Raw genomic sequence first — 143,567 nt, 5'->3', positions numbered from 1 at the left:
TGACAAAGTCTAGAAACATCCTGTTACATACTACAGGAGTCAAAGAAGAAATCATAAAAGAAATGGAAAAATAGCTCAAACTTAATGAAAATAAAAGCACAACATGCTCAAATTTGTGGGATGCAGTTAAAGTGGTACATAGAGGAAAATGTGTAGCTTTGAATGTCTGTATTAGAGAAGAAGAAAGTTTTAAAATCAGTGATCTACATTTCCATTTTAGGAATCTAGGAAAAGACAACCAAATGATTAAACCTAAAGTAAGTAGAACAAAAGAAGTAACAAAGAGCAAAAATCAATGAAATAGAAAATAGGTAAACAATAGAAAAATTAACAAAGCCAGAAGTTGGTTTTTGGAAAAGATGAATAAAACTTATAAACACCTACTAAGATGAATCCGGAAAAAGAAACATAAAAGAGAAAACATAAATTATCATTATCAAGAATTGAAAAGGTGATAACCATCAATTCTATAGACATTCAAAGAATAATGCAAAATTATGATGAACCTTATGCCCATAAAAGCAATAACTTAGATAAAACGCACAAATCTCTTGAAAAATACAATCCACCAACATTGACCAGAAGAAATTGAAAACAAGAATATTTCTCTACCAATGACTGAAATTGGATCTATAAAAAATAAATAAGCAAAAAAACCCAAAACCAAACAAAATCCAAGCCCATATTATTCCTTACTGAATTCTTTCATTTATTTAAAGAAAGAATATAAATATTACACACATTCTTCGAGAAAATAGAAGAGGAAGAAACTTCCCCATTTGTGTTTGAAGCAAGCATAATTCCTATGCCAGAACCTGACGCTTTAATAACACAAAAATTATATGCAATCATTACTCCTAAACATAGGTGCAAGAAATTCTCTACAAAACACGAGCACGTCAAATCCAGACATATGTACCGGGTAAAAGACATCCTGACCAAGTCTGGTTTACGCAGGAATACAAAGTATGTTCAACATTTGAAAATCAGTTAACATATATCACTCTATTAAGAGAATGAAGAAAACATTATAGAAATCCTTTCAACAGATGCAGAAAAAGCATTCAACGAAACTGAAACTTATTCGTGATTTAAAAAAAACCAAAAACCTCATGGCAAACAAGAAATAGAAGGAACTTTCTTCAAACTGTCAAAATGCATCTATGAAGAACATAGTTCATGGTTAATGGTAAAATGCTGAATGCTTTCTACCGGAGACAGAGAACAAGGTAAGGATGCTGGCTCTCATCACATCTGATCAATATTATTCTGGAGATCTTAGCCAATGCAGTGAAAAGAGAGGGAGAGACAGAGAGGAGACAGAGACAGGGAGACAGAGAGAAACAAGGTGAAATAAAGTGGGGAAAAGAAATAAACAGTCTCTGCAGAAAACATGTAGGAGATTCTAAGAAATCTTAGACTCGCTGTAGTATTAATCTGTGAGTGTAGTAAGGTCACAGGGTTCATAGGCAATGTACAAAACCAAAAGTTCTCTACAAATGAAGAGCTAGAATATGCAGAGGAAGTGGAAGACTTGATGTCATCAAATATACCATCGTTTTCTTGATATCTCCTGGATTTCCAAGATTAGTTGAAAATTTTCTCCCCATACCAAAATTAGACATATACTGAAAAAAAATTTTATTATTATATTTTTATTAAATTTAAAAAATTTTAAATTAAACCTTTATGTTTAAGGTTTAAATCCATTTAGAAATTACATTTTTGAGGGGCACCTGGGTGGCTCAGTCAGTTAAGTGACGGGTCAGTTAAGTCTTAACCAAGGTTAAGACTCTTGGTTTTAGTGCAGGTCATGATCTCATGGTCTTGTGAGTCTGAGACCCCCATCGGGTCTGCACTGGCAGTGCAGAGCCTGCTTGGGATTTTCTCTCCCTTTCTGCCCCTCTCCCACTTGTGCTGTCTCTGTTTCTCTCAAAATAAATACATAAACTTAAAAAGAAGAAATTACATTTTTGAGTATGAAGAGACAGAGGTCCAACATTATCTTCTTCCAAAATGACAGACAACCTAATTGTGCCAGCATCGATTCTTTTTTTTTTTTCAATTTTTTTAAATGTTTATTTATTTTTGAGACAGAGAGACAGAGAGCGAGTGGGGGAAGAACAGAGAGAGAGGGAGACATGGAATCCGAAGCAGGCCCCAGGCTCTGAGCTGTCAGCACAGAGCCCGACGCGGGACTCAAACTCATGAAGTCAACCACAAGATCATGACCTGAGCTGAAGTCAGATGCTTAACCAACTGAACCACCCAGGTGCCCCCCAGCATTGATTCTTTTTAAAAAATTATCATTTTCCTACTGATTTGGTATATCATTATCATATATTAATTTTTTATAGACTGTGATCTGTTTCTGAGTTCTCTATACTCTTCCACTTACCTGTTATCTATCTATCTAGCTATCTACCTGCCAATACCACATATTATTCTTCATTGACCTCATGATCTATAATTTTAGCATTAAAAATGTACCTTTTCAGTGTATAGTTTAATGCATTTTGACAAATGTATGCACTGGTGTAACCACAACCTCAGTCAAGACCTAGACATTTCCATCATCTAAAGAGTTCTCTCATGCCTGTTGGCAGACAATTTTTCACCCAAGCAAACAGTGATCTGGTTTCTGTCATGGCTGATTAGCTTAATCTACTCTAACACTTCATAGAAACTGACTCATATGCTATACACGCTTTGTTATCTGTCCTCTTTCACTCAGCTGAACATTTTTGAGATTCTTCATTGTTATTGTTAGTATCAATAGTTTCTTCCTTTTATTGCTTTGTAGTATTTTATTGTATGAACGTAGATCACTTAGTTTATCTGTTCACAGGTCGATGGATGCTTGTGTGGATGTATAACAGATATTTAACATCATATTAGTTTCAGGTGTACCACAGAATGATTTGATACTTGTATACACTGTGAAATGATAGTAGCCTAATAGCAATCATTCTTTTGCATGTGGCTGTCCAGTTTTCCCAACACCATTCATTAAAGAGACAGTCAATTCCCCATTGTATATTCTTGGCTCTCTTGTCATAAATTCACTGACTATATATGCATGGGTTTATTTCTGAGCTCTCCATTCTTCTATTGATTGTGTGTTTGTTTTTATGCAATACCATACCGTTTTGATTGTGATAGCTTTGTAATATAGTTTGAAGTCAGGGAGCGCGATGCCTTCAGCTGTGTTCTTCTGCGAATGGACATTTTGATTGCTGCCATTTGGAGCCACTGTGAGTGACGCAACTGAGAACATTGTGCACACGTCCTTTTGTAGATTCATGTCCTTATACATCTTGAGTAGCATTGATGGGTCACACGATAAGCATATATCTACCTTTATCAGGAACTGCCAAGCTGCTTTCTAAAAGGGTCATAGGATGTTACATTCTCCTCGACAATGACCAGAAAGTCATTTGTTCCACATCTTCTCCAACATTGTCAGTCTTTTTAATTGCCGCCATTTTAGCTGATGTGAAGTGTCTCACTGTGGTTTTCACTCTCATTTTCCTGATGGCGAATGGTTTCCAGCATCTTTACATGTGATCACTTTTTCTATATCTTTTGTGTAGTATTGGTTGAAATATATGACCCATCTTTAATTGAGTCATTTGCCTTCTTATCACTGATTTTGTATTATGATACAAATTCCTTTTCAGATATTTGTATTGTGGATATTATCTATGGCTTACCTTTTCGTTATCTTGATGGAATCTCCAAACATCAGAAGTTTTAACTTCTGATGATGTTCAATTTATCAATCAATAAAATTTTTTAATGTTTATTTTTGAGAGAAAGAGAGAGATAGAGTGCAAGTGGGGGAGGGGCAGAGAGAGAGGGAGACACAGAATCTGAAACAGCCTCCAGGCTCCGAGCTGTCAGCACAGAGCCCAACATGGGGCTCAAACCCACGAACTGTGAGATCATGACCTGAGCCAAAGTCAGATGCCTAACCAACTGAGCCACCCAGGCGCCCCTATCAGTTCTGTTTTATTTCAATGGCTTGTCTTTTTTGTTCCCAATATAAGATATCATTGCTTATTTCCAGTCATAATGATTTTCTCTTTAGTTTTCCTTTAGGAGTTTATAGACACAACTAAACAATAAATGAGTGAACTGAGAGGTCAAGGGTGAGATCTTTGTCTAAACGCAGGACAGATAACAGCTCCTGTTCCGAGGATAAAATAATAAGAGGTATAGAAGGAAGGCCCAGGAATTAAATGAGGAGTAATATGAGTCAAAGGAAGGAATAAAGACGTTGGAGGAATACAGACAACATTTCATTACATTACGTTACATTACCTTACATAGCATATTACATACACACAGCAAAATTTCCCTGACTTGTCTTCAGATACAAAGGATCTATCAAAACTTTCAAGGAAAACTACATTTATGTAATATGTTCTGGTGCTGGCCACTGTGGTTCATGCTGGACCTTGGGCCTGTGCTCCGGCTGGAAGCCAATGGGGACTTCCCTGGCCCAGGACCACTCCATTCTGTCACTCACCTGCTGGCCATCCACACTGTCCCAGGTGCCTGGGGCAGGCTTTTAATGCCCGTCCCGAGTGGGGCTTTGACTATGAGATCATTGTCTCCAGGAAGCTGAACCCCAGAATGGAGAAACAGGCTGGGCCAGGGAGGGTATCCTACCTCCTGAACTCTTTGGGTGGGAAGTAGGTCCTCTCCCTGATGCCCCATAGGCTCCTGAACCCCGCACCTGTGACTGTGCTCCCTCACCGAGGAGGAAGGCCTTCTGGAGGACAGGCAGTATGGACCAAAGAGACTGCAACTAGAGGGGCTTTGTGGAAGGCTCCCAGGAGGCCAAAGTCATAATGAATATATGCCTGGGGGCCTCTGTGGTGTGCTGACCATGGGAGACCTGCTTTTCCAAACTGAGACCCTCAAAGCCTCCTCCAGCTTTGAGCACATCTGTTATCTCCTAAAAGACGGGGAGGTGAGCACTAAGACCTGTGCTGTAACTCATGAAGGACCAGAAGAGCACATCCGTGAACAATGATAGCAGCTGGAACATTCTGACACCCCTATCTACAGAAAGTATATGGAATCACTTCTGGTATTTGATCATAAGAAGTTTGTATTACATTGTAGGGAGCACAATGTAACCCATATCACTTGTGAAGGACTTCTCCCGTCAGGTTTTACAGACTCTCCATTTCAGGCACCGAATATACAGACACATCTAGCAGCCATTGGAATCTGGGTCAGCAGTGGTAAAATAAATCCTAGTAAAAAGCAATTACTTAATGGTCTCTGTTTCTTTTCAAAGTATAGAAGAGATGTCCAATATCCTCAAACTCAAACAGATTGGTCACGCATCTCTGTAAAAGAGTCTTTTGGTAATGCATGCAAGAGGGGTTGGATCCGAGAAGTTTGTGATAAATATCACAGTGCATCAACTTGCACTTGGAACAGAAAACATGGTGTCTTCTGCTTATGTGTCTACTGGGCCATGCTGTAGGGATGATGGGTGATTCTGCATTCTGTCAACACAAGGGAGGCAGTCCTAGGTGTATCATGGGTTTTGGGCAGAATGGGTTTAGTAGTTGTAGTTTGGTCAGTTATTTTAACTTAATATGCCAAATACTTGATTGTCTCAATAATATATCAGACATGACATTTTCAGTGAAGGGATGTAGACACAAAGTAGTGGGTGAAGGAGAGGAATGTGACTGTGGCTCAGAAGAGGCCTGTCAAAACAATGAGTGTTGCCAACCAGACTGTAAATTCAAGCGTGGCGCAACCACAGCATGGGACTCCGCTGTCCTAAGTGTCACCTACATCCATCTGGGCACATATGTAAGCAGGAAAAAAATGAATATGATCTTGCAGAATACTGTGATGGGAACTCAAGTCTCTGCCCAGTTGATTCTTATAAGCACGATGCAACCCCTTGCAAAGGTGCTCCCCTTTGCTACAAAAAGGGGTGCTACATTCAATGTCTACTGGTGTAAAGATATATTTGGAGAAGAAGCCACGGAGAGGTGGCTAAGCTATATAACATGTACAACTGAGAGTATGTTCTATAGAAACCTGCAGTGTTTCCGTGTCAAGGCCATCCCCAACATTCCTGGGCACACTACTCTAATTTCCACTCATATGCAGAAGGTACATCTCTTCTGCAGGTGCACGGTAGGATGCATCTTTAATAGCCAGCGGATTGCCAGATTTAGGCATGGCAAGGGATAGCACTTCCTGTGGTGAGGATGTGGTATGCTTCACAGACAAGGTGTCAAAATCACAGCCCTGCAAAGGGCTGTTGGCCTGAGAAGTGCGACGACCTGGGTGTTTACAACAATAGAAACAACTGCCACTGTTTGTATGGTTAGGCCCCCCTTTCCGTGAGGAGGCTGGGTTTGGAGGCAGCAGGAACAGCGAGCCTCCGGGTGAGATCAGGGATCAAAGATCACCCGTCCAAGAAAAAGCAGGCTCTGCTGTTTCTGTTAATGTGCCTCTTCCTCCTACTACTGGCTGCGATTCTGATGTTGTCTGGGATAGTGGTCGCAAAATGTCTTCAACCAAAAAGGAAGAGAATCAGTAAACACAACCCAAGCCGGTAGGAAAACCAGGTCAAAGAGATATGACAAATAAAGGAGATCTCCATATGCACTCAGTGACACCAGATTGTTTAAATGTTTTTTATTTATTTTTGAGAGACAGAGGATGAGCATGAGTAGGGGCAGGGACAGAGAGAGAGGGAGACACAGAATCTGAAGCAGGCTCCAGGCTCTGAGCTGTCAGCCCAGAGCCCGACACGGGACTCAAACTCACGAACTGCAAGATCATGACCTGAGCCGAAGTCGGATGATTAACTGACCAAGCCACCGAGGCTTCCCAACCAGATTCTTTTTTGAATGGCTTAACCTAAAGATAAGGATAATGAAATAGATTTAGAAAATTCAAAAGAAAAATACGCTAAATACACCAACCACGACAGTCATTGTTTTTTGAGAATACCATTCTACAGTAACTCAATGAAAACTGACTATGCTTGAAGCCCCTCCTTTTATTTTTTTATTTTATTTTGGGGAGGGCGCGAACAGGGAAGGGGCAGAGAAAGAGGGACACAGAGGATCCCAAGCAGGCTCTGAGCCCAAGTCAGACACTCAACCGACTGAGCTACCCAGGTGCTCCCAAGGCACCTTCTTTTAAACCCGTAGGTTAGGGCTTGATCAAAGGTGCTGATTGTATGGCTATCATTCTAATTTACTTTGGTCTGTCAGTTCTATGTAATATGAGTTTCCCTTGGGTTTTCATTAGCAAATAACTTTTCTTTTCCCTAGAGTCCCGTATCATTTATCTGAGCACTGAACCTCAGAATGGCATATGCTGTTAAGAAAGTACAGTCATTCTCTGAATACAAGTGTCTGTCCCAGAGCCTTCACTGGTAGAAAGTATGTAGAAGGGCCTTAACTTCCGCAGCCATCCGCTGTGAATATCTCACGTATATCTCTCCTCCTTCCATTTGATCCATGGGACTTCTCAGTTCTAGACCCAGAAAATGAAAGCTGGCTACATCCATTTCAGAAAGTAAGAAATTATAAGAGGAACCACAGAACTGACTATCTCACCATTGCATCCTGGCAACTCCAGGGGACTTCAGACAAAACAGTGAAACTAAGCCAAAGCGGCCGATGTGATGCACCCGGCACAGGCCTGATGGTCCCTTATAGCTCTGTCTACAGCAAGTCACATTTTGGGTGTGAGTTCAGTAGGATCTTGATATTTATATGTTCCTTGTGGGGCTGGGGGTCATGACTAATGCCCCCCTTTGCCAATGACAAGGAGAATTAGGCAGGGGCCTCATTCCCTTCTCCTTTGGTCCCCACATCTTCTTTTTCTCTGCCTGTCCTAGTGGATGCAGGAAGGGTACGCAGAGCAGTTCAGCTTAAACGTTTCTTCCCCTATGTTCAGGTGCAGGTGAGAAATGTGTGTATCTTCCATTGTCATGTGATCCAGGGGGTGCGTAGTTCTTGTTCCAAAAATGTTTTTGGAACACGAAGCCCCAGTGCTCTCCAGCTGAGTATGGAGCCTCTCCTCTCCTGTCCCTCCCCCAAGGCAATTGCTCAGGTCTTGTCTCCAGAAGGTTAAGCACTGTCACCTGCTGCCTAGTTTTCCAGGATCTTGTGATTCCCACTGACATCAGGAAGCCAAATTCATGGCTGCATCTCTTGACATTAGTTGCAGCCTGCAGAAGGCACCACAGGGCCTTTTCCTGGATGCCAGTGTTCCTGTTACCATGTGCTTCTTAGAGTCTGGATGAAGAGATGGCTTCTGGACCGTTGTTTGTGGGAGGCAAAGAAACAAGGAGAGAAATGCAGCTACACAGAGCTCCTGAGAATTAAGACTGCAGAAGAGGGTCACAGAAATAATGGAAGGCTGTAGGTACTTCCAGAAGCTCAGCGTCAGTGCGGGGAGGGCGGAGAGGGAAATACTGACCTCACTCTCCTCTCAGCTTCCGGGTCCCTTCTGGTGACTCCCATTGACCAAACCTACCTGGGAGCCTGTCAACAAGAGAGCCCAGGGTATGCACCCTGAGGAGGACAAAGCAGGACGGAGATGCATGGAGAGTGGCTCTGGGGGCAAGCGGTGGAGGCGTTGACAGGGGGAGAGCAGAGGGAGAGTACCAGCTAATAACATCAGGCATCACTAATAGCATACGCCCTGGGCATTGTTCTATGCTAAACGGGTTTAATCACCACAAAAACTCTGCGGGGTAGGAACATTATTATTCCTGTCTTGGCAATGAGAAAACTGAGGCAAAGCTCTCTCACTGTCTGTGCTCCTGTTCTGAGGAGCAAGTTCAGCATAAATCACTAAACCAGGAGTCAAAATATTGGGATTTCAGCTGTCTTTCCAACAGACATGTTTTAAAGAGCCAGTCACTTCACACTTTTTAAATTTGACCCGAAGGGTCAGGTAGCATGGGGACTGGGACAGCGATGTTCAGTTTCATGTAGACGAATATGCAGGGAATGCCAGGCTGAGGGAAGAAGCGAGAGAGTAGAGTAGATGCCCAAAGGAGACAACAGACCACGTGACCCCAGAGGCAGTGGCAGCATCAACACCAGTCGATGGCTTCTCACTTTCCCCTCCAGAGCCCCCAAGGTCTAGGCACACTTCGTTTCTGCAAGGTGCTTCTTTATCTTTTCAACAAACCCACTTGACTTTGAGCTGGCTGGAGTGTATTTCTCCTTCATCATAAAAAAATCTTAATCGTGACAACGTCCAATGAACTGTGAGCACAGACGTCAGTCTCATTCCTGCTTTGTTCCACTATCTCCCTTATGAGAAGGGGAGAAGGTATCAATGAGCTCCATGTTCTCCTCTGGCTCTGACATTCTGTAATTCTGGTTCCTTCCCAACGACTTTGCTTTTGAAAGCATATATCCTGAAGTAGTCAGCTGAACGCCTTCTGTCTCCTGTATGCAAGCGTTCATTCCCAGGGCTATTCCAGATAAGAGGCTCTTACGTAACTGTACTCACAAACATGGACCAACTCTATGACCACCTGTGTCACGGCCAACTGTTTGCTCAGGGAAGAGACAGCAAGTTTGCATATTATAAATTGTGTCATCTTAAAAAAGAAACAGAGGCAAGACTTTGCAATAAAACCATAAGATTTAATCATTTTAAAGCTGAACCCCATGAAGAATGCTCATAAAATCCTTATCTGATGAACGTTTAGGGGATTGTTGAATAAGGGACATCGTCATTCAAAGAGATATGAGGAAGCATATGGGCTACGTGAGGTAGAGTGTAAACAAAGAACCCATTTATGCTCAAGAAAAACAACTGGTAACTTCTTACAAAGAACTTGTGCCTTTGACTCCCTACCTTGACCCACAGAACTCAAATTTGGTGCCCACTGGCTGCTCCTTGGCATTAACTCTGCATTCCTGTATTTTAAATATTACTGAGATCTGGATTTCTCCAGATATGATATTATTTTGTTTGATCATCCTTATCTTTAGGAGTCACCAAGAAGGGATAAAGAATGTATTTATCTGATAGGTGGGCACAGGTATAATGACTCACCATGGGACACTTCCCTACTAGTGACCCCAGGGCCTCCCATGCCCTAATCAGTTGAGTACCCTGTGTGGTGTGACAGGAACTCATGCTATTCCTAGGATTCCTTACACAACTAATGTACTTCCTAAAGCCTGGTGGGATGGTGGTGGTGGTGTTCCTGTATCCCATACTCATGCTCCCGAAGTCATCAGCCATGTCTCCAGTTAGGAAAAGCCCTTTGGCATTAAAATAATAATAATTTAAAAAAATTAAAAAAGGGACGCCTGGGTGGCTCAGTCGGTGAGACGTCCGACTCTACCTCAGGTCATGATCTCGCAGGACATGAGTTCAAGCCCCGTGGCGGGCTTTGTGCAGACAGCTCAGAGCCTGGAGCCTACTTCAGATTCTGTGTCTCCCTCTCTCTCTGCCCTTTCCCCATTCAGTCTCTCTCGCTCTGTCTCTCTCTCAAAAGTAAATACACATTAAAGAAATAGAAAAAAAAAACAACCCTTTTCATACATCATTGCTGAGAATATAAAATAAGTCAACCACTTTGAGGAAAGTCTGGCAGACTCCTATAAAACTAAACATGTACCGGGGCGCCTGGGTGGCGCAGTCGGTTAAGCGTCCGACTTCAGCCAGGTCACGATCTCGCGGTCCGGGAGTTCGAGCCCCGCGTCGGGCTCTGGGCTGATGGCTCGGAGCCTGGAGCCTGTTTCCGATTCTGTGTCTCCTTCTCTCTCTGCCCCTCCCCCGTTCATGCTCTGTCTCTCTCTGTCCCAAAAATAAATAAACGTTGAAACAAAAAAAAATTAAAAAAAAAAAACTAAACATGTACCTATTCTATGACTCAGCGCTTCCAAGGTATTTACCCCAAAGAAGTTAAAACGTGTCCACAAAATGACTTATTATACAAGAACGTTCACAGCAGCTTTATTATTAGAATAGCAAAAACTGAAAATGCTCAGGTACCTACCAATAGAATGGATAAACTGATATATTCATTCTATGGAATATTAAAAAGAACAATAAAAAGGAACAAATTACTGACACACAAAACACATGGACGAATCTCAGAAACATTTTGTTGAGTAAAAGGAGCCATGTACAAAAGATCACATACTCTTTAATTCTACTGATAGAAGTTCTGAAATTTAAAATTAACCTATGATGAAAAAAAGTCAGAACAGTCCTGGCCTGTGGATGGAGTAGGAATTGATTGAGAAGGGGCACAGGAAACTTTCTAGGGTGATGGAAATGTTCTATATCTTCATAGGGGTTTGGTTTACACATTTGTGTACCCTTGTCAAAACTGAAAGTCTTTTAATTTTACCTCAAAATAAAAATCTGCAAATAAATATTTAACTTGGTAAATGATATGTATGCCAAAGTATTTAGAGGAAAGTGTACTGATGTCTGCAATCTACTTTGAAATGCATAAAAAAAATCCCAACCTGGATCGACGGGTACATTGGGATTTGGGTAAATATTTATATAGAGGTGTATTTGATAAATCAAGGATAGTAAAATGCTAATGATAAACTGTAAGTGATGAGTATACAGGTGAAAGTACACTACTTTTGTAAAAGCCTTTCAACTCTATGTTTCAAAATTTTTGTGGTAATGAAGCACGGTACTTTCTTTGAAGACCCCACAAGTTGGAAACTGCCCTCTTGTCACGTCAGACACACTAAGGACTGATCATGTCATTGTAACACCACCTTCTCCTGAAGAATATACTTTAGAAATTGTTAAAAGGCAGAGGAAGGCCAGTAAAGTATCCTCCAGACTGAGAAGGCACTTTAAGATGGAAAAATGAAGCAAGCTACTCCACACCATTTGTACAGTTTACTGACTTACTAACAAGGGGTAACTTGTTAACTTACTACTTTACTAACAAGGAGGAGCCAGTGGGCAGAGATCTAAGTGATATGGAGCCATTGTCTGCCTCCCCTCTCTGCCCCATTTGGACCTCAAGCCACAGCTTTTATAGAGCAAGGGACTTAGTGGTGAGGTCACAGGGTAGTTATCTAACGTGGCACCATCTGTGGCCCAGGGGGGAGAACAAGATGGAGTCGGTGTGGTCAGCGTGCCTATAGAAAGTGTCTGTGTTTTTATAATCGGATATTTATGAAGTCTTCACTGTGTCCTATGGAAAACTCTTTGCATTCAATGTCTTATTTAATTTTCAAAACTTTCCTATGGTAGACGCACAATTCATGTCTGATTTTATCAGTAAGAAAATAGAGTGCTCTTGAGCCTAAGTATCTACCCAAAGCCCTCCCTCCAGCTAATAGGTGGCAGGGCCTGGTGAGAACCTGAATCCTGATGCCAAAGGCCGTATGCCAACAATACAGTCGCCTGCCTTCCTTCCTAATCCATGGAGTTAGACATGCCTCAGAAATCATCCACACCAGTGCTATCATTTTGGAGATAATTAAGAGGCCCAGAAAGGAACTGATTCTCCCACGTATGAATTCTCTTCTCATTAAGGTCTGAGTCATTTTCTTTGGGTAGCTTCTAATCCCTCACTTTGTGATAAATTATAGCATAGGAAATAGTATCTTACTTTTTGACCTAGAATGAGAGAACTAAAAGACTGACAATAGCAAGTGTTACTGAGGATGTGAAACCCTTGGAACTCTCAGTGTACGTTGTACTCACACAGTGTAAAATGGTTCCAACGCTCTGGAAAAGTTTGTCACTTTCTAACAAACTTAAACGCACACTCATCCTGTGAGCCAGCAATCCCACGCCTGCTCCTGAAATGAAAACCATGTATCCACCAAAAGACAAACAGCATTCATAGCAGCTTTAGTCAGAAGCTGTAGAGAGTTAAAAGGTCCACCAACCAAGAATAATTCTAAGTCATAAGAACGATGGCCTATGCTGTACTTATGCAATGGAATGCTACCGGGCGTTAGAAAAGAGCAAATTATTAATCCAGGCAACAATGTGGAAGAATCACAAAAACATTATTTCAAGTGAAAAAATCCAGACATGATAGAGTATATATGGTATGATTTTACTCACATAAGACAAAAGAAGCAAGATTCTTCTGTAGTGATGAAGTCCAAACAGTGTTATCTTGGTGGGACGGGGCAAGAGGCAATCTCCCCCGGGTGATGGAAACCGTCTATATCTTGATTGGGGTTATTGTTACACAGTTGTATAGATTTGTCAAAATCCTTCCAGGTTGGTGTGTAAGATGCATGCATTAAACCTAATATAGTGATGTCATCATTAAAACAATCTTTTTGAAATGTGAAACAGAACACAATTGACAAGGAATCTGGCAATAATGGGAATACATTTTCACCTACTCATCTTGAAGAGGTGAGACGACAAGACCCAAGAGAAGAGAAGCAAGTAGATAGTACCGTGGGAAAAAAATGACGTAAAGAAGAAGGGGAAGGAAGGAAGGGAGGTATGGAGGGAGGAAGAAATTCTGAAGCCACCAGGATCCAAAATGAAGTGAAAAGAGAAATGAGGGTGACCCCAAATCACATGCTGTTGACCACTTGGAACAATGCACAGCTACGTAAAAAGTGAAAGCTCTTCCCTTCTCCCATTCCCACCTCTCTCTCCTGGGTAATCACGGAGTAGTGTGGTTTACATACTTTTTCTAGGCTCATAAATACGTATACACACAAATACCTATATAGCTTAGTTCTTTTACAAAAATGGGATCGTGGTCTACATATAATACTGGAATCTTCCATTAAGATTATGTGGCACAGTCCTAATATAAAAATAAAACCAAAGCAAACCAAACCCCCAGTCTGATAAGGTCTCTGTGAATATGACTGAATGTACAACGCTCTTGGGGAAATGGAGAGCAGTTGATGTGGTCTTTTACAAAAATTGGGCCTAACATTAGGCAAACCTGTTTTTAAAGGTCTTTTGGGCACACCACAGTGCTCGCTAACCTCTCTCTTTTCTTCCACCCTCTCCTCACCTCTTTCTGCCGCCCACCACCAAATTTCATGTTTATTGCTCAAAAACAGAACTATTTAGAAATATGTTTTATGCTTCCGTCCTGCTAATCAATATGTTTAGGATCTTACTTTCCACCCCAATTTGCTTATCAAGGGAATGTCTTTGAAGACACCTCCCCCAACGAATTACATTGCCTGCTATTATAACAATCTTTCCACACCTTCACATACATACCTGTAAAATGTGTATGTTATGCAGATAATGAGCCCAAACAAGTCAGTGGAAATCTTTAGAAGAAAGTATAGAAGATGCGAGATAATGTACATTATGTGTCTTCTGTGTGTCAAGCACGGCCCTGGGCGTTCCGATATATTGAGTTTGGTTCTGCAAACACATCCTGCACACCATCTAAGCTCCAGATACGCAGATAGAAATGGAAAGTCACATCCTTGTTCTTGACAAGTGGCACCCTGTTGAGAGCAACAGGCCCACAAACAATTTCTATATCACAAGAAGAATGTTATTACAGAGAAGAGGCTGGTTTGGGGCAGGATTCATGGAGGAGATGAAGCCTGGATTGAAAGTATTAAAGAATGAAAAGGGAGCTAGTCAGGTATGGCATTTCTCAATTTACATCTCTGTGCCATAACTCCCTTTGTGCCTCTTGAGCAAATCAGCCAATGCTTTCTAAGTGGTAGAACGTTCCAGAATCTATGGATAGTACATTCCCAGAAAATGTGGAGATAGGGAGATTACTCTATGCCATGAGCCCTCCACATCAAGACTGAGTGAGCAGACACAAACTCCTCTGTCCTCACAGCAGGAGTTTCTCCAAACTGGCTGTAAAAGTTAATGAACATTTCCTCAGTGACTCATTTCCTCTGTCCTGCTGATAAGATTTGGTCCAGTATCATGGGATGTTGCCTGCAGTACTGTTCATGGTCAATATCTTTGTCAAATATAAAAGGATTAAGCCCAAGACTCTAAAAGTTTGCACCCTAACGGGGTGAGGAGGAACTCTTCCATAGTCTTTTAAAGTAATAAGTAGCTTATGCTGTTTTCTTAAGATTCAGAATTGGAAAAAATTTCAATACTCGTCTTCTCATTATACAGCCCCTTCGGTTTTTTTCCAAACCCCTCTGCTAGACTTTGTTTTTCACATACCCCTAAAGCATTTTGCTTTGATCTCTTTCTCATATTGACCATCCCATTAAGAGCTCCCCACCTCGCTGCACCTGCCTGGCCAAGGGTCCTTTCTCATGCCAATCTAATAGTATTGAGATGTCTAGATGTCAAAAAATAATTGACCCTTTCAAACAACTTCCAATGGGCACCAACAGTAAAGTAGAAACTGTTCAATAGTTAAAATGGGTACAAAGTGAATTGCTGTCACTCCAAAGCTGAAGACAATTCATCTGTGACTTCAAATGAGACAGCAATGAGAAGCTCTACTCTTTGACTCAAAATGGAGGCCATAGCTTATTTGAAAAGGAAGGCGGAGGGATCACTGCCATCTGAGCTTCCATAAGGGAAACAAGAGTCAGAAAACTGCAGATATGACAAAGTCGTTTTTTTGTCTTTTGTTTTTTGTTTTTTTTTTTTATTGAAGTATAACGTAGGTGTCAGCTCGGAGATCAAATTAAATTTGACTCAAATCCAACCTCTACAGCTTTCCCCACAAACTCCCCACAACTCCTTCAAGTTCTCAGGCCTTATTTCCGGAAAGTTTCACTGTCTCTAGAGCTTCCTCAAAAATAGGAACAATCTTTCTTTTGTTTCACATCAGTCTGTTTCTATAAGAAATCCACTCCTATCATCCTAGTTTTACTGGTCCAATATGGTAGCCACTAACCACACGTAGGTGTTTAAACTTAAATTTACTTGACAAAAATTAAATACAATTTAAAATTCAACTCCTCATTCACACTAGCCATGTTTCAAGTGCCTGTGTGGTTAGTGGCTGCTGCGTAGATAGCACAGATTAGAACATGTCCATTCACAGAAAATCCTTTGGGGCAGTTGTACTAGTGGGCCATGAATTGACGAGCGTTTCCTGAATATCAGTGAACACCTGCCAAGAGGTCACACTTTTATTTTCCATCAGTAAGTTCACTTTGATCAAAGCATTTATAGTCACCCTCATCTTTTCGGAAATGCACCATCTGTGGAGATATAGTAATGTCTATGTTCCCCCTTGGAGGAGTCTTTTAGGAAGTAAAGTACACAGATGAAGGCAAAATGCTTGAAGTGGGTTTAGAGCATGAATTTTTCCAGAAGAGGAAATAGAACAATTCTCTCTGAGAAGGAGGTGAATGTATTCTAAAAGTTAATTACAAAAAAAAAAAAAAAGCTTTTATTTGTGGGAAAAAGAAAGGCATGAGTGAGGTTGCCTGTCCTCTGGAAGGAAACACCTAAGAAGAAAAGGGGCAGGTTTGAAAGCAGCTGCTCTTTCTTAGGTTGCTTGTTAGTTTAGCGCTAAAAACTTCCTGAGCAGAAGTTTGTAGAGATGAGGTAGGCACAATCTCTGACCTAAAGTGGCTTAGAGATTTATTGGGAAGACAGACAGAAAACAGAATTTAGACACAAGCCTATGGCTTTGTGAGCATCAATGAGGCATGTCCAAGAATAGAATAGGGAAGAGCTTCAAGTTGTGAACCAAACCAGGCTGAGCCGGGGACCAAATAAGTGCTTTTTCTTACCTCTTGTTGCCTTCCCCACTGGACCTACCCACCACCCCCAACCAGATCCTTGCACTTAATAACATTCAACATTTGTTGAAATAATTAATTAAAAGATGAATAAACAGAACTAAACAAATAAAGAGAAGAAGAACATCAACACTGACAGGAGATGTTGATAGAGCTCAGATGAGAGTGGATGAAGCGTTAGTGTCCCAGGCTATACAGCAACAGAAGGGGCTAAGACCTGGAACGTGTTTCCTGCTATCCTAGAAGTTTGGATGGAGGTAGGGCTCAATTCTAGTATTTGCTCAGAGATGTAACAACATTAAGTGTGCGTTATACATATAGTATTCTGGAAATACACATACTTACATGAAAATTTTCTGATAAAATTTTCTAATTAGCATCAGATCTTAACTATATATAACCCTTGTTATTGACTGGTATTTTCTATTTTTTTTAGTGTTTATTTATTTTTGAGACAGAGAGAGACAGAGCATGAGCGGGGGAGGGGAAGAGAGAGAGGGAGACACAGAATCCCAAGCAGGCTCCAGGCTCCGAGCCATCAGCACAGAGCCTGATGCGGGGCTTGAAATCGTCAACCGTGAGGTCATGTCCTGAGCTGAAGTCAGACGACTGAGCCACCCAGGCGCCCTTTGACTGGTATTTTTGACCTGACTTATCTTAAAAAGAAAAAATAAAAGTCACATTCAATCCTATTCTACACATCATTAGAATTCTTATTCAACATCAAAACCTATCTCTTTATTGTACCACATTCTCTTCTTCAGGGATTGTTTTCTTTTTTGCCAAAAGACATGTTTCGGCAGTAATTTCAGTAATAGACTATGGACAAGAACGTTTCTACATTCTGATAATTTTCATATGTTTTTACTTAGTGCTCCCCCCTCAATGATTGGCTGGCTGGGTATAGAATACCAGGTTGAAAGTTGTTTCCCTTCACACTTTATAGGTCACCTAAATTTGTGTGACTTCCATTTTAATTACTCTGGTATGGTGCTATTCTGATACTAATTTTGGAGGTAATTGCTGCTGATTTGCTGTTTTTAGGGTTCTAAGTATCATGTATGACACTCTACATATAGAAACATTTCAAATAATTCTACTCAGTGTTCAGTGGCCCTTTTCAATTCAGTTTTGTGTGGGTTGTATCAATGCCCATCCTTGGAGCTAATGGGGGGATTCAGTGGAAGACCATTTAAGGTCCTATAAGCCTCTAATTCTCTTGCCTCATGTCCTTCTCATCCTGCTCTCATCTCAAGACCTTAAAATCTTTAGATAGTGAATGAAGATAGCAGAGTGAGGGGTGTGGGGTCAGGAAATCTACCTAAACATATAGTTTGTCAAAACTTTTCTCTCTGACACCTTGGACCAGTGCTTTTGAACTTAAAAAACTTGGAATTATGGGGCACCTGGGTGGCTCCATTAGTTAAGCGTCTGACTTCGGCTCAGGTCATGATCTCATGGTTCCTGGGCTTGAGCCCCACATTGGGCTCTGTGCTGACAGCTCAGAGCCTGGAGTCTGCTTTGGGTTCTGTCTCTCTCTCTCTCTCTCTCTCTCTCTCTCTGCCCCTGTCCCACTTGTGCTCTCTCTCTCGCTCTCTCTCTCTCAAAAATAAATAAACATTAAAAAAAGAAGAAATCTGTTGGATTTCTATCTTTAAATAAAGCTTGGAATTTATATATTTGCTCTTCATTATGGCGTGAAGCAATGATGATTCTTATCCAGCCACCTAAAGGGGAAAAGGTTGTGTTTAACAGGTAGAGTAAAAAAATAAAATTCATCTGGTAACATCCTACCACATACAGTTAGGAAACTGAGCCTCAGAGAGATGTGGGAGAATGTCTGATGTTACACAATGAGTGGGTAATGGAACTGGGACCTGAACCAACATCCATCAGAAGCCAGGCCTTGTGTTCTTTCCCCAAAGCATCATCAGAATGGCAGAGTTTCTCTAAAATACACTTCGCACACCATGGAAATATTACTTTCTCTTGTCCTACCGTGAATGCATACACAGGCCAGAAAAAGCCAATGGCAAAGCCTGAGTAGCAGTGTAAAAAGAACCCTGCGTGGAGAGTAAGAAAATCCACCTCTGACATCAGCTTCACTCTGAACTAGCTGTGTATTTCTAGGACTTGAGAAATACCATTATCCTTTCCAGTCTTAAAGTTCTAGACCATTGAGATTGAATAATTGGTGACACCTTCAACATAGTTTGTTATCTACACTACAGAAGGAAATCGTGTTGCCTTTCCAGATAGGTTATTTTCTTAATAAGACTGTGTGACTCAGGGACACCTGGGAGGCTCGGTAGGCTAAGCATCTGACTCTTGATATTGACACAGGTCATGATCTCACGGTTCATGAGATCGAGCCCCGTGTCAGATTCTGTGCTGACAGCACAGAACCTGCTTGAGATTCTCTCTCTCCGCCCCTCCCCTGCTTGCATGCACTTTCTCTCTCTCTCTCAAAATAAATAAACATTAACAAAAATTTAAAAAGACTGTGTGAGGGGTGCCTGGGTGGCTCGGTTAAGTGTCTGACTTTGGCTCAGATCACGATCTCACAGTTTGTGGGTTCAAGCCCTGCATCAGGCTCTGTGCTGATGGCTCAGAGCCTGGAGCCTGCTTCTGATGGATTCAGTGTCTCCCTCTCTCTCTCTCTCTCTCTCTCTCTCTCTGTCCTTCCCCCACTTGTGCTCTCCCTCTCTCTCAAAAGTAAATAAATAGGGGTGCCTGGGTGGCTCAGTCGGTTAAGCGTCCGACTTCAGCTCAGGTCATGATCTCGCGGTCCATGAGTTTGAGCCCCGCATCGGGCTCTGGGCTGATGGCTCAGAGCCTGGAGCCTGCTTCCGATTCTGTGTCTCCCTCTCTCTCTGTCTCTCCCCCATTCATGCTCTGTCTCTTTCTGTCTCAAAAATAAATAAACGTTAAAAAAATTAAAAAAAAAGAAAAAACAAAAAAAATCAAAAGTAAATAAATAAACATTAAAAAAATTTAATAAAAAAAAAAAGACTGTGACTCAGGAAACAGAGAGGGCTTGGGGTCAATATCCAGCTCCACCAGTGACCAGCATTGTGAACCTGACAGAGCAGGCTCTCTACACCTCTTAACATCAGGTTTCTTTGGTGTGAAATGGGGGTGCACATCCTGCATCACTCCCAGGGATTTGTTAGAATCTCATTAGTGACTTAGGTGAAAACACTGTATGGTAAAATATTGGATCAATGTAAACTATTTTCACATAATTGCCCTGCATTAGGACAAGATTTCACTACCTTGTTCCTTAGGAACAAGAAGAAGGAACTTAAACAGATTTTTGAGGAACAGAGTGCATGCTGAAGGAGATGGGGTTGGTGCCTTAGAGGGGGAAGTCTGTGTGTATCCCTCAAGCCCACCACAGGGGTACATAAGTTATGTCCAGCCCTGATGGCAAATCCTTTCTGCAAAGATAGAAACATCCCGATTCTCCAGAGTTGAAGTGGGGCATCTTTATAGAAAGGAAGGAGAAATAAAGGAAATCAACAATGTAAAGGGATAAAATGACTGACAAAAGAAAAAGTGAATAAGGCGAGAGGAGGACGGGCTTCTAACAGACTACAGGATATTGTCGGTTTTGATAAGGTAGGATGTAAACGAAAGATTGTTTGCAAATAGGGAGAGTTTCTTCAGAATATGTTCTCAAGCCTTGCAGATGTTCCTTTTGACTAAAGATAAGACTTTGTGGATGGATTGTTATTTTAAACAACATTATTGCTCTATGATTACAACAAAGGTCATATAATTCCAGAGGCAAGAAGATATAAAAACTCAAGACACTTCCTGGGATCTCTTAGGATGCTGAAGAAAGCAGGGGTCCTCAAGCCTTGAATGCCAACCAGGTAATCCTACACCCAGTTGAGGGCAGAGGGCTTTCTTTGAACATTTGACTTCTTCTGCCAGATCTTCACTGGGCCAGAAATGAAAAGCTCTAGGTCTAATGATGTTAGTCATGCTTTTTGTTTCTGTGTGTGTGTGTGTGTGTGTGTTTAATTTGAACTACTTATTTTCTTTCCTCTTTTATTATAAAAAGCATTACCTTTGGTGTCTGTGTCAGGTTAATTCATGGCTGTGCAATCTAACTTTGGGAAAGTTACTTAATGAATTTTGTGTCTTCATGTGGAAAGCAAGTTAATGATACCTGCATTGCAGCCTCATTATGATTAGATTAGGTGGCATGCAAGAGTTCAATGAATGTCAGTTTGCTAAGATCCATTAGTAGATTCTTCCAAGAGATGCTACACATCCCTTCCCCCAGATAGTTGGTTTGACAGAGAAGTCTTTGCTATTTGTGTTCTAAGGGGGTTGAGGACATTGAAAATACCTCCATCACCTCTGGAAGGGAAGTTCGTCAGAGGAGCATGGGGTTAATGTGATGATAGAAAGGTAGGGAGAGGGTGGGGGTGCCCGGGTGGCTCAGTTACTTGAGCGTCCAACTCTTGATTTCAGCTCAGATCACAGTCCCAGGGTCGTTGGATTGAGCCCCCAGTTGGGCTCCATGCTGAGTGTGGAGCCTGCTTAAGATTTGCTCTCCCTCTCCTTCTGCCCCTCCCCCATGTGTACTCTCTCTCTTTTTAAGAAAAAAAAAGTGTAAAACAATGTGGTGGGGAGAGGGTTATGACATGCTTCACCTTTTTGTTTAACACTGTGTCACAGTGCTCACATGCACTGTGCATACTTTCATATGCATCTAATCTTTAGATTGCCCAGGAAAGTTTGAATATTATGTTCCATCATTCCTGTAAGCAACCTACTAGAAGATAGTTAGAATATGTATTCTGATTTTGGGATCATAAAGTATGCTCAAATAAGGATTCAATTAATTATTTACTCATCCTAATAATTATTTGGGAAAAAATCTTGGACCCGATCCCATGCTTACACTAAAATAAATGCCAGGCAGATGAAAATAAAAGAGGATATGGGCAGATATTTTCATCTTATGTGGATGGTAATGGCCTTTTTTTTTTGGTTTTTTTTGCTGACATAAATTCCAAATGTTATGAAGGAAAAGATAAATATGACAGGTTTTGAAATTCTCAGTGTGGCAAGAAACAGAAACGAGAAGATGTACAAACTGGCAAATATTCTTCGTTATATGTGAAAGACAATAAATACACAAGAAAAGCCCTACAAATTCCTGAGAAAAAAGATAGTAATCAAACAGAAAAATGCATACAGCTCTAAGTCAAAAATTCACAAAAGAAAATTTTAAAGATAAGCATTCTAGAAAAAGATGTTTAAATTCTTTTTTATATATTTTTAAAATTTTTTAATCACTAATTTAAGTAATTTACTAATATTTTAAAAATACTAACAAAAACAATGAGGTTTTTCTTTATCGAGCCAAAATCAGCAAGACAAAAATGGACAAATTGGGTGTTCTTCAAAGTTTGGGGGAACAGTACTGTTGTCCGCGCACTATTGCCCATTTATTTTCTGAAAACAAAACAAAACCAAATGTGGTTATCACCTAAGTGTGAAGGAAAGAGGGTTGCCCTAAAGTCAGGAGATCTGGTTATAGCTGTGCGACAATGACCAAATGACTTCATACCCAAAGGCCTCAGGTAGACTCTCATTTGTAAAATGTGGACATTGGACCATATACTCACTTTTAATTCTAACACAGAAAAATTTACTCTTGGGACTGACTTGATTTGATTGAGCTGATTGTATAGAAAGCCCATTACTGCCTCATCTGTGAGAAAGCTTGGCTTAGGCTCCCTCTGCTGGTTCCCCAGAGAATAGCAGGAGCAGGCTCTCCACAGTGTACCAAACGGTCTCCATCCAGACTTTTCAGCCCAGTACAGTTACGTCTCTGGCGCTGGACCAGAGGTCTTGCAGGTGACATAAGTTAACTATTCCCAGTCTCTACATTTGGCTTGAGATTCCCTTCATTGTATAATCTGGGCTTAGGAAAATATTTTGCTTCCTCCATATGTGATTGGGCATCTAAATTCCTGGGTCTGTCTCACCCAATGTGTTCAGGCTGCAGGTCTAGGCGATTCCAGGAGCTTCAAAGGAAAACTCCTTGTAATAGAGGCTTCTGAAGCACTTCTGTGGCCAGGGGAAGAAGAAGATGGCCCCCCAAAGAATGTGGCTTCTCCTACTGCTGAGCTGTGTACTCAGCACTGAAGTCTTGGGTGGTGAGTATCCGTCACTCAGCTGGGACTGAACCCACCCACAGCCTGTGTTCATGCAGCACACTGACAGCCATCCATTCACCCCCCAAAATATTTAGGTGCCACAGGAAATAGATGTCAAGGACAGGAAAAAAAGACAATGTCACATGGTAAAAAAGTACAAGGACTCGGGTCACCTGGGTGGCTCAGTCGATTAAGCATCTGACTCTTGATTTCAACTCAGGTCATGATCTCATGGTTCATGAGTTCGAGCCCCCCATCAGGCTCCATGCTGACAGTGCTGAGCCTGTTTGGGATTCTCTCTCTCTCCCTCTCTCTCTGTCTCTCCCCGACTCTCTCTCTCAATAAATAATAAACTGTAGGGGAAAAACAAGTACAAGGACTCTAGAATCAAACAAATTCTAACCTCATGTGGTTGTGAGCCATAGTTAAATAATCAACTAAATGTAGATAATAGCAATAGTTTTGCAAGTTTCTTGTGAAGAGGGAAGACAATGTGCACCTGACATCTAGTAGTCAATAAGTGAGCGCTATAATTAGAGGTACCCAATGTTTATGCATTGTTTTCCTATTTGAGTATACTGGGAATTCTGGGTTGCAAGGGACTTACAGCCTTGTTGGAGAGATGGCTCCCCCACACATGTAGACCCAGCATCAAGTACAAAGTAACATGTCAACAAAACAAGAATCAATACCCTAGGATCTTCCAGTAGAGAAAGCCAGGAAGAGAACTCATGAGCTGAGAATAAGTATCATGGAGTATCTGAAATGTAAAGAAATGAAATGTGGGCACATCTGGTGTAATGCCTTCATTCTGTTTATGAGGCCCCAAGAAGGTAGAGACTTGTTCAAGGTCACAAAGCAAGATTACATAATGTTCTGGCACCTCATCCGGGGTGCTTCTCATAGTCCCGCATGGCCCAGCGAGGGAAACCATGCCTGAGCATGTATATAACCTAACACTACTCCCACTGGGGAGTACTTTGGCCAAGGGGAGAATCAATTGGAAGAAAGCAGGAAGAGAAGCAGAGTTATTTCTGGCATCATGTTGGTGCCCATGGCTCATGTGTGTGGTCCTTGCCTTAGCCTATCCTGGATGTGTCCTTGTGCTTCAAGGTTCTTTGCCCTCCACCCCATGCTGACTGCCAGCCACCAGTTCTGTCAATCCTTATGGCTGCTCGGGACCTGGGGGATTGAGCCGCTTTCTCTGAACCGTGCTAGAATAGGGAAGGCTGGGGCGCCTGGGTGACTCAGTCGGCTGAGGGTCCGACACTAGCTCAGATCATGATCTCGTGGTCTGTGAGTTCGAACCCTGCGTCGGGCTCTGTGCTGACAGCTCAGAGCGTGGAGCCTGCTTCAGATTCTGTGTCTCCCTCTCTCTCTCTGCCCCTCCCCCACTCACACTCCGTCTCTCTCTCCTTCAAAAATAAATAAACATTAAAAAAAATAGAATATGGAAGACAATAAGAGGTGGCCCTCAACTCTCCTGTGGAGGCAACCAACCAGGTGGTTAGCTCCAGGGGCTTGAAATTCACCCAGGCTAAACCTGGGGAGCAAGAAACCAGTCTCCCGACTCTGGGATCTCACCAGCCCTCTCTGGTTTCTCTCCTCTGGAGGAGGTAGAGCCAGAACATACCACCGGTTACTCTACACTCGCTACTCTACTCTTCTACAGATCTTCCTCCCTGTTGTAGAGACTTCCTGGGATTGCTGCATAGGAAGATTCGGCTGGATAGGGCTGCAGAACCAGGTCATGAATGCCGTGCTAGCCAGAGTAGGGAGCTTATCTGAAAGCATAGGAAGTCCCTAGAGATGTATAGGCAAAGGATGGAATAGATCAGGGCAAACGAGTGACAGGAGTGTCATTTGAGTGGGGAGAGAGGAAGTGCTTGCTATGTGACGACAGACTGTGGAAGTCTCCGAGGAACGGAAAGACCCCTGCGCTCATCTATAGCACTGGAGTGCAGCCACGTGGTCACAAAGCCCGAGCTCGCCAGCCTGGCATTCCCTTCATCACCAAGGCCCTCTGTATTTCCAGCCATTTCCCTGCTTCTTAAACCTTCAGATTCGGTGACGTGGCCCACTCATTAATCAAGTAGCAGGAAGAGCCTGTGCCTCTCGGTCATGGCTTCCTTGTCCAGACCTTGATTCTCCTTTCCCTTTCCACCATGCTTGCCTGGACGATTCCCTCTACTTGAGGCAAACTTAAGTGCTTGCCCTTGTGGTGCACATCTTGCACGTTTCTGCCTCCATCCCTCTGCTCACACACCTCCTTTGCCTAACGTGTCCCCTCGCTATTGACACAACCCAGCTCACCCAGTGTCAAGTTCCATCCAAGTTGCCATCTAACCTGTCCTGTGTCCCCCTGGTCAAAAATACCCACTCCTTCCTCATAATGCCTAAAACTACCAATTTATGCCCTTTGCCCACTCTTGGGCTGCCTTGAATTATAGCTGTTTGACCTGACAACCAATGTGAGGATTCTGCCAATTGCTGAGTGTGGCTATTCTAATTGTGCATTTCATAACTGGACAGATAATCGTGGGATGGATGTGGGGTCCCCCTGGGTCTGCTATGAAATTGTCTTAGCTAGGGACAGCTGGGTGGCTCAGTCAGTTAGGCATCTGACTTCAGCGCAGGTCATGATTTCACAGTTCGTAAGTTCGAGCCCTGTGTCAGGCTCTGGGCTGACAGCTCAGAGCCTGGAGCCTGCTTCAGATTCTGTGTCTCCCTCTCTCTCTGCACCTCCTCCATCCTCTCAAAAATAAAATAAACATTAAAAATTTTTTAAATCTGATTGTAGCCTTTTCTCCAGTGCACAGTTCCCCTTACAAAGGCCGTAGTTCCCTTTAGAGAAGGCTGGGAGAAAGATTACCCGTATAAAGTTTGGGCAGCCCAGCAGGATCCTTCTTCAGGACAGCCAGCCTCCCTTGCATTCTGTAGACTGACGAGTGTGGGAATGGATTGGCTTTGCCATCATCACTTGCAATCGCCTTCTGTGTTTGTGCAGACATCATCATGAGACCCAGCTGCGCTGCTGGATGGTTTTACTACAAGTCCAATTGCTACGGATACTTCCGGAAGCTGAGGACCTGGTCTGAGGCTGAGGTAAGGAATCTGGCCCATGCTAGGACAGGTATCTCTAAAGCCACCTGGAGGTATCTCTAAAGGGGCCGCCCAGAGCTGCAGGTCTCATTTGGCTCAGAATTAAGAGTCCTCCCTTGGCATTCTGAGGAGTCACCTGCTGCTGAAATGCAGAGAATAGCGTTGTGTGTTCTCCTCTTCCAGTTCTATAAACATGGATGGAGCAGGTGATATCTGCCCAGATCCTAGGTGAGTTGTGAAGACGTAAGAATGGACAAGAAACAGCCTTTACCCTCAAGGAGTTCGCTGTCAGTAAGAAAGACAGAAATACACAAATAGAAGGAGAATGAGAAGATAAAGACCTTCCAGAAAGAACAATTGAATAGCTGCACCAGACTTACCAGAACGAGCAGTGTGTAGGCAGTCCTGGAGCACACCAGTCTTCAGAACCACCTGACAGAAAGTGAAGCAGTCCAAACAAATGGAAGGCTTCATTGTCCACACAACCCAGCAAATGTGCTGGCTTTATCTCCCTGAGGCTTTGTCTAGAAGATACCCAAAGGGCCACCCCACCTCAGAGGAGTGTGGGAGCCAGTGCTGCCGTTTCTCTGGGTTGTGGCTGTTTAATTGACATGACTGGTTGGGGAGAATGTGGTATGATCTGGGCCTAGAACGGCCTCAGAATTCTGTGTATAAATAACTCACCAAGGACGGACCACCTACCAAGTGATAGCTATTGAGGATACGAAGTCTTCTCTGACCTTAAAAAGTGTGGGGTTAGTGCAAGATTGTGACATTTAAATGGAAAATTCCAATGCAGTGTGAGCATAAGTGACTTTCCCAAGATCACACCCAGAGTAAGTAGCAGAGCAAATCCAGGGAAGTCAGCCCTGATGCAATGCTTCCTGAGCTGATGTGAATGAGAGAGAGAGGAAGGAGAGAGAGAGAGAGGGAAGGAGGGGGAATGTGCTAAATGAAGAAGGGGTTTCTCAGACACTGTTCACTGAAAAGAAAAAAAAAAAAGCTGGTGGAAAGTAATGGGCCTCTCCTCAATTCTTGAGAAGCAACTTGAAGAAATCTTAAAGGCCACCTGTATTGCTTGTACCCAGACATTCCAAAACTAATTCTGCCCAAAGAGGAAGTTACCTGGAAGGCTTGGGAGTAATACAGACCTGAGTTTGTTCAGTTATTTTTTAAATATAATTTATTGTCAAATTGGCTAACATACAGTGTTATGTATGGCTAACATACAGTGTGCTCTTGGCTTTGGGAATAGATTCCCATGATTCATCTCTTACATGCAACACCCAGGGCTCATCCCAACAAGTGCCCTCCTCAATGCCCATCACCCATTTTCTCCTCTCCCCAACCCACTCCCCCATCAACCCTCAGTTTGTTCTCTGCATTTAAGAATCTCTTTTGGTTTGCCTCCTTCTCTGTTTGAAACTATTTTTTCCCCTTCCCTCCCCCCATGGTCTTCTGTTAAGTTTCTCAAATTCCACATATGAGTGAAAACTTAGGACACCTGTCTTTCTCTAACCGACTTATTTCACTCAGCATAATACCCTCCAGTTCCATCCACATTGTTGCAAATGGCAAGATTTCATTCTTTCTCATTGCCAAGTAGTATTCCATTATACATATAAACTACACAAATATTAAAAATAGAATTATCCTATGACCCAGCAATAGACCTGCGTTTAAATCATGACTCTGCCACTCACTAGTTATAGCCGTACCTCACTCTACCAGTTTTCTTGCTTTAACATGGGGATGTCACTTTTACCCCATGGCCTTGTCAGAAGGATTCATTAAAATAACTTACCAAGAGCTTATTACACATGCTGGGTGTTCATTTGAGGTTCTTAAGGCAAAAACGGTCCAGGATTGGTACAAAGCCTTAGCAGAGTTAATTGCTCCTGAACATAGTGCAGAGAAGGTGCTGGAAAAGGACCCAACAAATAAATACCTTGGCTGCTGCTGCTAGGTGCCAATATTGGGGGCCAATCTTAGTTCTCGAAATTCCTGGTGTGGAGGGGACCATGAGAACGACAGTTTCCAGGTCTGAGTTCCAGGTCCTGTTGTGGCACTACCAGGAGCGTGAACTTGGAGAGAAAATCTCACTGAACCACACTCTTTCCTCTTTTGTCCCAGGAACCCTTTGTGACTGGGCCTCTCACTAAACGTTCATTGGTAATCTGGCTTCCATGCCTCACAAGTTTGACAGTCAAATGAAGTTATGAAAACATGCCGGTGTTGTGAAATGGTCGGCAAGGGTGAGGAATGCATTAACATCCAACACCAGCCATGTCTAATCAGGAGCAAGATACCAAAGGGGGGCATTGAAGTAGCAACTGCAGCCAAAACCATGTTTTCATTACATTAAGTTGCATCATGGAGGCAGAACCTGTAATACAACCGCAAAAGAGCGTATGATAAGTATACTTCTCTAGAAGATGTGGATATATAAAATGGTTGCCTTGTTTATTGGGACGGTATGTTTCCAGTTAGAGAATGGTTATGCCACGTTTCATCCAATCCCTAAAACAAAAGGTGATTATCATTCAGGAATCGAGAAGAAAAATCCAGATTGCCTTCTCTTGATAGCATCTTTGAAAAGCAAGAATTTGGGATCCAAAAAGACATATAGGGGCGCCTGGGTGGCTCAGTCAGTTAAGCATCTGACTCTGGATTTCAGTTCAGGTCATGATGTCATAGTTCATGGGATTGAGCCCCATGTCTGTCTCTGCGCTGACAGTGTGGAGCCTGCTTGGGATGCCCTCTCCCCTCCCTCTCTGCCCCTTCCCTGCTCCAAACAAACAAACAAACAAACGACATACAGGAGTAAAACAAGTTCGGGTCTGGTGCTGAGAGTTTTAAAAGTTGCCGTAGAGAAGATAGTTACGTACTTACTAGGGTTCTGGGGTGAGGACTATGTGTTTAAACCTCAGGAGATGATTAGCACAACTTCTTGCCCACAGTACGAGTGTCAGTTGTATGGAAATGGAGCCCACCTGGCATCTCTCCAGAATGCAAAGGAAGCCAACACCGTAGCGAAGTATATAAGCGGCTACCAAAAAACCAAGCCTGTATGGATCGGCCTGCATGACCCACAAAAGGTAACCTCAGACTTGGCCCACACGTGTCCCATTGGGAGAGCCAGATAGATGGTCCCTGCATGGGAAATGGCTTCCAGGCCTACTGACGGAGGCACAGGGAGTGAATCTTTTTCAGTTACTGCCTCCAACCAACAGAGGCCAAAGCCTCAAGGTCTAGGTCTCAGTTCTGGCCCTCAACGGAGGAAATTATTTCAATGGCATCACTTTGTAGAACTTCTATCTAATTAAAGTCCTCCCAAATCTTAGAACACAAAATGACCGGCTTTTCACAGCCTAAAAAAAAGTTATGGGGCTCAGTCAGTTGGGCATCCAACTCTTGACTTCGGCTCAAGTTAGGACCTCGTGGTTCCTGAGGTGGAGCCCCACATCAGGCTCTGCACTAACAGCATGGAGCCTGCTTGGGATTCTCCCCCCCACACCCTTCCCCTGCATCTGTTCTCTCTCTCTTTCAAAATAAATAAGTAGACATTTTTTTAAGCTGTGTAAGCATATATAGATATATACACATATATGAAAACATACACACACATACACACACATACACGCACACACATCTGTTAGGGGATGTAGCTTAATTAAATTCCCATTAGATCTTGAGTTAAAGTTGGGAACTTTCAGCCAAGCTTTTTCCTAGATGCTATTATTTTTTTTTCATGTTACCCATAACTTTTTTTTCACTAGACCTTCGTTTTAATCTCCATCAATACCTCGTTGTAAAGAATGGTATGTGAGGTCTTTGGGCTGGTTGCCGAGGTCCCTCTGTGGGAGCTGCAGTTTACAGATTCTTCGTGGGAATCTTCTATAGTTAACCCAAACAAACATAAGGAACACCAGAAAAGAACCCCCAGACTTTCTGTTTCTTGATAAAACTTCGCCATAGATGTTGCAAATAATTTATACAATTAATTACACATTTTTATGTATTTACATTGCTGTCAATCAACTCTCTTCTTCAGAGTTAGGACAAATATTTACATCTATTTATACAATTGTGGGGGTATTTAATTTTCTACATTCATAACTGAAGAAAGTAAGTGGCTAATAAAGTCCTTAAAAATGTGTAATGTCTCTAGTTATCAAAGATGTAAATTAAAATAGAAATATAATTTGACTTATCAGATTATCAAACTTTTGCTTTGTCTTAATGAATAATATTTTTAAGGACGTAAAGACATTGTCCAGTAGATGGAAAGCAGTTTGGCCATGCATATCAGTACCCTCAAAATATTCACATCCTTTGACTCATTAACTCCACTTCTGGGTTTTTATCTTAAAAAAATAAGTTTAAGTACAGAAACAGCTTCAGGAACAAAGTAGTTCATAGCGGTATTCTTTATAATCATTGTAAATTAGAAACAACATAAACATCATCAATACCATTAAGGTAAATTACAGTGCACCATGACCATTTAAAAATGTTTTGAAAGCAAGATACACAGTTGAGTATGTATTTTTAAAGACCACCACCTATTTTAGTCCATAAAAAGATCGTGATAAATAACAATGTTTACACCAGAAGTAAATATGCCAAAATCAATAGTAATGTTTTCCTCTTTAAATGGGGTGACTTTTCTCTTTTTCATTCTGTGCACATCCCTGTGCTTCTTGTGATGAAAGATTTTTACGGGTTTTCAAGGGGCCTGAGAGGACCGCCTGGCTGTGAGCAGGTGCACAGGCTGACTGTCTTCCATCTGTGGTCACTTGCAGAGCCAGAAGTGGCAGTGGATCGATGGGGCCTTCTATTTGTACAGAAAATTGTCGGCCAAGTCCGCAGGTGGAAACAAGTACTGCGTGGAGATGAACTCCAGGGAGGGTAAGATCCGCTGCCCACCCCCACCCACTTCCCCCCCCCCCCCACCAGCCCCATTTCACACCAGCAGCTCTGTTTTCCACAGGATAGTGGCCTTGCCACAGGCATTATTTACCAACCCACAGTCATTTGTGATCATTTTACAATCTTTGCCATATCCATAGACCAACTATTCTTAACATCTTCTTTAAAATACACCCACTTTTTTTCTTAAATACACTTACTTTTATTTTTATTTACATCTTATTTGTTTACTTTGAGAAAGAGAGAGTGAGAGGGGGAGGGCCAGAGAGAGAGAGAGAGAGAGAAAGAGAGAGAGAAGGAGGGAGGGAATCTTAAGCAGGCTCTGCACTGTCAGCGCAGAGCCCGATGCAGGGCTCGAGCCCATGAACCGTGAGATCGTGATCTGAGCCGAAACCAAGAGTTGGACTCTTAATCGACCGAGCCTCCCAGGGGCCCCAAATACATTTATTTTTAAATCCTATTGTGTACATATGAAGGGGAAAGATGTCACATTTTGGGAAACCCAGGCTACAGGAAAGAAATACATATAACTTCTTTCTGAATTCCTTCTAGTTTGGGTTCCCCACGAGCCCTGGGAACCTCATCTTTGCCTGCCTGCTGCCCTCTTGTTTGTTTCCCTGAGTTTTGTTCCCAAAATGCAGGGCCCAGAACCTTAGCCCGAGGCTGCACACAATCACTTGAGTCTCCTCGTTTTTCTTGTCTTTTTATGCTAATAACTTCCAGTTTTCAACTTTTGTACCAATGACATTTGGGGCTGGATAATTCTTCGTTGTGGGAGCTGTCCTGTTCATTGTAGGTTCAGGATATCCTGGTCTTCAATCTTCAGAGGTCGGTAGAACCACTCCCCCACCACAGGTTGTTACAACCAAAAATGTCTCCAAATGTTGCTAAATGTCCCCTGGGGGCAAAATTGCTAGCATTTGAGAACCACGGAGATTAAGTGATGTGAAAAGTCTTCTGCTGTAAAACAAGAAAACAGAATAGCAAAGAGAAAGAGGCTATTTGATGCCGAAGGCAACATCCTAGTGGGTTTAAAAGGCCAGCATGGTGTCGCCAGGACACCCCTCCTAGGCCGGAAGTGGGCCTGGGAAAGGCCTGGACTGAGGACTCAGGAACACGACGCAGGGTGGCTGTTGTCTGGGGAATAAAGCTTTTATATGCACAAAAAGAGAGTGTGAAAATTTTCCAACAGCAAAAGATGAATGGTAGAAATAAGGTAACAAACTCTGAGGCCAGGTCGAGACCCTTTGCAATAAGAGGGTCTCCTCACGGGCAAAGGAAGGGCTTCCCAATGACTTGTAGAGCCCACAGTCGCTGCTGGGAAAGGCATAGACAGCTCAGATGGAAGGAACACCACCAAGACCAATAGGTAGAAACTGGTAATACATGGATTTCTATCTAAGGGGGGAAAAGTTTAACGGTTAGCACTATCCAAAACTAGAATGTGCAGGAAGCAGTGAGAACCCCATCACTAGAATTAACCAGGCAAAAGTGGACATTGTAGTTGCAGTACCAAAAGCGTTAGAAGAGGAGCACATGGCACATGAAGGAATCAATCGAGGAACACTTTTGAAGTATAAATTCCAGGGATCACTTTGGACCTACGGCATCAGAATCTCTAAGGCTGGAGGCCAGTCCAGCTTTGGGGAAGCAATGGACTAGACACCTTTCAGAGTGCTTCCTGTGATTCTGAGATTTCAACTGGACCAACTTCTCAAACACAAGTCTTTCCCATCAGTCCGTGTTCACATGGGCAAAATCCCAGGAACGAAGCCACCTGTGTGGGAACTGGAAGCCTGATGTCTTCCTGAGAACTAGCTCTAGGTCTTTCAGACTCTCTTCCTTTTCTGGGTTCACTCAGCCCAGCTCTTAGGTACCAGAATACAGGTACTCAAGCCAGAAAAGCACAAGGAATGAAACAAGGATTAGCAAGAAACTGGTGGAAGGTAGAATTTTAGACAGCCTTCCCTTGGCCCTGTCAGTGTCATTTTCTATTTGTGTAACAGATTTAGCCCCGCCAACTCAGTGGCTGAATTGTTTCCTTCAGACCCAAAAGGTATGGTATTAATGTCCCCAAACACCGCCCCGCACACGTCCTGTGTGTGGCTAGACCTGTTCCTTTTTTATGTCTGTTTAGAAAGACCCTCAGAGGCCATTTTGTCTGGTTGGTTCTTTCACCCCCTCTGACTCCTTTTCTGCACCACGGTGGAACGTGCTTGTGACTCTCTGACAAATTGCATTTACAATGCTTTCTGACAACTCTACTGGTCCTCTCTGACACATTTAAAAATGTAGTGCTACAATTTAAACGGAAACTTCAGGGGCGCTTGGGGGGCTCAGTTGGTTAAGCATCCAACACTTGATTTTGGCTCAGGTCACGATCTCACCATGGTGAGATGGGAGCCCTGAGGCAGGCTCCACGCTGGCAAGGAGCCTGCTTAAGATTCTCTCTCCATCTCCTTCTGCCCCTCCCCTGTATGCATGCTCTCTCTCTCCCCCTCTTTCTCTCTCCCTGTTTCTCAAAAATAAGTAAACAGAAATTTCATATTCAATGGAGTTGGAGTCAAGACCATGGGCTCTGCCTTTGGAATGCCTGGGATGGGATTCCAGTTCCTCCAGTTAGTTCTGTGACCCTGAGCCGATTTCCTACTTCTCTGTGCCTCAGTTGCCTCTCCACAGAAAGGGAAAACCAAGAGTACTAATCACCTGAACACATATATGTGAAGTGCTTATCCCAGTCAGGGTAGACTCATGGTTCTCCGACCTGGAGGGGAGGGGTATGGTCTACACACACCTCTCTGGTGTAGAGGAACGGAGGAGGAGAGTGCAATCAGACTCCTCCCTAGGTTGGTGCCCATGGGGGAGCTGCCTGTGTTCTTGATTATTTGAAGCCTGGAGCCGTGTTCTCCCGGCCCCACACCCTATCAGTACCTAGAACTTGTCGTCTCCATATCATTACTTTCTGTGGCCCGGTTCTGGTTGCCATGGACATGGGCATGGGCTGGCCCCATCCTCTCTACCTCTGGAGACCTCTGAAGGGGAGGTGGCACACCTTCCCCCACTTTGCCTGGCAGTGCCCTCTGTCCCCGGGGCTCTCATCCCACCAACACACACTGGCCCCAGGGCAGGACGCACAGGTCAGAGCCAGGCGGACAGACGTCTAACGACTCACCACTCTGCTGCCCACACCGCAGGGTGATAAGCAGATCTGTGGACGGCCCTGGTGGGCCCTGTCCACAAAAATACTTCCCTTTCCAAGATCACCTGCTCCTTGCCGTCAGTCCTTCTTTATAAAGGGGTGGCCTGTGGGACGTGACTGGCTCAGCAGCTTCCAATTCTTTGAACATCTTAGAGCCTCAGCTGCGGACTTTGGAAAAACCACCTCCGCATCCTTGCAGCCTCCTGTTCCAGACACAAAAGACCCCCGCTTTTACATCCAGCTCTGTCTTCCCCTCCAAAGTTTCGCTGGCATGGGGCTTCTGCAATTGTGCCTGACGTTTACATTATTTTTCTTTCCGTGAACAAAGTTAGTGTTGGTATTCGTCAGAGAAACAGAAGTAATTGGATGTATACAGAGAGAGATAGATTTCTTTTAAAGTGGCTCCCAGGCGCCTGGGTGGCTTGGTCAGTTAAGCATCTGACTTTGGCTCAGGTCATTGATCTCATGGTTCGTGAGTTCCAGCCCCACATCGGGTGAGCTCGAGCCCTGCTTTGAGTGAGCCCCACTTCTCTCCCTCTCTCTCTCTCCCCCTCTCTTTGCCCCTCACTCACTTGCACCGTCTCTCTCAAAAAAAAAAAAAAAAAAAAGGCTTCTGTGATTGTCGGGCCAGCAAAGCTGACATGCGCAGGGCAGGCTAGCGACTGTGAGTTCCCACATGCACTGATGTCACAATCCTGAGGCCAGGGCACTTTGGAAGCAGAATTCCTTGCTCTTTGGGAAAACTAGGTCTTTTCACTGATTGGATGATTACCTACATTATGGAGGGTAGTCTGCTTCGCTCATTCAATTTTCTCATTACTAGTTTATTTTTTTTTTCCAAGGTTTATTTATTTTTGGGACAGAGAGAGACAGAGCATGAACAGGGGAGGGGCAGAGAGAGAGGGAGACACAGAATCAGAAACAGGCTCCAGGCTCTGAGCCATCAGCCCAGAGCCTGACGTGGGGCTCGAACTCCCAGACCTCGAGATCGTGACCTGGCTGAAGTCGGACACTTAACCGACTGCGCCACCCAGGCGCCCCTATCATTACTAGTTTAAATACTAATCACATCCCAAACAAATCACCTCTGCAGCAACACGTAGACTGGTGTTTGACCCAACGCCTGGCCCCACCTCCTAGCCCAGTCCACGCATGAAATTAAGCATGGCAGTGCACTTCCCGGGGTTCCAAGCAAGAGACCCAGGGAACGCTGGTAAGTGCAATACAGAACTGGAGGGATTTGAACGTCTGTTTATTTTCTTGCAGACTTTTTAACTTGGAGGAGCAACAAATGCAGCACGCACCAGCACTTCCTGTGCAAATACCGAGTGTAGAGCATGAATCGAGGCTGTGCTCACCCTACACACACCCCTGCCCTCCTCCCTCTGTGCATGCTGGCTGCGTCTGATCATTGTCTCAGAGCAAACACGGCAACTGAGGCTGATCGGCCCTGTCACACTCACTCTTAGGTTTATTAGCGTCCGAGGCCTCAACACTGTACGACAGTGGCTTCTATGACAATTACAGGAAATGTGGCTTTGGTGTGATCTCGTTTGCATTTCTTAGAAGCACCCCCAGAGAGGAGAGGAAGTGTGGCTGGGCCGCCCACGCAGTTCGGGATGTGTGGATGGCCATCGGCTTCCCCCACGGTGCTGTGCCAACTGGTCAACACAGAGTCTTATGCCAGAACCTGAGAACACCCCCCTGCACCCCTGTGACCTTAGCAGCCCAAGACAGGCTAAGAAGCTGGCTCGGGGAAGGGTGCAGTGAAGGGAGGGGGAGTGAACAGACAGCGCGCTGGCCCTCCTGCCCCCTTCCCCACTTCTTCCTTCCTCCCCCCACACCCTTGTCACTCTTTTGGAAGCCAGAGAGGAAGACATCAGAGATAACGTATTGCTTCCTCTAAGCACGAAAAAGCTTGTTAACCCAAAGGATAAATGTCTTCATGGTGGGAGCCCAGGCAAGATGATCGGCGGATGGAAAAGGGTCATTCTTTGGAAGCTGATAGGTCAGCAAACAGCAACCACCAACGCCTTCGAGGGTTCTGGGAAGCCACTGTTGGAGAAACAAACAAAGGTATCAGATTCTTTGACCGAGATGGTAAGATAAATCAGGAATGCTAGACAGCCAGGGGCCATGTACGAAAATCTTTGGGGCAAGTGCCAGATTCCGTGGTATTTCCTGTAAGAACTAACAGAATGTGAAGGAAACATGGATCACAATATCCCCAAAAGGTAGAGGTTCCCAACGTCTTCTGACTATAGCCCACGTGAGAGGTAGGCCCACCTACCTCCCTAATTCATTCATGTTCTCTGGAGGAAAAGGAGCTCTCTTTACTAGCTCAAGAGAAGTAAAGAAAAACAAAATAAAAATCCAAGAAAGAAGGGATGAATAACAAATGTACCAACACAAAACAAAGTAAAATCTAATAGTCATTCTGTAAATGCATTAAACATATGTAACAGCTCCAGCTGAAGAGCAACACCAACCTAAAATACTCTTTTAAAAAAATTTTTTTTAATGTTTATTTATTTTTGAGAGAGAGAGAGAGAGAGAGAGGGAAGGGGCAGAGAGAGGGAGACACAGAATCCGAAGCAGGCTCCAGGCTCCCAGCTGACAGCAATGAGCCCGATGCGGGCCTGGAACTCACAAACTGTGAGATCATGACCTGAGCCGAAGTCAGATGCTCAACCGACTGAGCTTCCCAAGCATCCCGACCTGAAACATGCTTGGTGATGTAGCGAAAACGAAGCACCCTCTCTGAAATTGCTGACATGCCAACAAGCCGTGTGTACGTGTGCACAGCGTGTGCTTCGCGACTTTCACAAATAGGGATGGGCAGCTGCTTGTCTTATTAGAAGGCTGGTCCTTGGTTAACTTTGGAAAATCAGTGTGTGCTGATTTGTGCATATCGCATTTTAGTAATCTTTATTCATTGGGTAGATATATCACTACATCATTCAACAAAAGTTTATTGAATGCATGCTATGTACTAAGAACTCATTTCAGGGACTGCGAATCGACCAATGGACAAACCAGATAAATTCCTTGCTGTTAGAGAGCATACCGTTCGGCAGGGGTAAGGAGTGGAGGTAGAAACACAATTAACTAAGTAAATAATGTTGTATGAGAAGGTGACAGGTGCTGATGGGAATACAAAGCCAGGAAGAGGGGATGGGGAGTGGGCCTGTGTGGACTATGTACGGAATAATTAGCATGCTTTTGGTCACAACTGACAGCCAGGCTGTCTAAGCAAGACAGAGAATTTATTGGTATATGTTACTCTATGGTCCATGACTAGATTTGGGCTTCAGGCATAGCTTGACCAAGGGCTCAACAAAGTCACCAGCATAGGGTTTTCTCTCTGCATTATTTTTGACCTTTTTTTTCTGAGTATTAACCCCATTATCAAGACCCATTGAATTGCAAGAATGGCTGTGGAAGTTCCCATCCTTACCTTATGAAAAAAGAGACCCCACAGCCCTCAAACAGAAGCCTCTAACCTAAGCCTCATTGGCCAAGAATCTCCTGACATGGGTTATGTGCTCAGTCCTCAACTAATCACTATGGCTAGGAGGGTGGGATGTGGTGATTAATTCTGCAAAGGGATAGCACACGTGACTCCCCTGGAGCTCAGGGGTTAGCCAGCTTCCCCTGAAGGACAGGCCACCACTGGCAGACACAGTGTCTTTGTGGGAACTGAGAAAGGAAAACACAGCCTCATGGACCCACAGGACAAAAGCAGGTTGGAATTCAGCCTTGACCTGCCCCCTTAGTTGTGTACTTGTGTGCAGTGCACCAGCCACACAACCCTCCTCTGTGGCCCTGACACGTGACACATATGTGCAAGGGGAGTCTCCACCTGGGGGTCGAGGGCCATCCTTTTGGAAACTGTCCAAAGGCTGCATGGCAGGACTTAAGAATCAGGTGTCTGAACTAAGACCGGAAAAGCATCTGATTCAAGAAAGATAACAATCAGGCGGATATTGTTTCCCAAGATGTGCTCAGTGACATAAGACTCCAGCCATAGCCTGTGGTGAATTATTACAGTGGGAAGAGCAAAGCGTTTGGAATTAAGCCCCCGGCATCTGACCGACCCTGCCTCAAAATGGCTGCATTAACATGGAGCCTAAAGTCTCTGAGCCTTCACTTTCTTCCTCAGGGATTTGAGGATTAAGTTAGCTAAAATATGTAAAGAGTCTGGAATGAGGTCTGCCCTAAGAGCTTAACAAATGTCATTGTTCTCTGTGAACGTCACATGAGATGTCCTAAGTAGCTGCTTGCTTGCCGCGACACAAACTAGCGCCCTCTGCTGGAGCGTGGGAGGACAGCTGTAGAGGAAAGACCTTGGATTCCAGAAAGTTCTGTGGATGTCTGCCTGGCTGTGGACAAGCACATAGGAGGCAATACAGACACAGGATAGTGAAGGAGGTGCACACCAAGCACTAATTTAAAAATTTAATACACATTTCCATCAGACTTACTATAATAGGTGAAGTCTTTGCATTCACTACATGAATAAAGATAGAGGAGAGTAATCTGAGGGCATTTAGATTAAGCCAGAAACCATTTATTTTAAGGGTAAATATAGGTAGCAATCTTTCTTTGTGATCTTGGGTTAGATGTATTAGGACACAGAAAGCAAAAACCAAAAAAGAAAAAAATTGAGAAACTACTTCAAAATATAATCCAAAAGAACAACAAAACAAAATGTGATACAACTATACATCCTCTTGAATGGCTAAAATTAAAAAAAAAAAATTTGTAATGTTTATTTATTTTTGATTGAGAGAGAGAGAAAGAGCACAAGTGGGGAAGGGGCAGAGAGAGAGGGAGACACAGAATCCGAAGCAGGCTCCAGGCTCTGAGCTGTCAGCACAGAGCCTGACACAGGGCTCGAACCCATGAACAGAGAGATTATGACCTGAGCCGAAGTTGGAAGCTTAACCGACTGAGTCACCCAGGTTCCCCTAGAATGGCTAAAATTTTAAAGACTGATAATACTGGGGCACCTGGGTGGCTCAGTCAGTTAAGCCTCCTACTTCGGCTCAGGTCATGATCTCACAGTTCATGAGTTCGTAGCCCCGCGTCAGGCTCTGTGCTGACAGGTCACAGCCTGGAGCCTCCTTTGGATTCTGTGTCTCCCTCTCTCTCTGCCCCTCCCCTGCTTATGCTCTGTCTCTCTCTTTCAAAAATAAACATTAAAAAAGGAAAAGACTGATAATACCAAGCTGGTGAGGAGTCACAGCAGCCAGAAGCCTCAAATATACATAGCTGCAGGAATGCAAAAGGGTCCCCCTGGAAAAAAGTTTGGCAATTTCTTATACAAAGTTAAACAGACTTACCATAGGACCCAAAAGTCCTTTCATGTCCATTTACTTAATAAGAATAATGAGAACACATGTGCACAGAAAGACCTATACACAGTTATTAATTATATTTTATTTTGTGATAGTTTGATTCATAATAGTGCAAAACCAGAAAGAAACCCAAAGGTTTTGACTCACCTACTGGACCTACTGGTGAATGGATAAACAAACTGAGGCAGAGCCACACAGTGGAAAACTGCTCGGTGATAAAGGGGAACCAACTATGGATACACATAATGGGGACAGATCTCAAAAATTATGCACATACAAGAAGTCAGACACAAAAGACCACATACTATAAGAATCTACATATCTGAAACCCTAGAAAAGGCGAAACTACAGTGACAGGGAGCAGAGCAGTGCTGGCCAGCAGCTGCACACGGGAAGGGGGTTGGCAGCAAAGGACCATGGGGGAATGCTTTCGGGTGATGGCAATGTTCCAGATCACAGCTGCTGTGGTGGTCACACAACTGTGTACAGTTGTCACCCCATGACACTGTGCACCTAAAAAGGGTAAATTTGATGTATGTAAATTACCTCTCAATAAAACTGACCTAAAGTTATAGGAAAACTTTCCCAAAGGGGACGGAAAAGATTCACCCAGAAAGCATTTTCAGTGACTTCTCTGCTTCCGGAGAGCAAATACATGTCTCTTCTGAAAAACCTTAAATCTAAACCTATTTAGGGGCACCTGGGTGGTTCAGTCACTTAAGCATCCCACTTCGGCTCAGGTCATGATCTTGTGGTTTGAGAGTTCGAGCCCCACGTCAGGCTCTGGGCTGACAGCTCAGAGCCTGGAGCCTGCTTCACATTCTGTGTCTCCCTCTCTTTCTGCCCCTCCCCCACTCATGCTCTGTCTCTCTTTCTCTCTCTCTTTCAAAAATAAATAAATATTTTTAAAAAATGTTTAAACGTGTTTATTTATTAAAACCCTTCACATTCAGGTTCCTCGCCTCAGTCTCCTCTCCCAACCTCATCCCTATGGGAATTATTTATTTCCCTTCCCTCCCTTCCCTTATCATTGTAACTACCTTCTTAATCCAATACCGAGCCACTTAACCGCATTATCTGTTAACACTTCAAGGGCCCCAATAAAGTGAGAGACCAGTGGTTTTAACCACTCCTCCCTTCTGATCAGGACCTCTGTGGGGAATACGCTAGAACCCCTTCATCCGCTAACTAATGTCCGCATGTACTTCCCACCAAGTGCCCCCACCTCTTCCAATACCCCCACTCCAGTTTTGCTAACTAAGCCTTTTTAAGAAGTCTTTTCCCTCCTAACTGCTACAGCACAAGGCCTCTCAGTTTTGTTGCCATTTTAAGTCTTTGGGATTTGGGACACATGTCTCTTTCAAACCTCAGTTTATCTGTGAAATGAGGGTCTTCAGTTAAACTCAAGTGCTCAGAGCATCTGGTTAGATATGAGTAAGTGAAGTGGCCTGATGTAAAAAGCAAGTTGGACTGGGAAACTCGTCAAATGAATTTCTCTCAAAATGCTTGTGAGCCAAACAGAGAGGGTCCACTGGTCTTTGCCCACGGAGGCCAGTAGGCAACCCTGGAATGAACAATCCCTTCCAACTCCAACATTCTCTTTTTGTATTTCTACCTGGATCATATAGTTCCCTGAGTCAGGGGTGGTCTCTAATGTCACCAGGAACTTAACAAAAGTTAACAGTGGGGATAAAATATAGAACACGCATGATGATGAAGGCTCAGATATGTGTCCTACTTGAAGACTGTCATTCTGGGCTATGTTGCAACCAAGAAACAGTGCAGACGTAGAAACAGGTTATAAAAGTACAAGTAAGTTTATGAGCAACACCAAAGTCCTGCCCTGTAGCTCAGTGGCCCCGGGAAGGCAGCTGGAGAGGCAGGTTCAGGGACAAAGCTGGGGCAGAGAGGAATGTGCAGGAGGAAGCCCTGATTTTGTACTATTACCTACAAGTTAAGCCCTTTTAAGATTCTAGAATAAAGTACCATCCATAGTACATACATAGGAAGTAGTAAATACCTGATTAAGTCATCACATCTACTCTATTTTTTTATTTTCAATTACTTTTAATGTTTATTTATTTTTGACAGGCAGAGTGTGAGCAGGGGATGGGCAGAGAGAGAGGGAGACAGAATCCGAAGCAGGCTCCAGGCTCTGAGCTGTCAGTACAGAGCCTGACGCGGGGCTTGAATCTACAGACTGTGTGATCATGACCTGAGCCGAAGTCAGACGCTCAACCGACTGAGCCACCCAGGCACCCCATCACATCTACTTTAAAACTATGGTATTTTTGCTCCCCGCCCCCCCTCCAAAATTCTTGAGAATGTAATTAAAACCATGAAGTTTCTCTATGAAAATTTCTTAGAAAAGATGGCTGAGCAAACCCTAAGCCTCCTCCTGAGAGAGAGAGGTTTATGTAGGTAGTTTCCTATATAAAACCCACCATTAATTGGATACTTACTAAATGCCAAACATAATGCTGATTTACATACATCTCTTTTAATCCTCAAACACATAACACCTGACAGAGTCTCTGAGATGGTGAGCAATCTGCCCTTGACAATAAGTGCCAGAGCTAAGATTCAAACACAGGAATGTCTGACTCAGAAGTCCACGCTTCCAAACCCTATCTGCAGATTAAGCGCATTCACTACTTCTCTGTAGTGACAGAGTCCGCAGTCTGGTCTTCAGGGCCCAGCCACTGAGCACAGAGGAATAGTGCACTAGAGCTCCACCATTTGTTCAGAGTGGCCGGGATCTACTCCTGGCAATGCCACTGCTCAAGTAAAGCTGCATGGGTGGTGACAGGCAGGAGGGACAGGAGTGGCCAGAATAGTTTCTTGCAGTGCAATCACACTCAGGGATCAAGACATTATACGTGGGCGGGCATGTCTGGCCCTGTTATTTTCAACAGGCAGAAGTCCGAGTGACAGATGAGACAGAATATGTAGATAAGAGTAGTTTATGCGGTTTCCTGCTTTGACCCACCTAAAATATCAAAAAAGAATAAAAAATAATTCTGGTTTGGGGTGACTGAATGGCTCAGTCGGTGAAGTGTCCGACTCCAGCCCAGGTCATGATCTCGTGGTTTGTGAGTGCGAGCCCCGCGTCAGGCTCTGTGCTGACAGCTCCGAGCCTGGAGCCTGCTTTGAGTTCTATTTCTCCCTCTCTCTGCCCCTCCTCCGCTCATACTCTCTCTCTCTCTCTCTCTCTCAAAAATAAGTAAACATTAAAAAAAATTAAAAAAAATAATTCTGGTTAAAAAGTGGGTGAACATAAGCCTTATAGAGAAAAATTTTCAGATATAACTTAGAATATTATTGACCTCACAGCACATGAATATACCAAGCCTATAGTAGGAATACCCCAAGCATTTCTCAATACTTAAAAAGAAGAGCCTTTTTGCTAAATACTAAAAAAACAAATAGGTATTTTCATAACTAAGCTTGATATACATGGTTTTTCATCTTAAAGTAAGATACTATTTTGAGAACAAAAAATTCTTCAATGCCATGTTAGTATCTGCACGTGTAATGATATGGAAATTTTCAGGTGTCAGAAATTGAACACTATGTATATTTAGAATCTTCAAATCAATTCCACCAACTTTTTCATATTCTAAGTTTAGAAAAATTGTTTAGGGTAACAACAAGAACAAAAGAATATATGTATCAATATTAGGTAAAAGATTCAGCGAGTCTAGAGTAGGTCCTCAGCCTGTGTATATTAATAAACTCCATAAGTAACTGCTATCGACCTCGAATAACCGAAGTTACGACGAAGAGCATTGTCTAATATCAGGCAAAGTAACACCAAGACTGATAGATAGCAACATACCATAGATAGTAAAGTGCACTGACCAATTGCTAGCAGCTTCTCATAGAAATATTTATAGTAATAACATTGAACTCATACCAGTGTGGTGTAGACAAGGCTAAGCGTCTCTTCTGATTTGACAATTCTACCAGTGCAGACTTGTCGACAATAATGCATCAAAGAAATAGTTGTTTCTAACAGTTTTCTTTTTACAAAGTAAAAGAACAAATCTTTGTGCTTTTCCAAGGAATCTCCAGGAAGCCTCCAAGTTAGTGTTAGATGCAAAAGATATCCAGAAAAGATTGACGTTTTAGTTTGAATTTAGAATTTGATCCTAGGGAGGCAGAAATCAAGTTGTTGGGAGATTTGAACATTTCCATTAGAAACAATACTTGGCTGTTCATTTCAAAGTGATAATAAAACTCTAAGAGAGAGAGAGAGAGGGAGAGAGAGGGGATGGGAAGAAGTTAAATATTTCCTACATTCTAAACTGAAGTATTACAAACCAAAGCAAATAAAATTCATTTACAGTTTTGTCTTTCAATAGACTCTTTCCTATTTGTGAACAAACTGATACTTTAAGACCATCTCAGGGGGTTCATGAGGTTAAAATTAAATTTATAACATTGCTAAGATATTATTAACATGCCACGCATTCATTGCCACTATCTTCAAATGAATCGATAAGTGTTTTAAAATTTGTTTCTGTTTTCAATATGATAAATATTAATAATTATAATCCACAAGTAAAGCTCCTTGGGACCCTCAATAACCTTCAGGAGCACAGAGGGGTTTAGAGATAAACCAATTAGTCCTGTAGGACAATACTCACCTTTTCCTGGACAAATAGAAGCATGTACACACAGTGGTATTTCTCTGAAACTATTGCTCCTAAATAGAGCCTTATCACATATATTCATTATAACTTTTTTTTTAGATTTTATTGTTTTAAACGTCTATTAATTTGTTTTCGAGGGGGGAGGGGCAGAGAGAGAGGGAGAGGGAGAATCCCCAAGCAGGTTCTTCACTGTCAGCGCAGAGCCCGACGTAGGGCTCAATATCACCAACTGTGAGATCACGACCTGAGGCAAAATCAAGAGTTGCCCACTTCACCGGCTGAGTCACCCAGGTGCCCCATATTCACTATAACTTTTAACCAAAGTAACTTCTAATTTGCAGACAAAACTGGGGGGTGGGAGACAACTGGGGTTCCATACCAGCTTCTTTTCAAGTCCTGCAGAGCCCGTCAATGCAGCACACCTTTCTATGCCGTATTTTATACAACTTCTCAAAATAACAAAAATGAACACATTCATTAATAGACTCAAGGATATATAGTCTCCCTGTAGCAAAGAAGAAGCAAAATCATTTAAAGTTAAAATTACGCTTGGTAATTAGTGTTTCAGTATTTATCTTACCTGGAGACTATAGGTATTGTATAGCCGTTAATTAATCCAACTTCATGTCAGTCCGAGGTTTTAAGTTACCTAAACATCTCGGAAATTACCTTCAAGTTGACATACTACAAAGCATAATGCGGAAATAAAATTTCATCAGAATAATAAGTCAATTTGTGAAAAACAAATTTATATTTTTCATAACTGTGAACGTTAAGCAGAAGTATTGTTAGCTTATTTGGTCAGTGAATCTGCATAAGTTTGAGAAAAATATACCCACATAGAACAAAAATCCACACTTATACTCTACATTGATAGAGCAGTGAAGACTTAGCTGTTTTTATTAACTTAAAACTGTTAAACTAGCTAACTTGCCAAATTTATCAAAATTACATGAACTTGAATTCTTAAAACATTTTTGACTTAGTATCAATAAGAATGCTTTTTAAATCTAGCACACTAAAAAACATTAGAGGTTCAATTTCCTTATTTTCTGGGAATTTTAGAAGTATTCCATTTGTATAAGCACGTATTTATCTCTATAAGCTAATCAGAATAAAGATCCTTTCATTTAAGGTAATTTATAACCCAATTTGTTAATATCAACCATAGGAAAATATTACACCCACACACAATGAGGTGTAAAGGTCTTTCTCATACATAGACATCCAGACTCAGAGAGAAGGAGCTTACCAGTTCAATTCTAGAATTTCAGCCGTGAGTCAAGAGTAAACACAGATTTACAAAACCTTTGGTCCTTAGAAGAGGTGATGTATATACATGGTACATATATGGTGTGGGTATGTGTGTGTGTGTGTGTGTGTGTGTGTGTATGTATGCATGTGTATGTGTGTGTACACATATACATATGTGTATAGGAATATTACAAAGCCATAAAAAAGAATGAGATCATGCCATTTGTGACAACATGGATGGACCTAGAGGGTATTATGCTAAGTAAAATAAGTCAGAGGAAGATAAATACCCTATGATTTCACTCATGTGTGGAATCTGAAAAAAGAAACAAATGAATAAACAAACAAAAAGCAGAATCAGACTTATATATACAGAGAACAACCTGATGATTTCTGGGGGAAGTGGGGGAATGGGCAAAATGGGTGAAGGGGAGTGGGAGATACAGGCTTCCAATTATGGAATGAGTAAGTCACAGGAATAAAAGGCACAGCATAGGGAATACAGTCAATAACATTGCCATAGTGTTGTAAGGTGACAGATGGATAGTAGCTATACTTGCAAGCATAGCATAGCATATCTGAAACTAATGTAACATTTTAGGTCAATTTCCCTCAAATAAAAAGTATCTTTTTATATTAAATACATATAAACATTAAAATAGGTCTATGCTTTATGCTTGTAGCTCTTACAAAACCAGGAAAAATGACACGTTAAGTACAAATGAAACTATATATCCAATAAACTTCAAATTCACATTAATGTGGTTTAACAGAGAATGCGGGTTTGCTGCGACGAAACTAGGCTTTCAAAAGGAGCCTAGGATGCTTTGTTCTAGTTCAGCTTCTTTCTGAGTTCAAGAGTTACTTTGTGGCTCAAATGTTGCTTTGCTTTTCTCCATCTAAACTACAAGGCCTTCATTGTGTGAAAGCCCTACGGCAACACTTGGCCTCTACTCCACACCCCGTTACAGGGGAAACCAGCCTGTGTTCCCTCCCAGTAGCTGGTAATCAAAACAACACAGCTTGGTGCCAATGAATTTTGCCATAAATGCAAATGCAGCAGGAAACTCTCAAGGCATTACTCTGAAAGTAATTAAGCATATTATACAGAAAATGATCATTTCCCCCCACGTTGTCATCAAAATGAAAATATACTTTTAAAAAAATGTTTTTTTCTTTTTCTTTTTTTTTGAGAGAGAGACAGCGTAAGCAGGGGAGGGGCAGAGAGAGAGGGAGACACAGAATCCGAAGCAGGTTCCAGGCTCTGAGCTGTCAGCACAGAGCCTGATGTGGGGCTGGAACTCATAGACTGTGAGATCATGACCTGAGCCGAAGTTGGGCACTCAACCGACTGAGCCACCCAGGCGCCCCTGAAAATATACTTTTTTAGAAGTTGTTCAGAGAACCAGCAAACTCCCTAAATGATTCCCATCAAACACAAGGGGCACACAGCTCTAGTTTGAGAGACACCTTTTGTTGTTTAGATTCCTAAGGCAAGTCTTTATATTCCCCCACCAATCCAAGAGTTCTCTTCCTTTGTGTCAGAAGACAAGGAAAAAGCATGAATTTTGTTGTCAAACACACTTGGATTCTAGTTCCAGGTGTGTCAATTAATAGCTGTGTGACCTTGAGCAGCTCACTCAACCCTTCTGAGGCAGTTTTCCCATCTGTAAAATGGAAAAAAATTTTTTTTCTTTTTTAAAAGGATCATTGAGTAGATTTAATGAAACTGTTCGTCAAGGAAGGTATTAAATTGGGAGGACAGTGACGTATGTCCCTAAGACCCTGGCAGCAAATCTTCTAATTCAAGAAATAAGTTCCTTGAATGGCTATCCTAAGTATATTGCAACTGTAATTGCCTCAGGTGTAATTGCCGGTGTCCTGGGATCAGAACTTACCAGAAAAGTGTCAACACTTGGTTAAAGTGTGGGACCCACGGAATTTAACAAACATCCCCCTACCCCTGGACAAGCAGAGCAAGACTAACTCCATTTTGTGCTACACCCACCCTCTCATGTATAACCCCCACATGACCTACTTATTGCTTAAGACACTCCCCCACCCTAGTCAAGCCGCTGAGCACACCCTTACTGGAAACTGGCTCATATAGGAATGCGGAACCCCTAACCGCCATAGAATGTAAACCCTGCCTTTTGCCCACCAAGCTTGCGCGCCAATTCTGACCAGAGTGATAGGCTAGTTCAAACAGTTACTATAGGGTAAATTGTAATTCGATTGGCCACCTGCATGTGGACTGACACGACTATGCAACTTTCTGTGTGTGTTACAATCTCATTGGCCACTGGCCCCTATAAAACTGCTACGCCTCTTAACCTAGGGGTCTAAGTCCCTGCTTCCCTGTGTCGGGTATACTTGGGCCCAAGCTCGAGCTTGCAAATAAACCCTCGTGCGTTTGCATCGGTATCAACTCCTTGGTGGTCTCTCAGATTCGAAATCGGGGGCATTACAAAAGTTCCTGAGATTCAAGGTTGGCAAAGCCAGCACAGGGAGAGAGGTGGTTCATTTGCATAAGGAGTTCCAGAACAGGGCTACCGTGTGGTGCTCTGGAGAATGTGCGTGGGCACCTGCCCCGGCCTGTGGCCGATTCTGCAAACTTTTGCAAGCAGTTCTCCAGCAGATGCCCGGGTTACGCAGGAGCATGCTTACTGCCCAAGCTGAGACCAACCTACAGAAATGGGGGCTGACATGGGGACCTCTCCATTTGGCCAGACTGAAATGCTGAGATCCTAGAAGACTCTTCTGTATCACTCCCACTTGCACTCCCATCTCTAGGGAAGAGACATTTCGGCAGTGACCAGAAACGGTACCGAAATGCTAGATAAAGCAGGTATCAGAAAGCAAGAAAAAGAGAAGGCTGAGCTGGTCCCACTCCATAGCTGTAGGGAAGTCCTTGCAGAGTCCAACGGTCTTCGGAAATGTAGACAGCTGCCAAATAATGTTAAATTTCTCCCAAATTCCCAGAGAGCAGAGGAGAGAGTCTCTGTCCCAGGGAATTTTAGAGGATTGCTTGAATCTGTAAGTCAAGTTGCTGACATAGGCAGGATGAAGAAAAAAACCTTAAGGATCATGTTACAACCCAACAGACTTTTGAAACAGACATGGAAAAAGTCCTGTGAGACTTAACCTGGTCCTGACACTGGGAAAATCTGACTCTGCTGGATCAAGCCCTCCAAAAGGAATTTATAAAGAAGCCTTATTGAAGAACCTTGTATTCACCAGACAGTTGGAAGATCAGCCACATATTTATTTAAAAAAAAAATTTTTTTAACGTTTATTTATTTTTGAAAGACAGAGATAGAGCATGAGTGGAGGAGCAGAGAGAGGGAGACACAGAATCTGAAGCAGGCTCCAGGCTCTGAGCTGTCAGCACAGAGTCCAACGCGGGGCTCAAACTCACTGGGCCAAAGTCAGACGCTTAACTGACTGAGCCACCCAAGCTCTCCATCCATATACCTACTTTTGATGGAAACAATTCATGAAGAACAAGAAAGGTGACAAAACTGGCCGTTCTCAGATAACAAATCAAAGAGCAAAGTTGGATCCCCGGGGGCCAGAGGTCAGATCCCTGCCAGCAAGGAATGAGAGAAACAAGTCCCCATCTCTCACTGAAGGATTTCACAGAGAATGTAGCTGTTTCCTACTGCTGTATAAAGATGTACCATAAACTTGGTGGCTTAAAGCAACACATGCTCAGAACTGAGAACTCCCATGGGGCTAGCGCCTCTGCACTGGCTTAGCTGGGAGCTCCTGCTCAGGGTCTCCTAAGCCTGCAATCCTGGAATCGACGAGGTTACACTCTCCTCTGGAGGCTTCCTATAGGGCAATCTGCTGCCAGACTCACACAGGATGTTGGCAGAGTTCATTTCCTTGCGGTTGCAGGACGGAGGGCCCTGTTGTCCTGTTGGCTGTTGTCCAGAGGCAAGACCCACAACCTGGGGGCCACTACAATTTCTTGACACGTGGCCCCCATCCGCAGCTCACACGCGGTAGTCTGCTTCTCCAAAACCAACAGCAGAATCTCTCTCTAGCCTCCTATAATGTGACATAAGCCCAGGAGTGACCAGACCATCACTTCTGCCCTATTCCGTTGGCTGGAAGTAACATCCGGGCTCCATCCGCATTCAGCGGGGAGCGATTATACAAGGGGTGGGACTCACTGGGAGTCACCTCAGGGTGTGTCCTCCGCATGCTGATAATTCATTGTGCGTATGCAGGTGTTCAGGGTACATGGGCGCATGTGAATGTTTCTCGGTCTACGCCCCCCCAGTCTCAGATGCCGAGGCACGGATTCACAAGGAACTAGTCTGTGTGGGAGATGGTGCAGGAAACCTCAGGGGAGTGGGGACATGAGACAGGAAAAGGAGGCAGCTTTTAAAGGGTGTGCTAACAAATCTCAAACTGTGGGCGACCTGAGCTTTAATCTCTCCGGGGAACTCTGGAAGCCTGCCCAGCACACATGCTTCGGACTCATCGTATGTGATGGCCAAGGGAGACTCCGGAAGCATTTATACACCTGCAGCAGGCACTGAAAGGGAGGCCTGAGAAGACACGGGCAGAGCCCAGATTGCGACTTAACAATCCCAACGTCACAGGTGTGATCCCCTCCTGGAACTTGGCATCTCACTTCCCGGAGGGCAGGAAAGCAGAGAGAAGGAGGATGGGGAAAAGCTTCCACTATAAGTTAGCGGAAAACTCTCCCTTGGAGAGAGAATTCGTGAATCCCAAAGTGTAAACATTTCAAACGCTTTTCCCAGGTGAGGATGTATTGGGACAGAGAACATCTTGTTCACACCTTGTTCACCATCTTGTTCCACAACTGGGGAAGAACCAGTGGAGGCCAGGAGGCCAGGCGGCGCTGTTCGTTGACACAGAAGCAGATGGAGTGAAGCCTGTACCTTCCGGGAAGCCGTGCAAAACGAGGAAGGGCACACGTTGGGAGCAGGAGCTGAAAAGATGCCTGAGCGTGAGCCGCGCAGCAGGGACACGGCTGGGAGCTGAGCGAGGGAGGACCCCTACCTGACCAGGCAGCCAAGGAGGGCCTTTGGGAAGACAGGAGGGTCTAAGAATATTTCTTTCACTTGGACGCACAGCCAAGGGAGCAGATCGGAAGTGCACACCTCGATGGACTTTCACGCACAGAACACATCCATGGAACCGACACCCAGGTCAAGGACCCTAGGAGCTGCCCTCGCATCATTCCCAGCCATGACAGCTCTCCCAAAGGGCAACCCGGCAGTCTGACTTTGAGCAGCACGGATTTGTCTTGCTTGTTAAGTGTGCAGTCTCTACTCGTTCTGGTCTGGCCTCTTCCGTTCAATATGGTTATTTGTGAGGTCCTCCCTGTTGTCACGTGGTTGTGGATCACTCCTCATGCTATATGGCATCCCATTCTGCACACAAAACATGTTTCATTTGTCCATTCTACTGGTGATGGACATTGGGGTAGTTTTTTTTTATTACTTGAAAACCCTTTTAAATTGTATTTATTTATTTATCTTTATTGAGTTTTAGTTGGCATCTAACATTATGGACACTGGGATAGTTTATTTGTTTATTATTTGAAAAACCTGGTACATTTTATTTATTTATTTTTATTGAGTTTCAGTTGACATCTGGCATTATGTTAGTTTCGGGTGTACAGCATAGTGATTTGATATTTGTATATATTGTGAAATGATCATTTCTGTAAGTCTAGTTAACATCCACAAGCAGTTAACAAAATTTTTTATGTGTGATGATGACTTTGCCAATTTTTACCACACACCCTCACCTCCCCGCCTCTTACAACCACTAATTTGTTCTCTGTCTCTATGAGCTTGGTTTTTTGTTTTTGTTTTCATTTTCTCCTTCTTTTTTTAATGTTTATTTTTGAGACAGAAAGACACAGTGTGAATGGTGGAGGGGCAGAGAGAGAAGGAGACACAGAGTCTAAAGCAGGCTCCAGGCTCTGAGCTGACAGCAGAGAGCCTGACGCAGGGCTCCAACCCACGAACCATGAGATCATGACCTGGGCTGAAGTCGGACGCTTGGCCGACTGAGCCACCCAGGTGCCCGTGTTTTTGTTTTTAGATTCTACGTGTAAATGTGATCATACAGTATTTATCTTTCTCTTATTTCACTGAGCATAATACTCTCAAGTTAAGAATTTCATACTTTTCTTTACAGTTGAGTAGTATTCCACTGTGTGTGCGCGCGCACCTTTTCTTTGTCCATTCATCTGTCGATGGACACTTAGGTTGTTTCCATATATTGGCTGTTGTAAATAATGCTGCAATGAATGGGGGGGGGGGTATGCATATCTTTTTGAGTTAGTGTTTTCATTTTCTTTGGATAAGTACCCGGAAGTAGAATTGCTGGATCATACAGTAATTCTGTTTTTAATTTTTTGAGGAATCTTCATACTGTTTTCCTTAGTGGCTGCCCCATTTTACATTCCCACCTACAGGGCACAAGAGTTCTCTTTTCTCCACATCCTCTCTAGTACTTGTTATTTCTTGGGGGTAATTTATTAATAGAACTTTAGTTCATTTGTTGTATGGTGTACAATACAACCTTCTTCTCTGTCTCAACACAGAAGTCTTTCATCAATGATGTGTGACTTGAGGGGATTTTTTTAAAAATGTTTATTTGTTTTTAAGAGAGGGAGAGACAGAGTATGAGTGGGGAAGGGGCAGAGAGAGAGGGGGACACAGAATCCGAAGCAGGCTCCAGGCTCCGAGCTGTCAGCACAGAGCCCGATGCGGGGCTCGAGCTCACGAACCATGAGATGGTGACCTGAGCCGAAGTCAGATGCTTAACTGACTGAGCCACCCAGGGCCCCTTTCCTGAACGTTTAGAAGGTAGCGTGGTTCAGAGTAGCTTTTCTAACCTTGCAGAGCTCTCTCTTTTCTTGTTTTCCTGCAGTGTTCCAAAATATGGCAGCTTGTTCTCTGAGATTTCCTGGCTCCGTGCCATTCCCCAATTTCTATCTCCACCTCTCTTCCTTTTCTTGCTGTTACCCTTCTCTTTCTCAGTTGTGATTCCACTCCCAGTATGCCACCAGTCCTGGGAAAGGGCTCTGGTTCTTCCCACTGTTCACAGCTGGCTCCCACCTTGCAATTGTGGATTGTTCACCTGTCTTCCCAACTTTGTATCCATGTTGTTAGCATGCGGTAAGCCTTGATGGGAGTATTTACACCACAGAAATCAGTAAACAACACAAATGGGGTTTTTAAATAGTTAAACAGCACACCACTGGTTATGTTCAGCTCTTCGAATTCACTCACTGGCATTGAGGTAGGCAAAACCACTCCTATTTTGAGCTATTTTGAGCTACTGCTCTCTAACTGGTTGGTCTGGCCCGCTCTCCAGTGGTTTCTCACTGGCTCTTTAGGAATTCTGTTCTCAGATTCCTCCAACAGGTCACTGCCACCCTCTGCTTCCTCAGATGCCATCACAGGTTCTATGACTGTTGGTTTAATTTCATTTGCTTTTATGCTGGGGCCCATGGGGACACAATATCGTTGAGTTCTATTGCAAACGTTCACGAGATTTTGGTTTGACACATTGCTGTCGTCGAGGCTTTGTTGTTTCCTTTATAGAGCATAGGTAGAGTAGATTCAGCATAGTTCTTAAGGGCCCTGGGATTTTCGGAAGAGTAAATGAACATTGGTTTCAACTTCAAGTCACCAGCTGCATTAGCCTCTAACAAGAGAGTCAGCCTGTCCTTTGAAGCTTTGAAGCTAGGCATTGACTTCTGTCTAACTATGCAAGTTCTAGATGGCATCTTCTGATGTAGGCTGTTTATCTGCATTGAAAATCTGTTTTCAGTGTAACCACCTTCATTAATTATCTTAGCTGGATCTTCTGGATACCTTGGTGCAACTTCTACATCAGCACCTGCTGCTTCACCTTGTACTTGATGTTATGGAGACGACTTCTTTCCTTAAACCTCATGAACCAACCTCTGCGAGCTTCAAACTTTTCTTCTGTGGCTTCCTTGCCTCTCCCAGCCTTCACAGAATTGAAGAAGGTTAGGGCCCTGCTTTGGATTAGGTTTTGGCTTCAGGGAATGTCGTGGCTGGTTTGATCCTTCATCCAGACCACGAGAACTTTCCCCATATCAGTAATAAGACTGTTTCTCCTTCCTATCATTCAGAGTTTCACTGGAGTAGCACTTTTCATTTCCTTCAAGAACTTGCAAATGCAACTTTCCTTTGGCTAAATTGCTTGGGACAAGAGGCCTAGCTTCCAGCCTGTCTCGGCTTTCAACATGCTTTCCTCGTTAAGCAGAATTATTCTAGCTTTCTATTTAAAGGAAGAGATGTGATATGCTTTCTTTCACTTGAACACTTAGAAGGCATTGAGGGGTTATTGATTTCCTAGTTTTGAAGTTGTTGTGTCTCAGGAAGCCTGAGGAGAGGGAGAAAGATGGCGGAAGAGCCAGCCAGTCAGTGGAGCAGTCAGAACACATACATTTATAGATTACGTTCTCCATCTTAGATAGGCATGGTTTGTGGTCCCACAAAACAATAACAGTAGTAACATCAAAGATCACTGATCACAGATCACCATAGCAAATATAATATTAATGAACTAGCTCGAAATCGCTCAAGAATTACCAAAGTGTGACATACAGACACAAAGTGAGCAAATGCTGTTGGAAAAATGGTGCCCATGGACTTGCCCAGCACAGAGTTGCCACAGACCTTCAATTTATAAAAAATGCAATATCTACAAAGTGCAATAAAACAAAGCACAGTAAAATGAGGTATGCCTGTATTTAACAATAAACTGCAGGCACCAGAATTTTAAGAGAAGTAGGAGTCCAAAGTCCTCAGCACCACCACTTGAGCAAAGCGCTTCATTTTTTCTAAGCCTGTTTATTCTGTTGAATGGCATTAATACTTGACTTTTCCTCTAGCTCCTACCTCCCCGTAAGTAAATACAGATTTCAAAAAAGAAAAGAAGAAAGTTTCCAATGGGCACAAGAGGAAATTTATTCTGCCTCTTATTCTGGGCTTGAAGATCAGCCCAAAGCCAGACTAATCCAATACAGAGAAAATCCTTTTCCTCATCAAGTTAGAATCAAAGATGAGCCGCAGGTAGAACAATTGTGCTTTGATGTTCTAGATCTGGGAATTAGCGAAGTTACAGGCTGCCAAGTTCCCTCTTTCCCAGCCACTTGATTCTTAATTTGTTGTGAACCATTTTGTTGCACTCGCTTTTGTATCTCCAACCGCATTTTAACCATTCTCTCTCCAATGGTGGACACCCAAGTGATCTCCCTCTCCTGATCTGAGTTCAGTTTGGGTTTTGTCCACAAAGTACCTCTTCTGTTAACTAATCTATCGTCCCCTAATTGGTTTGTGATGTAATATGTGTCATAAAAATGTCCGTGTATACAGGAATCTTCAGCTGAGCCCTTTATTCTACCCCAGGGGTCTCTTCTTGCACCGAAACCACACTGATTTTATTACCAAGGGTTTGTATAACTGGAATAAGTCTCCCTCATTATTTCTATTTTTCCAGCTTAACTTGGTTATTTCTGGATCTTTACGTATTCAGAAAAATATATCGAGTTTCCGAAAAATCCAACTGAAATTTTTATTGGGTTGCATTGAATTTGTGGATTAATTTGGGAAGAATAAATAGCATTATAACATTAAGTTGTGCCATCTAAGAGCATAGAATGTTTCTCTATTTTTTCAAATGATCTTCTGTGTTATTTATTCAAGTCTAAAAAAATTTTTTTTTTCCCATAAAGGTCCTGTAGAGTCTTGGTTAAGTTAATTTCTAGACCTTATATTGTTTGTGTAGCTGTTGTTAATTAGATGTATTTTTTCCATCATAGCTCCTAGTTGGTTAACGCTAATGTAGAGAAGCCCTGTTGATTTTTTAAATTGATGTTGTCTCCAACTTTGTTGAATCATTTTTTTAGTTCACATATTTCATTGATTTTAGTTTTTTAACTAATCTACAAATAATAATTATTTACATCTTCTCTTTAGTCCTTTCAACTATTATTTCTTTCTCTTTTTTTAACAGCATTTGCCAGAATCTCTAGTACAGTGTGGTAAACAATAGTGGTCATCCTTGTATTGTTCCTGCTCTTAAATTAATGTTTCTCCTTTAAGTATGTATATATGTACAGGCTTTTGGAATATAGCATTTTGAGGAGTTTTACTCAATTTGTCTGTGTATCTCCCATGTATACAGGCGGTATACTTGTTATTAAACTTATCTTTCTCTTGTTAATCTGTCTTTTATTACAAAGGCTCTCAGCCAAGAACCTAGACAGGTAAAGGGAAAATCAATTTTCCTCCTCTACAATTTCTTATATTAATTCCTTGTAATACAAAATCTTCCCCTCCCTTCTTAAGTACACAGGATGATTTTTTTTTTAAATTTTTAATGTTTATTTATTTAATGTTTTATTTATTCTTGAGAGAGAGACAGAGCATGAGCGAGGGAGGGGCAGAGAGAGAGAGAGAGGGACACATAATCTGAAGCAGACTCCAGGCCCTGAGCTGTCAACACAGAGCCCAACGTGGAGCTCCAACTCATGAGCCGTGAGATCACGACCTGAGCCGAATGAAGTCAGAAGCTCGCTCAACTGACTAAGCTACCCAGGCGCCCCGATGTTTGTTTATTTTTGAGAGAGAGGCACACACAAAGTGTGAGCAGGGGAGGAGTACAGAGAGGGAGGCACAGACTCTGAAGCAGGCTCCAGGCTCCGAGCTGTCAGCATAGAGCCTGACGGGGGCTCGAACCCACGAACCGTGAGATCATGACCAGAGCTGAAGTCGGATGCTTAACCGACGGAGCCACCCAGGAACCCCCACAGTATGATTATTTTAAGTTCTTGGTCTGTCTGTATCAAAAATTCTCTTTCAGATGATGCCTCATTCAGTGTGTTGTCTTTTTTTTATAGTCTTCAGTGTCTTATTATTTTGAGTTCAGGTACCTTGGAGGTAACAGCTGCTCTCTGGTTCCTCTGTTGGGGAAGCCCTGAACGCCTGGCCCCAGTCCATGTTCCTCAAAGCATACTTCAAGTGAGAGGTGGGAATAAGCCCACAGCGAGAGCCCCAGACTCCACACAACCGCTGGTGGCCGTCCCTGTTTGCTGCCACTTCACCAGGAAACTCCCTTGACTCAAGTTGCACATTTAAACCGCTAGGAAACAATGGCACCAGGAGAACATATTGTCGGGCCACCAGTTTGGGGGGTTGAGAATGGAGGTTTGTTAGAATGATCATCAGAACATGACTGGTCAATCTGCCTCTTTTCACAAACTGGGCAGCAGGTCAGGGCTTTTGCGATGCCCCTCCTCCCATCGCTGCCTCCAGCCATCCTTCACCCCAGGCTTCAGCCTGCTTCCAACCTCATCCCTGCCCCCATCCCTACCCCTCACTCCATCCGGGCATCCTTCAGACTCCTCAGGGATTGCTCACAGCTTTAAAAAAAATTATTCTTCATATTCTTGCTTTCCCGCATTTTGGTAGTGCTTTCTGGGTTGATTTGGGAAGAGGCATTCAAACAACCTATGACAGTTTTTGCCACGTTGCCAAGCAGAAAGTTTTGACGTAAAATGCCATGCAAATAAATATAAAATATGCTAATTATGACAAATGCATACTTGATAATGATCAACATTCTGAGAGCTCAAAAAAGGAAAAGCTTTCTTATACTAATTGGTTATTTTGTGACATATTGTTATTAACATAAAATGACTGTGAGAACACATATTTTAAGCTGCTTAAATGTCTGTGAAGATAGAGGTTTGACACAAACACCAAAGGAGTGATGACAGATGATGTTAGGATTTGTTCATCGAGAATCATGGGCATCTGCACCGTCACTGCACTGTGTCCCTCACGCAAACACTGAATCTTCCTCACTTGAAATGACACACCATATTGCTAGGTTTGCTCCCTTGATGATACAACAAAACGAGGTAACTCCTGGAATGATAAAACTCAAACAACAAAACCCCAGCGCTCAGTGTTTTTCTGAGAAACCTCATCAGTCTCCATGCCCTTTCCCCTACTTTTCGCAAGACCTCTCACCTAATTAGATAGGAATCTATACCCCACTAACTTTGAGCCCCAGCGCTCCTCCATCACAAAGCTCTGGAAGCTTTGGAATCAAAGTCTGAACTTCACTGCCAGCAATCGCAAAAGGCCAATCACCTGGCAAATAAGAGACTGGCTAACCAGTAACAAAGTCACAAGCTCCTTCCTTGACAACAGAGCTTGTTGTCGGCTCCTCCCTTTGACAACAGAACTCACATGTAGCTGCAGGGAGGGAGCCCTAGAATTGGAGGTATAGCACTGAATTCTATTCTTAGCCCTTCCATCAAACTGAGGATATGCCCACAAGCCAGGTCACTTCATCTCTCCAAGTATCAATGTCCAAATCAATTTTGTAGAACATTTGTGAGTACAGATCACACATGAAAGCACTTCAGAACTGCCTGTTTAACAGATAGGGGTGTATTGCATCACTATTAGTGTGAAATAAACATGGTTAATTTCCCAAAACACATTGGGAACATGGTTAATTTCCCAAAAGCATTTCTCTAGGTCTAGACTAGAAATAACTTGCCTAAAATCCTGAAAGCATCTTTCCTTTAGGTTGAGATATAAAGTGCAAGTCTACATGGGAGGGGGTCTACTTCAATTTATGAGTCACCAGGACCTGGGATACATGCACTTTCCACACATTTGTTGAAATGAGGACTGTGAGTTTCTGCAGTAAGAGAGGCAGATGTGGCTACTAGATGTGGGTAAATCTACCTGGGAATCTTGTTTATAATTTTGCTGTCCTAAGCCATCACTCTTGGCAGCATTACTAAAAGAACAAACATTGTTTTTGCAAGACTTTCCCCCTGGATGTCTCAACATTTTAATCCATAATGATCAATTTCTCTGAGTCTTAATATTTATCTATCATGACGCACACTTTTGACAAATCAACACTCAGCTGAAAAGCTGCAGCCCAGGAGCTGAAAATCTCACAGCAAAAATAAAAATGTTTTCACTTAGGAAGTACAGACCGTGAGTTCATTTAAGCATTTGAGATGCATCTTCCTTAAACACAACAGCCAGATGTTGTCATCTATTTCCTTCAAAACTTGGGGCGATGAATAGAAAAAAACAATCATTTGATCATGCTTGCAGACAATTACTTGATGAAGTGAACTAAATTCCCTTCAGGACGGAAAGCTATCACCTTGGTGGTGCTACTAATTCCCCCTGTTTGCCCTTTACTATACTCCTGGTACTTCCCCAACTTACAGGTTTTCCTTATTCCAAAGGGAAAACTTCAATATTTGGTTGAACCACATGAATTGCCACTCTTTCAGGTCAAAAATGGTGGAAGGCTGGCTCAGATTATGTGTAGGTCTAGATAGACAGCATAGATTCAAAGCCCATTTCAGCCACTTCCTAGGCCTAAAACCACAGGTGGTTATATGTTTTTTCTAAACCTTGGTTTCCCCATCTGTGTATGAGATGTAATAATATTGTCAATCTCAGTTGTGAAAATTAAGTAAGACAATACACAAAAGTACCTATCATAGTACCTGGTACACAGTGATTTCTTAGCACATGCTGCCTTAACCAACAGAAAATAATTCCATTCACCTGTATGTCCAACGCTTAGAATAGTGCTTTTTTTGTTGCGTGTACCAAATAAAGTTTATACCAGATTGACTGATTTTGGTCCTCCATGTTATTACAATTGTCAGTTATGTGTCCATAATCCTATGTGAATATTTGTATATTTTGGTCTTAGAGCCTAATGTTCCTATTTAGCTCCAAATATTTTCTTAGAGAAGTGACCTGGATCACTCCAACATTTAGAGGAAGAGCAGCAAGGAGGAGTGGGTGGCGATTTGGAGGAAAAACATGGGACGTCAGGTCCTATAAGGCAAATGAAAAGAGTATTTCGAGGAAGAGGGAGTGAGAAGCCTTGCTGTGTGCTCCTGAGAAGTCTATAAGCTGAAGGTTCAGGACCAACCATTGGATTTAGCAATAACGAAGTCATTGATGACCTTGACAAAAGGAACTTCAGTGGAATTCTGGGAACAAAAGCTTAAATGGATTGATTAAAGGTAGAATGAGAGTAAGGATGTGAAGCATTGAAAATAGACAATGGCTTTTGTTATAGAATAGAGCATAGATTTGGTGGCACACTCAGTAAGACATTTAGGGTCAAGATGGAGTTTTCAAAGATGGGATTATACACGTGTAAGAAAGGGAAATTGATCGGGAGGAAGAGAGGGGACAACTGCAGGACCACAGTCCTCACATAGACCAAAAGTGATACAATCAGTGCATGAGTGGATACTTCAGCCTTAAGCCAGAGCAGGGACTGTCCCTCCAGATAGGAACAGTGGGAAGGCAGAGTATTGAGAATAAAGGCAGGAGATTGCTGACTTTGCTGATGGAAGTCAGGTAGTTCTCTTCTGATTGTTTCTATTTTCTTAGTGAAATAGGGGTCAAAGTAATCAGCTGAGAATGAGCGGAGGATAGGGGCTGCATACAGAAGAGAGGAAATGTGACTGGCTCTGTTGGGAGTAGGGGAGCCAATGGACTAGGAAAATGTAGTGGAATTGCAAGGCATGCTGGGAGCCCATCTGAGATGTGTGATTGTAAATGTAAAGCTAATGAGTCAGTACAATATTGAGTTTTTCTTCAGCCATAGTTAGCTGCTCAGATACAGGCATAGATTAGACCAAGCATGGGTTTCACCAAAGTCAATGGTTTGCTTGGCCAGTCTGAGAGAGAGAGTACATGGCAAGGGGCGTGTGCAAGAGACTGTTTATGGTGATGCACCACAGGTAATCTGAGCTGCAGAAAGAGAGAAAAGAGGTGATTTAGAGGTATGATAAATGGCAAAAAGATGGAGGAGCCAATGGTGGTCCCAGTGGGAGAAGAATGTGGGGGTTCTTTAAAAGTGAGCTGGGAAGATACGGTTTCTAATATGGTTATTAGAAATTAAGCTCCATGAAATTAAAATTTAGGATGTAATATGGATACTGTACTGATATGGTCAGGAGTATGAGTGCACAGTGGGAGGGCTAAAGGCATGTGGAGGACAATGTCATAGAAGTGGGAACTTAAGTGAAAAGTTGGAGTGGATTACCTAGGCTGACATCTTCATGAATGTTGAGAGAACTGATGTGGACAGGCAGGCAGTGATCCATGTGGTTCAATCCTCATGAATGAGGGGAGTGGAGCAAGATTGTCAGTTGACTTCAAGAAGGAAGGGTGTGGGCTTGAAGAAAGTGGGGCTTTTGAGAGGGGGGAGAGGAAAAATTCTCCGGAAGTATCAATGCAGAGCAAAGAGGACATGTGCCTTATTCTGAGCACTGTGGTACCTAGAGTAACGGAGGCAGGGGGGTGGATATGACCGGGCTGGCAAAGAGCCCAACCACCATTTGAAAGCTGTAGGTTGAGACAGAGCAAGAAACAAAGGTCATTTTCAGAAGAGAAATTGGAAATAAAGAATTTTGATTGATGACAGAACTTTGCCAAAGGCTGAGTTTTGGGGCACGGGTGACAGAGTGAGTGGGGAGATCGGGTTAGGGCAGTAATGCACCAAGGTGTATGGAGGCAAGAATGTAAACATGATGGAAGACCCAGGAGACTTAGACTTCTGGAAGGTCTCTGTTTGTAGGGAAATGAAGTCACCTCTGATTCCCCTAAAACAAGAACCACTCTGGCTCTTCTCCATGCCTTCCACAGAGTTGAGTTAGGGAAGTTTACTGAGTGAACCAGTGAATGAATGCGTGACCTTTGTAAAATACAGGGAAAGACTGGTGCCATGAGAGAGGGGTGGAAGGAACAATTCACTGGAAGGTCAGATGGCAGGAGCCTTTTTATGGAGAAGTAGAAGAGTAGAGTGGAAAGACCAGAATCGGGAGTCAAAAGGCACAGTTGAGTCCCTAATCTGTCACTTAGGTCTTGGGGAAAGTCGTGTCATCTGACTAAATATCACTGGCCTCATCTGTAAAGTGGGCCTTTCCTGGGGAGCCCCTTTGGGGGTCCCATACTTCTATGGCAACACCTCTTGAAGTTGACTTGAAAATTGTGTAGAGCTATACACGTGCAAGAGTGATGGTAAAGAGAGGAGAGGTAGAGTGGAGTCCACATCCTCTCTACTCCCAGCCCTTTGCCTGTGTGCCAACATCCACTCCCAACTACTATTAGAACATTCATCCTTTTGGTTTTGAAAGATGTCCCTCATTACGCATAACATATTAAAATAATAACTGCTAACTCCACAGAGAGCATTCTGGAACAGTAAGCAAGAATAGCTCAGATGAGAAGCCAGGGTCCAAGACAGGCCAGGTGGTGTTACCTCAGGATGTGCGGCAAGGACCATCACAGCCCCATGAAGTGGCTGGCTATAAATAAGGCTGAGAAAGGAGGGATCAGAGCCATCCACCCCCACACATGCCCAGGCTCAGGGCAGCTACATACAAGTTGGAGAGATGATGTTTGTCTTCGACTCGCCCATGTTCTGAGTGAGAACTTTGGCCCAGTTTTAGAAGCCAAATGAGCCTTGATAAGCAGGGGTGGGACTTCCAGAGGCAGGAATCTCAGAGTTCTATAAAGCCTAATGGGGCACCTCTGGGTAACTCTCCCAAGGACTGTGAATTGCTGGCTTTCTGCTTATTTCTCTGGAAATGCAACGGCTATTGACTTCAGTGAAGCGGGTCTTGCAAGTGAAGAAAGCAATGCAGGAAGCCTCCCTCTCACCTGCTAGCCTTCTCCCAGGAGCCCACCAAAGGTGAGTCACATTGTTCCCAGGGACTGTGCAGGCCACTCTTTGAGAAGGGTCGTGGTACCAGTAAAAGATGGGCAGAGGGCTGCCTTGAGGAAAAGCTCGGTAGAATCCCAGTGAAAAGTGGGCAAGGCTTGTGCACAGCCTTAGATAGGCAAGTTAACCCCTTAGGGTCTCAGCTACCTTCTCTCTAAACAGGTGGTCCCTCAGCTGCAGAGCTCCGGGATCCCGAACCTCTGATACCTGTTGTTCACAGATGATGACATCTTTCACTCCCCCAGCTGCACAAAGCAGTGGAAATATCAGTACCAGGGACCCCCCATCATTCTCTTCTCCACCACTGTTTCCACCTTTACCCTGAGCTCCTGCCAAGACCCACAGCATTCTGTGCCAACTGCAGTGTTAGTCACACCCACTGCCTCAATCACTGCAGCAAGATTCCCAATGGACTGGGGATCAGAAGCATGTTTCACTGCTCTCGGATTTCATGAGAAGGGGAAATGGGATGTAAAGATAAGTGTGTGTGCATGCGCGCATGCGCAGTGTGTTGCGCACAGAAGCACACACGCATACCTTTTATTTGTAAACACTCCTCCGCTTTGGCCCATGTGCTTGGAGCCTACCAGCGTTGGTAGTAAAATAACTACAGCTAGCACCTCGGGACCCACTGCGCCGTGGGACTAGCCCATTCCTCCCACACTGCATTCCATGAATACTTAGAAAAATGACTATGATCTAGTGTCTTCCCTTGCCTGGGACCCAGGGAACCTGGCTGTATGAATGTGTAGAGTAGGGGCTGATGCTCCTTAAGCTTCTTGTTCTCTTACTGATTCTCTGCCATTGTCCACATTCTCCCCCACCCTTTTTAGACAAGTCTAATGTCCCAGCTCAGCATTTAACCGGTTTTTGTATTTGTGAGGAAGGGATTGATCTGGGTGTGCTTGTTTTAATAAGCAACAGTGGGCTTCCCAGAAAGAGACAAACCTCAGAGCTCAACCCACCTGCCTCTCCTTCTGGCATCCTTGGTTCACACTTGGGATCTTTGTTCACATTTCCTTTTTCTGATGTACTCATAGCTCATCCCATTTTCTGTGGCCTGGATGAGCATTAAGCAGCCAACTCTTGATCTCAGCCCAGGTCTGGGTCTCAGAGTCTTGACTTCAAGCCCTGCATTGGGCTCTGCACTGGGCATGAAGCCTACTTTAAAAAAAGCAACCAAACAAACAAAACCAATCTTCTTTATGGGTCTCTCTGTATTTCTGTCCCTTCCACAACACCAGCTCAAAATCTAAGCCAAGAACTGCTCCCATCTTAGCTTATGCTTCACTGCCTGTTAAGGAAGAATCGTGCCTTCCACTTGATGGTCCCCACCTGCTTTTCTCCTGTGCTGTGTTCCTAATCCCCTCCACTCTCCACTCCACAGGAGGGGACTGTGTTCAGTCACCCTCCACTGTGACTGCCGTCCCACCGCCCCCCACCCTCCAGTTCTTCATCAGCAGAAGCTCCACTCATCCATCAAGGTTGATCTCCAATGTAGCCTCTTCCACAAAATGTTTCCTGAGCCTTCTACCCATAAGAAATCTCTGCTTCCTCCAAACTCCTGTGGGATTCTGCCTATATCTCTTTTGAAGCCCTTATCACATTCTAACTCTCTGTCGGGGTGTGCATGTATATATGTATGTTTTTGTCTATTCCTCCCACTGGTCAAGGAAGTCCTCAAGAATCTTGACCTCCTCCATGGGGCGCCTGGGTGGCTCAGTCGGTTAATTGTCCGACTTCAGCTCGGGTCATGATCTCACGGTCTGTGAGTTCAAGCCCTGCGTTGGACTCTGTGCTGACAGAGCCTGGAGCCTGCTTCGGATTCTGTGTCTCCCTCTCTCTCTGCCCCTCCCCTGTTCATGCTCTGTCTCTCTCTGTCTCAAAGATAAATAAAAGCATTTAAAAAAAATTAAAAAAAAAGAATCTTGACTTCCTCTTGTTTTTTGCCTTTCCTCTCTACCTCTACAGCGTCTCCCTAGCACAGTGCCTGACATAAAATAGTGAATTTTGAAACACAAGAGAAGGAGGAGAGATGGAATAAAGAAATAAAAGCTTAATGCGTATTCTTGAACCAAGAAACCTCCTCAGAACAAAACCAGTTTTAAATGAAATAAAGTGATTACTCTCTAGAGAAAATGCATGATTAAAAGGGCCCTCTTAACTCCAGTGGTCTGATGTTTCTGGAAGCCTCTACATGTTAACTTTTCTTCAAGGCTCTGGAATCCATTTCCAGAAATAGCTCCCTACTAAGATCATTACAAAAGTTACCAAGTGGCTGATTCTTGGAACCTCTCCTTGAAAGCTGAGATTTCTAATTGGAAAGAGAGGGAGGAAGGGAGCTTAGAGAAGGCAGAATGAGAACAAGTCTGAGGGGAAAGCTAGCCAAGCACAAGACCAGTGCTGGCTAACCATTAGCTCCTATGTACTAGGGAAGATACTCCACAAATATTTGATAGTACAAACTCCAATTATTTAGGAGGAACACCAAATAAATAGGGCAGATAACTAAATTCCAAACCTCTCTTGTCAGAAATGGATGAACATTTATACTTTGCCTCACTGTTTTGTGATCCTGTGACCCACTTTGCCTCACAGCACTTCAAAGTGACCTTTCTGATGGGAGAACTGGGGTTTACCAGAAGCCCAGAATCCTCAAGATGATTGACAAATGCACTCAACCTGAGCTACAGTTCTGGCGGCATACAGCTAAATGTATAAGCCTGTGGAGCCATTCTGCCCCTCACCATGGTCAGGAATTCTGTAGCCAGATATGAGTCAAAGGACCCTAGTGGCCCTCGTGAGTGCCTTGGTGACACCCAAGGTGGTGAAAGGACAGGGTATTTCTAACACATGAGTAACTATGAAGGTACTCTGAGCACATCACTTCACCAATGTATGCCATGATTTGACCATCTGTAAAAGGAAGAATATCACTAAATTTACCAGATTTCAGGTACTTTCGTGTGTGAACAGATGGACCTGGTGAGCTCTGTACTTGTAGCTGGAAGGGGAAACTCCAGAATTTCATCAGGGATATTAGCAGTCAGGATTAAAGCAAGGTGGGTAGGTCCAGGAAAGAAACAGATTATCTCTTCCCTCTTCCACTGCCTCCTTCCCCATTTCCTCTCTGTTCCATTTAGAATTATTCTCTCTGTCTTCCATATTCTCACAGCATTTGCTTCTTACACTATGTATTTAGCTGTTAAATGCCTGCCTCTTCCATTAGACTGTGCTCTCTTGGTGGGCACAAAGGATGTCGTCTTCACTACTGGGCATCAAGAACATTGTGTGGGATGTGCTCAGTAAATACTGGGAGGACCAATCAGGAAAAGCATAGAGGATGAAATCAAGCATCAAAGTGCCTTAAAAAGTAGAAAAACAATAAGTGTGTTCTTGTGAAGTAAAAAGAAAGAAGAAGGAGGAAGGAGATTAATGAGAGGGACACCTTAAAAATGAATGAGATTTTTAAAATTATATCCTATGGGGTTTATAACATGTGTAGAAGTAAACCATATCACAATAATAGCTCAGAGGGAGGGAGAGGATAAATGAAGTTAAACTAAAGTATGGGTTTTCACTGTTCAGAAAGTAGAAGTATTAATTTAAGTTAGAGTACAATAAACCAAGCATGTATATTGTAATCTCTCTGAGGTCATTGCTAAACGGAAAAGAGGGGATAAAAAGGAATAATAATAAATACTTGCTTAACCCAAAAGAATACAGGAAAGAAGAAATAAAGAAACAAAGTCCATATGAGAGAAATGGAAATAAATAGTGAGATAATAAATTTAATCCCATCTATATTAGTCATCACAATAAATATAATTGGACTAGTTACTCCAACTAAAGCATCAATATTGTAAGACTTGTTAAAAAACAAACAAAAAAAGACCTATGTGCTGTTTAGAAGAGATATGTTTTGAATATAAAGACCCTAAGAAGTTAAAAGTATAAAAGGACAGCAAAAGATATACCATGCAAACAGTAATAAAAAAAAAAAAAGAAGGCAGCTTTCTTAACATCAGGAAAAGTAGACCTTATGGAAGAAATATCACAAAGATAAAGAGGGACGTCTAATAAGGATAAGAGAGTCAGTTCAACAGAAAGATAACCATCTCAAATTTGCATTCATTTGACAATATAGCTTCAAAATACAGGAAAAATGGATGAAACAATTGCTGTGTTATATTTTGAGGAGACTGGCTGGAAACCACTTGTAAGATTTTGATTGTTATCTCCACTACAGATTTTCTACAGTTCCTGCTGTCCCCTTGGCCAAAACAGATACTTGGCCAGAGAATGTGGGGATCCTTGCCTTGGAGGTCTATTTCCCAGCCCAATATGTGGACCAAACAGACCTGGAGAAATATAACAATGTGGAAGCAGGGAGGTACACAGTGGGCTTGGGCCAAACCCATATGGGCTTCTGCTCAGTCCAGGAGGACATCAACTCCTTGTGCCTGACGGTGGTACAGCAGCTGATGGAACGCACGCAGCTCCCGTGGGACTCTGTGGGCAGGCTGGAAGTGGGCACTGAGACCATCATCGACAAGTCCAAGGCTGTCAAAACAGTGCTCATGGAGCTCTTCCAGGATTCGGGCAACACTGACATTGAGGGCATAGACACCACCAATGCCTGCTACGGTGGCACTGCCTCCCTCTTCAATGCTGCCAACTGGGTAGAGTCCAGCTCCTGGGATGGTAGGTGCTGCCTGAGACTTCGTGTAAGACAGGAGCTGGCTTCGAGGCTGGATCCTCAGTTTTGTTTCTTCATTTCCCCAGGAGTTTCATCAGGGAATGAAGGACAACTCATTTATACAGCTGCTGCTGTCATCAACAACTACAATGATGATAACTGCTTAGACTTGTATAGCTTTATACTGTTAATTAGGCAGCATATTCACATAGCCATTCACTTCCAAACAGCCTAGGAAGTGATTTTGATGCCTAGTTTATCGGTGAAAAAATGGAGGGTCCAATATCTTACACATAGTGTGTGGCAGGGGTGAGATGCCAAACCAAACCCAATATATTCCTCTTTCTTGTAAGCTTCTCTTTAGCCTCTGAGAGACAGAAATTTGTACAAGTTTAGATGTTAAGGGGAAGACACCCTGGTAGAAATAGACCCAGAGAATCACAGGATACACTAGTACACAGAGTATTTCTTCTCTTTCTCCCTTTCCTGGTTACTAGGAAATTGTTTTTTGCTTAACATGCGAACATTATCCTGTCTCTTACTTATATTTTCCCTCAATGATATATTAGAGGATGAACACCTGTTGTGATACCAAGAAAATGTCCAAGAGAAACAGAACAAGTTGAGAGTTTGAAACCTAGCTCTGTTGATCATTGTTGACAAGTCCCTTAACCACTTTGAGCCTCAGAGTTCTTATTTGGTGACCTGCCTTGCAGGGATGGTAAAAAGACTGTAGAAGAGATCCACAGAGCTGTGAAAGAACATTTCTGTCAAGGCATTTAGTATATTTACTAAGTTGGAAACTAGAGTTTAAAACTGTAGAAACCATAATTAACATTAATTGTAAAGTCTTAATGTTGGCAGGGAACTTAAAGTTTATCTAATCAAATATTCTTTATTTAAAGAGAGGCCAACAAGAGTTGAACTCTTTGCCTCTGATCACACAGCATGGCAGTGCAATTCACACATCCATTCAGTATTGATTCTGACTGTTCTGTGTAGCCTCACCATCAAAGGTTCCATTGACTTGGGATGTCCCAGCCCCTACATCATCAAATCTGTTCTTACAATGCTTCTCCTACTTGGCACTTATATTACTGCCTGTCCAGCAACCCCTACTCCTGTCATCACCAATATTTCCAGTCAAGCATTTAGTTGGAGAATAGAAATGAAGGGCAAGGGACACTCACCAACCTTTAACCAAAACTCAGAACCTTGTTCAGGAATATCATAAGCTTCAAGCATGTCATTTCAAATGAGTAGATTCTGCTGAGCGGCAGCATACTCCACAGGAGGGTATCCTTCTTTAACATGATGTCTTGGTCAGAGGGAGGGAAAAAAACTATTGAGATGTGAATCATTTTGTATCAAAACAAAAGCGTATTTAAACTTTAGCCTAATGGCAACCACCAAGACTAGACAAAGTCAGTGTAGGTGGGATTTCTGCTTTGACCTGGCCAACATTCCACCTGGGGTCCCTCAGATGGACAGAGATGGTTCTGGGACTTACCAGGAATTTCAGAATCACTCCAGAGAGACAGTAGGGTATGAGGGAAGGAAAAAGTCGTATAGCCTCAGATTATCCAGCAGACTTCAATTTTTGCTCTTTTTTTTTTCTTTAGTGAAAGTAATTGAAATTTATAATTAAAAAATATACACATACACAAAAGAGTGGACAGTGAAGAAAAAGTTCCCTTTCAACACCCCATTATCACTTTCCAGAATTTCACGCTAACGGTTTCTATATATTCTTCCAGAATTTTTCTATGTACTTCCAAGCATACACATAAGTATTCAGTTTTAGTTTTTAACATTGTACATATTACTCCTCATCTCCATGATGTCTTAGAAGTCATTTTATATCAATATATATAAGGTCTACCTCATCTTTGAAAAGCCTTACAATATTCTATTGATGAATATGCCAAACTTTATTTAAGTGGTCCCATATTGATAGATCTTTAGACTGTATATTTTTTACAATTACAAAAAAATGTTTTATTTTTTAATTTGAGAGAGAGAGAGCCTGCAAGTGGGAGAGAGGGGCAGAGGGAGAGAGAGAGAATCTTAAGCAGGCTCTATGCTCAGTGTGTAACCCAACGGAGGGCTCAATCCCACAACCCTGGGATCATGACCTGAGCTGAAATCAAAGTCAGCTGCTTAACCGATTGATTGAGCCACCCAGGTGCCCCTAAAAAAATGTTTTAATGAACATTGTATAATAGCTTTCCATGCTTGTGATAATATGGTAATAGTAAGTTCTTAGAAATGGAGTTGCTTCATATGTTGATTTGAAAGTTTAATAGAGGGGCACCTGGGTGGCTCAGTCGGTTGAACCTCTGACTCTTGATTTCAGCTCAGGTCATGATCTCATGGTTAGTGAGATTGAACCCTGTATCAGGCTCTGCGCTGACAGAGCAGAGGCTGCTTGGGATTCTCTCTCTCACTCTCTGTCCCTCTCCCGCACACATACACACTATCTCAGAATAAATAAATAAACTTTTAAAATAAATAAATAAAAGTTTGATAGAATGTGCCAAATTGTTCTTCAAGATGTACTAAAAAGTACATTCTTACAATACATATTATCAAACTTTCTAATCTTTGTCAACTTAATAGGGAAAAATAAGAATTTGTCTTTTTTTTTCATTATAAGAGAACTTCAATATTTTTTGGGATGTTCATTGGCCATTCTCCTATTACATACCTTGTTTTTTTTTTTATGAGACTTTTATAAATGAAAGAAAATAGCTTTTTGTTGTTTTTAAATATTGTAAATATGTCCCCAGTTTGTCTGAGCTTGTTTCTTGTTTCTTTTTTTATTTTTTTTAATGTTTATTTATTTTTGAGAGAGACAGAGACAGAGCGTGGGGCGGGGGGCAGAGACAGAGACACAGAATCTGAAACAGGCTCCAGGCTCAGCTGTCAGCACAGAGCCTGATGCAGGGCTCAAACTCACGGACCGTGAGATCATGACCTAAGCCGAAGTCAGATACCCAACCGACTAAGCCACCCAAGCACCCCTGTCTGAGCTTGTTTCTGATAAAAAGTTTGAATTTTTAGATAGCCATATTTATTAATCTTTTCTTTAACAGCTTCTAAATACTTTTTTTAATAGTTTCTAAACTATATATAAACTATATATAAAACAATATTTTTGTTGTTGGGGATGGAGTTGGGAGTTGTTCGAATTCTTAAAAGAAGGTTCTTGGGTTTCAATGAATTTGTGTTGGAATCCTGACCCTAAATCCTTATCATACTATCTATTAGCTGTGTGCCTTGGCCAAGTGACTTAAGTTCCTTGGGTCTCAATTTCTTTGTCTATAAAGAGGGAACAACTGTACCTGATATATAGGCTTATTGTGAGAGCAGAGATATTTGTTTTTGTTCACTGGTCTATCTTCATTACCTAAAATTGTGCCTGGGTCATAGAAAGCACCCCATCTACTCAAGATTTGGTAGTGATGATAATTACGTCTTGTCTCTCATTACAGGTCGCTATGCAATGGTGGTCTGTGGAGACATTGCAGTCTATCCCATTGGTAACGCTCGTCCCACAGGTGGGGCTGGAGCCGTGGCCATGCTGGTTGGACCCAAGGCCCCTCTGGCCCTCGAGAGAGGTCTGTGATAAACTGTGTATACGTGGTACAAAGAGACTGTGCATGGCATAGTCAAATACATAGCTCCCAATCCCAAACTGGCATACTCACTATGCAGAGCTAAAGTATGGATTTGAGGATGACATTGCTTGCCTTCAAAAGGCTGTATGTACTGGGGAGCAAAGGGCAGGGAGGAAGGGAAGAGAGGGATCGGTGAGCTTTCCTCTTCTGCACAATCACACATGGGGATAATGATGCATGGAACGAGTGGCATTGATGCTGTAGATGAGGACCCTTAAAGAGCTAGACTGGCAACTGAATATGAAAGAAGATAATTGGGTATGAGGAGAAAGGTTCTCCCTTGAGACTCTTGGCATCTATTCCAGATTTTAAGCCTGTATAGGTATGGAAAGGGAAATATACATCTCATGCTATAAGAGCAACAATCTGTTCAACTTCCTTTGAATGTGTGAGGGATGTTGAGTGGGTTCAGGCTTGAGCATGAGACAGAGGAAGACCAAGAAATTATTGGCACATGGTTCCCCTATCCTCTCTGCTCTGTGGGGACTGCATTGTACAGTCCTGAATCCCTCTGTGTGCCTTTCCAGGGCTTAGGGGAACCCACATGGAGAACGTATACGACTTCTACAAACCAGATGGGGCTACAGAGTACCCAATGGTGGATGGGAAGCTCTCCATCCAGTGCTACCTACGGGCCTTGGACAGATGTTACACATTATACCGTCAAAAAATCCAGAACCAGTGGAAGCAAGGTATGGGGCTCAGAGGGTAGAAAATGGGGACTCTATTTCCATGGGGCCAAGGGTTTGTCCTAAAAGCTTAAGACAAGGTTTCTTCTCTCCTCCAAAAATGATCTCAAGAGAATTGCTTCATGTAATTCCTTTGACACCCTTTGACACCCCGTAAGTCATCGAGAGTGAAAGTACCCTTCCTTTGACACCCTTCCATGGGTCTATGCTTAAGTCCATCTGGAAGCCATCCAAATTCAAGTATGAAGTTAAATGAAAGAAAGGAAGCAATTCAGAACCAAAGCCACCAGTAGGAAACCAGTGGGTGTCAGCCACCTGGGGAGGTACTGTGGTGAGTCAGAATAACCACCTCCTACTGGGGCTAGGATTTGTTTCTGTTGAAGCCAGGAGTGATTTGACTCATGATTTGTAGTTTGCTACCTGTTAAAGTCTGGTTGATGTTGAAAAATCTGACCTCTATTTTTGGTACACTAACGTATTAGTGATTTGTCTTTGGATGGTAATGTTACAAGTTAATTTTATTTTCACCTTTAGTTTCTGAGTTTTCCTGCTAAGAAAACATGTACCGCTTTTGTAATCAGAAAAGAAACAAACTTCAGCTTAAAAATACAGAGCAATCTACTTTAAAAAAAACACAAGGGTTCTTAACTGCGTACTCCTGCCCAGACAAGCATCAGTGTAGGAAAAGTCATGTACAGAAGTGCCAGAGCACGGATGCTCTAGGGGTGGCCTAAGGAGCCACTTCTTGACCCTTTCCACCATGCTGAGAGGAATGCCAGCTGCCACCGACCCCACGGGTTAAGCAGTCCACCTGGGCCTCTCTACCTCCCGTCCACTATAAAATCGCTCTTGGCTAATTACTTTCACCAGCTCAGAATCCTTTTGGCATTCTAATTTTGCTCCTTAACCTCCTACGAAATTTGATTGATGCTGCTTTGACTCTCAGCACTAAATTATAAACACTCCTAAGGGCAGAGGGCACATTGCCCTCCTCCTTGGAGTGAGAGAGACAGTCTGGGGTGTAGAGTCAGAGACATCAGAACCTAAATCCAAAGTCAGCCATTTTCAAGATGGGTAATCTTGGACACGTGCCCTAGCTTCATATTTTAGAGACTCTCTTTCCTCCTCTGAAAAATAGAGAAAGTAATGCAACAGTAGTTTGATTTGGAGGAATTATCTGTCAGAAAGGTTGGCAACAGTAGAGAGGAAGAAAATATTTGTTTCTCTCACTTCTTTCTTTATAAGTAAGTGCTTAGCAGAATGCTCGTTAAGTGAATGAACAAACCCATGTGGGTTGCTGGAGGCTGTGAGTCCCTCAGCACACTTAGGTCGCGGGACACAGGTCTAAATGCTCATTTGCCATGGCACATCCTTGCTTTCACATTTCCTCTTCCAGCTGGCATCGATCGGCCTTTCACTCTCGATGACTTACAGTTTATGATCTTTCACACACCCTTCTGCAAGATGGTCCAGAAATCTCTGGCTCGCCTGATGTTCAATGACTTCCTGTCAGCCAGCAGCAACACGAAGACCAGCCTGTATAAGGGGCTGGAGGACTTCCGGTGAGTCCTCTTTGGGGGAACCTAGAGGTTCGTGAGGGCTGAGGAAGGAGGAGGTTTCTGCACGTCTAGGCAGCCATGGGGGGAATAGGGGCAATCCTCCAACACAATACAAATGACACGGAGTCCACGAGTTATTGGGTAATGGTCTGCATAGCGCCCTCCTCCTTTTATCTCAGGGAGCACAGGGCATTTGCCAGCACCTCGATATCAAGTAGCTATAAGAAGCTTCAGAGAATAAGAAAAAAAGGGGAAAGGGAGTGTGGCTAAATCATTCAGTCAAGAAACATTTTTTAAAAAAATTTCTAATGTTTATTTATTTTTGAGAGAAAGGGAGACAGAACATGAGCATGCAAGGGGCAGAGAGAGAGGGAGACACAGAATCTGAAGCAGCTCCAGGCTCTGAGCTGTCAGCACGGAGCCTGAACCGGGGCTCGAACCCACCAACCGTGAGATCATGACCCTAGCCGAAGTCCAAAACTTAACCGACGGAGCCACCCAGGTGTCCCAAGTCAAAAAAACATTTTATGAACATCAGCTATGCGTCAGGCATCATTACTAAACTCTAAGGACACCAGAATGAATGTGACTCCCTGGTCCCTGCCTTGAGGATCTTACAGAAACACCTAGAAGCAGATAATCACAGTATGGGATGGCAACTTCAGGAGCGTCAGGCCTCATTCTCACTTGCCTTTGGTTTAATGTCTCACTTGTTGCCTCAATATCCTCCACCTATGTAATGGAGATAGTCTAGTTCACCCCCTTAGAAGAGTACTATTTATTGAGGCATCACTCCAAGACATTTAGAAAAGAAGACTCTTCAATATACAGTTCCCACTGGGAAGAAAATATTCCCTTTTATTCTTGGTAGCTGTTTTTTTTCAAGTTTTGGTGTATTCTACCAACACTTGCCCCTGTTGCTAACCTACTGCCCCTACTAACCTCACCACTAACTAAAATATCAAAATTAGCACAAACACTACTTCTAAGACCCATGTCTTAGATCCATGTCTTAGAAGTAGTGTTTCTGTCCCATGAAAAACAAAATTCTAATATACACCAAAGGTAATAGTTTACTGTCTTTAATATATGAAAGCCTCATCAACAATAAGATAAACACCCTGATAGAAAATGGAGAAAAAGATATGGACCAGAAATTTTCTCAAAGAAGAAATGCACATAATCCTATTTTTCACCGTGTGCACTCAGTGGCAACAAATCTAAGCGAGTTACCATTTTCCTTACATAGCTGTTTTAAAATTTGAACACCCAGAAGTGACAAGGCTCCGGGAAGACAGGCAACCATGGACGTGTCAACTGACACAAAGACATTGGGGAGAAATAGGAAAACATGAAGCAAAGGCCTTGAAGAAGTGCACACGTTTTGGTTCAGTAAATCCACATGTGTAAGGGAACAGGTAGCTCTTTGCTGTAGTGTTTTCACTGGGGGACAGGCGTGGGGAGAGTAGTTAAGGTAGGGCATGTTGTACCATGACTCGTTCTGCAGCCTTTAAAAATAATGTTATGGAAGATGATTTAATGTCATAGGGAAAATTAGCCAGGGAAGCATGATGAGTAGAATGCATAGCATGATTTTATTTTCCACTTAACTATATGAAAGCAGGATGTATTCTGCAAGAACAGTATGACCTAAGTGCTCTTTCTGAATGGTAGGACTCTTAGTGACATCGTTTTTCTTTGTGCTTGTCTGTATTTCCTAGTATTTTATAATAAAAACACGTGCCCCAAAGTCTTCTTTCCAGAAGCTGTTACTTCCCTCCCCTCTTATGCTGTCTCACCTGGCCTGTTTTTCTGGCCGCCTCCCAGGGGGCTAAAGCTGGAAGACACCTACACCAACAAGGACCTGGATAAGGCACTTCAAAAGGCCTCTCTGGACATGTTCAACAAGAAAACCAAGGCCTCCCTTTACCTCTCCACGCACAACGGGAATACATACACCTCATCGCTGTATGGATGCTTGGCCTCTCTTCTGTCCCAGTGAGTACTATGTCTGGTCCCACCATCTCCCTCCCAACCCACGGTCAGAGGGGTCAACCAAGTTTGGGTCCTCTTCTAGTTCAGAAATTTGTAAGGAAGGAAAGAAAGAAGGAGAGAGAATGAAAGAAACTTGTTTCAAAAGTATATGTATAGGCAGCTTTACTATCGGTATTAAACAATGGTCTCCAACGTGATGTTGTATGATGTCAAGGGATGTGCAAGTCCTGCCCGGATTGCAGCAAGTATACAGGAGCACTTAAAAAAAATTTTTTTTTCAACGTTTATTTATTTTTTGGGGACAGAGAGAGACAGAGCATGAATGGGGGAAGGGCAGAGAGAGAGGGAGACACAGAATCGGAAACAGGCTCCAGGCTCTGAGCCATCAGCCCAGAGCCTGACGCGGGGCTCGAACTCACGGATCGCGAGATCGTGACCTGGTTGAAGTCGGACGCTTAACCGACTGCGCCACCCAGGCGCCCCTACAGGAGCACTTTTGTGCATGTTTTTATCCCATCCATTTGAAATCTCTGTACTTAGGAAGAGAGTACACAGCACTCCACTGAGTTAGAGAGCACTTAACTGGTGGTTAAGAGTCAAGCTGTAGAACCTGCAACCTAGGTTCAAATACCACTTATCAGCTTTGACCTTGGAAAAATACTTAACCTCTGTGTGCCTCACTTTCCCCATCTATAAAATGTGTACACTAATAATACCTACCTTTTTGGGTTTTGATGAGTGTTAAATGTCTAAAAGAATTAAGGGCACCTCGGTGGCTTAGTCGGTTAAGCTTCTGACTGTGGCTCAGGTCATGATCTCACGGTCCATGAGTTCGAGCCCCATGTTGGGCTCTGTGCTGACAGCTCAGAGCCTGGAGCCGGCTTCGGATTTTGTGTTTCCCTCTCTCTCTGCCCCTCCCCCGCTTGTACTCTCTCTCTCTCAAAAATAAATAAACATTAAAAAATTTTTTTTTTTAAGAATTGAAACAGTAGTGTTCAGCAATTGCTCAGATGTTATTTGGTATTTCTGTTGCTATTCTATTTTGTGGGTTTTATAAGGCGATACCTGTACTATAGTACCTGCATATAACATAGGATATATATAAATGTGTATATATATATATGAACTCGATCAAATTATTACTGATGAGGGGATGATAAAAAAGTTACACGTGGTGAAACATTACCAGCAAACATGGAAGCCTTGAATTGGTCTGACCTCCAAACTTCCGAGTTCACTGAATTCATCTTGTCCTCATAGGTGAGAAGGAGCCCCTTTCATACCCCCAAATTCCGTTATGCTCATTGTGCCTTCGGTAGCTTGGATTTTAGTTGCTCTCCTCCCGGCAGATTTTCTTCTCTCTGGGCCTATCCCCAGGGTCTTCCAAAGGTCCCTATTTGCGTAGAGAGGCTGGAGCCCATTTCTACTTGCAAGAGGTTGACTAGATTGGGCCGATAGGTTGGTGGCTTATTTGAAGTGCACAGTATAATGCCAATACATTTCTGGGGTTTTCTTTCCCTGCAGGCACTCTGCCCAAGCCTTGGCTGGCTCCAGGATTGGGGCCTTCTCTTACGGCTCTGGCTTGGCAGCGAGTTTTTTTTCATTTCGAGTGTCCCAGGATGCTTCTCCAGGTGAGTTCTATCAGGCACTTCTGGTAAGATTCATCTGGTAAAAGAAACCACGCTCTGCCTCATCACTACTGAGGCTCCTATCTTGACAGACGATGTTGTGATTAAAAGCCAAGGAACTCCCTAAAGGGATTTAAGCAATGGAGTAAGTTTGTCTAACTAATGTAGTTGAAGCATTTGCCTGGCTCCTACTTGGACTAGACTGAAGAGAAACAAAGGCGAAAATGGAGGAACAAGTCAGGTCGTTCCAGCAAATGGACGAGGCAAGAAGTAATCAATGGTCATTTGTCACAACCGGTTAAAGGGAAGTTGGTGGGTTTGAGATATCCAATAAATATTTGCTGGTTATTTTACGTCAGATGTGATCAGGGGTGCACACATAAGCACTATGTGGGACATACCTTGACTGGATGAGTGTGTTTGCTTGTATGTTTTGCTAACATTATTGTTTGCTGACCTTTATCATTTCTTGACATGCTAAGCCACACACAGCACTTTCCTTCAGGGTCTGAACTTTCACAGAACCTCGCTGTCTATCGGACTCATGGTCAGCAGCAGTGATAATGACCGTGAAGTAGATTTAACAGTCTGGCCATTGTCTCCCAGGATCCCCCCTGGAGAAGCTGGTGTCCAGTGTCTCAGACCTGCCAAAACGCCTCGCCTCCCGGAAGCGTATGTCTCCCGAGGAGTTCACAGAAATAATGGACCAAAGAGAACAATTCTACCATAAGGGTAAGAAAAAGGGCAGGAAGAGAAAGAGAGAGATTTTTGTTCTCAGATTCCATGCCAGGGGCAGAGAGCTGGGGATTCATCGTAAGTCTGGACTACAGCGGGCCAGCGCAAATATGCCTATGATATGATGGGGAGAAAATCTGTTATGTCCAAGGGTGCAAGGATTGAGTGGGGAAGCATTTGGCAGAGTAGAGAAGAGGGGGGAGGCAGCATGTAACTTCCCAGGATAGACTGTAGCTACCCACTCAAAACAGGATACGGGACAGTGTAGTCCCAAGGATACTAGATGCGTGGTCTTGAAAACTGCTATCTGTGTAACAGGTGAAAGAACCCAGACTTTGGAGCTGGATATTCCAATCTAAACTGACCTGTGACAAACATCAGCTCTTTATCTTTGGGGAAACTATTGAAATCTTACCCAGTTGTCTCATTCTAAAGTCATTACCAGCTTTGCAGGATTGCCAATTGATTAAATGAATTAATGTATATAAATAAGCTATCAACAGATATTACTATCTCTGCCTACCTGCCCCCTTTCCCTAAGAAACATTAAAAAAAAAGTATTGCCCCCCCCCAAAAAAAGCAACAAAGGAAAAAAAGACAAAAGCTAAAGTTACAACTGGAAAGACCAGATGGTGGTTTAAAAAATTTTTTTTTCATGTTTATTTATTTTTGAGAGAGAGAGAGAGAGTCAGAGCACGAGCAGGGGAGGGGCAGCGAGTGAGGGAGACCCAGGCAGGCTCCAGGCTCTGAGCTGTCAGCACAGAGCCCAATATGGGCTTGAACTCATGAGTCATGAGATCATGACCTGAGCCGAAGTCAGATGCTTAACCGACTAGCCACTCAGGCGGTGGTTTTAAAAACAGTACCAGAACAAAACATATTTTCTCAGAGACTTGGGACACATGGCTTGCAGTGTGATATGAACGGGACACAGAATTCACAGAAATGGGAACGTTCTGGAAAACTTTAGACCTAGTAGTCTGCATGTCTGCAACAGGGGACATGTTAGAATAAAGAAGAAAAACAAAATAAAAACAGGACCCAAGATGAATGCTGACGGACAAAGAACAGAAATACTACAATGCATCAGATCCAGAGAATTTAGGGCTAGGAAGGAAGTGTCTGTTAGAAGCCAGGAAGCTCAAAGGCACACATACCTCAAGCCAGATAGCATTGACAAAAGGACATGATGAGGACTTCAATAGAGGGTGAGCTTACTGTAGGGAAAGGTCATACTCCTTGAGGAAAAGTTCTAATAGGCAAGCCAAATACTAGATTCAAGATGGCTGCTTCTGGTTCTTGGGCTGGTCCGGGGCTCTGTTGGTGGGGAGGTAACAGGTGGCCTCACAGCCCCTTGCAGCACAGCCAGGACAGCTTCACCGTGAAGGCATTCCCAGACTATTGTCTCTTCCCCACCCCCATGCAGCCTTCCCTAAGCATTGCTTCTGCTCCCTCCACAGTGAATTTCTCACCACCTGGTGACATAAGCAGCCTGTTCCCAGGCACCTGGTACCTGGAGCAAGTGGATGAGCTACATCGTCGCAAGTACGCCCGGCGACCGGTCTAAAGGTGGTGAGTGATTCGGCAGGGCTGGTGGCACAGAGCTTTTCCTCTTCAGATGCAGTTCCGATAGTGTCACCAGGCCAGACTGGATCGATAGCTCCAAGGTGATCAGAGGTGGGGAGTTTGTACCACGAGGACCACGTCAAACTGTTGGGGCTCTTTGCCTTGGAAAGACTAGAGCTGCTTGAAACTTGGGAATGTCAAAAAAAAAAAAAGGAGGGGGGGGCAACTGGTTTACCCAATCTGCTCACCAGGCGAAGGTCTCCTAGAAGCTTGGCAGAAACCAAGTTAGCATCTATGAGGGGAAGCAGGCTGTGAGCCTGAGCCTGTGGGACTTGTTCTTCCAGCGGGGACAGACCAGTAACAAAGATGAGTGGCTTCAGGAAAGGTACTCACTGGTGTGTTGGGGGCAGATCCATGAAGAAACAGGGTGCTGGGGATTCTGCTGGAGCCAGAAGCTTGGGTGGATGGGAGCCTCACCATGTAGTCCTTCCTGGGGAGGAAGGGGTGAGGTGTGGAAACTCAGCAGGGGATGGAGGGGGGAGGACAGAAGGGTTCCTGCCAGAGGACTGCCTGAGAAGGGGGCATGGGAGACTTCTTTGGGTGTTTTTAAAAGGAAAATCAAGAATTCCGATTTAGAATCTTGTAGCTCATGGACTCAGACATCTGCCTTCGGTTTATCTTGCAAGTTGGTAAAATGGAGAATGGAAGAGAGAGAAGCAATTTCTGCAACGACCCATAAATCTCAATAAATGCAATCCCCAAACACTTCCTGTGTGTGCACGTGTATAGTTTCCCTCCTTTGGTAGATGAAGGAAGAAGGGTAAAAATGTTTGCGAAGGACAAGGTGTGGAGCAAGGGAAGAAGAGGAAGCGCACGGGAAAAGGAGATATGTGGATAAAGCAGCAAGACCACAGGATGCAGATGTCCTCGGTTCACACAGCCTGGCCTCCCCTGTGGGGACGTGAAGTGCCAGGCGAGGTGGACAAGGGGCCTGCCGGGCCGGGCCTGCAGGGTGTGGTGGACCCACGAGCTCAGCGAGCAGGGTCACAGACTTTGGCACTGCCTTGGGGTCACTGGTTGCTGGCTTGCTTGTTTGCAGTCTGATTCTTACAGGCAAGTCAACGGCAAAGAGGAGACAGCTGCATGTGTCAATCTAGTTCAGGCATCAGAAGGAGAGAGAGGGGGGCGCCTGGGGGGCCCAGTCGGCTAAGCGTGCGACCTCGGCTCGGGTCACAATCTCACGGTTCATGAGTTCGAGCCCCGCATCAGGCTCTGCATTGATGGTGTGGAGCCTGCTTGGGATTCTCTGTCTCCCTCTCTCTCTGCCTCTCCCCAACTCACTCTTGTTCTCTCTCAAAAAAATAAATTAATTAAAAAAAAAAAAAAGGAGAGAGACAGAAAAATTTGGGACTTTCAAAGGAGAGTTTCCGAATTAGGCTCCCTTCCCGTCACGATCCATAAACATGATGCCTCTGAAGAGGAAAGCTGGGGCTCCTGTTGTCTCTCATGCTGATAACTCGTACAAGCAAGGAACCTACCACAATGAAATTTTAGCTGAGTTAGATTTTATGTCAGTGTGGTGCTCTGGGGAGCTCCGTTTCGTCACCATCCAGCCTTGCCAGCCTGCTCTTTTTTTGTTATTATTTTTTTTAACGTTTATTTATTTTTGAGAGAGAGACAGAGACAGAGTGCAAGTGGGAGAGGGGCAGAAAGAGAGGGAGACACAGAATCCGAAGCAGGGTCCAGGCTCTGAGCTGTCAGCACAGCTGAACCACCCAGGCACCCCAACCAGCCCGCGCTTGCATCAGGCAGAATGTGTCCCTTGGCTCCCGTGGCACGGGGCGCAGGGGAAGCTCAGGCACCTAGGCTCGGGTCTGGGTGGGCAGCAGAGCTCCCCAGACCTCAGGACCAGGTAGGAGAGCCCCTCTGCATAGCCTCACCTCAGACAAGAAACAGGTACCAGGAGCAAGGGGGGGATGCCCAGGATGAGAGTCGCATTGATGTGGTTCTTTTCTTTCTTTAAATTCTACAGATCCATGGAGTGGTTCCTGAGAAATCTACACCAGCAGAATTTCTGCCCACGGATCATATTTTTAAAAGCCTACTCTTAGATGGAAATGGATTGGATCGGACACAGTAGCCCCCAGAAGCACTGCCCCTGGAGGGTGAGGGGCCATCCTTAGTGCTCTTTATGCCTTTCTCTGCCACAATCACTGTCAAGGGCTTATGGTACTGCAGCGGTCTTCTGGGGAGGAGGGGTTGGAAAGAAGGCCTAGCTCACAATCGCTGCCCTCCAGAACTGTGAAAACATCCAGATAACTTTGCTTATCACAGCTTTGTGGCTGTTTGTATCATTAGTAAATTTCTGTGCTGTTATAGCTTCATTCCTTTCTTAAGTTTTTCTGTCAATTTCTAAATTTTATACCGGGAACTTTTTTATTTATTTATTTTTTTACATTTATTTATCTTTGAGAGACAGAGTGTGAGTAGGAGAGGGGCAGAGAGAGAAGGAGACACAGAATCCGAAGCAGACTCCAGGCCCTGAGCTGTCAGCACAGAGCCTGGCGTGGGGTGCAAACCCATGAACCGCAAGATCATGACCAGAGCTTAAGTTGGATGCTCAACCGACTGAGCCCCCCAGGTGCCCCTATATAAGCCCATATAACACAATGCAAAAGTTAGAGGGAGGAACTCGCTTATAGTTCTCGGAAACCAGCACAAAACCTGCACCAGCCAACATGCACAGAAGCCTGCTGGACCTTTGGGCTCCGCGGCCCCCAGTCTCCTCACCACACCGCTCCCCCCTCCAGCTGTAAAACTGCTAAGCACACACCTCACACCCTCCCTCTCTCCGTCCAGTTCCATTCTCTGAGAGGCTTAGGGGAAATAGCTTCTGCACCCAGCTTCCTTCCCTGATCTAATGATGCCACCACGCAGAACAGGCTAGAAATGACTTCAAGGGCAACCAAAGCTCCTTGTTCAGGCCTTGCCAGTGTTATCTGGGGCAATAAACACAGGGCAGAGGTTAATACAGCATGCTTTTTACTCCTCCAGCCAAAAAAAAAAAAAAAAGAATTTTGGTAGCTACCAGGGAATTTTTCCATCACAAGATGGTTTGTACCCCCTTGGGTTAGGGCACTGCTTTTTCTAGGGTCCTCATAAAATAGCAGTGGTTCAGGGAGGTGGGACTGAGCTGGGAGAGGTGCGAGAGGGGGACAGAGGACAAGGGGCCTTTTAGAAAGCTTCCTCAGCTGTTCCAGTGAGAAAGGGGTGCTATGAGGCAGAGAAGATGGTTTCCGTTGTTGGGGAGCAGGGCCGGCTGGCAGGGGAGGTGCTAGGGATAGCGGGGCACGGGGCCTGTGGGAATGAGATGCTGAGCCAGCCCACTTCACTGTGTGCCCAAGGCCGTTCGTGTCACAAGAGGCACCAGAAAATCTGAGATAAACCCCGATTTGAGCAGCTAACACAGCATCAGCTGACTTCCCAGCCCTCTCTGGGCGCGTGCTGACCTCCTCCGGTTACACCAGCTGGGGCTATGGCTCAGCAGCCCCTCTTTGCTGAACCCTGCTGCCTGCTCCCCCTCGGCAAGCTGTATGGGGGCCCTTAGTCTAGTTGGCAATCCTGGCGGGACAACATATGCCTTTCCTAAGGTCTCTGGAGTGGCGTCTGTAGGGGTGGGGAAAAAACCCTACTCACCGGAGTTCTTGAGATCAGAGTTTCTGGGCCTTCCTTGCCTTCTATCCAAATGGAGCTCACTGTGGGGTTTTAGTGCTGAAACTGCCTCTGCTGGCCTGAGCAACCAGAACCTTCCATATCACCCGATGCTGGTGCCTGCCTCCACTCAGGAGCCATGTGAACACAATGTGGGTGTGATCATAAAAAGATTTAACAACGAGGATATCAGGATGCCGACCCGTTGAATAGATGCTGCCTGTGCCCTTGGCACACCAGCCGGTTATCAGCCCTGGTTCAACCCAGGGCACCCAAGGTGTCATTGGTCATTGCATCTACTGCACAGAGGTTCCTGGCCCCATGCAAGTCCCCTCCTTCACTGAGAGCACTGGGCCTTCCTCTCATGGGTCTGGGAGCACTTCCTTGAAACTGACACCTGCTGGCTGTGAAAAGAGCCCTCCCCACCAATGAAAGGTCAGCACAGGAGGGAAGGATTTTCAGTTGCCCTGTCCCACGTTCACCCTAAAGTCTGCTACTATCATTGGTTTATTTGTCCACAGAGGGCTGGTGGGTAAAGGATTTCCCTGTGTAGGAAAAAAAAAAAAATTGCCCTGGGTGACCTGGAGCAGGATAGAGGATGAAAGGATCACTAGGTAAGGGCACCAAGCCACGTTACAGATGCCTCAAGCAGGAATGCATCACATGATGCACACGCATCAACACAGACGTGAAGACTGGCCAGCCCACTGCTTCCATCAGAGAGCTGAAGGCACGCCTCTTCTTCCAGGTCAAGATACACAAGAATGACATTGCTCTCCAAAGTGAGGTGTACAGAGATGCCACAAACCACAGAGGGACACCGAGGAATAAACAACATCCTCTGTGTGGCGCCAGCTGGGTTTGCAAGTCTTGCTTTTATGGATCTGGAAGTTATGTGGATGGTCGTGGGACAAGACGATGCAAGGAAATTGTCCCATGCTTTTTCATGCCACCAAGGCTAGAAAGCCACTTAGAGATGCTCCAGTAGTTAGAGTTCCCAGAAGTTGTTCTGACCACCTTTGAGCACCAAGTACGGTGTGTCCAGAGAGTTTTGAAGAAAAACACCGAGACTGAATGTTGAGTTCGAATTTCAATGCACTTTGGAACTTGATCAGTTTCAGCCTGCTTTTCTAGGATCGGTGGCCTCAAGGGAAGGCCTCGTTGGTGCATGGGATTCTGTGAAAGAGACTGAGGGAGACCTGCCGTCTACTCTCAAAGAAAGGGATGAAGAAACTCGTATTTACCAAGTGCACTTCCCAGAAACCCCATGTTAATTGCTTTAATCCTCACTGGGGTTCTGAGGCACCCATCCCTCCTCCTGATGAGAAAACAAAGGTTTAGGAGAATTAGACATTCCTTGAAGGCCCACCCTTTTCTCGGAGCACTGCAGACACAGCACAGCCACCATCCCCGGCGGTTCCCCTGGGCCTTTCACTCAATCACAGCACTCAAGAGGCCATAGTGGGGGGTCGCTCCCGCGAATGCCCACCAGCAGCCCTGGCCCAGGCCTTCTCAGTCCAGATGGGAGCCTCAAAAACAGATGCTATTGGGCCCAAGGTAGGTATAGGTCATCTCCTCCTAAAGGGGAGGAACCATCAAAAGGTAAAGCCCTTAGGGTCAGAGAGTGCCATTCTGTCATGTTTCATGAAAACCATCTTTTTTTTTTTCTTTTTTAAAGTCAAGTAATACACTGTCCAACCCGTTCTGAGCTGGCTTTGTGAAATCGCAAGTATTCTCATGCCTCATACCTTAACTTACTTTCTTCCCCTTATGAAACCTTCCGAACACCTCAGGGATATCACCCTCAGCTCAAATCATGCCTCTTCTGGACTCAACATGAATTCATACACACCTCAGCACACCCAGTGGCCTCTGTGTGCTGTCCCTCCCACTGAATGGTGACTTCTTTGGGAATGGCCCGGGTTTTAAGCTTCCTCCTAGGCAAATCACCTAGCCTGCGTGCGTAACGTGCCCGTTTGAGGAATTCTGTTTTTTCACGTGCACGTATACTCCCAGATGGAAGGGATCTGAAATACCACAGGATTCTGAAATACCGAGTTTTCTACCTGCAAAAAATGCGCTTGAATAACCTGAGAGACAGACAAGAGAGGGATCCCTCTTCTGAGCACACACCCAGGCATGCACTTTGCTCACCCCAATCTCCCGCCACACCCACTACCCTCCTGCAGCCGAACCTTGCCCACGGCTGCCTGCGGGTGCCCTCTGGTGGCTCTTCAGGGTAATAACAGCAGCGCATTGGCGATCTGGGGTAGGCTTTTTATTGGGTGGTTCTCACTGCTCTACAGAGGTCAGCTGAGGTCTGCAGAGTAAGCAGTGTCGGCCCGAGAGATGTGGATCTCCTCTCTCTGTTGGTCACGGTGGGCAGGTTTTCTTCAGAAAAGCCCCCAGGGCTCAGAACTGGAACTGGAAAGCCTCAGTCACATGTTGCTTCCACGCGTCCAGGCTGGGCAGCAGAGAGGAGAGGCCCATGACGTGCCAGGTCTCCCCATTTGACACCATCGAGGTCTGGTAAGACAGCAGCTGCACTCCTGCCTCTGCCAGAAGGCCTGGGAAGTAGACAGACAAACTCCTGGTTGGCACGGGGCATGGGGGAAGAAGCAAGAGGCAGGGAGCAGGATTGGAAGTCCTGGATTCCTGTGATCAAAGTTGCAATAGGGGGTGATAGTCTCAGAATCAAAGAGCCAAGGGACAGTTCACCAGGGCACCTGCCCAGCTTCCCTCGCTATCCAGAGACTCTTTAGGAACACCCTGACCATCAGGCAAGGCAGAGAAGGGAAGATCCAGCCACAGATTTCAAGCCTTCTCCTGACTGCTTGTTGTAGGTTTTATCTGGACCAACAGCAAAGGAGAAAAGCAGGGGAAAGTGCCTCTGGTCAGCTGGCAAGGATGGTGAAATTAGGCCCTTTGAGGTCTGTGGATGCACTCAGCCAAACCTGGAAGGGCTCCAATACTCCCAGTGTCTCGGTGCCAGAGGCCTGGGGCAGGTCCAAGATGCTCACGACTGCCGGAGCGGATGTCTACACAGGCTGGGTTGCCGTCCGGCCCGCAGGCAGGAGAGCCACACTCAAAGGCTCAGAGTTCCTGGGTCCAGAGGCCTGGGACCCAGCTCTCCAGGCACGTCCACGCTGTGTGCTTAATATGGTGAGCAGGACAGTCAGTAGGGGCTCTGGGGTCCTACCGCCGGCCCACGGTTCTGTGACCTGAGATAAGGCACTTTCTCTCTGAACTCTGTATCCACTTCCCAAATATTCTGGGAACTGGCAAGACAGACCCCCCCCCCCCCCCCACTGTGTGCTGCAGATCCAGAAATGCCCTGAGGGGCAGAGAGGGGCTACAGGAGGCAAAGGTCCATGGAGCCCAATGCCAGCGGAGACTGCCGCCCCCTCCCCCCCCGCCCCAGTCCCGTGCCACACACACACTCGCCCCTGCTTCAAGGGCACAGGCCAGCCCTACAAACCCCTCCTCACCAATCATGGTGGGCAGCATCGCAGGATTAGCCGGCTGAGCCCGGAAGATGAGCAGGGGCAGACCCCTGCGGAGAGGCACCTCTGGCCTGAAGACAGCTCCGTTGAGCGCCTGCAGCACTGGCGTGGTGCCCTGGACCAAGCCCACAGTCTGGTAGGGGGCACCTGCCAGGGCCACGGTCAACAGGCTTTCCCCACAGCACTGCTCCCCTGGCCCAGCAGGGTTGTGGGAGGTGGTCACCTGTGGGGAGAAGGCAAGGGGGCTCCGTTATGCCTGCCGGCTGCATTGCATCCCCCCCTGTGTCCACCTCACTGCTGATCTGTAGCGCTCCAGGCCAGTCAAAATGCTCAGCGATTCAGGGCCGGAGGAGAGGCCCAATGGGCCCAATCAGGTGTCCCTGAGCATTAGCTTCCTGGGACAGTCAACGGCCTCCGTCAAGGGAGGGCAAGGAGAGATCTGCCAGGTGCGGGCAAAGGCTGGGAGCTGGGAAGGAGGAGAAAGGGGGCGGCCCGCCCTGCCCACCACTTCCTGCATAGACTCCGCAGCCTAGTGGAGGAGGAGAAGAAGAGGGGAGCCATGGGAGTTCCCGCTGGCTGAGAAACGCAGGCTGTGCTCTAAAAAGGGAAGCAGAGGGGAAGACACCAAAGGGGAGGCATGAGGGCCGTGTAGGAAGCTTCCAGAATTTGCAAGCTAATCAAGAAACTGGGTGCTATGGGGACGCCTGGGTGGCTCAGTCGGTTAAGCGTCTGACTTCGGCCCATGTCATGATCTCACAGTTGGTGGGTTTGAGCCCCGCATCAGGCTCTGTGCTGACTGCTTGGAGCCTGGAGCCTGCTTGGGATTCTGTGTCTCCCTCTCTCTCTGCCCCTCCCCCACTCACACTCTGTCTCTTGAAAATAAACAAATGTTAAAAAAAAAAAAAAAGAAAAGAAAAAGAAAGAAAGAAACTGGGTGCTATGGTAAGAGGAGTCAGAGACTGCTGGTCTACCTCCCAGCCTCCGGCCAGATGCAGCCTGGCCCCTTGTCTTCCTCAGCTGTAAAATAGGGGTGCTGCTCCGGCCTCCCATTCTCATGGGCACTTATACACAAAGCACTATCAGGAGGGCTGGGTTCACTCAGCAACACTCAGAGGCAGGCGGACAGAGAAACGATGGCTGCCTATCACAGACGGTCAGTGTCAATGACGGGGCCTGCACTCGGGGCTCCCACTCAATGAGCAGGGCTGTAAGCATATTCTGGAAAGGTAGGGAGAGAAGGGCAGGGCCCAGAGGGAAAGGAAAGGGGGGGCGAGGGGCACACACATTGAGGCCAGCCTCTTTCACCAGCAGCTTGGCATTCACCAAGTTCACATCCGCCTGATTGGAAGTATCTTTGAGGAGGCCGACAATGACCGCGGGGCTCAGGCAGTTCCCAGCATTCTTCAGGGAGGTTCCTGGGGACGGAGAAGTTATCATAAGATCACCGTTTGGTGAACAACACAGGAGCCGCGGGCCGGAGACCACTGGCGCCTAGCTTTGGGTCGCGGCCTCCTCGCTGCCCTGTCCCCCCCACCCCCCACCCTGCCCAGGGCAGCTCTGCTTCCCTCTGGAGGGCAGAGAGCCAGTAACTGCCACCCAGTTCCCCGAATTGTTTTCTCCGGGGATCCCCTGGCTCTGACCTTGCCTATTACTGGCAGTGCTCAGGGTCTAACCACCCCCGAGCTCTCCCCAAGTGAGCAGATGCATAGCAGGCCATAGTGGGGGGCAAGCCGCGGCAGGGTTTGGGGAGCTAGACTCCTCCCCCATCTCTCACCACATCTGCACAAGCTGGGCCCACTGCAAAAGTGGCTGGAGCCTGAGGGCAGACCTCAAGTACTGTCCTCATGCCCACTCCCCAGCTGATCAACTGCTCCCCAGGGCCATCGGCTTGCCCAAGGACCCACCTTACTACGTCACAGAGCCCGAACTGTCCCACCGCCTCGTCTAGCACCCCCCACCCCAACTCTCACTTTACAGGTCAAGAACCCAAGGCTCAGAGAAAGGAAAGTCACACAGCAGGTAAGCGACAGGGCCAAACCCAGAATCAAAGGTCCTGTCGCTTAATCTGGGACTCCCTCCACCAATCCTGTGGCCTCTCATGTGAAACTCTGTCTCTTGTGGAGGTTTCTCTGGCACCCAGAACACCTACATCTTAAAAATACTATACAAACGTGACTTGTGAAAATCACATGTATTTCCCAGTGATTTTTCTGCGCCTCTCCCCTCTTTCCCCACTGGGTAGCAAGTGAGCCATATGCGGACATAACGTGGGACATGGGGTCACAACACCAGGTCAAGTTGCTTCCCAGTCCCTCACTGTCGCTGAACTGCTGCACACACAACCCTCTTCCCCTCCCTCTGCAGTGTCCCCAGCTCACCCTGTGTTACCACCTGGATGGCCCCTTTGGGGGATCCAGCCCAGGCTCGCATCAGTGCCCCCAGAGCTTCTGCCAGACCAATCCAAGGCTTGGTGTGCGGAGAGAAGGCACTGGTAAGGGCCTGGGCGTTCACCTGCACAGAAAGGGGAGCAGAGCTAAGGTCAGGAAAAGGAGGGGCAAACGTCTGCCCATCTCGGCTACCAACCACAGCTCCACGTAGACAGCAAAAGGCACAGACCCATCCTTGCTTCGTGTGCCTGAGGGGCTGGGAGGGAAGGCAACTTCCATCAGCCACCAAGACAATAACTTGCTGGGGATTGCTGTAGAGCCAGAAAAGCACACAAAAGGCTAAGACCGTTCCAAATCTCCAGAAGGGGGATAAAGGAATGTCTCCGTCCCTGAACAGTGCCAGCCTCACCCCCCCCTCCCCCGCCGTGGGAGACTGGTTTTTCCTGTGCTGGGGAAGGGTCCGGACGGCACAGTAGGAAGGTGGGTCTTTGACGTAAGCTGTATGGCAAGTCACAGATCACTTGGACCTAGAGTGGTAGGTCGTTCCAGGATGCCTTCCTGTTTACTTTATACCTCAATTAAAAAACAGTGAGTGTGTGTGTACATGGTCATTAATCACTTTGACCAAATATCACAATTTGTGAAGTTGAATTCACATACTCTTGATGATCCTATCACCTTTCAAACATTGGCCCACCACAAGGCAACCTGGGCAGCTAAAGGGGGCAAAAGCCATGTGTCCTTCTAAAGGTAGAAGTCTAGGGGCACCTGGGTGGCTCAGGCGGTTAAGCATCTGACTTCGGCTCAGGTCATGATCTCGTGGTTCATGAGTTCGAGCCCCATGCCTGGCTCTGTGCTGACAGCTCAGAGCCTGGAGCCTGCTTCAGATTCTGTGTCTCCCTCTCTCTCTGCCCCTCCCTGCTGTGCTCTGTCTCTCTTTCTCTATCAAAAATAAATAAATGTTAAAAAAAATTTTTTTTAAAGGTAGAAGTCTAGGGTAGGTCTGGACCCCCAACCAGGAACTTGATAACAAAGCCAGCTTGTCCTGGGTCAGAATTTTGATTCCATTTTGTGGCTCAAGATGGTCTGGCTCTGTAAATAAACTCTACCAAAAAAAAAAAAAAGGGTGAGGCACCTGGGTGGCTCAGTTGGATAAGCATTTGACTCTTAATTTCAGCTCAGGTCCTGATCTCATGGTTTGTGAGTTTGAGCCCTGTGTAGGGCTTTGTGCTAACAACACAGAGCCTGCTTGGGATGCTCTCTCTCCCTCTCTCTCTGTCCTTTCCCTGCGTATGCACTCTCTCTCAAAATAAATAAACTTAAAAGGAGAAAAGAAAAGAAAAGAAAAGAAAAGAAAAGAAAAGAAAAAAGAAAAAAGAAAAAAGAAAAAAGAAAAAAGATGGTCTGGCTCTGAAATTAAGCATTGGCCACTTTGGTGACTCAACGTGTACAAAGAACCAAAGAATTGAAGAAGGATTTAATTTGAAACCTGGGGTTCGATCCAAATCAAACAGGCTGCTGATGTTGGAAATAGCCAGGGGGCAGAGCTTCCCACCAGACCCTTCTGCGCGGGCGGCATCCTGGCTCGAGGGCTCCTGTGGCAGGGTTCCCCTGCTCCTCTCCAAGGGGCACAGGAAAGAGCAGCAGTGAACCAGGAGGTGGGACGAGGCAGGCCCAGTGGCCAGGAGCAGAGCGGAAGTGCCACCCGCCAGCGGGCTGGGCTGAGCTTGCAGGACGTGGAGGAAAGTGTCCTCTGGGCAGCCCCTGCCGGAACCCAACCCAGGGGTGCTCCTTGCAGGGTCACAGAACAAGCGGAAGGGCTCCAAGAGTCAGGCGCCTGACCCTACTGTTAGTCTGTGTCTAAGGTTAGGACAGAACGAAACTGAAGTGGATGCACGGGGAGAGATTTCCCATGTGACACAAATGTCTTTCTTTCCAAAAGCCTACCGCAGGACAGCCAGACGCTTTGCGTGAGACTTAAATTTTCCCAAGTCTAGGGGCACCCGGGTGATTCATTTGGTTAAGCCTCAGACTTCGGCTCAGGTCACGATCTCACAGTTCGTGGGTTTGAGCCCCACATCGGGCTCTGTGCTGACAGCTCAGAGCCTGGAGCCTGCTTCGGATTCTGTGTCTTTTTCTCTTTCGGTCCCTTCCAGCCTTGCGCTCTCTCTCAAAAATAAATAAACATTAAAAATAATTAAAAAAAATTTTTTGCCCAAGTTTACTTTGACCAAGAGAGTTTACCTCTGATATAAGATGGGAATAGCTTGTGGTTCCATTTGATGGAGCTGGTAAGGAGCCCCCAGCATGAAAAGGCCTGGAATGCCACCATGACCTAATGACACCATGGGAACTCCCAAGGGCTGTGACAGGTGGGCAGACGCATGCCTGGCAAAGGGCTACAAAGAGAAAAGCCCAGCCCCAGTTGGTGGATACTGGCCACTGCCCAGGCCTCAGCCCAGATCCCAGCGCATCACCTGGGGGGACCTGCTCAGAAACTAGATGTGCAAAGGGAGAAAGTGCCCCCCACTCTGGGGAGCCAAGTGACGCAGAATACATAGGGGAGAGGCACACAGCTGGGCTGGCCAAGTGTGGTCGCTGACTACCAGGATGGCCCTGGGGGCGGGGGATGGGGTCGGTCCTTCAGGGGAGCAGCTGGCTCCCTTACTCCCTCAGGGTGTAGACGGCAGGGTGGCCCGGAAAGCTGGGCTATCAAACCAGGGCTGGCAGGCTGAACAAAGCATCCTGTGTCTCTCCTGCTATGGTTCCATCCTCGGCTGTGAAAATCCCCAGGCTGAGGGTCAGCCAGGAAGGTCGGGGACCAGCCTTGGCTCCCTTCTGGAGGGAGATAAACTTAAAGATATAAACTCATGAGATCTTAACAAGGGAGAATATGGTCCATTGCCAATGGGTTGAAACTGGACTGGAAAGGTCAAGCAAGTCTTTGTGAAGGGGTGGCAAGCCCCCCTGAAAGAGAGCTATGCCTTCCTTAGTCATCGGTGTCCCCACAGGGTTAGGACAGATTCTGGTACCCACTGGAGCTTAAGGGACATCCAAAGACTGAATGATTGAGACAGGACTGGAAGTAAGTTAATTAAGTTAAGCTTGGAGGCAAAATGTACCAGGAAGGGCTGAGTATGAGCTAAGAGAGGAAGTAGGGACACCAGGCCATGATTTGGGGAAACAGAGGGGGCTTGGGGGGGTTCATTCTGGGACTGGGGACTCGCCCCACCCAGGGTTCTAAGGTGGACATGGGACAAGGAGCACTCAGGCCTTGGAGGGGAGAGAGGACCCTGACAAGCTTCTCCACCGGCCGGTCCCCCAGCTGCCACTCCCCACGGCATCCAGCATTATCCAGCATCACCCAGGCCACACTCCTTCATTCCCGAGGCTTGTGGAGAACAAAGGAGCGTTTCTCCGGAGCCCAGACCCTGGGAAGAGCAGCAATCTCAGCAGCAAGGCTACAATATAGCAGTGCCGAGCCTGCTCCCCACAGCCCGGCTGTAGCTACCAAGGCTGGGACAGGGCGGCTCCTGCCACCCCACTCACAGGCCTGGCTCAGGGGACTCCTTATCTTCTGCTCCCAGAGCAGAATCAGATCGGCACACTACTGTTCACAGGAGCTATCACCACTCCCCAAAACCAGATGCCCCGCTCCTGCTCCTCCCCGTGAACCCTGGGCTCCAGCCCCACTTGGCCATACTTACCACCCCCGCCAGGGACTTCCCCTTCACCATGTCCACAAACTGGATGGCAATCTCCTCCCCGCAGCGGCTCTGGGCCTCCTTGGTGCTGGCACCCAGGTGGGGGCAGCTGATGACGCTCTCGTGGTCCACCAAGGCGCGGTCCCTCGGTGGCTCCTACCCAGAAAGAGACACCTCTTGGTTGGCTGCCCAGGGAAACCGGAGAGAAGGGCAGGGGTGATGACGCCTTCTACTTCAGTCTTGCCAGGTTGCTGGTCTCCAGGCCCGGCTTCCTCATTAATGTCCCACCACGGCAGAGTGGACAGAGGATGGATGGGATTTGCATCTCAGCTCCACCAGTTTATGCGCCTTCGGGTAAATCTCCGCCTACTTCTCTGAGCCTTGGTTTCATCATCTATAAAATGGGCTAATACCAGCCATCCGGTAACACTGCTGTGCAGATTATGTGCCAGTAACTCAGGAGGCTGTCAGCCAGTGTTGCTGTTACTGGTTTTTCCCCTGAATCCGTGCAGCACGGACTGTCAGCTCTTCACACAGTAGGCTCTCTGCACAGGTGTCACATCCTGGCTGTCACCACAACCGGCGGTCCACCCGAGCCCCTCTGCCCACCCTCCAGTGTCCCTCCCACCCTTCGGCTCACTGAGCACAACGCACTGCCTTTGGGAACATCACTCAGGTCTCTTGTCTGGCCGCTTGGGCCTGTGAGTGCTGTCCACATATTAGCAAGTGCCATGAGGAGGCCAAAGACAGCAAGAGGAAGGTGCTGGGCTGGGGGATGGCCAGGCGTGAGTCTGCCTTCGAGAAGCTTACCGTCTGGTTAAGATGACCGGGAGTACCAACCCAAGGCACTGTGTCCCTGGGCAGGGAAGACACAGTGAGTGCTCCAGGGCTCAGAGAGGGCTGGGGACCCGCCAAGGCCCCACCGCAAGTAACCAGCAACCTCCAGCTGCCTAATCCAAAATCCCTGCTCTTTCTCCCGGATCTCTGATGCTGGTGGCAGGGCTTTTGAGAGAGGCCAACAGCATCCAAGTGGAAATGCCCTTTCCATCATTCCAGCTCTCCCGTGGAGAGACAGAAAGAGCAGCCCATGCTCGGGACCAGGGGGACACTTCTGGCCATTATTCTCAGGCTTCGTTTCCTTCCCTAAAGAGAGGATAAGCCAATGGACACTGGGTGGAACGTCTTCTTGGCAATGGGATTCATTTCATCAGAGACCTGCACCAATACATTCATTGCACCCTGCCCCAAGTGACCTCTCTCTGCCCCAGGTCCTCGACCTCAGAACTCATTTGTGGCGCCGTCTCCCCAGAAGTTATCCACATGGCAGCAGTGGAGGGCGCCTGCGACCAGGAATTGGGTCCTATTTAACATCTGAGTTTTGCAAAAAACAACATGGCTGTCTCTGTAGTAAGCTCTGCGAGGGCTCCTCAGATCACAAGGGCATGATCTGTGGCAACACGATTTGTCCCGTTTACCACAGGTGCTAGAGACCCTAAGCCAAAGGCCTCTGTGCCTGCCAGGCTCTCTGCCCGGGGCCCCTCTGCTCACCGCTCCTGTCCTCTGCCAGGCACTCACCTCCGTAAACACGTCCAGTGCAGCACCAGCACACTGACCCGACTGCAGGGCCCGGAGCAGGGCGCCCTCGTCCACGATCCCTCCCCGAGCGCAGTTCACCACACGCACCCCCTTCTTGCACTGGGCAAAGGTGCTGTCATTCAGCAAGCCTGCGAGGAGGGAGGAGATTTACTGCAGCGCCGGTGCTTGGCATCCGGGCACCAGTACCAGGCCCCCCCTTGCCCACCAGCTCCTTCCCCGCTGGCCTCCTTCCAGCAGGGCGACAGCCTCTCTGGTCTCACCTCTCCCTTCTCGGACGCTCTGGGGCAAAAGTCTCTGTTCCAGACTTAGGCCTAACTCAGTTTAGAAACATCCGAGTACTGCCTGAGGTATGTGTGCATTGAGCAGTCCCCAGAACCAGAAAGGCCATCAGTGGCCCCAGGAAAACACTGTGAGATCACTGGTCGGACATGTTGACCCAGTTCATACGGTGCATTTTCAGCTAGCTCACCCCTGCTCCGTGTGATGCAGGGCCGGCTAACAAAGCATCACCGTACGCCACACTGGAGGGACCTGGTCACCAGCGTCTGCAGAAAGGCCAGACAGAGGGCCCACCCTGATCCGGTCTGTGGCTTCTGAGGCCAACCCATCAGCAGGGACACACGTACCCGTGGTGGAGGGCAGGAGAGGTGTGTGCACAGTGATAAAATCACAGAGAGGCCAGATCTCCTCCAGGGGCAGCTGCTCAACACCAAAGGAGGCCGAGACTTCCGGCGAAATGATGGGGTCGTACCCTATAGTCTGGTCAGAAGCGAGAGAGAGACAGAGAGAGGAGCTGATGTCACTATTAATTTTAGTATTGGTATTATTAATAACGGTGGCCATTTAGTGAGCCACTATTGCTAAACCTTTCCAAATGCCGGTTTACCTCTCACACTAATACAGTAAAGGCTGGCACTATTCTATTTTAGAGCTGGAGAAAGTGGGGCTCACACATTAGGAGGAGCAGGCCCCGAGTGCAAAGGGAGGCCCAGGCCCTTAACCATCAACAGATGCAAAAGCAGCGTGGGGCGGGGGGGTGTGGGGGGAAGGTGGAGCTCAGAAACTCATGGCAAGCAGGGAGCCCCGGAGAGGCAGGACGACCACTTGGGGAGCAGTGACGCACTCGTGGGGTACAACCAGCAAGAGAGGACAGGCTGGCCGTGGCCCAGGACCCACGGGGTCAGAGCGCAGGCAGGGGCACTGACAACTTCAGCAGAGTGAGGAAGCAGGGGGTGGGGGCAGTGTGATCAAGGAGACCAAGAATGGACACTGGGGAGTGGTGTAGACACATCAGCGAGGAAAGTTTGGTTCCTTCTTGAAGTTTCTTAAAATGCATCTTGTCTTGGAAGGCACGACTTGGTGACTAATCACACAGAGGTCTAAAGGATGAGAGACGGATCCTTTCAACAAGACAGGTTTGATGGGGGTGCGGAACAAGGACGTCAAGAGGGGGGAAAGGGAGACATAAAGGAACCGTGGATGGGGAGGGACCCAGAAGAACGTTCTGGGCTGACAGGGGAGGAGGGGATTCCCCAGGCGGAGTGACCTCTCCGAGGCTGCTGAGAAGGAAGGGAGGCTGACTCCTGGGAGACAGGGGGCAGGCAGGAAACTCCGGGGGTACAGACTCCATCAGCCTCATGGTATTTACCAAAGGCCATCAGATACCGGTGAGGGAAGGACAGGTGGAGAAGACAAAGCTCAGAAGAAAGAAGAAAGGAGGAGTAGTCATCGCTCATAATGGCAAACACTCCTTTCGCATTTACTATGTCAGGGCTTCCAACTCATATCCAATGGATTAGGCACGATGATTTCCCCCATTTTACAGATGAGGAAAGTAAGGCAGCGAGGTGAAATGATTTAGTCATGGTCACACAGGGGGCAAATGGTGGCGTGGGGACAAGAACCAGTGTTTGGATTTTGGGGCCTGTGCCCGCAGTGCCCATCCTTCTACATCAGGTAGGGAGGCTGAGAAGACAGGGGTGGAGGAAATAGACACTTCTCTCCTGCATCAGAACCAGTGTTGGGTGCCAGTCGCACAGGTCTCAGCCAGGGCAACGCTCTGAAGGTTACCAAGCCAGCACAAGAAGCTGGGAAGAACCCGCAACCAGCCATGAAGCATCACACCTCTTTCAACAGCAAAGACTTAATCCACTTTCTGTCGGGTCTACCCAGGAGGTCGACCCCGAACTCTCTCCTTCAGCTTGGTCCACATCAGCAGCATTGACTGGGGGAAAGAGGTGTAGCAGCCATAAAAGCCTCAAAGGCATCAATGTCCTCAAGAAGGCAGGACAGCCAATTGACCTGGGCACACCGGCAGAAGCCAAGGGGCGGACACTGAACCAGGAGGCCTGGACCTGGGTCCTCAGTCCTAAGTAGAGGAATTAGGTGGATGATTTCAAAGTCCTCCCCTGCTCCAACATTCAATAATTCAATATTCCTTGAAAAAAAAAGTTCCCTTAACCCGGAAGCATTACAGGTGAACCCTACAATGTTCAGAGATGGCCCAGGATTAAACAAAAACAAACAGAACAGAACGCATAATACTCGAACACTTTAACGGTGGTCACCTCTGTGTGGTGGAATTTTTTGCTCCTGTATGTTTTCCTGTGCTTTGTACTGTTTCCCCCACTGATCACCAATTCTTTGGGGGAAACATAAAAGTTATCTTAGAAAATCACAGCAAAGAAGCTTTCTATATAAAATTCAGCCCTTCCAGAGAAGGAACTGAAAATGGTTGGTTATGAATAAGGTACAGATTTCAGATCACGTTTTTCATCAGCCTCGTGGAACCAGGAAAGCCAAGGTGGAGGTTTGGGGGGAGAGGCTGTAGGTCATAAGGTCATGACCACCCCAGCCCAAATGGTCATTCCCTTCAGATAGAACCTATTCGTTTCGTGGGGACAATGAGGTGTCCGGGGGAGGAGAGAGGATCTCTGCCCATGTCCTTACAAGTCCTCTTTGTCTGCCGGCTCAGAGGCTGTCCGGAACAATGGCCCTGTTCATGTCTAATCCAGATGTACTTTGTTCATGTGAGTGGGGACAGGTCGGGAACACCAGCAGAGGTCACAAAGCCAAGCCTCATGGAGGCAAGTTCACGCGACGCTAGGGCTTCTGGGCTCTCAGGAGCCAAGAAGCAGCGGGGGGATGCTGGGAGGAAGGGTCCCGCGGGCCGAGCCTGGCTCAGCGTCCCCACGGGAGGGGCCTATAGCTAAAGGGGGAGATGGGGAAGGAGGAGATGGGCATCTTCCACAGTGGTCAACGGGCCCTGACTCAGCTTTCTTTCTCTTGTTCAGCTGTAGACAACTGCAGGGAAGAATTCGGCTGAGAAAACCCGTTTGCATTTTTCACTCGAGATCCTCAGGGCAGACAGGAGCTGAATGAACTCAGCCAGCAGTTGGGGTTCTCACATCAGGAGACCATTAGGGGAGGAGGGGGGAGTAGGAAGAGTGACACTGGGCCCAGGAGACCAATGTCTGAGTAGGGTCCTGACGGGTCCTGGAAAGGGTCAGATGTCCTGATGGACAGAAGTTGGAACAATTCCAGGTACATACCATCCAATGACTATTCCTAGAGGAGCCTTAGGGACACCCGCAGAGGGGCTCCACGCCTGAACCCCGGCCTCACCAGCCTCCTGTTGCTGGGCAGCAGCGGAAGCCTAGCTTTTCATGCAGAGCCACCTCCCCGTTGGTGACACAGAAGGCAGGAGAGGCTGCCTACGCCTACTCTGGGCCCTCTGGCTTAGCAGTGGATGCCAGAGAGCAAGGGGGCCTTTAAAGGAAAGGCGCCTCCCCATCATACCCCCTTTCTACCCCACATCCAATTCTTTTGCCTTAGGATTAGAACTCTCTCCCCTTTGGACAATGAAATCTTACCAGAAACCCAATATAAAAACTGACCAAGGCTGCAGAGGTGAAGGCCCAGAGCCCCACCACCTACTGTCTCCCGAGGGTCCCCCTCCCTGTGTCCCTAAGGCACCTTTCTGGAACTTCAGGCTCTGGGAAGAACTTGAAATCAGTACTCTAGGGCAGCAGGAACTGCAGTTACCAGACTGAGATAGGAGCTGCCTGCCTCGGGAGGCTTTGTCCTGAGAAAGGAGGAGCACAGAGACACGGCATGGATCATGCACCATGCAGCCAGTGCAGATCGGGGCCGAAGACCGTGCTGGTGCACGACAAAGGGCACCAGACTGGAAGTCAGGAAACCTGGAGTTTCAGCTGGACTCCACCATTTACTAGTCCTATTATCTGGAACATTATCACACAGCCTTCCTGGGCCTCAGTTTCCTTATCTGTAAAACTGGGATGATAATATTGACCCCGAGGGGTCACCGTGAGCACAGTATCTGACCAGGCAGACCTCAGTAAATATTAGCTGGGTCTGAAAGAAATCAGTGAGAGCTGGCGCCTTGGGTTCAACGTCCACCCCTCTGGGCCAACTTCAGATTCATCACGACACTGGCCGCACAGTAACTGTCAAGAGATGCTTGTCTGCTCCTCAGGGAAAAACCTTGGTAAGAGAGTGCAAGGCTCAGCTCCTGGCGGGCTTGGGTCTGATCACACATTCTAGGGGACACGCCAGCGTGAATGTCTCCGAAGCGTACAACCTGTGATTCGGCACGAGGTTGGGAAAAATCTTCAGGCCGAAAGAACGCCATGGAGCCTGACTCAGATGACCCAGACCACCAGCAGGCTACCGGCTGCCAGAATTATACCGAAACACACATCTGTGCCATGAGGCCCAGAGCCAGTCAGCAGCTGCTCTCAGCGGGCCTGGGAAGGTTCCTTCCAGGCCTGTGCTCGTTGGGAACGACAGCATAGAAGGGCTCTCCCCCAGCACACACTCAACCAGGTGCTTCTGGGAAGCCCCCTAGCAGAGCTAAGGTCCAGCATATCCCCCCTTCCCTGAGTGACCAGATAGTGACAAAGAAAGGACAGGAAAGAAAGGGGGGCAGCCCCCACATCTGAGCACAAAAGGGTCTCTGCCAACCCTCCTGTGACATGAAGGGGTCAACTCTTAAATCATGATACTGTGGAAGGGGCTGGATGTTAGTCATCCATTAACAGCCTCATTAGTGATTAACAGCCTGGGTGACAGATTAAAGCCTGGGGTAAGACCCGAGGGGAGGGGGTGATAAAGATAATCTGCACATGCTCAGCCTCGTTGCCTGAGCCGCCCAACCAGGACTCCTCGGAGTCTCCTCCGCCTCCCGGTCCACTCTGTCTTCAATCACAGTGTTCGCCCAAGTTACTGTAACAAACCATAGCCCTTAATAGTTTTATTCTATTTCCAACGACCGCACAGTGAACTCCCTGCTAAGGACCACTCCACAGATAAAGAAACTTGTAGCCCATGGGTAAAGGGTGCCTGGAGATACCAGAGTTTTAAAGGCCGTCTGCTTCTACATCTGCCAATGCATACACTTCGTCCACACATGCCGGCCAAGTACTCAAACAGTCTCACAGGTGTATCTGCAGTAGTGGGAGACTTGGCTCTCTCCCTTCCATCTGGGGCCAGCTCTGGCTGTAGCTCTGTTCCCTCGGGCTTGTACCTCTTGGTCCTCCGTGGATCCACTGCTTAGAGAGCAATATTCTTCTACAGACTGCCCGTTAGCTATTGGGCAGCCTCCCAGGATGCCTCCCAAGTCACGATGGGGCTCAGTGACCCGAGTGCCTTCAACCCTTACTTAGGAAGTATAGACAGGAACCTCACACCATCACCTTCCATCTCCAGAACTTTCAGTCTCTCAGAGCTTGGGTTCACAATACTTCAGAGTCTGACTGGTACAGAGCATGAGAAATGTCACCTTCCTTGTTCTGGAAGCCATGCTTCTTTTAATGCTGCCAAACATCACATGACCTTCCTATCAGCCATGCCACTTTTAACTGTACACTGTATTTCTGTCAACCAAAGGTCTCCCCCCCTACAAAAGCTTTTTAACAACACCTCTACATCTAATATATGTTCAGTTGCTTTGGGGGACCATGTGTAGGGCACTGATAGGTATTCTAGCTAGACTTCCTGTTAGGATGCCCAACTAGCATTCTAGCCTTCTTATGTTTTTTAGGATCTCATTCCACACCCTTGAGAATTAACCACCTCTCCCTGCTTCCTGTCATCCAGGCCATTGATGAAAAAGGTGGAGAAAGCAGAGAGCCCTTCACCATCCTGGACCATCTCCCTCCAGATGGAGACAGGGCTATGCTCAACCAGTTACTAAAGCCTTAGCACCAAGCTCACGTTTTCCATCTTAATCCCAAGGGTATCATGAAAGACCTCACCAACATCTTACTGACATCCACATTTCCAAACCATCTAAATGTCTATCCTTGAGGAAGTGGCTAAATAAAAGGCTATTTGTCTACACAACAGAATTCCACGCAATAGTTTAAAAATATGGTAAATGTATTTATTACAAGACATACATTTTTATGTTGGCAGCATGTATAACAGTCTATTCTCAAAGGGCACAGAATCCCTCTGTAGGCAAAGAACTGTATGCATTCCGTGTAAACGCACAGAAAAAAGTCCAAGGTGACACACGCTAAAGTGATGTTACCTGTGAGACCAGGATTGGAGTGGTACCCAAGGAGATAAGGATCTAAAAGTCAGTTTTTGTGAGAAGGCATTCACCTATTATCTAACTAAAATAAAATCTTAAACTCCCCAGGTACAAGACATCTGGGGATTCCTACCATCCATCAGTTTACTGCTGGTTTCCAAAGGCAGAACAAGGCCAATGGAAAACAATTTGCGTCTAGTAAACACTGATCATTGTTTCCTGCCTGGATGCCGATAAACCCATCCCTTTCACAATTTGTTCAACGATCCTCCCTCCTCACCCTTTGGAAAATGTTGCCCTTTGCAGCCGCTCACATCAACCTAGCAGATCTGGACCAAGCGGGTCAGTAATCTGTCTGCCCTGCGGCAAAACTCACCTGGGCTCGGAAATATGTTAGGAAGCTCCGTCAAAGTGAGCAAAGAGTATAAACAAAGGCCACCTGGGCCACTCCGAAATGACCAGGGCTGCTGGCAAGGGTGGAGGGGTGGGGGGAATGACCATTCCAAGGGATGTTTCAGGGGTTTCCAAGGATCATGTCCCAAAGCAAGACAGCCAACAGTGACCCTCCAGAGACATCCAGACAGAAGAACCCCCAAGTGAAGCACCTACGTGAAGCCCTGACCCCTGCTTTTAGAGCAGAGCCCTTACGTTAATCCCTCACAAAAGAGAGGAGGAGAAAGCACACCTTTCAGCGCATGGCACCTCGCTGCCCCTGCACCAAAGGGATGGCTTTGGTTTGTTCTCATGACCAGTGGATCCTGCTGGGCCAGGGATCTCGAAAAACGTGCCGCGGCTTAGGGAAGATGTCTGGCTGGCATAAATAAATGTGGTGGGGAAGAGGGGCAGGATGGAGAGGAAGATGTTCAATGCGGTATGATCCGGCGCCCACCTGGGTTCTTGTCTACCTTCCGTTTGCGGGAGGTCTTAGCAAATACATACAAACTCCAGACACCAGTATAAAAGTAAGGGTTAATCTATAAGGTTCCTTCTAACTCTGTGAAGTGGGGAGGCGGGGGGAAGGACACAAGAAAGGGAGGAAGAAGGGGAGAAAGGGATAATGCCATAGCAGGTCTATGAAAGTTTTTCTAGAAATGATCTGCTTGTCAAAACTGTTTTCCTTTATATTTAACAAAAGTCTTCCTGGCTGCAGTTCGAACACACGATCCCCCCTGACAGCCCCGGTGAATAAGGAGACGTCAGCTAGCACTCCGAGCTGCCTGGTCCCTGGCCCCTGCAGGTGCTCTCCTATGTGTGGCTCAGCGGCCTCCCCCTTTTCGAGGCCTCCCGGACCGGCCTCAGGGGGTGGCACTGCTCTTAATGACAGCCCCTCGCTCAGCCAGAACCACTGAGTTCCCAGAGTGGGATAAAGCAGGTCCTGGAGGGAGACGGGGGTCAGGGAAGAGTTCTGAGAAATATGTCGTGCCTCAGCCACCGCAGGCTTGAACATCGTATCACGGCATACACGGAAGCACGTTGCTGCCTCTTCTGCACTAGGGAGTGGAGCCAGCCAGTGGATGGACAGCTGCTTTGCTAGAAGGCTCCAAATTTGCTCCTGTTTTTCTAAATTATCCCAGGGAACAGACACGGCAAAACAACGAGCCCTCGTGGCAGGGGAGGAAAAGGGCAGGACACTAGACCCCTCTGCTCCACGGGGACTCAGGGCAATTACTCCCCTTAGAGCTGAGTGGCCTGCACCAAGTTATTCCCAGATTTTGAGGTCAGGTATCCAGAATGGCAGGCCAACGTTCCTCCCCTCCCCGGCTACACTGCCTACTTAGTCAGGGGCTCTACCAGAGGGTCAGAGCCTCCTAGGAAAAAAACCTTTACCTTCTCTCGAGCAAGGCTGCCTTTCCCGAAACTGCTACAGAGAGCCCCACGTCCAAGGGGTTCGCCAGCCTCTTACCTTCATCCCAAAGGACTGCATTCGGGTGGCCACCTCTCTTCCGATCCTGCCCAGGCCAAGAATTCCCAGGATCTTTCCATTTAGCTCTGTTCCCATGAACTGCAAGCAAACAAGCAAAAGGCAAGGAAGCCAAAGTGAGCGGCAGAGTGGACCCCAGGCACCGAGCCAGACGGGGCGGGGCAAGACCGGCTGCTCACCTTCTTCCGTTCCCATTTGCCGTCCTTCATGGAAGCCGTGGCCTGGGGAATCTGCCTGCAAGGACAGACACAGGCTCAGCCGGGGCCCACGCGGGAGGCAGGGCTTGAGGTCTGACCGGCCGCCTCTGACAGTCATTCCCCTGGGGGCCGGGCTCAGTCTGGGTCTGGAGCTCAGGTACAGAGACACCGAGGGAGGTCAAGGGAGTAGAGCAGAGGGAAACCGCCCAGCGAGGCCTGACAGGGGAGCCCTGGGATTTCTGTCTCCAGCCAGGACTCCGGGTCAAGGTTCTGATTCCACCTCAACCACCAAGTGACTCTAGGCATGTAAGAAGTCAAAGCCAATCCTCCAGGGTTCCCAGGGATAACGAATGGGGTATTGAGCGACTCTGAAGACATCAGGTTCATTAAGGAAGTTCAAGGATTTTCATTTTGTTTTTCCATCAAAGGCTGCCACCTGCATCTTCTACTGTATCAACAGACAGCTGGTTATTTAATTCTTCCTTACAGTTTCTTAAGCCGCAGCAGTCTCAGGCTACCCTAGGACGGGTGGGTGCCACGGTGCATACCAACTCCTACCCCAACACCCAGCCTATTTCCTCCTATTGGTTACAACAAAGGTCTGAGTCTCCACCTGTTTTCTGGAGGGGACAAAGGAAGTTAGGGCAGAGTCAGAGGTGAGAGGGTAAGATTATGTCATCCGGGCTTCTCTGGAAGTGAAAAAGGGAGACAGGAAACAATGTTTAAAATGTTTAAGGAGTGGGGTGCTGGGTGGCTCAGTCAGTTAAACATCCAACTTCGGCTCAGGTCATGATCTCACAGTTCATGAGTTCGAGCCCAACGTCAGGCTCTATGAGGACAACCCAGTGCCTGGAGCCTTGCTTCGGATTCTGTGTCTCCCTCTCTCTCTGCCCCTTCCCCACTCACACTCTGTCTCTCTCTCAAAAATAAATAAAAATTAAAAAAATGTTTAAGGAGTACCTTCTCTATTTTAGACACTCCATAAGAAATGCATAGACAAGGGGCACCTGGGTGGCTCAGTTGGTTAAGCATCTGACTCTTGGTTTTGGCTCAGGTCATGATCTCACGATTTGTGGGTTCAAGCCCTACATCGGGCTCCAAGCTAACAGCACGGAGCCTGCTTGGGATTCTCTCTCTCCTTCTCTTTCTGTCCCTCACCCCCCTCCCCCGCCGCTGCCACCGCCGCCATGCAAGAGTGCTCTCTCTCTCTCTCTCTCTCTCAAAATAAAAAAATAAATTTAAAAAAATGCTTAGACACATCTTAGCACCTGTAATGCTCATAACATCTGCGTGGAGAGAGACAAGGCGGGGACTAAACACCCTGAGCAGGCATCACCCATTGGAAGTAGCTGAATTGACTCAAAGCCAAGGAGGACATCGCCCTCACAGTTAAACTCCAAAGTATTTAAATGCAGTCTTTCCCGCCAGTCACAAAACTCAGGGCGGTGTGTGTGTGTGTGCATGTGCGCACGCACACAAGCACGAGTGTGTAAACAGAGAGATTCCAACATGCTGTTCATGTATCTCCATCTCACTGAATTCTTATAAAAAATACACTTCGTGGTCTACACATGGCCGACACACTTCCATCTGAGGGCCGGTTGAGGGGGGCATCTGTGCCCCCGTGACGTCACGGGTAAGCTCACAAAGCTCAAGTAACACGCTTCATGGGGAGAAGCTCCCATCAGACCCATCAAGCCTCAGTAGTGGGTCCTCATTTCAGGAATGTCCCAAGGACAATGACTTTCCTTGAGGAAGTGCTTGCTTCTCAGCAAAGCTAGCCTGATAACATGCTCTAACCTAGTGAGACAGAGCCCATGGCCTCCTCTCAGGTCTGGCTCACTGCTACTCCCGAGCCCTGCTATTTCCTCCTCTCTGTCCTCCTGAGCCCACAGTACCATCCAAGACAGATGCATGTGGCACCGTGGGGCACAAGACACTCCCAAGCCCCGCCAGGCGCCCACGAGTCCTCCTCAGGCTTTAACACTTCGGGGTCCTCACAGGACCAGTCTGGGGAGGACCGTGATGGGGGCGAGGGGTCTCCCGAGAACCAAATGGTAGCCTCCTGACTCACAAAAGGAGAAGGTAAAGCGGGGGAGAGGTTGCATTCCCCTCTCTTTCTTTCTGTGTCACTGTTCTCCTGCACCTCAGGAACTCCTGCCATCTGTTCAAAGTCCCCCACTGTGAGGCCCATTCAGGCCCTCTCTCCACCCACACTGCCCAACGCTCTCAACCTCACATCCACAGCTCCCACTGTGCTGTCGCTACCCTGCTGGAAAAGCAGTCTGACCAGACACACAAGAAGGTATGAGAGACTAGCCATCTTCCTTCCTTCCTTCCTTCCTTCCTTCCTTCCTTCCTTCCTTCCTTTCTTCCCTTCCTTCCTTTCTTTCCTTTTCTTTCTTTCCTTCTTTCTTTCCTTCCTTCCCTTTCTTTCTCTTTCCTTTCTTTCTTTCCTTCCTTTCATTTCTTTTTCTTTCATTCCTTTCTTTCTTTCCTTCCTTACTTCCTTTTCTTTCTTTCTTTCTTTCTTTCTTTCTTTCTTTCTTTCCTTTCCTTTCTTTCTTTCCCTTTCTTTCTTTCTTTCTTCTTTTCTTTTCTTTCTTTCCCCCTTCCCTTCCCTTCCCTTCCCTTCCCTTCCCTTTTTTCTTCCTTTCAGAAAGGCAGAGAGAAAGGGGGACAGAAGATCCGAAGCAGGCTCTGTGCTGACAGCAGTGAGCCCAATACCAGGCTCAAACTCACAAAATGGGAGATCACCACCTGAGCCGAAGTTGGACGCTCAACTGACTGAGCCACCCAGGCGTCCCACAGGGTGCTCATTTCTTAGTTTTGACGTATCTTTGATGAGTGAGGTTGTTGGATGAGAGGTTGGAAATTTCACTTCCTTGAAATCCTTCTACTTTAGTTGGGTCCTGGAACAGGAGAAAAATTATTCCTGGCTCCCAAGCCTTTCTTTCTACCTCCAGAGAAGAGTAAGAGGATTAATTAGATAGAAAGCTGATAGAGAAGTCCCTCACTCAAAAAACAAAAACACCGCTGAATTTAACTGCACGAGGGAAACCAGGACATCGGGCTACTACAGTTGTCCAGGGGGAAATACATCCAGCCCCAAGGTTCTGGAAGCTGTAGACGGCCAGCTCAGGGACCCCATCCAGACTCTTTTCTCCAGTCTTTCCTCTTCACTGGCCATGAGTATCAGTGAATACCTAAGCGCTCCGGTAGGGGAAGAGTTAGAACAAAGGTCACTCCTCCAGACCCTGTCCCAGGAGGGAGAACAGGTTTGAGAGGGAGAGAGAGTTAATTTCTCAGCCCTAGAAGCCTCAGGCCCGAGTAGAGGAGTAAAGAGCCCTGTCTGCCTAGGTCCCCCTGGTTTAAGGATCTAAGGGTGTGAGAAGGGACCCAGTGAACTTTCTGACCTGTCTACTGGCTTCTTGCCCTCCCCACTGACCACAGAAATGCCTATTCAACAGCAGTGCTCAATAACATCATTTTACTACTGAACACATTATGCGCACCATATCTGTGAGTTCCTAGGCCGTCCCCTCTACTGAAGAGGCCTGCACTCCCAGAATTCCTGCTGGAAGAGCAAGACATGTGACCATTTGAGTTCTCTTGTGTTAAGAATCCACAGGTAGGTACAGGGATCCCAGAGCGGCTTTGCTCCATTCTGTTACAATAAAGAGCTGTAGGGACAGTGACAGAGTGAAGTCCTGAAGGCCAGGGGAATCAGTGAGGGACACAGCCTAGCTGGGAGATCCAGAGAGAGCTTCCTAGATGAATTAACACTCCTGCTTCATCTTGAGAACAAGAGTTATCCAGAGAAAGATGATGGAGAAGACTAGTTAAAAATTGTGTATCAGAGGCACCTGGGTGGCTCAGTCAGTTAAGCGTTTGACTCTGCCTCAGATCATGATCTCGGGGTTTAAGAGTTCGAGCCCCGTGTCAGGCCCTGTACTGACAGCTCGGAGCCTGGAGTGTGTTTCAGATTCTGTGTCTCTCTCTCTCTGCCTCTCCCCTGTGCTCTCTCTCAAAAATAACTAAACATGAAAAAAATTTTTAGAGGCGCCTGGGTGGCTCAGTCAGTTAAGCGTCCGACTTTGGCTCAGGTCATGATCTCACAGTCTGTGAGTTTGAGCCCCGTGTCGGGCTCTGTGCTGACAGCTCAGAGCCTGGAGCTTGCTTCAGATTCTGTGTCTCCCTCTCTCTCTGCCCCTCCCCTGCTCATGCTCTCTCTCTCTCAAAAATAAATAAAAACATTTAAAAAATATTTAAAAGAAATTTAAATCTCAGCCTTATCATTAAAAAAGGTGTATCAATATTTCAATATTGGCAAATTGGTTATGACTAATCCACCATACTAATGTAAGATATTAATAATAGGGGAGGCTGAGTATGAAGTATATGGGAACTCTACTATCTTTACAACTTTTCTGTGTATCTAAAACTCTGAAAATATAAACTTTATTGGGGCACCTGGGTGGTTCAGTCGGTTAAGCGTTCTGACTCTTGATTTCGGTTGAGGTCATGATCACACGGGTCATGGGATCAAGTTTCAGGTCATGACAGCATGGAGCTTGCTTGGGATTCTCTCTCCCTCTCTCTGCCCCTACACCTCTCTCTCTCTCAAAATAGACAAATAAACTTAAAAAAAAAAAGTTTATTTAAAAAATCCCTATGCCAAGTCTCACCCATGCCAATTAAATCAGAATTTTGGGAGTGCAAGCCAGGCATTAGTATTATCATCTCAGATGATATCAACGTGCAACAAAGTTTGGGAACCTGTGGTGTATGAGAAGTCCCTGAGGCGTGGAGGCTGTTACATTTTGGCATTAGTTCACTCAAAAATGTTCCCAAGTAAATAAAAATGTTGAGCATTTCTTCTATTTTACATCTATGTGAAGTTAAATTAAAAAAAATTTTTTTTTTAATGTTTATTTATTTTTGAAAGAGAGAGAGAGAGTGTGTGTGAGTGGGGGCGGGGCAGAGAGAGAGGGAGACACAGAATCTGAAGCAGGCTCCAGCCTCTGAGCTGTCAGCACAGAGCCCGATGCGGGGCTCGAACCCCCAAACCGTGAGATCATGACCTGAGCCAAAGTTGGAGGCTTACCTGACTGAGCCACCCAAGCGCCCCTAGTTGAATTTTTAATAATGAGTGTGATAAAAATAAAGTAATGCAATGACTTGGGGAAAAAAAAAAGATAATCGGGAAGGATATTCCAGGGAGCAGAAACCTTATTTTTGAGGCTTAGAGTTCGAAAAGCCAGAGGGTGGTGTAGACAGCAGGAAACGACGAAGGAGCGTTCCGTAAAGGACTAATGGCCTTGACGCATTTTTAGCAGTCTGCGTGTCGCCAAGCGTTTCCGGGTCACTTTGTTTGGGGAGGTCATAACAACTGACACACCAGAGAGACTGGCTCCGCTCAGGAGTCAGGGACTTACCTGGCCAGGCACATGATCATCCCGCAGGTGAGCTCCGCAGCACTGAGGCTGTTCCCATTGGGGGTGCTGAAGAGCAAAGGAGAGAGGGGACTTCAGTAAGTCCAGACCCCATATCTCCACTCCTGTCCCGACGGAAAGCCTTGAGTGTGGTGTGCTGGCTCTCCCGCTCTGTCACCTCACCCACTCTTACAACCTCCAGCCCCATGCCTCCCCCCTGGGTTCTCCAATGGACCCCTCCCCTAATCCCAAGGCTAGAGGACAACCCCCTTGCCCTGACTCTATGTTTTCATGCAGAGGGACGTCCATTAGAGAAACACAGCTGGCCTCTTGACTCAAACTCGCTTCTCCGCAGGCAGAGAAGTGTCTCACTCGATGGGGAGATATAGATGTGGCTCAGTCCTTTTCTTTGCTCTCCTTTCAGGAACTACTTGCCTACAGGAAGCCCAGATTCCCGCTGTTCTGTGTCATCTGTCTTAACCGGGGCTGCGCCCGAGATGGGTGAGCAAGTCCATCAGATTCAGGTCAGCCCACTGGCCACACACCTTCATCAAGTTGCCCAGCCTGGCTTCTATCAATCACAAAGCTAGTATTTTTACCTCCACCTGACTGACTTCTCCTCCTATCTCTCAACAAGTTCTGAAGTGAGAAAGCTTCCTCACACCTTCACACACACAGCAATGCTGACTCTGCCCATTTCACAGACAGGAGAATAGAGCTGAAACTCACACAGGTATTTTTCTTTTCTCAAAGTCTCTTTGTTTTTTTTGTGAGGTTTTTTTTTTGTTTGTTTTTTGTTTTTGGAATAGTTTATTAAAACACATATTCACTGCTTCTTGGCCTTCTGGCTAAGATCAAGTGTAACACACATGTTTAGCCTCCTTTTTCCTTTATTGGATCTTTCCATCTCTGGAAATGAAAGTTACAAGGAGGAAAAAAATTAAGAGATCCTACCAAAAAAAAAAAAAAAAAAGGTCAAGATAAAAGGATTCTCAGAGCCTGTCTTTCCACCTAGCGAAAAGGCTAGACTGGGATGTTAGAGGAGGGGCAGGACTGGGGGCACTGCCTCTGTGTCCAGGGCAATAACATAGGATGGGCTATGACCAATTAACCCCTCCACTATAGGAGGAATCGGAGGGAAGGGAGGGCAAGATTTTGAGGACACAGCGTCCCAAGGGAAGGGAAGAGGCTGGAGAACAAAGAAGTGGGCTAGAATAACATTGCTACACCGTCTAAGTGCCAGACGGGAGCCAGAGGGAAGTGTGGCCTAGCCCTGGCACGCAGTCGTGACCTCTGCTCTGAGTTTCTGCAAAAACAGCTCTATTGGGACCCTTTCCCTCTTGGCCCTGGAGTGTGAAAGGGCAGCTGAGCTCCTGCCTGCAGAAGGGTGAGGGGAGGTGAGGAAGGGAAAGAATATAGTCACTCAACAAGCAAAGGCTGTGCTCGGCCAAGCAGAGCCCAGGAAAACCTGACCCCAGACGCAGTGGAGGGGAAGGGGCAACGCTGGAGTAGGGAACGCAGACAGATGCACTAACATTCTTCCGTTTCCTGAACCAGGCTGCTGCTCAAACATCTGTGGGGTGGGCTTGGGAAGTGATTTGCGATTACAAAGAGAGCCTCCTGGTCAAACACCTGGGGCACCACTATGCTGTGAGCACGGACCACCTGTCTGGGCTCAGCCTGGACCAGCCATCCTCCTGAAAGCCTCCTACTCTGCCCTGGCCTTCTTGAAGTTTTCCCCTCCCCGCTTGTGGTGAGCCTCCACATGCCCTCCCGGGCTCCTCGACTTACTTCATGACCAGAACGCCCTTCCTGGTGGCAGCCTCCAGGTCGACGTTGTCCACACCCGTGCCGGCCCTGCCCACCACCTGGAGCCTCTCTGCTGCGTTGATGACATCAGCAGTCACCTTGGTGGCTGAGCGGACGATGAGGCCTTCACAATCCTGAGACAGAAGAAACATCTGGGTCCACAGTCGGTCTTCCAGACCTCCTAGCACCTCTTTGCCCAAAGTGGGAGTTCTTGCCTGCCAGCTGACTTTGGATATATTCAGAGTAAGGAAGGGTCCGCCGTTAGTCAGGCCTGGAGTCAAGTCCCGGCTCCCTCCCCTAAGAGCTCAGAATTTGAGATCTGGCCTCCTCCAGTGCATGAGAAAATGAGCTAGGATAGGTATCGCACCTGGCAGGCTCTCTGGCCCCACTCAACGGACATGACCTCTTCATCGGACCCTGCCCCGCTCAACAGACATGACCTCTTCCGTCAGACACTGCTGCTGAATGGAGAGGTGGGACCAAGTTCTACTTTGTAAGCCCCTATGACTGGCACATGCGAGGCACTCAGTAAGTGCTGGCTGGCTGAGCGACTAAAAAGTGAGGAAAAGACAAACTGTTGAAAGAAAGACAGTTCCTAAAATAGAGACCAAAGTAAGAGGACGAAGGGAGAACAGTTCAACCAGTCTATAGCTGTTGAGAAACACAGGCCGTTTTAGACTAAAAAATATGCATACTTTCTGGATGCATTGAAGCCGCTTTACTTGTGCTAAGTTAGACCTCAAGACAAGCTTTCTTGGGCTCTTCCAGAATCCTGTGATATGTTCTCTGAATAAGGATACTGTTGCCCAAACACTCAGTGAGAGTCCCCAGGAAATGGGCCAGGTGCACAGGGGCCCGCTCTGCCCCAAACTGGCTATCCGGGGCTGCTGAGGAGGCAAGTGCTGTTGCAAAAGCAGGAAGCTGGGGATCAGGAGGCTGGGGTTCCAGTTCCAGGTCTGCCAAAGTTAAGGCGGGTCACGGTGCTAAGTCACCTCCCCCACCCCTGGTCTTCACCTGTAAAGTAAGAGGGACGGAGCAGACGCCCCATGTCTGATCTGACCCCACTGATGTAAGCCGCTCCGCCATTTCCCCCGGCAGAGCTCTCACCTGGAAGCCATGAGAACCTTCTCCCTTCCCTGCCCACCACACACACTGGGAGGACAGAGAAAGGCCACTGTATCCGGCTCCCCGGGCTCCGCACGGGGGTCTTCTAAGCACTGGAATGACTGCTCAGCAAAAGTTGTAAAATTTTTCCTCGGGAGATGCTTATGCTTATGCTTATGCTTATGCTTATGCCTCATGCATGCTCCCTGGTGGGGGGCTGTGCCTGACCACAGAGAGCCCTTTCACGTCCACAGTTCTGAAACAGAACCTCAAAATGTGAGACTCCAAGGAACACGTGACCAGCCTCTGGTCCAGCTGCATTTCACAGATGAGAAACAGAAGCCTGACAAAATTCAGGATGCCCGTGTCCCCTCTTCCTGCCCTTTTCATGCCCTCCTTCCACCTATGGGGTGCCTGGTAGGTATGTAGCCGGCATTATGCTAGACTCCGTCAACACAAGAGGAGTAAGTCACAGTCCCACCCCTCAAGGAGCTCACAGTGACAGACATGCCAAAACTCACCCATTACGCATGTATGCTGTGACCTCGGAACGTACAAGGCACACGCACACGGAAAAGTTAGAGGAACCGAACAGGAACCACCCCATCTGGGCTCACTGCCAACACTGGCCAACGCCAGGGAGAATCTCGAGGGTGCTTGAAATTCCTCCCTATAAAGCAGCCTCGTTGGACATGAGCCAATGCCTGGGCACATGGAGACACTGCTGACTGTCCCACATTCAAGTCCACTGCTCTTGGCTCCAAAGCAAAGGATCCCCATGCCTGGCCACCGACTACCAACTTTTCCAGGTACAGCGAACTTCTCTTCCATGAAACCTTTGCCAACAACCCTGGATTTAGCATCACTTCTTCCTCCTATTTTTGTATCATCTGTTTTACAGTCAGGTGTTCTCGGCCTGACCTGCAATTTGGTCTCTTCATCTATATGTTACATCTCTAAAGCAGGTTATTTTAATAGCTGATAACTTACTTTTTAAAATACCTTATTATTTTGATAGCTAGAATACTCCATTGAATAAATGAATTCAGTGATTTGAGAGGCCATGGAAACCTACCCTCACCATTCTCCCCACCACCACCTTCCTTCCCTAAATAATTCAAACATGTCACATGATCAAAAATGCACCACTGTAGGGGTGCTTGTGTGGCTCAGTCGGTTGAACGTCCGAATTCAGCTCAGGTCATGATCTCGCGGTCCGTGAGTTCGAGCCCCACATAGAGCTCTGTGCTGGCAGCTCAGAACCTGGAGCCTGCTTCATCCAGATTCTGTGTCTCCCTCTCTGCATCTCTCCAGCTCACACTTTTGTCTCTCTCAAAAATAAATAAACATTAAAAAAAAATTTTTTTTTAAAATCCACCACTGGAAATTCCTTCTCCTGTCTGTGATAAGGAGGCAGAAGACCTATACAACAGCATTCAAGAGTTCTGTGAACATAAGAATAAGTCAAGGGGTGCCTGGGTGGCTCAGTTGGTTAAGCATCCGACCTTTGGTTTCCGCTCAGGTCATGATCTCACAGTCTGTGAGTTTGAGTCACGATTGGGCTCTGTGCTGACAGTATGGAGCCTGCTTGGGATTCTCTCTTTCCTCTCTCTCTCGAAAATAAACTAATAAACTTTAAAAAAAAATTAAAAAAAAAAAAAAGAAAGAAAGGATAAGTTAGGAGAGAACCAGGACGAAAATGTTCAGAAACTGACAAATTGCTCAACAGAACCAAATGGGTACCTGGCAAACAGAGCCATGTGTGCCTGGAATAGACAAACAGATCTGTGTCTGTCTGGGAATTCAGAAAATGATAAAGGTAGTATTCAAACTGATGGGGATAGGAAGAGCTATGTGATAAATGGTATGAGGAAAATTTAGAAAAAATAAATAAATTTCTATCTCACTATAGATTTTTAAAAATCCAGAAGAATTAAAGAATTTTTTTAAAGATAAGCTCTAGGGGGCGCCTAGGTGGCTCAGTTGGTTAAGAGTTCGACTCTAGCTGAAGTCATGATCTCACGGTTCAGGAGTCCCAGCCTGGCATCGGGCTCTGTGCTGACGGTTCAGAGCCTGGAGACTGCTTTGGATTCTGTGTCTCCCTCTCTCTCTGTCCCTCCCCACTCCTCACTCAAAAATAAGTAAACATTAAAAAAATAATAAAGAAAGAAAGAAAGAAAGAAAGAAAGAAAGAAAGAAAGAAAAGCGGATAAGCATTAGAAGAAAATGTAAGGGGATATTTTTATGATCTCAGGATGGGGAAACTTCATAAGCAAGGCCCAAATCCCAGAAACCATAAAAGAAAACACTGACAAATCTGATAACTTTTCAAATGTAAATTTCTTCCTTTCTTTCATCCTTCCTTTTTTTTTTTTTTTTTTCAAAGTAAGCTCTAAACCCCAGGACCCCAGAGATCAAGATCAAGAGGCTCAGGCTCTACCATCTTTTAAATGTAAATTTCTTATGGAAAAAATCCCCTAAACAAAGTTAAAGGAAAGTGATGCGTTAACGTGCGGAAAAACTCTTTGCACCACGTATAGCAGAACAAAGACTCAACACCAAAAATAATAAAGGCTTCTTACAAATCTTTCTTTTTTTTAATGTTTATTTATTTTTGAGAGAGAGAGAGAGAGAGAGAGAGCATGAGCGGGGGACGGCAGACAGAGAGGGAGATACAGAATCAGAAGCAGGCTCCAGGCTATGGGCTGTCAGCACAGAGCTCAATGCAGGGCTCGAACCCACAAGCCATGAGGAGATCATGACCTGAGCCAGAGTCAGATGGTTAACCAACTGCACTACCTAGGCGCCCCAATCAGCACATATTTCTTGAGAGCTTCCTGGTGACCCCTCAAAACACTTGCACTTCTAGGTACCATCCCCTCCTCGGGTCACAGGTCAACCCTCCAAGACCTGGGTCCAAGCTGCCGGCTCCTCTACTTAGGCAAACCGCAGCCCCATGTCAATCCGCCCACGTCCTCCGTGCAGTTTGCTGTGACTACAACTTTCTTCTCCGGTGTCCTGCAGTCCATTTTGGCACCTCTCGATGCTGCACCCACTCTGTCTGCCGTCTAATGCTCTCTGCAGCTGCCTTAGAGCTGGAAAACAGCCAGTGTTCTGCTGGATTTATAGCTGTTCCGGACAAAACCATGCTAACTCAGCAGTGGAAAGCTGTTCATGTTTCTCAAGTTCAAACTTGCTTCCTTTCCCAAAGAGGACAGGCTTGGCCTTGAGGGTGATGCTAGCTAGCATTGCTGGTGCCTCTGACTTAAATCTCGAGGGAAGCGGAACTCTCCAGGTCATGTTCCCCAGCTACAGAGAATGCAGGGAGATGCTGTTTAGCACAATGTGTGCCATCCTGATTAAGTACATGGCTACCTTAACTGTTGCAAATTACATCCCTGTGCAAAGGCTGGGAACTTGCTATTTTAACGGAGCCTTTCAAAGGATGGAATCTTGCATGGAAGTTTTTCCCCTTATCTTTCTTAAAATTCTGAGATAAAGATGTAAATGTGCTCAGTAAGTTAAATGCATTACTACTAGCATGTGGTTTAGTGGTTTCTGACCAGCACTGCTATTCAATACAGCAGAAGAAAAATCTATGTATCCCTAAGTTTATTATTCCAAGACAGTGTTTTCCAAACTGTTTTGACTAAGACTTACAGTAAGAAACATCTATTTAAGTTGTGATTTTATGCTCACTAACCACATAGGCACAAGTGCCCACATCACTGAAACAAATTTCATGACATAATACTCAGCCTATCTGCCCTGCTCCCTGCTACTTTGTTTTTTTAAAATGCTAATCATGACCCACAAAACCAGCTACCCGCTACCCGCTACCCACAGCGTGCGGGGATCTGCTTTGAGTCTGAAAAGCACCATTCTCAGGGGTCATTGTACTTTCTCACCACGGAGCCAGTGAGAGCAAACTGTGCCCACCCTGAACAGCGAGGAGTGGGTACAGAGGCCAGGCCTGGGCCGGCAATGCGCTCCAGCTTCCCTCCGCGTTAAGAAGATTTAAATGGGAGAGGGCAGGAGGCACTAACACAGATCCCTCTCCACCCAGAGTAAAAAAGACACTGTGGATACGAGGCCCCTCCAGGGGGCTGCCTAGGTCGACTAATTGATGTTCTGAAGTGAATGTTTTACAAAGACAGTCACGAAGGCTTGGGGGGCTCCAACAGCCCAGCAAGACAGATGCCAGCCAGTAGCTGACACAACACCCCTCCTCTCTTGCCAGGATCTGTCAGTGCCTTTAAGATGTCCTTCCAAGTTGTAGCTCCAGACTCCAGCAACCCACCCAGCCAACTTCTCAACTTCATGGAACCCCTCCAGTACTGGTGAGGCCTGGATTCTGCTCAGTTCTGCCTGTATCCCGCACCCTGTCCCTCCCTGGAAATCCTAGAAATTAGGATTTCTAATTTCCACAGGAAAGCTGCAAAGCCCCAGGGGAGGCCACTCTTCCCAACCTGGTGTTCTGGCGGAGGGGAGGGTCAGAAGCTGGTCTAGAGGCCACAGCACTACCTTCTGGCCACTGCCGAGTCAAGGCCACTGACAGCACCCATACAAAAGAGAAGGCAACAAGCTGAGGTGCCTGCCTCCCATCCGGCCCTACCTTGGATCAGGTCCTGAGCCCCTGTCCCCCACCCCCATTCAGACGGATCAGCCCCCTTGTCTCCACTTTTGCAGCAGCAGAACAGGCAGAAGCTAGGTTGCCGGGTGGTCTCACTTGGCACTCAAGTACTGTGTCATCTGGCCAATACTCTCAGGAGTGATGGCCAGGCTCCCTAACTAGTCCACACACCTCTTGAAGGCAGGGACCAGGCAGACACTTCTCTAAGAACAGGACGGGGTCTGGATACCCAGATACACCACCGTGGCGGTGCAGGGCCGGGGCGGACGGGGAGGGACACGCAGATACGAGGGCAGACAGGGAGCACAGGCAGCTTCCAGGACATGTGGTTCCGGCACAGCGAAAGCAACTGCTGCCACCTCTGTGGTTTGCTTCAAGGGGCCCTCCGAGGAGAAAATGGAGGGGGTGGATGTGCGCCGGGGTTGAGCGAGGTTGGTAGGAGGCGGCACTGCGGGGCTGTGGGAGTTGGGGGGCGGGAGAGAATACAGTGGGGCGCGGACGGGGGGGGGGGGGGGGGGGGGGAGGGGGGGGAGGCGCGGAACTAGTGAAGAGCTCACAAAGTAAGTGCCCTAAGGTTGCACGAGGTCACCAAACCTCACCGGACCAAGGCAGAGGAAGACTTGAAGCAGATTGCGCTAACTGTGCAGCACGGCAAACTGATACATGTCTGAGAAAGATTTGCTAAGAAACAGAAATGTCCTGGGGGCTTTTGGGATCGGATTCGAACCCAGGCTGGTCATTCGTGACCAGCGATAAGGCCATCCATAAGGCAGGCGGGCATGGGCTTTAAAGCCTGGAGCCCGGGCGCCGTGGCGGCAGCTGCGGGGGCGGCCCGGGGACCTCTGGCGCCCCCCGCCCGCCCCCCTTCCCTCCGAGAGCTTTCTGGAGGCCGAGGGGCGGGGAAAACTCGCGGCAGTCTTGCATCAGACGAAAGGCGGGTACGGCGTTTGCTGCCCCAGCCGGGCCGCCTTCCCTGCAGCCTCTCCTTCCCTGCAGCCTCTCCGGCGGCCACGAGACTGGCTGGGACTCCGCCAACGCCCCGGCCACCCCCCAAGGAAGGCTGTACTTGCCGGGCGAGCCAAGACCTGGCCCGGGAAGGATCGCCGGTCCCTGGGCTCCCCGCGGCGAAGCTACTTTGGCGCCCCTTCCCCCAGTGCCCCGGCGCCCGGGTAGGGGGCGGCGCAGGGCTGCCAGGGCCACAGCGCGCGAAGGCTCAGGGGAGCCGCGCTGGCATCCTTCGGGCAGCCTGCAGGACCAGTCCGGGCAGCCTGCACTTTGCAATGCCGGCGGGAAACGAGCCAGCGCGAAACACGCGGTTGCAAACTGAACGCAAAGTTTGCATCCTGCAGCTCGCGGCTGTTTCTTCTCCTTCTCCTCCCTCCCCCAGTTTCCAATCTCAGGAGGCCCCAGGACTGACTGGTACCGGGGACGGGGAGTGGGGGGTGGGGCACGCTGGCCCCGGCCCGTCTCGGCAGAGGATGCCACCGAGCCCCCGTCTTTCTCCCGCTCGCCTTACCTGCAGCTCGGCTATCAGCTCCTCTTTGCTCAGGTTCTGTTTCTCCACCACCTGCAGCCCTCCATCTTGCAGGATCTTCCGGCAGCAAGGGTCCAGGCTGTCACTGATGAGCACTTTCCGCAGATTTGCAAAGGCCATTGCTGGAGTCTGCCTCGGAATCGGCCGCTCGCGCGGGGCAGGAGCACCTAAGTCTAGGAGCTGTGGTTCCTGCTGGCGGGCTGGTGTAACTGGGCAGGATTCACGAGCTCCCGCGCCCCTTTTATCTCCCCCTTCTGCTTATACGGCCTCCTTCTGATTGGACAAAAATACTCAAACTCTAAGTGACTCCGCCTCCTCCTCGAGGCTCTGAGCCTTTAGTTCCCCGCCCCCTTTATTATGCTCTCCGCGGTGAATTTCTCAATCTCAGCCAAAGCCCTTCCCTACACCTGGTGAGCATATAGAAGCACAATTTGCGCTGACTAGCTGATTCGTATCTGAAACAGAAATATTTGTTCTCACCGTGAGAGAAATGTTTCATGTTCACTTCTTTCTGTCTCAGAACATATTCAATAATTCCTTAACAAGAATTCATTGAAATGTGCAAGGCACCGCGCTGGATGTTGAAGGGGCAAAGACATCCTGTGGTGGGCTAACACCGAGGGTACCAAAGGCAGACACGGAAAGCTAAAAAGTAAGAAGCAATAGGAAACTTTCTGAGACCTCACAAAGCAGTGCTTAATTACAGATGGATGATGTAATGAGAATTACGAGTATGAAAGAGAACAAGGACGAGATGCATTTAGAGCAGGCAGAATTTTTGTTAGAGCTCCCCATTTTCCTCTTCCCCCACTTCTTCTCTGATTATGAAAAAGACAAAAAGAATGTGAGATGTCAGTCTGGTCTAACTTCTATGCTGACCAAGGAGGCACTTTCCATCTCTTAACTCCTTTATGTTTAAACCCCACAACAAATATACTATTCCATGCCCCTCTTTACAGAAATATTGGGAAAATCCGTTTTGGATCATTTAAGGCCATCTAGAATCAACAGCAGCATCAGGCATGCTCCCAGGTGAATTAGAATTCAGTTCTGTTAACCTGTCCAGACATCAGCTGTTGTGTGCCCTGGTCCTGAAAACCATCCAGCACAGCCTAGGGGCACCGGGAAGGCTTTCCAGCAAGGTTGCCTTTCAGCTGACACTACTGCTCTCTGAAGTCAACTATTCTGCCAGGCCTGAGGATAAGGAAATAACTAAGACATTATCTGCCTTCAAGCTGCAACTAGTCCATTGCTTAATCTTGAGGGTTGAATAGGAAATAACCAGGTAGAAAAGAAGTGACATTTACAAAGGCCCAGGGTGTGTGCCTAGGGGTGCAGGAGGCCAAACTAAGGAGGGGTCAGGGTTGCTCAGGAGGGTCTTTGCCCTGAGGAGGAGTTTGAACTGCTCTCCAAAGCAGGGCAGGGGTGCGGAGTGATTTTCTGCCGTGTGATACCATTACCTTAGCTGAGCGGAGCCCTGACACCGAGAATGTAGATAATATCCCTCTGCACCCACCCCACTCCCACCCTTCACCATCCAACATCCACCCTCCAACATCGACTGCAAATTGAGGATTTTTCTTTTACGATAAGTGACCAGTCTCCTCCGACCCCATGTTATTGCTTCCATCCATAAAGCAGGAACTCTGGCCTTCTTTTTTTTTTTAATTTTTTGAATTTTTTATTTTCTAATGTTTATTTATTTTTGAAACAGAGAGAGACAGAGCATGAACGGGGGACGGTCAGAGAGAGAGGGAGACACAGAATCCTAAGGAGGCTCCAGGCTCTGAGCTGTCAGCACAGAGCCAGAAGCCGGGCTCAAGCTCGTGGACCGTGAGATCATGACCTGAGCCGAAGTTAGACACCCAACCGACTGAGCCACCCAGGCGCCCCAGGAACTTTGGCCTTCTAGGAAAATAGTTCTGCAATTCTCTCCAGACCCCCCACTCCGTCCCCTCCCTGAGCCCCCAAGCCCCTTGAGAAGAGTCACAGTCTGCTTAGTGAGTTTAGGGGAAAGGTCCTACTGCCGGCCCAGGCCAGCCTCTGTTTATCTGTCTCTTTTGGAGATGAAGCCCACAAATAATGTGCCCTCCCTGCTTCCTGGCGTGTGGTGAGCCCTCCAAAGGCAAGCCCAACCAACCCCATGCACCTAAGGGTGCAGGAGCCACAGCTGTCCGGCACCTCTGCCTATAGAGGATGAGGTTAAAGGGGGAGAGTAGAGGGGGAGAGGTAGGAATCTTATTTTTCTACTTGGAGCCCAGCGGTGATCGCCAAAGTCACATTATGAGTAATAAAAACAGACAATTTGAGCAGGAGATGATGAACTGTCATCTGCAAAATAGGCACATCTGAATTTGAGTTCCAGCTTCTGAAATTACTGATAACGTGACCTTGGGCAGGTGACATTGCTTCTCTTAGACTGAGTTTTCTTCTCCGCAATATGGGGCTCATAGGACAGTGCTTATTCACAAGGTTGTCATGAGGATTAACTAACGCAAAGCACTCAAATGAGTGCAATCTGTAGTGCTTGGCTTTCATTCGTTCATTCATTTATTCATTCATTCAATCAGGCAGCCAATACATATTTATTGAGAGCCTATAACATGCCAGACATGGCTGAGGGTGCTGGGAATGAAGGTTCAAACAAGACAAACATGGTCCCTGCTCTCACGGAGCTTATATTCTGTTTGGGGCCAGAAAATAACCAAATAAACGAAGAATGGAACAAGACAACCTCAGGCTGCGAAAGCATGATGAAGAATACAAAACTGAGTAACGTGCTAGAGAGGATGGAGGGGGTGGGGGGGAGGGAGGGTATCTATTTTAGACTTTAGAGCCAGGGAAGGCCTTGCCAAGAAGATGATAGTCGAGGTGACACTGAAATAAGAAGTTAATTTGTGAAGAATGGAGGAAAGAGAATTCTGGGCAGAAGTCACATTTAAGTCTGGCACATTTAAGGAATTTGCCCCCGGATATTCCTGTAGCCCGTACTGTGTGCCAGGCACATGACCATGCACTGGGATAACAATGTTGAGCGTGTCACACGTGGTCCATGCCCTGAGAGGAATCACAGTCTAGTGTTGGAGTGTGTGGCCTGTGGTGAATGGTCAGGAAAATCTCTGAGAAAGCAGCACTTCAGCTGAGATCTGAAGGGGGCAGAAGAGAGTGGGGAACATCTGGAGGAACATTCGAGAGAAACTAAGAACGAGGTCACTTGGGTAGGAAACAGCACCTGTCATATAGACAATAAGGGGGAACATGGCACAACGTGAGGTGGGGAGGTTGACGGGGGACAGACCACTCAGGCCATGTGAACAGTCTGGACTTTTATGGATGCAAATAATAAAAACTCGATTTCAGCTGGCTCAAGGGGTCCAAAAGGATCAAACGTGGGCAGGAATGGGCTCAAATCAGTGTCATTGGCAACCCGTCTCCCTCCTGTCTCTGTTTTCTCTGGATTCGTTTCATTTCCAGAAAGGCAAGATGTGGCAAGAATGTCACCAGCTAGTGGAGAATATAAAAATCAGTCGTATATTCTAAGAAGTTTAGTAACCCCAGAAGGTTGTATTCATCTTCTAAGAATTGCGGCAATATTTTCATACCTGATCCTCATTGAGCCAACTGGGGTCACGCATCCATGAACCTAACACTGTGGCCAAGGGAATGAATATGCTGACTGGTCAGTCCCGAAGAAAGCACCCACTTCAGATCTGAGGAAAGGATTAGTCCCGTCTGGAATAGACACTAAGAGTATGAGGAAACTTCACGGTGTTAAGACAAGAGAAGGAGTGGAGGGTAGACTGGCAACCCCAACAGCTGACCAGTCCACCACGCTAAGGAGTTCAGATTTTATTCTAAGTAGGATGGGAGACGATTGAAGGTGTAAGGCGGGGAACGTATTATCTTGGCTTTATTTTTTTTTTTTCAACGTTTTTTATTTATTTTTGGGACAGAGAGAGACAGAGCATGAACGGGGGAGGGGCAGAGAGAGAGGGAGACACAGAAATCGGAAACAGGCTCCAGGCTCTGAGCCATCAGCCCAGAGCCCGACGTGGGGCTCGAACTCACGGACCGCGAGATCGTGACCTGGCTGAAGTCGGACGCTTAACCGACTGCGCCACCCAGGCGCCCCTATCTTGGCTTTAAAATGATCATTCTATACTGAACCCCCAAAAAGCTCCTCTTTAGGTATTGTTTTGATTATCATTATGATGATGATGACAATGAATACCATGATGATTATGACTGGCAGAGAGGTGGGTTCTTGTTTGGCACCTGGAATCACTCGGTAAGGTACAGTCAGGACTTGAAAAGGCAAATCTCTGACAGTGAAACTGGTAAGAACCAATGAATGATGGGTGAAGTTAACCACCCGAGAAAGTAACTCATCCTGAAGAAGGTAAGTGTCTGAAAAAGGAGTTTTGGGAGCCACCAGGTCAAATTAAGAGAATACTGTTTCATCCAACTACTGCTAAATGTTAAAAAGAAAAAGAAGACCCTCTTAATATGATCAATTGTATTATAATTTTTCTGCTTGAAGAATATATTAATAGAAAGGTTGGTCTGCATGTTCAAAAAGATGATCCAAGCTGTGTGTTGGTGTTTACCCAGTGCTGTTCCAGAAGAAAGAGAGGAAGACTGAATGTACAGGAGTGCTGTGGCCAGTAGCAAGGTGTACTTCAATGTGGTACAGAGAGAATTCACCAGATTTTGTCACAGTCTGTATAAAAATATCCCTCTAGGGGCGCCTGGGTGGCTCAGTCGGTTGGGCATCCGACTTCCGCTCAGGTCATGATCTCGCAGTCTGTGAGTTCAAGCCCCGCGTCGGGCTCTGTGCTGACAGCTCGGAGCCTGGAGCCTGTTTCAGATTCTGTGTCTCCCTCTCTCTGACCCTCCCCCATTCATTCTCTGTCTCTGTCTGTCTCAAAAATAAATAAACGTTAAAAATATATATATATCCCTCTGGGGGCACCTGGGTGGCTCAGTTGGTCAAGCATCTGACTTCGGCTCAGGTCATGATCTCACAGCTGGTGGGTTTGAGCCCCGCGTTGGGCTCTGTGCTGACAGCTCGGATCCTGGAGCCTGCTTTGGATTCTGTGTCTCCCCCTCTCTCTGCCCCTTCCCTGCTCGTGCTCTGTCTTGCTCCCTCTCAAAAATAAATAAACATTTTTTTAATTGAAAAGAAAATATCCCTTCTGATTGTGCAACTCCCTTCCTTTGCCATTCTTCTGAATAACTATTTTATTTTCCAGATACCCTGATGGGGTAAGGGGTGACTGAGATCTGTTTTTCACCAGATCCCATTGCCAAGTCCTTAACTAAAAGAAGTAAGCTTGGCCCAGAAAAAGAGCTATTACCAAAGACAACTTTTTATTTGAAAGTCCTATCCACATGGCAAGGCTTACATCTAATTACTAGCCATTTGCTCTCCTTATAGTACTTTAAATTACCCTCTTGCCCTTGGAAGCCCAGGCCTCTATCCTAGTCCTTAGCTCAGGATGGCATATAATCTTCTATTGCCTGGTTTGACCTTGGGTCTTATATTCTAATGGGGCTTTGGTACCTATGTGTTTAAATTTGTTTTTGTCCTGTTAATCTGTCTTGTGTTAATTCGATGACTAGATCAGTCAAAAGAATCTAGAATAATAGAGGAAAAATTTTCCTCCCCAGTAGGAGGATGCAAATTTTTACTCTTGTCTCTTGTGAGGTAGGCTACTAGTAGTCTCTGAAACTCTGATCACTACTAGCTTCCCTCTGAGGTCTCCTTACCTTCAACTACAGGCTCCCAAAACTCCTTTAGGTCACTGAACTCTAGAAGAATCTGAAAGAAGCTACAAAACTGTGCAGTTTGGGGAACTCATGCACCTTTTAAGGCTTCTTCGTGGGCCTCCTAGGATCCCCTCTTGTTAGAATCCCATATTTCCACGGATTAGACATGGTAACAAATGCAAAATAATCATAATAATAATACAAATTTAATCGATCATTTTAAAAGCGCTAGCTAAGTGTAATGCAGTAAAGCCTCACAATAAGTCTAAGGAATAGGTGCCACTATTATTTGTGTTTTATAAATGATAGATTTGATACACATATTTATCCCAGCTTTACAATTTAGAGAGGTAAAATGACTTACAGAAAGTTACATGACAATAGGTTGTAAAGTTATGGTTACAGCATTTCCTTTTTTTTTTTTTTTAATTTTTTTTTTCAACGTTTATTTATTTTTGGGACAGAGAGAGACAGAGCATGAACGGGGGAGGGGCAGAGAGAGAGGGAGACACAGAATCGGAAGCAGGCTCCAGGCTCTGAGCCATCAGCCCAGAGCCTGACGCGGGGCTCGAACTCACGGACCGTGAGATCGTGACCTGGCTGAAGTCGGACGCTTAACCAACTGCGCCACCCAGGCGCCCCGCATTTCCTTAAATCTCTAGTCAAACTTCTGTTTTAAGTTTATTTATTTATTGAGAGAGAGAGAGAGAGAGAGAGAAAGCACAAGCAGGGGAGAGGCAGAGAGAGAGAGAGAGAAAGAATCCCAAGCAGGCTCCACACTCTCAGCTTGGAGCCCAACCTGGGGCTTGAACTCACAAACTGTGAGATGGTGACCTGAGCAGAAACCAAGAGTCAGACACTTAACCAACAGAGCCACACAGGCACCTCTCTAGTCAAACTTCTAATTGTGCTGTCCTTGCATCTTTCAAAATAAAATCAAAAGTCCTTCCTTCTCTAAAACATTACACTCAACTTAGAAACAATACGACAGGCTTTCATGTTATAGGTATTTTTTTTTAAAGTAAACTCTACATCCAACGTGGGGCTCAAACTCATGACTCCAAGATCAAGAGTTGCATGCTCTATGGACAGATATATGGAGCACACTGATTGGATGGGGGGGCCACCAAATGTGGGATGTCCCAATTGGGGTAGGAGGCTGGTGGTGCAGGCAGCGTTCACCCAAGGTAGAACAAAAGAGATAGAAGCTTTCTGAATACACTGCAAGGGAGGGGTGGGCAGGATTGCAAAGAGAGACCGGGTGGTGATGAAGAGCCACAGTTATAGGTCGGAGTGAGGGAGTATAGGGACCTATGGAAGTTCCCTTTCTTTGGTTATTTTAGGAACTGTGCCTGGTTGTAACTGGTCAGTTAGGGCCTATGGCTATTTCAAAATGGGTCGCTTAATGAGCCTATTTGTATTCAGCTCGGTGGGGTGGTTGCTATGGGCCTTTTGGCCTTGCTCAAGTTTCCATGGCTCAAGCCTGTTGCCTAAAAGCAGCCTCTACAAGGCGCCCCTTGAATGTGTTGTGACTATTGAGGACAGGCAGAAATCAGGATTCTATGTTGCCTGAGAAATTGTCCAAGGTATTGGTATTTACTGAGAAATGTGAATCTTGGTCTGAGAGGCAGAATTATGGCTCTCCAGACATATGCCCATAACCTGGGACTACCTTCTGTGGCAAAAGAGGCTTTGCAGATGTGAATATGCTACAGAATTTGTGGTGGTGAGACGATCCTGGACTGTCTGGGTGGTATGATTTAATCATGAGGGTCCTCACAGAGGGATGCAAGGGGGAGCCAAAGGAGAGAGAAGCCATGTGGAAGGAATCAGAGGCTGGAATGATGTGCTTTGAAAATGGGGGAGGGCCACAAGCCAGAAGTACAGGTAGCCTCTAGAAACTGGAGAAGGCAGGGACCCGGGTTCTGCCCTAAGAGCTTCTGGGAGGGACCAGCCCTGCTGACACCTTGACCTTAGGCCTGTGAAACTGATTTCTGTCTTTGGAACTCCAGAACTCCAAGAGAATAAATGTGAGTCCCTTTAAGCCACCGATTTTGTGATGATTTGTTAAGCAGCAGTAGAAATCTAATACACTTGGAAATCACGCTAAATGAAAAGAACAAATTTTCATCCAGAGAGATTAAGCAGCGGCGAAGCAAAAAGAGATTTGAGAAGACAAGAAGGGTAAAAGGAACATTAATGGACCCCTCCCTACCTTGTCTCTTATTAGCCAAGGAATTTACACTAAAACAAAGAAACAAAAATCCTGGGTAGCCCTTACTTAGTTAAGCCTAAAATGAGACAGGATGGATGGGGTGGGAGGACTCTCTCCCCTTCTCCTCCATACTCCTCCTTGAGCATCTATTTCCAGGATGGCTGGTTGATAAAGGACGCCTGAGGGCAGAGATGAAAGAGACAGGAAATGAAGGACAAGGTGCAGTCCATCCCCAACCAGTTCAAGGGTTGGATTGTGAGCCATTGGAGAGCAGGGCGTGCCAAGCATCACTCTAGTGCCTTGGGGACCTTTGGCTGCATCACTGGCAGAGATGCCGGCCCAGGAGCACTAGCAGAGGAGCGGAAGGAGGCAAGCTCAGACAGTAGTGTAGACGAGGGGGCAAGAACCAGAGAATTCAGCCTCTCCACGTTAGTGTAGTGTAAGAACATGGAAGCTACATCTAAATCAAAGAATCTTCTGTGGCTTCAGGTGCAGTCCTCCGATGCGCCTTTGAAGATGCAAGCACAGTGACCAATTTCTAGAGAAGGTGCGGTTTGATCCTTCAAGGGTCTTAGGGACTGGGTAGGGAGGGCACCCAGGCACTGTCACTCCTTTAATGATTGCCATGAAGGTAGGCGTGGGCACCGAAGACAAAATGGGCATCTCTGAGTAGGCACCAGACAGCAAGCTTCATCCCATTTCGTCTCCTGTCATTACCAAAATGAATCAGAGACCCGCGGAGGACAGAGCTGCTTTCCTGTAAATGCCATAGTCAACCTGGGCTGCTATAGCAAAATACTCCAGACTGGGTGGCTGACACAATATTTATTTCTTACAGTGCTGGAAGGTGAAAGTCCAAGATCAGGCTGTCAGTGTGGCTGGATTCTTGGTGAAAGTCCTATTCCTGGTTTACAGACGGCTACTTCCTTGCTAGTTCTCCCCTGGCAAAGAGAGAGAGCTCTGATCCCCTTAACCCCTTGTAAGCATACTGATCCAAGCATGAACGCTCTGTCTCCATGACATCGTTAAAATCAAATTATCCCCCTCAAAGGCCTCATCTCCAAATGCCATCACTTTGGGGACTAGGGCTTCTATATATGGATTTTAGGAGGCCATAAACATTCAGTCTGTAGTACTCTCTAACACCTTAGCATTTCCCCCCCTACAAACACGAGCTCCAAGGTCAGGCTTCCTCAACATCTATCAAGCCCAATGGTCCATACTTCTATAGCACAGTGTACAGGAGATTCCAGAACACAAATATAGAGGAGGAGATGAGTTATAAATTCAAAGTGATTACACACCTATTACAAAGTGCTATGCAGGGTTGGCAATCTGAAGAAATGCAGGCATAGATGAAATACAAGCTCTGTTCCCAAAGAAGTTTGTATTCTATTTGAGGAATCTGACATGGGGGGAAAAGGGGGCTAAATTTAGAGAAGGGCAGGGCAAGCTCGGCATCTGAACGGAGAGTGGAGCTCCACCATCAAAACTGCACATTTGGACTCTGGTATCATGGGTCTACTTTGAAATCAGGAGCAAGGTCTCTTCATCCATTAGGCACTCCAGGCTCAGGGCCCAGGACCTGCGATGGTCCTAAAACAGTTCTCAGTGATAGTTCAAATGGAGTCTGCCATTTGAAGACTTAAACAAAATCATAACACTAGTCTTTCCTTTGACAAGCATTTATTGAAGCCTTCCTTATGAGTTATGGGAAATGTTGAGGATATGAAAACTAGTAAGGCATTATGTTATTATTACCATTATTATTAAGTACCAAGAAAATGGAATGGCCCATATGTTTGGTGGTTTGCTCAGAGGTGGGCGAGTATTTCTGGAATATTTCATGGAATCGGTGGGCTGGGTCTTTAAAAAGGGATAGGATAGGATAGGATAGGATAGGCAGTAAAGAAGAGTGAACCTTTCCAAAGGGTTCTAAGCACAGGTGTGGAAGCAGCAATGCGTATTAGCGATTCGTGAAGGTAAAGGCAGGGAGAGTAGGGGACATTGGTCTGCCTGCAGTGGATGCCTTTTGTTGGAGAAGAAAGGAGATCAATTTGGAAAAGGAGGTTATGGAAAAACCTTTCATGTCGCAGAGGGGTTTTTAATTTAGAGATTGGCACAGGACTCAGGCTGTTGATAGGGAGGAAAAACAGACAAGCTAACTGGCAAATTCTAGAGTCAAGTCCATGATTATATCCTCATTAGCAATTTTCTCCAGCCGTCTATATAACAAGTTATTAGACCGTGTATAATATATACACATAAGCCCTTGTGTTTCTGTATTCTCCAGAAGGCAAACAGAGACTCTTAGGACATGAGATAGGAAGAGAAGGTATAACTGGCAATCCAATAATTAAAGTTGATAGACATTCAGGTTGGCCATATAGTGGCTATCGGATCTTTGATAAATCACTTCTCTGTAGCTCATTGTCTGCGTCTGAACACGGTTGTTGTGCACCTGTGCACGTGTCCTGAAAAAACAAAGTGAATGTGTCTTGAAAATAAGCATCCTTAACAACTGTTACTTGTTTTTACTGCTCAGTGATGAGAAAAAAGAGCCACTACTGTTCTGGGGGTGTTTGAAGGCTACCTACTTGATAAGAAAAAAGGCAAATATGTTCAAAGGTGACTGTTCATTTTCTGTTATTCTACAACCATTTTCATTGAACGTGTTTTCCTTATAGCCATTTTTTTTGATTGGCCTTTACTCCAGTGTCTCTTCTTGACTTGCCCATCTGTACAAAGTTATAAGAATCACCTCAAATACAAGTCAAACAAACCAAAGAGTGAAGCATATTGTGTAAATATTCACTTATTCCTCGGTGTATTTATGGTTCAATGAAAATATGCCACGAGCTATGCAAATAAGAGAGAATCTGCATCTTTTGGAGCTGACAGTGAGTGGCTCACGCAGTCACACAAATCAGCGACACTAACACAGAGCAATATGGAAAGTGCTCTGGTAAAGGTGGTCTCAGATGCGCTAGTAGAAACCAGATCAGCTGCAGCACAGTTACGGCACCGGGCTGAGGAAGTCCTGGCACCGGGCTGAGGAAGTCCCAGCACCGGGGACACTGAGCTGAATATTGAAAGCCTACGGGAGCAATCCAGTAACTGTATCACACTTTGTACAGAGGAAATGGGATACCTAAAAGTTCCAGTGGGTGAGAAACAATGGCATGTTCTGGAAACTCCAAATCGATCAATAATATCAGAGCGTAGGATATGAGGAGGTGGTGATGTGAAATGAGGCAGGTGGATGGATACTGGCCAGGTCAGGAATAGCCCTGCAGTCAAGGAGGGTGCCTATTATCCAAAAAGAAATAGGGAAGTCGTAAAAGGATGGAGAGTTGATTAGACGGTGGGGTTTTATCTGGAATACGTAAAAGGGGTGCTAGGTGTGGATGTGTGGACAGCATTCAGTTACGAACAACTGTGGAGCCTTAGATCCTGTTTGTCTTGTCTGGTCCTTTTACTTCTCTTATTGGCTACCGCTGCTGAATGTCTCTGGACCACTCCCATGTGGCAACCTCGTGACAAGAGCCTAGGGTGAGGAAAAAGAGAAATGAAGCCTGTGAATAAGTGAGGGAGCTCTACCACTGTCATCCAAATGACTCATGTGAAGGGGGTGGGCTGGATAGACTAAAAATGGAAGCAGTTTGTGGGCAGCAGCATCTACCAAGTGCCTGTTATTATTATTATACATATTTTGTGTCTAGAGCCTCTGGACAGAGAGATGATAACAGGCAGCATTTCTAATCCATTAGAAAACTCAAAGGGCTATTATAAGTAAATCTGGCAAAACCATGTAGGGAGGCAGGAAGTTCTCTGCAACATCAGATACAGGTCTGTGAATCCTCTAGAATGGAGGGTTAGGTGCAGTCCTGAGTTTGATAGCGATGCATAGCAGAGACCTAAAAGACAGCCTATAAATCGGACTAGTACCCAAACCCCTGAGGGTCAACAGAAGCCTACAAATAATTAATTCCAGAGAGTGGAAAAACTGGCTTGTGGAAGTGGGGGGGGGGGATATTAATAATGCTCTGTTTCTCCAGTGATCCTTTCCCTCAGGGGAAACAGGAGGGCTTGGCAAGCAGCCTCACCACTCACAAACCCTGCTTCCGCTGGGGATGGTGAGATTGGGAGACATCATTAGATATACCATCAGACAGCAGTAGCAGTGAAAGGTGTAGACGGTCTTCCTCAGCCCACCTTAGGAAGTTAGGTCCATTCAACAATCAAGAAACATTTATAGAGTCTATACATGTCTGGCCCTTGGTAAGGGCTCAATAATGTCTCTGTTATTATAGCCCAGTATCTAGTAAACGGTAAGTATCATGCAATGATTTATTGTTGGAGGGATCTAGAAATAATCTTACCATGCTCCCAGGCTATACTACATGTTCCTCCTCAGTCCCCCCGTGGCAGATACTGCTAGTTGATCATCAATCCTGTTCTCCAGGGCACACAATTCTATAGGTACACAGACCAAAATTTTCCAGCCCTGTTGGATTTAGGTGTTGTCCTGTGACTGAAGTCTAGCGACAGAAAGCAAGCAGAATCGATGAGCGCCCATTCCAGTCCTGGCCCTTAAAACCAACATCCTTCATGGTTCCACCTCTTGTAATGAGAGAGGAAGATGCTACAGAACGTCCCCCTCTACAAAAACAAGGATCAAGTCTGAACATCAGGCAAAAAGCAGCTATCTAAAGATATTAGAAAGGACTGGATAATGAAGAGTACACTCTTTGCTTATATCCAAAATATATAAAGAATTCCTACAACTCAAAAATAAGGAGACAACCCAATTTTTTTTTAATGGGCAAAAGATTTGAACTGGTAGTTCACAAAATAAACCATCCAGATAGTCAAAAGGCAGATGAAAAGACGCTCAGCCAGTAGTTGCTAGGGCCGTGCAAACGAAAACCAAGATTCTACTACACACCCGCTAGAATGGCTAAAGTTGGAAACACTCACAGTTCCAAGTATTGGTGAGGACATGGGGCAGCTAGAAATCTCAGGACTTACTGTTGAGAATACAAGATGGCGCCACCATTTTAGTAAACAGTACAGCCATATTTTATAAACATACCCTTCCCCTATGACCCAGTGATCCCTCCCCGAGGTATTTACACAGGAGAAGTGAAAATATGTGTACACACAAAGACATATATGCAAATCAGAGCAACATTATTCATAATAACTAAAAACTGGAACTCATTCTGATGTCCATCAACTGGCGAATGGATTAGCGAGTCACGGTGTGTCCATACAACGAAACACTGCTCAGCAGTAGAAAGAAATGATCTGCTAATACAATCATCAACATGGAGTGTGCTGAACAAAGGAAGCATGCCACAAAATAATACATATTGTATTCCATTTAAATGGAATTGAAGGGGCGCCTGGGTGGCGCAGTCGGTTAAGCGTCCGACTTCAGCCAGGTCACGATCTCGTGGTCTGGGAGTTCGAGCCCCACGTCAGGCTCTGGGCTGATGGCTCAGAGCCTGGAGCCTGTTTCCGATTCTGTGTCTCCCTCTCTCTCTGCCCCTCCCCCATTCATGCTCTGTCTCTCTCTGTCCCAAAAATAAATAAACATTGAAAAAAAAATTTTTTTTTAAATAAATGTAATTGAAGAACAGGCAAAATTTATCTTTACTGGCAGAAAGTCACCTGGGGCTAAGGGTTGGGAGAAGGGACCAGATATAAAGGGGCACCAGGAACTTTTTTGGGTGTTGGAAATGTCTATACTTTTATTGTCACAGTGGTTATACATCGGTACACAATTACCAAAAGCTCATCAAACTGTATCATTAAAATGGGTGGATTTGATTTTATGACACCTTCACATGAGCCTCTCTTTCCGACTTATTTGCTAGCTGAGGTCAGACAGGCTTGGGAAGCCATGTGCAGACAATGGTAAAGCCCATCACCCGGGTCCTTTAGTGAATAAGTGAGGCAGTCCCTCCCCTACCCGCCGCTGCTGACCAAGAATCCCACACTGGATGGTTCTATGAGTGAGAAATAAATGGTGGCAGTGTTACGCCTCTGAAATTTGGGGTGTTACAGAAGCTAGAATTTCCCTAACTAGTAGATCTCCAAAGCAAAACACAGTCAAGACCATTTAAATTTTCTTGCTGAATTCACCTTATTTATTCATTTATTTATTTTTAATATAATTTGTTGTCAAGTTGGCTAACATACAGTATGTACAGTGTGCTCTAGGTTTTGGGGGTCGATTCCCATGATTCATCGCTTACTTATAACACAATTCACCTTATTTAAACTGGAGAAAAAAACAATAATAGCCCAAATGTCCAAAACATGGGAACAATTAGGTAAATTATGGTATATTAATCTTATATAATACTTATTATATAACCACTTACATAATTACTTCAAGAACTATGTAGTAACCTGGATATACTCCCAAAACACTAAAGTGAAAAAAGGCAAAACCCAGGATTTTATCAATGTTATTGTATCAGGAAGCCCAGACACCAAATTATGTTCATCCAAGGCTTTAAACCTATCTGGTCCCGTCTGAAGGGACCCACATGGCGTATATCTATGCACATGGGACTGAGAACCTATTGAGTAAAACTCCATCATAAAGAGAAGAGACACGAGTCAGGTAAGCTCAGCTCGGGCAGAGTTGGCAAAAAGAAAAGGGGATGATCAGAAAACCGTAGGTGTGAAAAAAAGTGCAGTTTCACTTAAATCTTGCCGTGTGTACTGTCTCAGAGCCTGTGTCGCTGATTCTAACGCAGTGGGTTTGTCCATAGAGCAGAAACAAGCTAAATCATGCACTGAACCCGCCCTCCTTGGCGGCTGGAGGCAGAATGAAAAGGGAGGAGTCAGCCCCTCTCCTGAGGTTCCAGAACTTTCTGTAGCAGTTGCAGCAGCAGCAGCAGCAGCAGCAGCAGCGGGAGACGTTACCAAGGGAGATGCTGAGAACTGGAGGAGAATTGGAGCTGGGTGCAAGATAGCCGGGAGGATTCCCTCCTGAGAACTCCAGAACTAGTGAGGAGGGGGGTTGAGGATTAGAACCGTTGCTGAATGAAATGGGGTGGAATCTTATTCCCAGTGTGGCCTGATGTTCACCCTCAGGCTGGACTCCCCTGTAGACACAGAAGATTTGTCTGTGTATGTTTGTGTTTGTGAGTATGTACGTTCTTTGTCACATCTTTGTAAAAAAAAATAAGCAAACATATGAATAGTGTGACACAGAACATATAAATTAAAGCATAGTGAAACAGTAAGATTATACATAATTTATCCTTTTTTTTTATTCTGTTCATGTTACTATTGTCTTCATAGAACCTACAATGATACACATTTCCATCCTCCAGTTATTTGTCCTATAATTTCTTATTTTATTTTATTTTATTTTATTTTATTTTATTTTATTTTACTTTTGAGAAAGCACGAGCAGGGGAGAGGGGCAGAGGGAGAGAGAGAGACAATCTTAAAGCAGGCTCCACGCTTAGCTTGGGATCATGACCTAAGCTGAAATCAAGAGTCAGACACTCAACCGACTGAGCCACCCGGGTGCCCCTCTCCTATAATTTCTCAATAAATTATTCCTTCTGTTCTCATAGCATAGACATCAGAAGAACAGAAAGAAGAAGACATCAAGATCTCTGGCCAGCATATATTCTTTTTTTAAAAAGTTTTAAATGTTTATTTTTGAGAGAGAGAGAGAGAGAGAGAGAGAGAGAGAGAGAGACTATGAGTGGGGGAGGGGCAGAAAGAGAAGGAGACAGAATCCAAAGCAGGCTCCAGGCTCCGAGCTGTCAGCACAGAGCCCAACGTGGGGCTCGAACTCACCCAACCGACTGAGCCACCCAGGCGCCCCTGACCTGTGTATATTCTAAAACAAACAGATCTAGTACAAAGGATATTTGGGACTTAACAAAAAAATTTTTTTATTTTAATTTTTTGCTTTCTGTTTATCATCTCATAGCAAGATTACTTTCTCCTGGAGTTTAATCATGGTCCTTTCTAACAGAAAGGGATCTTGTGCAGCAAACAAAGGGAGATTTCCCCGGGCCAGCAGCAACATTGTGAGTCAGCAAAGCTTAGAATTTATTACCTGGCATTTCCAGTCAGTTCTGAGGCCCTGGCTGACCAGGGCTCACCTTGATTGATCACTAACACAAGTCTCATAGCTTAGTAGGAATGAAGGGCTGTCCGGACACCTGGAGATTCCATGTGCTTTACCAATCCTACGCAGTCCAAGCTGCAGCAGAGAATTTCCTCATCATTCTTTCATGCATGCATGCATGCATGCATGCATTCTTTGAGCATGTATTTATTTATTCACCCAACCTGTATTTCTGGGCCTGGCACTGTGTTAGATGACGGAGATAAACAGCTCAGGTAAGCAAATATTCCTGCGAAAACGGATATATGGAAACAATTAGGTATCAAAAGCATTTGATGTTAGCGATGTGTACTGTGACATACGGCTGACAGGTTAGCGCATCCCGCGGGGAGAAGAAGGGAGAGTGGGCTGCCTGCCACGAGGCTTACCAACTTTCTGGGCCGGGACAGCCGCGCTCGCTGTGCACCCCCACTGCTAAGCTGATGCTACATATTTAAGGTCTCTTCATGACAGCATCCGTCTCCAGGTACCAACCAGTGTTTATGTTATCAGGAAAGGCTAAGCTGTAGCAAAGGCCTCAAAACATAGTACTTCAACAAATGAAGTTTCTCTCATACGTGATGGTCCCCCAGTTGAGCAGTCCATGGGTCAGTGCTGTGCTCCACAAGGCCATCCAGGGTCTCCCCTTCCTTCCACATTGTCGCTGTGCTATTTCCTTCGGTGCTTTCCTTGTTTTCACGATCGCAGGTGCTTTTCATGCAAGAACTCACCCCAAACGATGTCCAAACGGTGTCCAAACTCACCCCAAACGATGTCAGTGGGTTGAGCATCTGACTTCATCTCAGATCATGATCTCACAGTTCCTGGGTTCAAGTGCCCCATCGGACTCGGTGCTGACAGCTCAGAGCCCAGAGCCTGCTTTGGATTCTCTGTATCTCTCTCTCTCTCTCTGCCCCTTCCCTGCTCACACTCTGTGTCTCTTCAAAAATAAATAAACATTTAGGGCACCTGCGTGGCTCAGTCAGTTGAACATCTGACTTCGGCTCAGGTCACGATCTCGGGGTTTATGAGTTCGAGCCCTGCATCGGGCTCTGTGCTGACAGCTCAGAGCCTGGAGCCTGCCTTGGATTCTCTGTCTCTCTCTCTCTCTGCCCCTCCCCTGCTCACACTCTGTCTCTCTCTCAAAAATAAATAAACATTGAAAATAAATAAGTAAATAAATAAACATTAAAAACTTTCTTAAAAAAGAAAAGGATAACAGAAATGTATTAAATGTGTTATTTCTCTTTCAAAATAAGGGTATGAGAGCCATAGGTTATCTCTGGTTTCTAAGGGGACCGAGAGCTTATAATAGATGTGTCGCCCTGGAGGGTGTTTGGGGATGAGGTTAACATTTAAACTGGTGAATCTTGACTGCTCAGACTGCCCACCAGAATGTGAGCAAACCTCATATAATCAGCCTGTTCTATTGAACGAAGAGACCAGTCTCCCCCAGCAAAAAGGAATCCTCTAGCAGACTGCCTGCAGATTTTACCTCCACCATGGGCTCTCCTGCTAGCTTTTGCACTGGAACTAGCATAGATTGTCCTGCGTCTCCAGTCTACCTGCCCACTCTGCTGATTTTGGACTTGTAAGTCTCCCCAATTTCATGAGCCAATTCATCATAATACATCTCTCTCCACACACACACACACACACACACACACACACACATATATATATATATCCAATTGGTTCTGTTTCTCTGGAGGTCCCTGACTAGACGAATACAGAACCAGTGCTACTCTGTTTAATAACATGCTGTTTAACACAGAATCATTAAATCAGAATCTTTTCATGAGCACTAGGTGTTGTATGGAAACCGATTTGACAATAAATTTCATATATTTTAAAAAATAAAATAAAATAAAGTACATAAAAATAAAAATAAATCAGAAATTTTTCCTTCTTGACTCTTTTTTCCTTTTTCTTATTCTTTCTTTCTTTCTCTCTTCTTCCACTCTCCTCTAAGAAGTTATCCCACTGTCTCCAAGGCAATCCCTACTCCACCCATGGTTAACTAACGCTCAGTCTCCCAAACTTTTTTTTATTATTTAAAAAATTTTTTAGGTTTGTTTGTTTGTTTGTTTGTTTGTTTATTGAGAGCACATGGTGTGTGTGTGTGTGTGTGTGTGTGTGTGTGTGCGCGCGCGCACACCAGCCGGGGAGGGGCAGAGAGAGAGGGAGACAGACAATCTCAAACAGGCTCCATGCTGACAGCTCCGAGCCCAACTCAGGGCTCCATCCCAACCATGAGAGCCTGACCTGAGCTTAAATCAAGAGTCAGACGTTCAACCGACTGAGCCACCAGGGGCCCCAGTCTTGCAAACTTCTTAAATCCTAGACACAAAGTAAGTATCAAACACCTCGGCTTCATGTTACATTCTTCATTCAACAGACACATTTTGAACTCTTACATAGTACAGGACCTCTACCACGAACAGGGGATAAAAACAAGAATTGAACATGGTTCTTGACCTTGAGAAACGCAAACTGGGATTAAGTAATATTTGGATTAGTCAAGCGTTTCTTTTTTACCCCCTTAAAAAGGGTATTCCCTTGGATTTGTATTGTGTGAGACAAACAATGTTTTATTCCATTACCTTGTGCATTTTCCCAATTGCTTCTTCCCTTTGGTGTATTGACACTTTGTCTTCATTCTTAGGCAGACACTTCAGATTCCAGAAACCAAGACCCAAATATATTAGGGACAAATCTCAATAGGTTCCCGGAGTCCTGTGGCTATCACCGCATGCCACCCCAGCACTGTCACCATTACAGACCATTTCTTGAGTACCTTCTTGTCCAACAGATTTCATTTGGGACTCAGGATTCATATTGAGGTGGCCTGAGTCATAAATGTTTTCAGTTTCTTTATTTATATTTCAATACATACAGTGTTTATTATGTGCCAGACATTGTCATCGGCACTTTTATATGCAATCATTCGTTCATTACTCATAACAATGCCATGAGGCGGGTACTAATATTATCTTCTATCACAGATTGGAGATTATATTAACCTCTCTATGAGGAATATAGAGATTTTAACACGTGCCCACGTGTTGCAGCTAACCTCATAGCAGAGTTGAGATTTAAACTCAGGGAGTCTACCTCCAAAGTTTATATTCACATCGAAAACACTACTATCTTTCTGCTAGCTTTGTGGAAAACAAACAAATGCATAAAACAAAACAAAAAAACTTCCCCACACTACAGACTTTCTGGTCTAGAATATGTTCAGTACTGACTTCCCATCCTGATATATATATATAATATATATATATATATATTACCTGATATATATATATTACCTGATATATATATATATATTATATGATATATATAAATATTACCAACGATGGTAATATTTCCCCACACTACAGACTTTCTGGTCTAGAATATGTTCAGTACTGATTTCCCATCCTGATATATATATATATATATATATATATATATTACCTGATATATATATATATATATATATATATATATATTACCTGATATGTATAAATATTGCCAACGATGGGCATGCCAGTGACATGGTTTGGGCTTTGCCTGGCTCTCTATCCCCTCAAAATCTCTGAGACGCCTTAGTAGATCCATTTGGTTCCCACTTGCAGACTCAGTTACATCCCTGACTCAGAGATGACTGATACATAGGAAGAATGTAAGGTACTATGGAACCAAGGCTCACTGACTTAGAATCAAGTCAACCTACTGCTAGTCCTCTTGGGAACTTACACTTTTGTTTGCGGAGTACAGAAAAACCTTGGATTGTTCTGCGAGTGTTCCACAAGATGAGTAAACATTTCTAATAAATTTTAACTTGGTAAACGAGAGATGTCTTACAATACGAGTTGTAGGTGATGCTTAGCGTCAGGTGATCACAACTGAGCCAATGTTTCTCTCTCTCTCTCTCTCTCTCTCTCTCTCTCTCTATCGCTCGCTGCAGATTGTGGGTGATCATCAACGCGATGTCACATTTCCGTGAAGTCCTCAAAAGGAGGCAAAAGCAACTGTCATTGGACAGGTTCCTTGCTAAAGTTGCACGAAAAGAAAAAGATTCCATTGTGCCAATAGACAGCAGTGATTCCATTAGTGATAGTGAAAGTCGCCCTACACAATAACCCTCGTCTCTCTGGTCTCCCTCACACCAGCCACGAAGGTTTTCAAAGGTAAGTGCAGGTTAGTTTTTTTTTCTTTATATTTTGCATTTTCTTTATTAGTTTGTATTATGTTACAGTACTGTAATGATTTTTACATGAATATTTTTGGGTTGCAGAAAAATCATCTGAGTTTCCATGATTTCTTATGGGGAAATTCGCTTTGATATACAAGTGCTTTGGATTACAGGCATGTTCCTGGAATGAACTATGCTCACAAACCAAGGTTTTACTATATGTGCTTTCTCAAAATTGCCACTTCTACCGTAACACTGGTGACTAGGGGTCTGTTTTATTTCCCTGTGTCTAATTTCCTGTCTTGGCTCCTAGCTTGGAATGCTAGTTCCTGTCTTACTTCTCCCAATCCTAGAGATTATAGTCCTGGCCTGACCCTCAGTTCCCTGGCTAGGTTCCTGATGCCACTTGATATCCTGTCAGGCTTCCTTGAGGTGCTGCATTGCCCTCCCCCCCCAACCCCCCCCCCCCCCGCCCCGGTTACTTTCCTGATACGACTCCCAGGACAGCCTCATGGTACCTATTACTGAAGCCTATCCCAACATGGTAGAACAGTCAAGTTTGGGGGGTCTTAGCCTTCTGGTGAGCCCCTCATCGATGCTAACAGACCCCCAGTTCTGACCCTAACCCAGCCCTAATCCAGCTGAAGGAAGAGAGATACAGATAAATGGAGGAGACAGGACCCAAGCAAAAAGTCAGAAGTACGAATGCTTAGTGGTCAGATATGACCTTAATAGGCTATAACGACACAGGAAATTTTGTATGGTACAGGCCCTGAGTTAATAAGACAGTATAAAGTGTGTCTCGAGTCTTGGTTCAATTCTGTTGGAAGGTGTGATTGATGTATTTTGGGAGTTTATAGTTGACAGGCTACCTTCAAATTAAATTAGATCTATAGGCTCTGTGCAGTGGCCTTACTCCTCGTTCGCATAGCAGGGATTCGTAACCTGGGGTCCATGTATTCCTAGGCACCTATGAGCAGGCATTGGGAAATAGTATGACAGTATGCCTAGGAGTATTTTCTTGAGGGAAGGCTAAGTTGTTTAGGTCAGATTCTCATAGGAACTTGTGAGTGACAACTCTAGAAACTTTTCCACAACTACCAGCAATGCTGAGTGAAAGGGTCAGACATTTTCATTAACTTTTTCTTTCCACACTGAGTTCTCTAGAACTTTCAAGCCATGAATAAAGTGAAAACATGTAGTTTGAGTGAAACACATAGACAATTATATATGTGCATTCTGTGTAATATAGCCTTGCATATGGAATATAATATACATATATAATTATACGTATATAATTGTACGTGCATGTGTGTGTGTGTGTCGTGGGGTCTACATGCAACCCTGCTCTTTTTAAAGACCGATTGGCAAAGTGATTCACTAGCTTTAGCGCATGGTGCTTGATTGAAATTAATTTGACTAATTTGACAGCATCATAGGCTTCTAAGTTAATGAAAGCAGAAAGTTCGAAAGACCGCACCCCAGGGGAAAAGGTCAGAATGCAGAGGCTTGATCTAGTCACAGTTTCAGATGCACAAAACACAACATGCTGCAGAGATCTGTAGCAGAAAGAAACAGAGGAGACAGCTGGGTTTGGGTGGGGTTGAATTAGGGGGCAGGCCTGGGTTGCTCTGAAAGATATTTTACCTAAAGAGAAACACCTTGTTTTTTTTTTCCTTAAAGAGAAGCTCATTGTCCTGAAACTTCAAAGACAGAGCACTCCCGACCTTGAGGTTCACACTGAGCCAGGATTATCAATTGACCTCATTTAAAAACCAGCCATGCATAGATGTGGGTGGAGGCCAGAGGCAGAAGAGTGAAAAGAAGCAGAGAGATCTTCTAGTTGCTGGGTCACTAACTACTGGCCAAAAACACACTGGGTTTTGGGCCCGCTGAGTGTTTCAAAAGTAACTTGAGCCAATATTGGAAAATTCAGGGATTTCACATGATAATCAAGATTTCCTTTTCTTTTGAGAAGTCTGGAAACATTGCAGCATCCGGCCCTGTGTTCCCTTGGGGCCCCCTCATTGGCAGCTGTCCCTTCTAGAAGGGGAAGTGCCTGCACTCCCCTGGGGCCCACTGTCTGGAGGCTGGCAGTTGTGTTACTGGGGAATTGTGAGGGCAGAGCTGAAATGGCAGGGACGAGTGAAATCACACAGGGAGAACTTGCGCCCCTCGTGGCTTCTCATCACAGTGGGGGCCCGCGTCCACTCTGTCAGAAATCGCCTGGAGTCCAGGACTCCCAGATTCCTGTGTGTGCCCAGGAGGCTGTCTGGGATCTCAGATGCTCTCTGGCCTGGAGCTGTTTTTGGTTCTTTTTGTTTTTTTGTTTGTTTTTTTGTTTTTTTTTCCCCCCTTAGTGGCAGGCATTGCACTCACCCTTTACAACCAGAGTCCCTTATTCCTGCTTTTCAGCTCCTTCCATTACAGTTTCAGGCTTGACTCCAAATCCACTCCTAGCTCCTCATGGATCAATATTTATTCTTTCAACAATTTCTGGCTGCCTGCACTCTGTCAATTGCACACGGTGCTGAGGAATTGAAGACAAGTCTTAGCGCTACTGCGGAAGGAACTGAAAACGCAGACAAGAAGCTAAGGTGACTGAAATCTTTGTGGGGAACACCGGAGCACGTCCACTTGGTAATAGAAATCTGTCCACCAGATGGCGCTCAAGAGAGCCCAGTGTAACAAAACCACGCCGGGCATGGCGAGGGCGGGGCAAAATTTACCCTGTGGAAGAACGTGGCACCATGACTTCCATTTCACGGTACTCTTATGTCCCATCAAGCCTTCAACGTTCCCCAACCCCCAGGACTCTGGGTGTGATGTTGGGACCGGGAGGAGCACCAGCTCCCACACGGCCGGCCCCTGCCCTGCCCACGCTAATCTGAAGGCGGAGCCCTTTCCCAGTGAGACCAGCAAAGAACTGCCCCGGCAGGGGGCAGGAAACACCTTTGGATAGGAAGGTTGATTGTCACCTGAGTTCATTAACCAGCTCCGCGGTGTCCTTTAGGAACAAGCCCAGTCTCTCCTCTCATAGCTGCTCTGGTCTTGGTCCCCATCTGCTCATCTGCTGTTTAATTTGATTAAATATATTGGTTGGTTTTTTTTTTTTTAATGTGTCTATTCCAACCACTTACAGCTTTTCAAAACGTTGGGTTTTTTTTTCTGATTATAATAAGCTCATTAAAAGAAATGCAAAGAGAAATTAATGACTTAGAAAGGGTCTAATTCCTCTACATATAATTCAAGTCTTAAAGATACTGTTGAGAGTTTGGCACATATTCCTCTAGAACAGGGTTTCTTACCCTTGGCACTATTTTTTGTTTGGAGGACTGCTGTGTGCCTTGTAGTGCATTTAGCAGCATCCCTGGTCTCTAACCACTGGCTGCCGGTAGTAACCCCACCACTGCCACCAAGTTCTGACAACCAAAACTGTATCCACGCATTGCAAAATGGCTTCCCACGATAACTGATTTCCTGCAACTTGCTTAAAAAAAAAACAGACAAAAAAACACTTAACGAACACATCTTAGTCAACCTTTCCATTTCAGAATACCTGGATCTACTATATTCTTTGATAATAAGAATAACTATAACAATAATAGCAATAATAATAGAGTGGGACTTAGTTGATTCTACCTGTGCTTCATACTCGCTTTGTGACCTTGGGCAAGTTTATTTGCCTCCTAAGTCCAGGCTCCCTCTTCTATAAAATGAAGGTAATGATAGTACCTACCTCATAAAAGTTGCTGTGGAATTTCATTCATCAATGGCTGCAGGGTTTTAAAAGATTAAATCAGATTGTGCATGAAAAGCACTTCCACAGTGTCTGCTACATAAGTAACATGCGCTCACCTGATATGGGTATTGTTATCGAAAGAAATTATTGAATTATATTTGCCTTGCGTTTGGCCATTGTGCTTTCTGTTCTTACTCATTTTAACTCTTTTTCTTTTTTCTTTTTTTTTAGTTTATTTCTTTGAGTTCTTTAGTGGATGTTATCCTTTGTAAATAGCAGTTCTCCGTGTTCTCCTTTCTAAAGGGGATTTATTTTTGTGTCCTGTCTTCATGTATTAGCCAGGATCTTTCAAATGACGGTAATAATACAAGAGATAGTAGATATTACAATGGAATGACTTTCAGGAATTCACCTTGAATACAATGCTGGCTTTTGGTCTGAAGTTATGTTTTTTAAATCATTTTTAAAGAAGCATTTTTCTATGAGCCATTCCTTTTTGAAATAACATTTTATTTTTTTTAGGGAAGTTTTAGATTCACAGCAAAATTGAGCAGAAAGCACAAAGAGTTCCCATATAGCCCCTGCTCCCACACACGCACAGCCTGGCCCCCATCAACATCCCACACCAAAGCGGTACATTTGTTGTAATCTTTGGACCTAAATTGAGACATCGCTACCATTATCCCTCTTGTTATCATGCCATCTATGAATGACAACTTTTGTACAGCCTTTATCAAGAATGGATATTTTATCAAATGCTGTTTTAGCATGAACTGAGTTCGTATGATTTTTTTCTTGACCTATTATTTATATGAATAGACTTTTTAATAGCACTTTGTCCTTGCCTCCTTGATATGAAACTGCTTTGTCATCACGATTTTTCCATTAGTGGTGGTGTCACATTTGATTCATTGGTACTTCGGGTGAGGATTTTCATATGACAGTTCATAAAATGGATTGGACTGTAAATTTTTATGGTGTTCTGTCTTGTCAGACCATGAAAAGTTCTCCCAAACACTCGAGCACTTTTCCTCTCAATTTGGGCTGGTCTTCTTTCTATTAAAAAGAACATTTTTTTTTTTTCTGACAAACCATTAGTTTGTCCCTTTCAGGTTCAAAGAATATGTTCTGAGCTTTTCACGTTATTCTGGCAAACATTTGATGAAAGAATTGAGACCGATTATTTACAATTCTTCCAAAGAAAGAGAAGAGGTAGGAGTGCTTCCAAATCCTTCTATGGGGTGTTACCCTGATGAAATCAAAGACATCAAAAACTGCGGACCAACATCCTTTATGAATCTAGACACGAACACCCTCAATGAAATACTAGCAACGTGTAAAAATAATCATACGCCACGACCAAGTATTCCCTTGGACACTAGGCCGATGCACCTTTTAGTAGTATGTATTTGCCCTCTCTTCTGTCCACCACTGCCAGAGCTCTGACCAGCAGTGCAACATGGTCAGGACAGAATGTCGAGAGCTGTTGGAGGAGCAGAGGTCTGATTCAAGCTACTTCATCTAACATTTACCCTTGGAAGTCTTACCTGCCTACCCCTAACTTCATGGAGTACTTATCAGCTAGCCCTTGGTGCCCCACTGAACGCCATACACACATCCATTCAAGGTATCTATAACATTTTCACTTATTTGGTTTTTTTTGTTTAATTTGAGAGAGAGCGAGAGCATGAGCGGGGTGGGGAGCAGGGGCAGAGGGAAAGAGAGGGAATCTCAAGCAGGCTCCAAGCTCAGTGTGGAGCCCAACATGAGGCTCAACCCCATGACCCTGTGTTCATGACCTAAGCCGAAACCAAGAGTCAGACGCTCCACGGACTGAGTTACCCAGGCGCCCCCTGTAAGATTTTCTTATACGTATTTGTCCACAGGTCTGTGTTTCCCTTCGCAATGTAATGACTGTAAACAGTTGGCATCTTCAGCATCTGGCACAAAGTGGAAGCTTAAAACATTTGTGGAATGAACACACTTGTGAGTGAAGCGACATAGCCCAGGGAAAGTTGGACGGGGAAGTCTGGAAGGGCCTAGAACACCAGTAGAACCACTAGTTGGAAGCAGGGGTGGGGGACCTGCTCCAGGTGCTGGGAGAAGGGTCTGTGAGGGAAAACACACTCAGTCAAGTGACAGGCGCTAGTCCGAATAAATGATGGGCATCGTGAGGTCTCAGCAAAACATACAGAGTGTCTCCAGAGGAGGAGGACAGTTGTCAGGAGTTTGAGAGCAGGACTAGCCAAGGATTCCCACGCGCGATACCAGGAAGCTCAGCCAAGGAGAAACGTCGTCTTGTCCCCCCCCCCCCCCACCAGCATCAGACAGGTGCTTAATGAATTTTTCTGAGGGAATAACTAGTCCCTGCCCTCCAGAGGCGTGTAGTCTGATTGGGGTCTGTCGTACACCATCTATGACATTAACAGCTGGGAAGAGACTATCTGTCTGATAACCGCTGGGTAACCGTGTCCCTAGTTGGCTCCCCCACAGCCAAACCCACCCTTCCCCATCAGACTTTGTGATACCTAAGTGATTTTGAGGAAAATCGTAGTAACAACATAATTCTTAAATGTTTTTTAGATAACCTCTTTTCCATTTCATTTCATTTCATTTCATTTCATTATTTCATTTCATTTCATTATTTC

At 45.7% G+C, this 143,567-nt stretch overlaps 3 protein-coding genes across 4 annotated transcripts; 2 read left to right on the top strand and 1 right to left on the bottom strand.

The window, feature by feature from the left end:
• The first annotated feature begins 22,745 nt into the window (after positions 1-22,745).
• REG4 (regenerating family member 4) lies at positions 22,746-35,761 on the top strand. The gene is made up of 5 exons (XM_043573418.1): positions 22,746-22,885; positions 25,893-25,990; positions 28,948-29,085; positions 30,793-30,898; positions 35,385-35,761. The coding sequence occupies exons 1-5, from the start codon at positions 22,819-22,821 to the stop codon at positions 35,450-35,452; spliced, it is 477 nt and encodes a 158-aa protein (XP_043429353.1). The 5' UTR covers positions 22,746-22,818; the 3' UTR covers positions 35,453-35,761.
• Positions 35,762-62,014: 26,253 nt separating this feature from the next.
• HMGCS2 (3-hydroxy-3-methylglutaryl-CoA synthase 2) lies at positions 62,015-81,152 on the top strand. Of its 2 annotated transcripts, XM_043575976.1 has the most exons (10): positions 62,015-62,187; positions 66,467-66,921; positions 70,411-70,536; positions 71,124-71,288; positions 72,682-72,847; positions 74,672-74,842; positions 76,364-76,470; positions 77,074-77,199; positions 78,663-78,774; positions 80,792-81,152. In XM_043575976.1, exons 1-9 carry the CDS (start codon positions 62,084-62,086, stop codon positions 78,767-78,769), a joined length of 1,527 nt encoding a protein of 508 aa, XP_043431911.1. In that variant the 5' UTR covers positions 62,015-62,083; the 3' UTR covers positions 78,770-78,774; positions 80,792-81,152. The 2 variants fall into 2 exon arrangements, with proteins under 2 accessions (XP_043431911.1, XP_043431912.1); XM_043575977.1 differs by lacking the exon at positions 71,124-71,288.
• A 3,590-nt stretch (positions 81,153-84,742) lies between these two features.
• PHGDH (phosphoglycerate dehydrogenase) lies at positions 84,743-117,139 on the bottom strand. Its single transcript, XM_043575975.1, has 12 exons — positions 116,844-117,139; positions 109,573-109,724; positions 107,785-107,850; positions 102,329-102,383; positions 102,132-102,230; positions 94,296-94,428; positions 93,649-93,797; positions 92,077-92,229; positions 88,361-88,493; positions 87,267-87,397; positions 85,968-86,205; positions 84,743-85,046 (listed from the first exon to the last, which is right to left on the bottom strand). Exons 1-12 carry the CDS (start codon positions 116,979-116,981, stop codon positions 84,892-84,894), a joined length of 1,602 nt encoding a protein of 533 aa, XP_043431910.1. The 5' UTR covers positions 116,982-117,139; the 3' UTR covers positions 84,743-84,891.
• Between the last annotated feature and the right edge of the window lie 26,428 nt (positions 117,140-143,567).

The sequence above is a fragment of the Prionailurus bengalensis genome, chromosome C1 (assembly GCF_016509475.1).
Source record: "Prionailurus bengalensis isolate Pbe53 chromosome C1, Fcat_Pben_1.1_paternal_pri, whole genome shotgun sequence".
Taxonomy (NCBI): Eukaryota; Metazoa; Chordata; class Mammalia; order Carnivora; family Felidae; genus Prionailurus; species Prionailurus bengalensis.
This window is presented reverse-complemented; position numbering and strand designations above follow the sequence as displayed.

What these genes read in the sequence shown, in the direction of transcription:
- REG4 (XM_043573418.1), top strand. Translation starts at nt 22,819, where the DNA reads ATGGCCCCCCAAAGAATGTGGCTTCTCCTACTGCTGAGCTGTGTACTC. An exon ending in GGACCTGGTCTGAGGCTGAG is followed by an intron (nt 25,991 to 28,947) that starts GTAAGGAATCTG and finishes TCTTGCCCACAG; the next exon opens with TACGAGTGTCAGTTGTATGG. An exon ending in GGAGATGAACTCCAGGGAGG is followed by an intron (nt 30,899 to 35,384) that starts GTAAGATCCGCT and finishes ATTTTCTTGCAG; the next exon opens with ACTTTTTAACTTGGAGGAGC.
- HMGCS2 (XM_043575976.1), top strand. Translation starts at nt 62,084, where the DNA reads ATGCAACGGCTATTGACTTCAGTGAAGCGGGTCTTGCAAGTGAAGAAA. An exon ending in CTCCCAGGAGCCCACCAAAG is followed by an intron (nt 62,188 to 66,466) that starts GTGAGTCACATT and finishes TCTCCACTACAG; the next exon opens with ATTTTCTACAGTTCCTGCTG. An exon ending in AGAGTCCAGCTCCTGGGATG is followed by an intron (nt 66,922 to 70,410) that starts GTAGGTGCTGCC and finishes CTCTCATTACAG; the next exon opens with GTCGCTATGCAATGGTGGTC.
- PHGDH (XM_043575975.1), bottom strand. Translation starts at nt 116,981, where the DNA reads ATGGCCTTTGCAAATCTGCGGAAAGTGCTCATCAGTGACAGCCTGGAC. An exon ending in TGCAGTCCTTTGGGATGAAG is followed by an intron (nt 94,429 to 102,131) that starts GTAAGAGGCTGG and finishes GCTTCTGACCAG; the next exon opens with ACTATAGGGTACGACCCCAT. An exon ending in CACTGGACGTGTTTACGGAG is followed by an intron (nt 92,230 to 93,648) that starts GTGAGTGCCTGG and finishes CTTTCTGGGTAG; the next exon opens with GAGCCACCGAGGGACCGCGC.